The 138038-nt window shown below is 41.0% G+C and overlaps 4 protein-coding genes across 8 annotated transcripts; 1 reads left to right on the top strand and 3 right to left on the bottom strand.

The window, feature by feature from the left end:
• Window positions 1-1694: 1694 nt before the first annotated feature.
• On the top strand, window positions 1695-5595 carry abhd8b (abhydrolase domain containing 8b). The gene is made up of 4 exons (XM_070832233.1): window positions 1695-2491; window positions 3321-3491; window positions 3977-4193; window positions 5317-5595. Exons 1-4 carry the CDS (start codon window positions 1695-1697, stop codon window positions 5593-5595), a joined length of 1464 nt encoding a protein of 487 aa, XP_070688334.1.
• Window positions 5596-8031: 2436 nt separating this feature from the next.
• On the bottom strand, window positions 8032-27342 carry ptprc (protein tyrosine phosphatase receptor type C). 3 transcript variants are annotated; one of them, XM_070831875.1, is made up of 32 exons: window positions 27261-27342; window positions 27047-27156; window positions 23276-23293; window positions 21679-21891; window positions 21430-21540; window positions 21204-21233; window positions 20649-20912; window positions 20334-20555; window positions 20128-20238; window positions 19651-19785; window positions 19382-19525; window positions 18415-18579; window positions 17721-17926; window positions 17561-17621; window positions 16167-16275; window positions 15969-16006; window positions 15647-15756; window positions 15302-15392; window positions 14764-14840; window positions 14553-14589; window positions 14337-14434; window positions 13957-14082; window positions 13577-13734; window positions 12951-13086; window positions 11846-11995; window positions 11507-11597; window positions 10959-11095; window positions 10559-10693; window positions 10315-10437; window positions 10019-10179; window positions 9194-9329; window positions 8032-8743 (listed from the first exon to the last, which is right to left on the bottom strand). In XM_070831875.1, exons 2-32 carry the CDS (start codon window positions 27108-27110, stop codon window positions 8417-8419), a joined length of 3984 nt encoding a protein of 1327 aa, XP_070687976.1. In that variant the 5' UTR covers window positions 27111-27156; window positions 27261-27342; the 3' UTR covers window positions 8032-8416. The 3 variants fall into 3 exon arrangements, with proteins under 3 accessions (XP_070687976.1, XP_070687975.1, XP_070687977.1); XM_070831874.1 differs by having other exon boundaries at window positions 27047-27340; XM_070831876.1 differs by lacking the exons at window positions 21430-21540; window positions 21679-21891 and having other exon boundaries at window positions 27047-27338.
• Window positions 27343-54250: 26908 nt separating this feature from the next.
• On the bottom strand, window positions 54251-112477 carry nek7 (NIMA-related kinase 7). 2 transcript variants are annotated; one of them, XR_011584365.1, is made up of 11 exons: window positions 112240-112477; window positions 91493-91580; window positions 84880-85020; window positions 84063-84125; window positions 80124-80234; window positions 76311-76419; window positions 74600-74707; window positions 67772-67866; window positions 59707-59820; window positions 55543-57051; window positions 54251-55484 (listed from the first exon to the last, which is right to left on the bottom strand). XR_011584365.1 is itself a non-coding variant. In XM_070832490.1 (10 exons), exons 2-10 carry the CDS (start codon window positions 91550-91552, stop codon window positions 56941-56943), a joined length of 912 nt encoding a protein of 303 aa, XP_070688591.1. In that variant the 5' UTR covers window positions 91553-91580; window positions 112240-112477; the 3' UTR covers window positions 54251-56940. The 2 variants fall into 2 exon arrangements, 1 of the variants encoding a protein (XP_070688591.1); XM_070832490.1 differs by having other exon boundaries at window positions 54251-57051.
• A 7267-nt stretch (window positions 112478-119744) lies between these two features.
• On the bottom strand, window positions 119745-129796 carry lhx9 (LIM homeobox 9). 2 transcript variants are annotated; one of them, XM_070832483.1, is made up of 5 exons: window positions 129617-129796; window positions 128478-128680; window positions 126956-127314; window positions 123040-123242; window positions 119745-119801 (listed from the first exon to the last, which is right to left on the bottom strand). In XM_070832483.1, the coding sequence occupies exons 1-5, from the start codon at window positions 129794-129796 to the stop codon at window positions 119745-119747; spliced, it is 1002 nt and encodes a 333-aa protein (XP_070688584.1). The 2 variants fall into 2 exon arrangements, with proteins under 2 accessions (XP_070688584.1, XP_070688583.1); XM_070832482.1 differs by lacking the exon at window positions 119745-119801 and adding an exon at window positions 122153-122407.
• Window positions 129797-138038: the final 8242 nt, after the last annotated feature.

Raw genomic sequence — 138038 nt, 5'->3', positions numbered from 1 at the left:
CAAATCTCTCAGAGGTAGTGAAGACTGCTGGCATCGTACGGTGTCACAGTTTTCACCGAGACAGGAGATAGACAGATTGTGTTGTGTGGACTTAGACAGACAGGGAGTATAATCCCCTCCAGCAGGGAGGGGAGCAACAGGAAGGTAGGATAATGTCACCAGCAGAGAGACTTGCAGACCCTGGCTGGCCTCTGTGCATTTCACATGGACGATAATAAACCTAACATACGCTGTAATCCGTACCTGTAGAGTGTGTGAAACATGCATTAGACATCAGTCTCCTCCATTCTTTTTCTATTTACTCCCCTGGTGGTACATTTTCTAGCTTTTTCAAAATCAGCAGTTTGGAGCTCATGAAGAAACCAATCTGTCATTGTAGGTGGTTGTAATGTGGAGTAGATACAAAGCCCCCACCTTCTCATGTGAACATTTCTCATCTGAGGACTGCCATGTCCAGTGTGTGCGTGAGAGTTCTCAACAAGTGCTTATGTTCTCAACAGGAGGCTAATTTACAAAAAAGTAATAATCTAATTCTTCTTTATTCTATAATCAATTATCTGAAAAATGACTTATTTACTGGGATGCATGTCAAAAAAGTGCCATTCATTACTGTTGGTTGTTTTGTGGCTTTGCCTGGCGGTACGGCAGTGTGTGCTGGCACAGAGTGATCACATGGTGGACAGCTTTAACTCAGGGAGCTATTACTGTTCCTGTCTATTAATACCCCCCCCCCCAGTCTGCCTGAGGAAGGATGCTGCTCAGTTACGTCTCACAGAAAGTCTCAAGGGTTTAAGTTGTAATTGGACGGTAGATTGTAAAAGCACAAGAACTTGTTTACCTCCCTGAATGATACACGTCATTTTCCCAGAAGCTCATTTAACGTAGACATTTAAAGCTGTTCTTATGATAAATGAAGAGATTAATTACATGTTTATCAATGACATGGTATATTATAGAGTGATAACTGAGTGATTTTGCGGCAGGTGCTTAGACTGATATTTGGGAGTAAGAAAGCTGGAGTGTGTGTACTTTTTCACTGTAAGTGAATACAGTGTGTATAAATGCACAGCTTTTAGAGTGTAGATGCGTTATCGAAGATTGACAACAAATATATGTACAATATGAACATAAAGTATCATATGTTATTTTTTGCATATTAATCAACACAACAATAAATATATATCAATATGTTTTTTTTTTTTTACAGAGTGTGATGTACAGAGAGTGTGTTCATTTTACATTTTTACTATTCTCGTGGTTGTCTTCCCTCATCTGTTATCTGAATTTAATTTCACTTTTTAAAATATATGCAGTATATGTTGATTTCTTTGGATATGAAACATTGGAACATTAAAAGTACTAAATAAATACATCTAGATATTTTTATGTTTGTGATAAAGCCAGTATTGACAAATAATAACAGGGTTGAGGGTGTTGATTGATTTAAACCAGATTTAAAGTTAATAATAATGAATGATGAACAGAAATATAGTAATTAACGTAGTTCATCTTGATTAGATTGTTAGGTGTCACTTGATGTGAATGATATTATGTAGCTTTAAATTGAATAGAGTAAATGCATGTAAACATGGCTCCTTTTATAAGTTTATAAGTGCCTTTGGTTCTCTGTGACTTTGTTGCTTGCTGATTAATGTGTGTTTTTATGTGTATGTATTCCCCACAGACTGGCAGCCATGCTGACCAGCTTTATAGAGGGCCTTCTCTGCTGCTTGGCATCAAAGTCGACCAACGTTGTAGTTCCTGTAGAAACCTCAGAACCGGCTGATGGCTTCGAGTTTGTGGAGGTGAAACCAGGTCGCGTCCTGCGGGTTCGACACATCATCCCTGACAGGCCAGTGGTGGAGGAACCTACTGGGCAGGGTGGGAGTGTCAGCTGCAAACGAAAGATCACAATATATCGGAATGGACAGCTGTTCATTGAGAACTTGGGTGACAGGGCGAGTGCAGAGCTGAAAAACTGCCAGAACGGAGAGACACAACCAAACAGCACTGTAGAGGTTGAACTGACAGACTGTGGTAACTCCTCGCCCCCCGTCAGCATTCCAGAGGCCAGGTCTGACTCCATCTCAGCTGGAAAAGATGGGACAGCTGAAACAGGAGCAGGAGGAGAGGCCCCTGCTGCTGGACAGACTGACCAGTCGCAGCAACCCAGGAAGCGCAGGCGGAAACCCAAGCGCACTGTGGTGATTGACTGCGAGAGGAAGATATTAGGCTGTAAAGGGACACATCCAGACTTGGCTCTGTTCTTCATTCATGGAGTGGGAGGCTCACTGGACATCTGGGGAAGCCAGTTGGACTTCTTTTCCAGGCTGGGCTATGAGGTGATCGCCCCAGACCTGGCAGGCCATGGGGCCAGCTCAGCACCACAGATAGCTGCTGCATACACTTTCTATGCTCTGGCTGAGGATATGAGAATTATTTTCAAGAGATATGCACGCAAGAGGAATGTTCTCATTGGACACTCTTATGGGTAAAGGTCACAACATTCAACCAACACAAGATTTAGAATATAATATCTGATGCTTGCTCATGTGGGGATTCTTGAATCCTTAATTTTGAATTCCTGAATCGTTGGGTCTCTCTCTTAATTAAAGAGTTTGGTCTAGACCTGCTCTTTATGTAAAGCGTCTTGAGATAACGCTGTTATGAATTGGCGCTATATAAATAAAGATTGATTGATTGATTGATTGATTGAAGATTTAGAAGATTACTAATTAAAGCCAAAAAGAAAAAGACACTTAGCTGCATATCTATTTTGCTGCAGTAAAACAGAAGTATGAGAAGCTCTGGTTTCTCATCTACATACATGTACTTACATGTACTGAACATTGACATAGTTTGATACAGTGTTGAAACAATTTGTTGTTTAATCCAATAGTCTATCAGTAGCAATTAGCAGTAACTGAAGTAAAAATGCCAAACGTTTGGTGGTTCAATCTCCTCAAGTGCTTCTGCATTTGCTGCTTTTACAGTTTTACATGAACTGGCTAATTTAAGATTGATATTGTGTAACTGGTAGACTATGTTTTAGCATTTTTTACCATTGTTAACAGACGTGGCACTTGTGGTCAAAGGTGATTCATTCAGCAAAAGTTACACAGTGTCTCTTAAGGTTTTGGATAGTTGGTTTGATCAAATGAGAAAAACTATTGAAATATTGTAAATATTCTGATTTTGTATACATTAGATTGAAGAACTTAATGATTAATATGATAAGAAATATGTTCAAAGGGCAGAATTGTCACTGCCAACACACTTTGCATTCTTACTAAAACCAGCCTTCTGTCCTCAATGCCTAGTGTATCGTTCTGTACCTTCCTGGCCCATGAGTATCCAGAACAGATCCACAAGATGGTGATGATCAACGGAGGTGGTCCCACAGCCCTGGAGCCCAGTCTTTGTTCCATCTTCAACCTGCCCACCTGTGTGCTTCACTGCCTCTCCCCGCTGCTGGCCTGGAGCTTTCTCAAGTAAGACGGACAGCAACACAACAGAAAAAGAGACATAAATGTTGTTTTTGGTAGATCTGTCCACAATTAGTAGACTTTTAATTCAAAACTTACTTGCTTGTACAATCTGATTGTAAATGTTCATGGATGAATATTTATTTAGAAATTATGAAAATGAATTATTGCACTGGGTGGACAAAAACATTGAGCATGATGAACATATCTGTGGACAATGGCATCCTTGTATGGAAAGCTGAAAGGGTCACTATTTGTCATAATTTGATGGCCATCATAGTTATGAATATCATATATTTTTCAACAAAATTTGTTAACTTAATATTTTCCTGTTGTTGGCTACAGTCAAGTGTGGCATTTATGCTAATTCTACCTTCATGTGGCACTATGTGTGTTCATTGTGCGCACAGTGTAATCCCATCAAAATCCTGTTTTTGTTTTTTAAACAATATTGTAATTCCAGTAAATCTCCTCTGTTCTGCCCCTTACAGGGCTGGCTTTGCCAAGCAGGGTGCCAAGGAGAAGCAGCTGCTGAAAGACAACAATGCCTTCAACGTGTCGTCCTTTGTGCTGCGCGCCATGATGAGCGGGCAGTACTGGCCTGAGGGGGACGAGGTTTACCATGCTGAACTCACAGTGCCCATCCTGCTTGTTCACGGCATGCACGACAAGTTTGTCCCCATCGAAGAGGACCAGCGCATGGCAGAGGTGAGTGAGCCCCCCAAAGCCTGGGATTCAGGCTGGGAAACTGACCCTACTAAAGACATTGGTGTCATAGTTTTCGTATTCTAATCAAATGGGAAAAAGGCTTTTGGAAAGAAGGAACTCAATTAAGAAATGTTAAAGCAGCTATAACTTATATTTTATTTTACCAATGGATCACATAACTACATGTATTTTGCAAGAGGTCAGGCATAGTGAAACCCACAGAAAATGATGACCTTGCTCTGCAGCTCTGCTCAGCTGATACAGAGTGATTTAGGATCTGTAAGTTGAGTATTTTGATTTTATGGCCTATATAGGGTCACTCTAACTGCTCTCATCAATTCTGTGTCCAGATGCAGAAGGCTGTGGTACACTTAATGTACACCTCCAAACAGGACACAGACAAAATTAGCAACTAGCTAGTGAACCTAATTGGGCATTTAGCGGCTAAAGAACTAGAAATTTCTCTCAGTAGTTGGTGAGACTAAAACTAAGCTAAAAGGATAGCGATTGGACGCCAAGTAGCCACAAACACAGCTCTAAATAAATGCTAATGTTCCTCTGGCTCTGTTTGATGTGAAAATAGGCGAATGTTTGTGAACAAGTTCTGCATCTTCTTCTTCGTCCTCTTTCTTTGGATCCCAATTAGCTGCTGTTAAGGTAACAGCTACTCTTCCTGCGATCCACATACAGAAAAGCACGTAAAACAACATATATAACGCATAACAACAAATGAAAAGGTGGTATGTTTGTGCCGTGTTTACAGCTTGTTTCTGCTGTCACCCTGTGGCCATAAAATCAGTTATTGCATGTTAAAGATGTGCTTTGGTCAAGAGGGAGTTTACAGTTATGTAAAGTAAAAGCAATTCCTAACTAATGGGTTTAACATTGGAAGTACCAACAACTACCTGAGATTTAGGGACTCTTGTGTAGAATCACTTACAAAAAAGAAAGAAACCTAAATTAGAAGACAGAATTATTCCCTTCCTTGAAATCAACAAAGTAAAATATTAGCTTCCAACCAAAATCAATTGCTATAAAAGACGTGGTCCATGATTCAGATCTGATTCTGGCTGTGTTTTGTTGATAATTTTAAAATCGTCTTTTACTTTTCACCTTTGGTCAGATTCTCCTAATGGCCTTCCTGAAGGTTCTGGAGGACGGCAGTCACATGATCATGATGGAGTGTCCCGAGGCTGTTAACACACTCCTGCATGAGTTCCTCCTCTGGGAGCCGGCCACCCCTGCACCGCCAAAGAAAGAGTCTAAAATACGCCCAGAGACTGCCAGAGCCCAGTCTGACAACGGCAAGTCTACATCCGACCCTTCTAAGGTCCGACCTGCTACCGCTAGGCAGACCTCATTAAACGAAGAGGAGAAGCCAGACAGCACGGCCAAGAAATGACTGAAGATAAAAACTGAGGCTTCCAGTGGTTGTTACACAATGTTATGGTTGCTCTTTGTGGATCCTGATAATTCAGTTTATCTGAAATGACGCAACGCAGGGAATTCAAGGTTAATTCCAGCTATGTCAGCTGCTGAGCTGAAGAAGAGAGAGAACAGAGCTCCAGTAACGGATGCTGGAGGTCCTTTCTTCAGCTTACAGCTCCCTGTCCTGAACATACAACAGGGAAAATATAGCTGTGCCTTGAATGAGGGTGGTGATGATGCCAGAGTAGGGCGAGCAGGAGATTAAAATAGTAATATACAGCCGTAAGGTCAAAGGTGAAAATAAGCACCTGCCACCTGCCACATTGACAGCTACATCTTAGAAAGGATAATAATTATAACCTGTTCTGACTTTTGCCATTCCTAAAATGTGAAGAAAAGCTAAACAGTTTGCATGAAACATGCTCCTGTTTGATTGCCTGCATGGTAAATTAGCTTAATGGAGGTTTAGTATCAAATCATCTGTGTGGGTGGCCACATTGAGCATATTGATTCATTTTAGACTTCACCTCTTGTAATGGTGAGAGTTCTAAACCAGCACACAGTGTTACTCTGATGGATACAAAGTGACACTAAACATAAAGGCGAAGACATCTCTTCATTAAAACTATATACATTCAGTATTTTGGCTATTTTGCTTTGTTCTTTGAGTCTCTAAGAGGTGAGCCCGAATATTATTATTGCACAATACCTTAGAAATTCACAAGATTAGCTACAATGAGTAGCTAAGTGCACACGAGGACAGAAGTGAAAGTAAATTTGCTGCTTCTTGGAATTCAGGGAAATGTGTTTTTCAGTCAGGCGTGTCCTGCTTAATCAAGCAATACTGGAGGCTCAGCTATGAACATAACCTTGTATGGACGGAGTTATATTTATGAACAAGTCACATTTCAAATAGCAATAGTATTGCTATTTGAAAATATGTATTTTTGCAATGTAGCCAAGTGCTGCTACTGTAGCATCTTTAAGGACTGAAATCCCCACAATGACACTAAGTACCTGAAAGTCACTAACACAGTGCATCAACCTCCACACAGTATTAGAGCACTTGTTTTAATGGTTCTTCTGTTTTCTACTAAAAGCATTGTGGATGGAGCTGTTGGAGTACATTACAATTATTTCATAAACCCAATTTCTACTTTTTTAGGGTAACAGCCCATCTGTGCTAGAAGATTTGCATGAAGGTTCAATAAATATTATTATTTATTTTTAAACAAAGTCATGCTATTCTGCATTTTTTTTAATCTGGAAAAGTAAAGTAACGCTGTAATATAACATATTAGAAGTATATTAATACAAAAACTGTTTTGACTCATCTGTTAGTATTATTGATGTATGCACACAAGACGCCAACAGTTAAATGTCCTTATGTAGTGCACTGTAGTGCATCAGTGTATCATAGCACTCAATATCTATTTAACTCTTTAACAGTTAACTGTGAACACCTGTTCTTCAACTCCAGAGGCCAGACAGCTGGCTACAGGAGGATATTAAATCCTCTGCGACTGTTTTCTGGCCACTACAATAATGTGTGTGTGTCTATATATTAGCCAACATGTTGTTAGTGCAGCAATAGTTCAGGTATTTGTAACGTTCACGAACCCACTCTGAGCCTCGAACATAGTTCAACAGTTAGATTTTATAAGGTGTGAATGATTTCCTCTCTGATTCAATAGTATTCGATGGTTTTTATACACTCATTATTCTTTTTTATACATTTCTCTTTTATTTGTGATAGATATTTAGAGATTTAACTGAAATTGTAGCCGGGAAGTCACTGAATCTGTTGAAAATGCAGGTCTGATTCGACAAATGACAGATTTGTGTTGAGAATCAAGCTCACAAAATCATTTCCATGTGGCATAGACATTACATGAATACTTTGCTTGTATGATTGTCCTAAATGTGAGGAAACTTGTGTGTCTTAAATTTTGTAACTGTCTGTAACTGCCTTTGATTACACAAACTGATTTAAAATGTTAATTTTGTCAAAGTAAATTATTTTGAGTTTTCAACAGTTGTGTCCTTTGTTTTCTATATTATTATATTTTATAGCATTTTAACTATAACTGTGTACCTTTTCAGAGTCCTTTGTGTGTTTTGTGTTTTAACCTTTAGTCAGGGTGGATTTTCTGAGCTTGAACTCTCTTTTCTAGAAACAGCTTCCTTGACAGCCGCACAGCCGCAGCTCACACCAGTGGGAAGAGCGCCAACATCTTTTCTGAGAAATAATCAAAATTGTTCTAACTTTGGCAGACAACATTCATGCAGGTAAGAAGCTGGTTGAGAAAATGGCTTTTGGGGCTTTTTTCAGATGTTTATGGACTAGATAAATCCAGCCTAGTAAAGTGTATCTATGATAAAAAACAAAACTTTAAAATGACAGCGTTAATAATATTCACTTTACAAGTCTCTTTTAATGAAAGAAGTATCACAAAAATAACAGATATGTATAAATGTATGTGACTAAAGCATCCGTTTATTCAGCGAGAAAAACAAAATACAAGCTTACTGAAGGACAACATGCACTTACCTACTAAAATTTAGTTCACAGATGCCTCTCACTATACAGTAAATCCAAGGCCTCTAGTTTGACACCAGCAATTCCAGTAAACTTTACTCACAAAATTATTTTCATTCTAAAACCTCTCCTTCTAAATTACTTACAAATCTTACCACACTGTGCTGCAGCTTTACAATGTTTTTACATTCATAAAGTAATTAAAAAAAAACATTTGGGTGATGTGCTGAGCCCCAACAGTAACCTGCCACCCCTCTCAGACCTCCACAGTGACGGTTGCACCACTGCTGGTGTCCTCCGGTGGTGCTGTCTCTGTGGAGGCGCTGGGAACATTTTCAGGCTCCTCTTTTTTGCCATCCTCCCCTCCATCAGCTACAAGGTGGGCGCTCTCTGCTGCCCCCTGCTGGTTGTTGCTGGTAGTGCTGGCTGGCTGCTCAGCCCTTTCCTCAGCTGGCTGCTCTGCTGCTTTGGTTTCATTGACAATCTGGACGCAGTCGGCCGCAGACGCCTGCACCCCTTTCACTTCCCCATTCTGGACTGGGAAGACCCCCTCCAGTGCATCGTACAAGAACTGGTACTGCTCCTGAGAGAGACACAGCGAGATTTGAGCATTTGAGTAACTCTGAGAGCTATAGACGGAGTAGGGAAGTCAGAAAGTACAGACACATAAACCAATTGCTGTTCTTGGTCTTTTCGTAGGTCTTGTTTACAATAACAGAAATATAGAATAACAGCCTCATCCTTATAATACAATATTATAAGCAAAGAAACTGAATTGGAGGGGAGCTAGAATAAGGTTAAAGAATAGTGTTGGTGATGTGAAACAGCACATTCAAAAATATTTCAACCTTCTGTTGGTAAAAACTACCACAGTACACCTATAAACAGACACTACAGGGTACATAAAGAACTCTTCAGAACATCATCTGTGCATTATTATGTGATTAGCCTGTAACACTGCTCACTCTGAACGCTGCTGGAAAGTAAAGCTGTGACACTGTGTGCCAACAGATATTGGTTTCCTCTGTCTTACCAGGCTCGAGATCATGCCCTGTCTCTCCTTGCGTAGGGTTTTTGCCACCTGGAAAACATCCACCAGTTTCTCGGTCTCAGCGCTGTCCAGCACGTTCCACAGAGCACAGAAAATCCCCGAGCGGGACGAGCCGTCACTGAAGAAAAGGAGCACACACACACAAACACACAAAGGTTAACATTACACATACCATAATCCCTTTTTTCTACATCTTTCATATCATTACATCAAACTGCTGGAATGTATTTCCTCCCACAATTTGTTTTTTTGTTTCCATTTCCATGTTCCTCTTATACTTACTAGCTAACTAAATAAATGTATTTGGTTGCTCAAACTCAGCCAAGACATTTTTTACTCCTGTTGATACAATCATTACACATTACAAACCACTGACTATTACTCTAATTTAACATATTTTTTAAAATAATTAAATAATTAAAGATAATTATCCTTAATTTATAGTGTAAGTGGCCATTTCATGATTGACGACTTGTTTAAATGTAACACGTGTGTCTCCCCCAATAAGATCTGACAAAATCTCCAGTGGGCCACATGTATATGAGGCAGAGCAGCAGGCACACCTGTGGCAGATCTCCTCCCTCTGCACTTGTTTTGTTGTGGAGTTTTTGGTCTTTTTTTTATGTTTTTGCCAGTGTAATACTGATACAGCACGTTTCCACCCATCCACTCCCTAGACTACTGACTTTACAGATGTTTCCTATCCATTTGTTTGTTTAGATTTACTTATTTTGTTGTAAATAAATTACATTGCTCTTTAGTTAGTCTTTGTCCAGTCATGAGCTGCGCTGTGACAGGTTGTCTTACTTGCAGTGGACCAGAATGGGCAGGCTCCTGTGTGGTTTGCTGCTGCCATGCCTGTGCTTGATGTTCTTTATCATGTCTGTGAGATCTTGAGCTTTCTCCGGCAGCTCTCCGCTCACCCACTTCAGGAACTGGAACTGTTTCACTGGCCGGCTATCTTTCCTCTGTTGACACAAGTGCGGTTGGGTTAAAACAGCTTCTGACATTGAAATGACCAGTCACATCACAGACTGCTACTGATAAATACGGAGACAAAGCAGATTTTGTTGCAGCTACAGAGTATGTTGCCCTTGTGTCACCTTGACATGACGGATCAGCATGTTACGGGTGATGAAAGTTGGGGAGATGTCTGTGCTTGCCACCTCCACCTCAATGTCCCCAAATGTTTTCTTGTCGTTATCCCAGTAGACACAATCAGACTCCTGTGACGAGGAAGACACACAAGAAACAAGTGTATCATACATCAAGAGCATGCATAGTGTGTTTTATAGGTAACACACATAAGATACATCATTGTACCATATGTGCATGGTACTGTAGTACCTTATCTCCCTCACTGCAGTCTGAGAGCATGACAATAGTAGATGCTTTCTTCTGAAAAACCATTGACCAGAAGTCAGCCATGGTGTCTGGCAGCGGAGTCTGTGCTGTGATGAAGACGCGTGTGCCCCAGTAGCCCTGTGTGGGTAAGAAAACACATTTGTCTATTGTTGTACACGTTCCATACAAATAGGATGTGATGAATTTAATTACACCAGTTTTAAAATTCAACTGGCTGCATGAAAGACGGGAATTCATTCAGAGTTAACGAGATAACACCTGCTACCACAGGAAAAATGGCAACAGGAACGCACTTTGTCATGCTTCAATTAAATGGACTAGTGCTATTTCTGTCCTGCCAGTGCTGCTGTAAATGATGGAAAGTGTCAGTAAAACAGCATACATCTATGTGGGAGGCGTTGATGTACTTAGTGGACTCCTCATCCTCCTCATCTGATGACTCGTCCTCATCGTCCTCATCGGGGTCACTTTCACGACTGTGTCCTTCATCAAGCTTCAGTAGCACTCGGTTGTAGTCATCTGTGGGGCGACAGGTTCGACATGTTACCACACAAACAACATGGAACATACACTTGTTGCCCATAAAGTTGGAATAATTGTTCAATACTCCCAATTTTGTTAAAGCCTGAATACACAGTCTGCAAAGGTTAATTGTGGTTTAAGTTTCACTGTGATATGTTTGGAAGAGTTTGATCAATAAAGGTGAGAAGATATACACTTTATTTATCAAGAATAAATCACATTGTCACAATCACTTCATGAGAAGAGGTAAAAAACATTTTATTCCAACTTTATGGGCAACAGTGTATTTACTCTGGTATATCAATGTGTGTCCACTATAATGTACTCTATAAACATACTTTACATGCACTGATGCTGTAATTGTATAGTGTAAAATGTAATTTGTCCCTGTGGTGAGATGATACCCACATGGGATGACAGATGAAGAACGATTCTTCATCTTGTTTTCTTCTATGATCCCGGTGTTGATTGTCCTCCAGTTTTTATAGGTGGGGAGTCTCTAAATGGCAAAACAAGAACTATTTAATAATCAAGTAATTTGAAGTGATATGTTGGGGTTTCTTCCACATTAAGTAATAAGAGATGGTAAGGGGAAAAAAGAGAAAAGGATAAGCTATGTAAACAGATGTTAATGGAATCAGAAACACAGCTTTTTTAAAATGATGATGAAAGATGTTTAGTTTTACTAAGGTAAGATGTATTTTTGGTGATAAACAACTTAATAGAAATACGATGAAAGTGCCATACCTCAAACTCCTCCTCCAATAAATTGGGATCATTGCCTGAGTTTTTCTGTTTGAGCATGCTCAGTGTGCTGTGAAGCTCAGACAGGGTGATCTCAGTCTCTCCAAACTGATTGTGCTCCAGCAGCGCCTGGTGAATCAGGATGTACTGGGCCTGCGGGAGGACAAATGTACTTATCTTAATAAATAATGGACAAACAGTTTGGGGATAGAACAAATAGGATGAACTGCTATTGATCTTTACAAACCACAGATTTCCACAAAGTTACAAATCCCTATGTAACTCATCTACAACTTGTTGTCCTCCAGTGCAAAATGCTGGTTTCGTACCATGTTAACCCTCCTGGTGTTCTTCATGTTGAGAGTTTTGCGTTTATTTGCACTCAAGCTGCAAATAAATTAAAATACCCAAGACACTGCACAGGCTCATACACATACTGTGCCTAACCTATTTCAGCTTCTGGCCTCTGGTTGGTGCTAGAGAGCACCGAGAACATTTTCACTCTGCCTTGCATCACACTCACCAACAGGAAAACAAGCCACGTGGGGTCTTAGCACAGTTAGTGTAAAATAACTCTGCAGTGTTCTCGTAGTATATACTGTTTATACCCATCATAGTGTAACACCAAAACGATTCTAAACTTTCACAGTGTGTCATTATAATTAATCAGTAAATTGCTAGATTTGATAAAGGTAAGGTATTATACAAATATAATTTATTCAAATGCTCTCTATAATGTATTCTTGCTCTGTTTGTACAGTATACTTACCAACCAGACTACAATCTGGTATACACAGTGTACAGTGAACAACTTAACTTCTATATATACAGCGCATACTTGTCTACCTGCTGATAATTTCCATTTCTATTTTTCTATTTATTTGCTGAACATAATAAGTGTTTCTATATGTATCCGTGTCTCACTTTATTATCTTTTTTAGTTGTATGTTTGTGCTGGTTCACTTCCTTTATGTTTGGCCTTTTCACTGTGAGTAAGCGTCAAATTCCTCGCATGTGTCAACATGGTTAGCCAGACACACACACACACACACACACACACACACACACACACTTGCTGTTCAAAATGTGGTCTAAATTGATATTTTACCTCTACTTGAACCATTAGACATCTCTGTCTGCGGAGTCTGATTACGTAGCCGTAGATGTCCACTCTGCTCTCCGCCTCCAGACCCTCCATCATAGCATCGATGCCAATGTAGGTGCCTGTCCTGCCTACTCCAGCGCTGCACATGAGATAATAACATTGTGTTTATGTTCTCTATGTCAATATATGTCTATCAGTGGCAAGTAACAGTGAAACAAACAGAGAGAGGGAATGGCCTGATGAGTCCCCTAATTCAGAACAACATCCTTTAATCGGCTTTTTCCCCCAATTCATCAATCATGGAAGTAATGGAGGTAATCGAGTTCAGAGGTGTGTCTGAAAACACACTTGAACAAACCAACTGTGAGTCACAGGAGAATCTATGGACTTTGGTCATTAGTAGAAAGAAAGTGCACCTGTCAGACTTTCCCCCAGTAGTCCAGTTTACATGAAAACCATGTGCATTGTCCACTGGTGTCAAATTCGATTAGACTAGAATTACTATCAGCACTAGCAGTAGCAAAAGTTCATATCACATCCAATGTTGCAAACCACAAATGAAATGGTGTTGATATTTTGAACAAGCAGAAGTCACTGTTAGCTGACCCAGAATGAGGCCTTGCTCTTACCTGCAGTGAACGACAATGGGCCCACTGAAAAAATTCTTGAAAGCATTGACACGCCGCCTCAGTTTCAGGAGGAGATGTGGCTCCCCTGGGACGCCGTGGTCTGGCCAACTCATGAACTGGATGTGGTTCACTTCCCTCTCTGAGTTCTTGTCCCTCTTCTGCAGACACACACACACACACACACACACACACACACACACACATGGATGGTTACCCAAACACCCAAAAAGATGTATATAATCACATACACAGTTGTTATAATAAAATGTACTAAAATGGACAGAAATTTTTATATATACGATTGTACTTATATACATACACACCAACCTACATTGTGTGGCCTGTTGTAATAACACACATTTTCATTATTTTACACTCACATTAGTCAGGCTGAGGCGGCGGATGGTGTAGTCTGGACAGTGTTCCTCTGAGTTCAGCTTCACTATAAACTCCTCAAAGATCTCCGTCTCCCGCTCTGGAGACGGCCAGTACTGCGCACACTTGATCTGCAACACAACATATGACAGGAGAGAGGGTGACAACCCAATTCTACAAATCAGAAACAAATAAGTAATACTATTGATTGATACAGTACTGTCCATGTGGTAGAGTAGCTATGATATGAGTGTGTTTAAGAGAAAGACAGACTCCAGCTAGTCAGTTATAGGAAAAATTAGCTGCTTTTCTTGTCACTCAAAGGACAATTTTAACTATTAATTAAAAAGCAAACATATTTAACATTAAAACCAAATATCCTTACCCTGTTTCCCTCTTCACAGCGTGTCACCATGACAATGATAGAGGACTGCTGCTCCCAGACCATCCTCCAGAAATCACTCACAGTCTCATCCTTTGGCCCTACAACACACACAGAGCATATATACTATACACAGAGGCACGCACACCTAGTAACCCCCACAGACGTAGCGCAAGTGCACTGACTGAGTGTGTCAGGAATATGAGAACTTTACTGTACCTTGAGCTGCAATGTACTTTTTGGATTCCTTGAAGCCCTGCAGCAGAACAACAAATGATGTTCAGTGAGGTGTTTATTGTCACAAAGAGGTCATGAACTTTGTGTTGATTTAGCCCTAAATCTGTGTGTCTTTTGTAATGTTTGATCATTCTTATGAATGAAGCAGTAGTAGTAAACAGTAGCAGTGGTATGATCTGGGTGCTTTTCATACATCAATGAAGCTGGCATTGATGTAGTCACATCCTGCCTCTCCATTTCCGGTGGTCAGCTGGACACGGTTATAATCATCTGATTCAAGACAGAAAAAAATAACAATAACAACACAGAATAAATATTATCAATGCTGAAACACCCATAATAAATGAGTGTGTGTACATTTTCAGGAAATTCAATGAAAACGCTGTTTATGGATATATAACCTAAAATGTAACAGAAAAATTTCATTCATCATTTAAATCCCAAACTGTCCTGCTCACTGATTTTCCACAAAAGTTTGATACATTGAGAGATATTTAGCTACCGGAGTATATTCAGTAAGGCAAAATCTATGTTGTTAGACAATGGATTGTCACACAGTACGTATGGCCATATTACCTAACCCTACAAAGTATTATACAAACTGATAATGTGATTTATCGTATGTAGGTGAATCTTAATGATGAACAGTAAATAAAATACACATCACACATCTGGTAAGTGCTTTTATCTCTTTCGTCTAAAAAGCTCCATGTGTTGTTGGACACACTCACATGGCAGGATGTCCACGTAGCGGTTCTTGGGGACATTGCTGGGCTTTTTGGCTTCTTTCACAGTGTACCTTGAAAAGATCCTGGGGATGCTCTGAAAGCAGAAATAATTAACATCATTGCCAATGCCAAAGACCAACGAACAACATTTCTATAGAACAAATGGCACTCTTTCGACTCTATAAGTGTCCAGGTCCCCTTGCATGCGCATCCAACCTCATTGGCTCAAGTCCAGCCTTAGACTTTTTACTTGCCATCTCCCCTGCTGCAACTCCATTGTGAACCATCCATTAAAGAAAAAATACCAAAAAAGTATGCCCCTAGAAAGAACATAGATATTAAATCTACCTGAAACTCAGCCAGGAAAAGTCGGCCCTCATCAGCAAGCTTCCTCTTGTAGGTTTCCAGCAGGGCATCTGCTGTAATTGGCTCGATGGGCAGCAGGTTTTCCTCATCATCTACAGCAGCAAACCGGCCAGCAGGTGAGACATTGAAACAATGTAACACTGTAATTTCTCTCTGTTTCTCTTTTCTCTTAAAGCATACTTCTACATTATCTAACAAGGAATGAGGGAAAACGTCTGTGCATTTTGAGTCTGTTACCATAAATCATTTGAAAATAGTGCTACATTCAAGACAAATGTGGGGAGAAATTCTAAAGTCCACTCACTTGCTGTCGAAATAAGCATCATGCTTTCACTCAGGTCACTGCAAAGAATACAATGAGGATTGGCTTCAGATGATTAAGTTTTAAAACAGAAATGATGTTTCTGTAGTTACAGTAAATGAAAAGGTAATGCCTCATCAACAGAACAAAAGCTGCACCACCAATATCACCACTAAACTAAAAAAAAATAAAGACCCTTACTGGGACTTTTGGCGCTTCAGAATGTAAATCTTGTAGACGACAAAAAGCAGAGCCACACATGTGAGGATGATGAGGAAGACCAGAAACCCAATGACAGCCTTGTCGTTATCTGCAAAAATTTGGGGAAATAACATTGAAGTGGTAGCATTTATGTCAAGAGAGTAAAAATAGATGTGCGTGCTGCACGTCAGAGGCAAAATGTGTCAAATGATTTAACTCAGGGGTCTCCAACAGGTAGCCTTCAGTAAGTGGCTCGCCAAGCAAATCTAAAATGTAAAAAAATAATAAAAGAAAAAGAAAGAAAATACAAAGAATCTACCCTATGCATAAAGGAAACCTACTTACTACAACTCTACAACCTCCCCTCCCCCACCAAGAATATCAACCACGTTCGTCTTTAGTGGCGTCAGGTGACTCTTTGACCTGTAGTGTAGTGTAGGTTGGATATAAACAATGTTTGACCGCGACTTTCCATCTGGCAGCCTGCAGCCTGCAGCCTGCGGTCAGCTAAGGTGAGTGAGTTGAAGGCGAGATTGCAACGGCAGCAATTGTTATTTTTAAAACCAGCGAAGAAAACCGAGGCATCGTTCAAAGTGGCCCATCATCTAGCAAAGAATAAAAAAACCTTTTACAGATGGCAGTTTTGTTAAGGATGCGATGACTCTTGTCGCTGATTCTTTATTCAAGGATCACAAAAATGGCTCTGAAATCCTGCCTGCTATATCAGAGGTGCAGTTAGGCGCAAATACAATGGCAAGGAGTTTGAGGACAGATCCACAGACTTTATGAGCCTGGAGCCCTGTGTCACATTTATTTCAAACCCCCTCATGGATGTGGACATATCTGAGATTTCTGAACAGATGTGTGAGGCGTTCGCTCTCAGTGCTGTTGATTTGGAGATGGAAATTCTCAGTCTGCAAAATGACATCCAGTTGAAGTCATGCAAGTCTGCTGATGATTTCTGGAAGTTTGTGGATGCAAAGAAGTTCCCCAACATGTGCACAGGAGCCATGAAATGTGCTACCCTGTTTGGCTCAATATGTCTTTGTGAATCTGCCTTTTCTGACATGAACTTTTATCAAGCCAAAGTTCCAAACTCATCTCACTGATGCCCACCTGGATGACTGCATCAGAGTGAACCTCTCAGGATACCCACCAGATTACAAGGCCCTGGTCGACAGCATGCAGTGTCAAACATCTCATTAAAGGTAATCATATGATAATATGCTAAATATGTACCTGGCAAAAACAAAAATAAAAAAAAATAAGGGGAGTAGAAGTATCTCGCGTGTTTTATTGTTTGAAAGTAGCTGTCATCCTAAAAAAGGTTGGAGACCCCTGATTTAACTGAATGAGGTAAGAAATATTGTGGTATTAATTAAAACAGCACATACAGAGAGTGTCAACGTGAAGTATCTTGGGGATGCTCTCATTCTCTCCGTTGAAAGCAATCAACTGGAAAAAAAAAAAGGTTTATCAGGATTTATAGCATTTAAAGAAATATGAGGAATGAAGTTCAAATAATCTTGTGACACTAAAACTTAGTATACAAACCTTCAGTTCGTAGGTCGTAGAATAGCTTAGATCTTTGAACTCAAACTTGCACATGTCGGATTTCAACTCCCTCTTCTCACTACCATAACGAAGACGTGCTATGTATTCCTTCCTCGGTCCGTGAAAAACTTTTGAATGAACACACTCGACATGGATCATATTATGCTCTGGGACTTTCACCGTCGTTTTAGTAACCTGCTCTGGTACTGTAAGACAGTGAAGAAAAAAGGAACATTTATTCTCTTTTAGATACAACACTTTCTCAGTTTGCTGGCTCACAGTAAAAGTGATATTTTAGTTCCCTATAACAGCAATTTTAAAACTGACTAGCAGTGATAGTGTGCTGCTGTGTTGGTTGTCAGTAAGGTTACAGTTACAAAAATCATTTATATAATGCTAATGAATACAATACATAACTAAATGAGCAATCACAGTAAAGCTTGTATTGATGTTCCAAATTTCTTGTACAATAGTCATGGTGATATCAATTTTCTCCCAAAATACTGCAACAGCTTCAGTTCTGTATAGAGAAAGTGTTTCTGAGAGGTGTTTACTTACTACTCGTCTTAACTGGATATTCAACAAAATCACACAAACAATACACACCTAAATAATGAATAGTTAGGAGAGTCTCTTTGTATTATTTATTTGTTGACTGTAAGCTTCTCCAAAAGTTTGTTTTTTGGACACTTACTTCCAGATTTAGTCTTAATTTTTATATTCCTTGTATAGTGTGGAGAGAGATCATTGCCGTTGTAGGTGGGATGGACTTGACAGTTGTAGTCAGTGAAGGGCTTCAGTTGATTAATAGTACCACTTCCTCCATTGCCATCTCTTTGACAAATACCTGCAACAGTGCCTGTTGTGTTTGATTGACAAAGAGAATAACAAAGATGAAATTAAGGGAATTTACAACAGAAGATTGTTTTTGTTGGTGAAATTACCAATTAAATGACAAAAAAAGGGTCTTAGTCAATCAATCAATCCATCAGTCAATCAATAACATCCATGTGTCAATGGAAGATCACCAGGACCTGCAAGCTAAAACTTTAGTCTGTGTGCTGTTAGGAAAGCAGACCGGGGAACTAAACCCATGCAAATTGTTGCTAATATACACTGTTGCCCATGAAGTTGGAATCATTTTGTTTTCAGACTGAAATACACAGTTTACAAAGGTTAATTGTGGTTTAATTTTCACTGTGATATGCTTGGAAGAGATTGATGAATAAAGTTGTAAGAAGATATACACTTTATCCATCAAGAATAAATCGCATTGTCACAATCATTTCATGAGAAGAGGTAAAAAAATATCTTATTCCAACTTTATGGGTAACCGTGTATATTTATTAGTGTTTCTTTTTGGAACTGTGTCGTGTGACTTTGTTTACTTTCTGTTGATGCTAAATTTATAAACTACATTTTAATCAATTATGTGAATGATCTTCCCCAAACTGTGACTTGTTGGATCATCTCATTTATCACTTAACATGCTAAATTATGGAGCACTAAAGGCCCATAAATGATTCACAGTGTGTCCACAGTATATTTCACTATTTAGGTAAACTGTCCAGTAAAAGCGTCTCTGAGGACTTCCAAAAGTGCATTCCTGCAAAATGAATAAATGAACAATAAGAGAGTTCATTTTGAAAACTTGTACTTACTTTTGTGTTTCGATGTGTAAGCAGTACAACTGCACTTGTATGAAAGTCCGGGAAGGTCATCTCCACATGCCTTACTGGTCTTGGTCCACATCAACATAATGGAGGAATTGGTTTGTGTGGGCGGTTTGAATTCTATTGGAAGATCTGTGAGAACATGTTAGACATCTGTAACACTGAGTATCTGGTGTCATCTTTTTATCTATAGTTGTCCTATGATACAACCTCATGGTTCTCATTATTGCACTGAGGAAAAGTGAAAATCAACATACCACATTTAATATTGACGTCGACAGTAGTTGTTTTATTTATGATGACATTATTCTTCTTGATCTGACCAGTACAGTTGTAATATGTGAAGGGCTCCAGCTCACGCAGTGGCTTGGTCTCATTGACTTTGTCGCGCTCTGGGGAGACATGAGGATGACAGCGTTTTGTATTTGAGTCCTTTGTACTGTTATCTTTTGGGGAGAGATTAGATTCAGATTTGGTCATATTCACGGCAATGAAATAGTCTTTTATTAAAAAACACAGAGTTGTACCTCGATTTCCTCTTTCACCAAAAGATACTATTTATTTGACTTCAGTTTTAGTCAAATAAATTTGAGCCCTTGTAAATATGTTGTTTTCATGGTTGGCATCTGTGTTAGTTTTACTACAGTAAAACTAGTGTAGAATGGTCATTATCACCACCTATATATGTAAATCCATTGATTAAGTAAGCGCCTACTTCTACTCTTTCCACTTACCCAAACAGGTGTAAGTAATGTTGAGATCACAGGCGGAAGGAAATCTTGTTTCTATTTTTACAGGAAGTTCCTGAAGAACAGTCTCACTTATTTCACTTGGATTTAAGAAATCTGGGGGGAAATAAAACAGTACATACATTTAATATGATTAAATCAGGTCAACACCACATGCAATTCAAAACACTGGAGGACTCATATGTACATACCAACACTGATGCTTGTGGCGAAGTTAAAGGAAGAATTCACACATGAAGTGAAAGGTGTTGTCAGATTTGTACAAATGTCGTTGTAACCAAGTTTGAGGCAGAATATTGTGCGGTCATGTTTGCAGGGCATCAGCGAGTCTTGACTGATGTCCCAGTCACTCTGGTAACAAACATATCCAGGGATGCATTTGCTAACGTCCATTACGTTAATGTCCTGTTCACCTGGAAAGACAAGTGATGCACAAATGTCTTTGTCTTATTTCTTAGATTAAAAAAAGAGATTTAATTCAGTAAGTATGAATTATTTTTACTCACGCATTTCAGATGTTGTTGCTGTTGTTTTATTTTCAGTGATTTCACAGGGTGTTCCTTTGCCAGTACTATCAATAAATGTAACATTATGATTGTATTCAGTACAGGGCTTCAGGTGTTTGATTTCATAAATGGGGCTTTGGCTGGAGGAGCTGAATCGTCTTTCTGGTAGGCCTTTGTCATTAATGGTTATGTTATATGTACCACTGGTAGAGCTTGTCATGTTAATCTTGAAGCCAGACGTGATGGGAGTAACAGTGTAAGAACCTGCAAATAAATCAACCGAATTACAAAATCTTAAAAATAAACCACCTGATGACATCTTTATGTAGATGCTGAAAATGCTCCTGAAGGGAAGCAAAATGAAATCACTTTGTACACTCACTGTACAAAAATCTGCTTTAAAATAATTCATTCAAATTAAGAGAGAAACACTGGGGAGAAATACTGAACGCTAACATAATTAGTACAAGTGTGAGGATGTATTGATGTACTAATACATGAGTTGTTTGGCTGTGTATGATGTATTATATATTGGAAAATAATACCGATACTCACACTTTGGAGATAGAGGGACTGGTTCGGTGGCTGGAGAAACAACAAAATATTAATATTAGGTCATAAAACACTGAAATACTCTTCCAAAGTGACTCGCAAGAGAAGCAGGTGTTTTCTGAGCTTCTTGTGGCCCATTCCTTAGCAGTCTTACTGTTGCTTACATGAATAGCACAGGCTCATCATATAAGAACAAATGGGGGGCTTGTGAGTGAGAGAAAACTCCAACCTTTGCTTGTCACTGTGGCGTTGGGCATGGTGACTTGAGATGAGGTCAGGTTTTGAGAGCTGGTTGGAGTGTTCGTGGGTGTGAGTGAGATGCTTGCAGGAGGAGTAGTGGCTGTTGGATGGAGAGCATGCTGGAGGTCACCTTGAGGTAGAAATTACTGCCAACAATCTTACCTGATACAATGTCTAACTTCTATTTCAGGAGAATATCATGCAGAATGGAACAGTAAACTGATGCTGAATACGTTACCAGACATGGTAGCTGAATTACGTGCTTGAACTGAGGAGGTTGAGGTGGGGGTTAGCGGAGTGAGTGGAGGTTTGAGGGAAGTTACTGTGCTGTTTGGAGGCATGACAGTCGATGCTGTCATTGTGCGTGGAGTTGAGGAGGCGAGAGATAAGCTGATTGCTGAAGGTGAAGTGGGTTTTGAGGTGGTGCGTGGAGGTAAGGAGATTGAAACATCTGCATTCCAAGAAAACAGAAATCAGCTAAACACCACATCCCAACACCAGTTCCTACATCATTAAAATGTGCTACATGTAGCGTTTTCCTTCTAGCCATGATGACCACATGAATTCTGTTGCTGTGCCGTTGCTACTTGTCAATACTTCCCCTCACATATGTCTACTACACATTTGTTTTAACAAGAATAAAGAATAAGAGATGATTTAAAAAAAAAACAATCACAGCACTGGGAAAGAGCTGATTTAATTACAGAGGAGGAAAGGCAAAATTCAACTGAATGTTTTTAGTACAACTCTACAGCTGGAATAGTGGAAATGGAGTCGGCTGAACTTTGCCTGATGAATTGAGTTCAAATGCTTCCTGTTTTTGGACTTAATGTTGTTTTTCTTTGACAAAACACTACCAAGGTTTGCCAAACTTTAAAGGATTGTATCAATAGTGGCACAGAATAGGCCAAATGTTGCACTATTAGCTACATAGCTTATCTTCTACACTGACTATTCTATATCTCTGGCCTCAAAATTTGACTCACCTGAATCCTGACAACACTCAACACTTGAACAACTCGACCACTAAATTCCATTTGTTTGATCGAAAGGTTTCCCAAAATGAGATTAAATGCATCTAAATATCATGACAACAGACTTCAGATACAGTATAACTTGACAAATAACTTGTAATGAGGAGCAATCACAACGTCAGTGTAGAAATGTGGCTTGTGACTAATTCTCACTTTGAAGGCACTTCAGATGAACTACAGGAAGCAGAAACATTTCATTGTGTGAACAAGCGAAGGTTCATGTCTGTATATAATTGGATAGACACAGTCACTATATACCTACCGTGAGAGGAATATTTTCCCATGATTCAACGGTCTAATTTTAGAGACTTAAACCATGGTACAGGTGTCATATAGCAGGTTATTATTTGTTTGCTTTAGCTCAGCTTAAAAGCAAGAAAATTAGAAATACCAAGGAGTAAAGTTCGACCTGAAAAGCACCTTTTCTTTTTCATCCACTATATGAATGTCTCACAAAATTTTCACCTTTTTATCACATGAAAATTATTTGGTCAGGTGTCCTCATGTAGTTCATTGTCAGAATTGTTTGTTGGCAATTAAAATCCTGGGTTAGGCAGGTCACTAAAATGGAGGCCGATGTCAACCAAACTACTGAATATGAATCAGAAAATATATTTCTGTCACTCATTGTGCATAGAGCACATTATTTCAACTGAAATGCATACTAATTTCAGGAAATTTTACTGGGTTTGGCACTGCTGGGGCCATGATGAGTGGGAGGTAGTGGGAAATTAAAATTAAACATTTTAGTCATTATTAAAAATAATCAAAGGTCATGTATAACTTGTGTATTGTACTCACTTGAATTGCCATCTTCACCTAGAATTACCAAAGAGAAAAAAATGTGTAAATCATTGTAGGTTTTCTGTCATAAAACAGTACAGAATACAACATATACAGAAAAAGAACAAAAACATCAACAAACAGTGATTTGTGTTTTTTTTTTTTTTAAAGCATTCTTCATGTTGCATTTTATCAAAGCTTCCACATTATCAGACCAGCAAAACCTGTCCTGCAGAGCCAAAGCATGATCAGGTCAGAAAGAGGAAGAAGCGACCATCTGAAGTTCTGCGTGAGGCTGGGCTGTACAACTTGGTTGCCATGACAATGTGGCGAAGAGCCACACTTGCTATTCCAGGAGACAAACCGCTATTTCCTGCTTTGCACTGAAACCTAAAACCTCCCCATACTCAACAAATTACTTTCAGTTTGGACAGATCACTGGATCATAATGATGAACAAATAGACTTTCTCTCTCGTATGTCCTCTTTATTAGTCGTTAGAAATGACTGTGTAACCAAGTACTGTTTAAAAATAAAAACCAATTACTGTTTAAAATGATGTATCATTTTTTTACCCATTTTTCAACCTTTTATGGTTGATGCTGTTTACAAGCAGTATAAACCAAATATCAATTCTATCCTCATAAATGTACGATACAAAATGCGTCATGTTACATTAGTTTGACTAAGTTAGTATTGTGACGTGAAAAAAAAAAGGCTTGTAAATTGAGTTTGGCTGTGTCCTCATCCCATACATCCCTAATTTTAAGAATGGGTTTAGCATAAACACGTCTTAGCTGTTTTTCCCATTTGTATTTTATGATAAGAGCAAAGAGCAGTGACTGATCAGGTGATGGGGGAAGGTCGAACAATGAGTGTCAGGATGTGGTTTGGCGCGTTCTCGTTTCACTGTATTGAGCAGAGATGCATGCTCTCTGCAGTGACATTTCACCACTTTATAAGATGATGACTGATATGAATCAAAGATCTGAGAGAGGTAATTGTGTTCAATGAATAGTTCAAATAACTGATGGGGAAACTCATGCCCAGACTATAATTTTATTATGACTAAGTTTGTTTCAGCCAGCCTCCTTGGTCCTTTGGGTACTTTCTTTGTCAGTGTCTTCAGGGCCAAGTGCGAAATGAAGATGTGATATTCAAGCTGTTACATTAGCCTGTTTAAGGTTACAAGGGAAATAGAAAGAAGCAGAAGTAGAGGAAGAGAGAGACAGGGCAAGCATAGAGAAAAGATTCAACTGTGCAAAGTGGACAGCAGTGACAGTTTAGTGACAATCAGAGCCATTTACTTGACTGACATTTAGTTAAGAAACAAATTCTGTGTGTGGGTCTGTCTTTCATGTGTTACTTTTCTCTCTATCAGTGTTCATCATCAGTTTTTTTTTTAACCTGCCTCCTCTTTCTTCTCATGTTATGCACTCACTGCAGAGCCCCGTCCCTGCTTTGCGACAAGCACACTTCCCCTCCTGCTTTAATCATGCAACATGCTTAACATTTCTGACCTCACTTCTTCATTTTGAATATTGCACTTCCCCTTTTTTTTTTTCATGAATTCTCAAGTCATTTACTTTTGCTCTGTCTCAGTCTGTTCGGCCCACAGTGCTCTGCTGTTGCCAGGAAATTAAGGCAAGTCGAAATGGAACACGGAAGTGGTCATTTTTTTGATCACACAACTCTGTAATGCAGCAACTAAAGAAAAGCCGCATCTTAATAGAGGCACAACTGTTCTCACACAGTCAGTTTAAAATGAAAGGAAAGTGGTTCTGGTCTTATTTTTACTCTGAAAAATTATCAAAAATAGCAAAGTTCTTTGTCACATGTTGTGCTATTTAATATTCTGGTAAAACACCATCATATGCACACTTGTGATACAAGTACATACTGCATTCAACAGTACAACTGTCACTGTTTTAGTAAATATTTCCCTCACAGGGATCATTTTACTGCTGAACCAGTACTTTTACTTTTGATACTTTACGTACATTTAGCAGATAACACTTCTATACTTTCATTTGAGTAGCATTTTGAGTGTAGGACTTGTAACTGTGTATTTTGTCACTGTGATATCTCTACTTTTAGTTAAATAAAGCAAGTGAAAACATTACAATTATAGGTCTTACACCTAAAACTCCACTTAAGTAGAAGTATTGTCTATAACATTTATTCAAACTCTAAAAGTATCAACTTTTCAGGCCAAATGACACCTGTCAGAGATATATTATTATAAAGTACAGCACACCATTGGATAATTATTACCAATGCATTTACGTTTAAATAGCATTTTATTGTGGTTGAGCTGGAGCTGATTCTAGGTATTTTTACATACTGTGTGGTGATTTAGTTTATTGTATAACAATGCATTATGTTTTATGTGCTCCATATAGTAAAATCTACAATATTTCCCTCTGAAATGTAGTAGAGTATAATGTATCAGTACATTAGAATGGCACAAGTGCAGCACTTGAGTGATTGTACTTTGTCATTCATCACTTGTCATATGCTGCTAATCGTAGGATAACTACAGTGATGCAAAACTAATCTTAACTGTTGTTATAAGATCATGCTATTTTTAGACTCTAATGTGTTTTAATTATGAAAAAAGGATGGTCGATCAGTGGAAAAGTGAAGACATAAGTATGAGGTGTACTTTATGTAAGTAACAAATGACAAATATGACATTAAAGACAACAGAGTGAAATAAATACAGTCAAGGGTTTATTTCAGCTCATGTGTACAGACGTATCAGCTGAAAATAGTGGAAATTATTTGATGTGCTGAACAGTAATAGAACAGACTGATGCAAGAGGCAGTAAGGTGGGTCTGACTTAAAACACGCACATATGCATGCACGAACAGACACACACACAATCACACATAGAGGCACACACAAACAGACATACAAACACTTATACACACACACCAACAATCACACTCACACTCAGATGTGTATCATATACAACACCCACAGCTACTAAGGTTGAAGGAAAGAGCTTGCAGGGACACACCCCAAAAAACCCTCTCATCTCTGACAGACACACACACACACATACACACACACACGTGCACACACACACACACACACACATACATAGACATGCTTGCACCATCGCGTACAATGTCAAAGCAGAATAGAAACATGACTGCAAAATTTCCCATAGCTTTGTACCAAATGAAAGAACATGTTTTAAAGAGAGTCTTCTTATTAACAGCAGTCTTTGATTGAACATAACTGTTTATTCTTTTGCCAAAGGGGCTCACAAACCTGTCACTTTTTTAGTTTCTCACATCACAAGTGTGCGCTGTACTGTCTTGTGTTCTTGGGTTTGGAAAGTTTAAGAAACGTGAAGTAGCACAAGCGGAGGCACAACTCAAAGACATGATATACTGTAGCTTGTCATTTCTGCCCTCAGTTTTTTTTTTTTTTTACTTTAAATGATTACATTTTGTGTGGTGATGTTTTTTCAGTCTTCAAAAAAAGCAAATTGTCAAGCGTTTGTGCTGACAGACTCACGTCTCTATCTCAGGCATGGAAAGTGTTTCACCTTTTCTCATAAACACGATCACATGCTCAACAGCCATATGCTACCACTTCAAAAACAGTTAAGTTAGGAGTTTAAAATAAGAGACCTCATCACCCACGGTTGCCTATCATTCATGTTTTGCATCATTTTAAGATTTTCTTTTCTTCTAGAAGATGACAGACACAAGGACACAACTTCGTAAAACACCATTTCCTTTCCACAGTCTCCTCACAGAAAATATGGTTACTTACAGTTGGCCAAACCGATGATTCCAGCCCAGAGTAGCAGGATCTTCAGACCACAGAGACCCGCCATATCCAGGAGTTAGGGTGTGTTCGGCCACACACCATGCAGTATAGTCCTAATGGGGACCAACAGGAAGATATTCACACGCCAAACTGAGGGTGAATTTCCAGTTCTTAACTGAACTAAGTCAAAAACGTTGTCTTATTTTAAGCTGCATACGTTTTCTGTCTTATCAGTTGACGCAGCTTCCTGAATTTGCTCCCCAAACCCTAAACCTCTCGCCTCTGGTCTCAAGTCTAACAAGAAGGAGTGATGTCACGCCAAAAGAGACTGCCTTTACCTTAGCACTTAACAGGAAGCTTCATTTCAGCTACGCCACCAAGAACAGGAAGTCCTCTCTCATCTAGTCTAATCTCATGAAGTCTAATCTTCACTTTTGCCCAAGTGTGTAAATAAATATGTATATTTTTATTCATTCATACATATAGTTTTACTCTGTATCAGGTGCCACAAAAATTAAAGAAACTTGTGATGTTACACACATTGAGGCCTCTAGGTTGTGTCTAGTTGGCTTCTGTTAGACTCTTTTCTGTTTAAAAATTTCACATCAAACACACACTTCATACTTCAGACATACACCTCTTGTAACTCCTCTTCTGTCTCACTCGCTCCTCCTTGCTCTCAAGTTTACAGGCCCACAGTCGCTTAGGCCATGTAATCAAAAATGCACGAGGAGCTAGTACTGCAATGTGCAAGAAAAATGATGCAGTCTTTCCTTTCTCGAACTTTGTTCTCTGATTTTTTTTTTTTTTCCTTTCTCTCAGTCTAAAGAGAGAAAACATGTGGCCATTGGCTCCAGAAGTGAATTTCTTCATTTCTGCTGTTCCTTCTGTGTGAAATACATTTATAAGGGATGTTAGATCTCTTCAAAGTCATTGATCGCGCGTGGTGTTTGATCATCATGCTCTGCCTTGGAGCCCAAAATGCTTTACTTCTGTTTACATACACAAGAAAATAGGGGATAAAAGAGGAAGGAGAGGAGGAGAGAAACTCTCCAGGGAGTGAGACTCACACTCTGGGTGGTGAGCTGATAGGAATCTGGATGAAACACAGTCAGCTATTTCATGCAGTTATATGAAAATAATACATGTAAGTAAGCAGACCCATTTTTGAGTTTAGACAGTTAGAGACTGAGCTGGTAGAAGTGTAATCCTACAGCAGTTAAACAATTATTGAAGCTGTAAGTCTAAACGTGACGCGGATGATATGACTCTCTATGGTATATATAGTCTACAGAACAGAACATCAAACCTTTTAATGATTTTTGTGTTTATTCTCAAGAGTGGTTTCACAGCGGATGCTTTCTTCCTCGGTCAAAATACATTTATGTGGAAATAAGTTTGAACCTGAAACTCAAAAGGAACACAATGCGTTTCCGACACAGAGCTCACATTTTTAGTATGAAGATCTAAGTATGGATTTCCTTCTAGACAGGTGAAACACACTGTATTTGGCTGTTTCCACTTCTCAAAGTATAGATTCTTGTAATCAGGAAGTGGCTTTTATGCAAGCACCATCAAGTTAATGCAATCCAAATGAAACTGCATTCACTGTGTGTTGTGATTGACGTCCTTAAAAGTCTCGCAACCATTTAAATGTCATTTAATGCTGGCAAATTGCCAGATCTGATATAGCTGCCAGTATGCTGCTTTAGTGCAAAAGGCATATTACTTTTATCAATGTATGCGGTTAGAAATGTAAACAAGTAAATCCAAAAGAACCACAAAGACGAAGTTTGGAAATAATTAAATATTCAAAATATTTTTGCATTTCTTGCTTTTATTATTGAGATCACAGTAAAGAAATAACAGGACATTAGAAGATATAATATACAATAACTTTGAACCAGGAATGTGGTGGTTCATAGGTGGACCTCCAGGGTACCCCATGCTGGTGGTGTAGGGGTAAAAAAGCATAGTATCCACCTGCCACCTCAACTTTTAAATAATGTGGAAAACCCTGTTGGCTACCGGCCGATGGAACAGCTGGCTTCTCCGCATTTAAGCTACTTTCACGCATGCAAGTCAATCCCTGAAATGCTCAGGAACATTTCCTACATGGGGTCAAATGTGAATGGGATCGATGTTCAATCTGAATCATCAATTTCACACCTCAAGACCTTGTATGAATGTGATTGTTTTGCTTTAGAAACAGTTAAATGTGATATTCGTTAGAACTGCAGCTGTAAGTCTTTCGGCAAAGTTACAAAAGAAGACAGGCTGGAAACAATTACACAATCTATTAGGCCACCTCTGATTGAGAACCTAACTCAAACTGATGCATGTTTGTGTCGAGCTGTTATGAATGTTGAAATAAAAAGGTGTCCCTATAGATCGGGCCCCTATAGGGTCCCTGTAGCGCTGCACGAGCTTATGACTCAACATGACACCAGAATCTATTTTATCAGGAACGCTTTGGTCACTTTGCATCATGTTACCAGATCACTAACAGCAAAATCTTTGCCACAAAATTTCTTTCACCATTTACATTACATACAAGCCTCCCATGGATTGAATTCATATACAGTTATCCTGCATTAGCAATTTAAATTCAAATATTATATTATGATATTCGTATGTAAATGTGCATTCATGCATTGGTGTCCAAGCATTTGACTTGCATTTACATTCTGGATCATAGTATTTGTCACTTTTGACATTTTCATTATTGAACAATGACCACGATCTTCCATGGTAATGGAAAGGTTGTGGTTATGTTACAATATTTTCCTAACTTTGATAAAGTGGTTTTTTAGTTGCCTAATTGCTAACTTTCCTCCCGACCTGGGTTGAACACACTTTGCACACAGACTCACAAACCAATGGCACAGCACTCAGGAGCATTTTGAGGTTCCGTATTTTAGACAAGGACAGCCAGGGATTGAGCGGAGAACCCACTCTACATCCTTTCATGTTTCTGGTGTCACAGACGCCCCCTGTGACCAGGTGTCTCTGTTAGAGTAAAATTGAATTAATCCCCCCCCAAGATATGTTTTAAGACATGTAAAAATACTCCTTTATGGATCACAATTTGTGTCCTATATTGTTTTTCCACAAATAAGGTAAAAGATCCTAAATTCTTCACCTCCTGAAGGTGCAAACCCTGTTCATTTCAAAAGTTAAGCAGCTGGATACAAGATGTCTGCTGCTTCACTGAAAAGTCCTTTCTTTCTATGTAAGTGTCTTAAACAGAGATTTAATGTGAGAATAAAGACAATCTTTGCTCTGCACATACATCATTCTGTAGCAATAAATAAGTAAAATAACCGAAACACATCTTTGAGTGAGAGAGGAGAGAAGAGAATGAAGTGCGTGTCTGCTGGCTGCACACACCGTGCAGCCTGTACCACGTGTGCATCTGCTGTCTGAAAGGTGTTTTGCACAGACCCAGCACCAAAAGGTACACAGCCAAGTAAATAAGTGACTGGTAAACAGAGTCAGTAACCTTTGGCAGCCTAAGAGACCCAGATATTTCTTTAGAAGTTGGCGATCAAACTGGAGATAACTGGAGAGGTGAATTGTAGGTCAACAGGTGTAAGAGTAAGAGAGTAAGATGCTGCTGCTGTTGTGTTTCTGCTGGATGAGGAGGTAGCTTCGGTTACATATTACCCATCAAACCTACATAACTTCATATAATATATCAATGTTACACGTTCAGTCCTCTAGTTGTCATAAACCCTCTAAAGGAATACTTCACTATATTTGGGAAATACACTTATTTGCTTTCTTGCTCCAAGCGTTGTTTAGCATAAAGACTGGAAGCTGGTGGCGACAGCTAGCCTGGTAGCTCATTAAGCTAATTAACTCAACAAACGAATTAACACGTTAGAACTTCTCTGTTTAATCTGTACAAAAATCAAAGTGTTAAAACAACTTTTGTTCAGCTAATCTAAAAATCATTAGCAATTCAACAGAGGCCAAACATTGAAAAGTCAAATGTGACTCGTGGTGACGCACATTGTATGTGTGTATTCGTATTGTTTGTGTGTACATAAACACATAAATTCTCTGGCACACAGCCTGAGTATTGTATCTCATGTAATGTATAGTGCATTTATTTCCATGACAGTCTTAAAACTATAATACAGTACATTTCGGTTTAATGGGTCTGTGAAAATGCATGAAACCATATCCATGTTTTTTATATACACCATGGTACACTGAGGGAATCACAGCTTATACTGAGAGAAACTAAAACTGTTACAGTTTTATTTTCTATTTAACCTTAATTAACCTTGGCGAGAGTCGGTGAGCTGTTTTTTTTTTTCTCACACCTCCCTGTTTTACATCCATCAGAAAAAAAGTGAGGGGGAAACTAGATGATTCTTTCTTCCCACATAACAGAACATCCTCTGTTTGGTAAGATTTCAGGGGGGAAATACTGATGTTAGATTAGGTACACTCCCACTGCTATTACATGAGTGTCAGCTAAAAGTACTCTGAAGCTTCTTCTATCATCAATCTAAAGTTCTTTCCGCTAAAGTGAATGTCACAAGCAGAGACTAGTGAGAGCAGGCAGTTTTCATTGATTTCCAGCTTCTGCGTGAGGAGAATTATCATAATTGTAGGTGTTTACAGTAAAAGTATCACTGGCCTCTATTTTAGGCTCTGGATGTTTATGTAGGGGTTGAAGAAAGGGTGTGGTTTGGATGAGAAACTGTGTCACAGCTTCCCCAATTTATCTTTTTTTTCTTCCTTCAATTTCTACAATCTTGGGTTGTTGCTCAAAAGTTTTATCTTGCTTCCTTTCTTGTCTCCTTCTCTCGTACCCTCCCCGTTCCTCTCCCCCCTAATGCCTTCTTCTCTCCTCTCCTCCTCTCTTCTCTCCTCTCGTCCCCTCTTCTCTGCCCTCCTTATCATTGTAAATGTCTAAAACTCTTCACAGCGGCAGTGAGGACAGCGGAGGAGGGAGGCCACACACTGTCTATTGAAATGTGCGCTGCTAGTTCCTCTGTGCAGTCACAGCTGTGACCACAGGGAGGTGTGATAAAAATGGATAACAAGCGATGCATGCGTGTGCCTGTGTGCGTGTTACACACAGATGCATGCAATTTTCCCTCCACTTTGCACGGTGCACCTACACTTTGTGTGTGGGTTACAGGTTTCACATATTGCCGTTCTGCTATACACCCCTTTTTAACATGTGCCAGATGTTTTCTCAACAGAAGTTTTTAACACCTTAAAAATTGTTTAAAGATACTTTTATGGATATTATTAAGATGGCAGTCATGATGCAAGTGTATGCAAAACGCTAAGAATACGTAATTCAGTGGCAGTTCTCCTGTGTTTCACTTATAATAGAGTTTTTTGTGATCAAACCTGGTTTTCAAAAAGAATACAAGTTTGGAGTTAACTTGAAAAAGAGAGATTAAATCTTCAAGAGTTTCAGTCTCAAGACTTTAGCAGATAGAGACACGAAAAGGCTCCTGTTTTTTCACTTCTGCCATAACTGAATCATCCCCATTCTGTTTGAAAGTGTTTGTTTTAGATAAAGTTAGTGTGAGGAAAGCACATGACATTAAAGTCGGGTCAAAGACGATGATAATCAAAAACAATTGCGGTCAACTGTTTCACTGTGAAATATCAACCTGGTTGGCTCTGAGTGGCATGTTATGTTAAAGGTTGCACATGACGTTGGTGGTTACTCCTGCCAGTAGTACTGAATATCCAGCTCTTCAAACTGATTCAAAAAATCCAAATTAACAAACACCATTTGAGATTAACAAGATGGGCCAGATTCCCAGATTGCAGCCTTAAAACTACTGGTCATACTGAAACAATAAAAATGAAGAACGTGACTTGTATTGTCAATTCTCAGCATGAGTCTACAATACATAGTAATCAAAACCATCCACTGTAACATACATCCAGAAAAAACAAATGCCAACATTGATACACAAGCCTGTGATCTTGGTTATACGGCATTTTTAGTTAAACTAAATGGAGACGGAACGAATCAGAGGGGCAGTGAAGGGTGTAAAAGATTAGAGTCAGAACAACCTCTTTTACGCTTCCTCTTTTTCCTTCCTGTCTGCACTCTATGGTGTACATTGTCATTTCACACTTACGTTGCATCCTGTCTACTGGATATACTGTTCACATGCGGCCATACCTATCAAGTTTTGTCTGAGAAAACATTTCTTGCAATTTACACGTCTCCACAGTGAATCTAGGAATATCGTAGGCCTCGTGTTGCGTGGCTTTATTGATAAAATCAGCCTCCACCTCCAGAGTTTAACAACACGTCTGTGGTGGTGAAGCAACTGAAAACCACTGGAGGGCAGTGTGGCTTCATCTTGCATCACAGCCGTTCCCCTTTTCACACACATGTTTCTCTCCTCACTTGTTTTTGGGAATAGCCAAGTGGCTGAATGCATTTTATACACACACAAACACGTGTACACACACACACACACACACACACACACACACACACGCTCAGTGTTGCGATTTGGACTCCTTTTGGTTCCTCTCTGCCGATGACTGACAGGTTCTTAACGAGAGAAGCCTAGAGCGTTTGCCCTCCAGGCCTGTACATCAACCATCAATATACAACGCACGCACACACTCACGAGCATGCACGCTCACTCCCATATTTATACACACATATCGTCTACACACACACACATGTACTCTCTTTCTCTCTCTGCAGACATTCGCTGTCCCATTTCCCAGGGTCTATCATTTGTCCATAGCTCAGGGAGTGTTCGACAGTCACTGGGAGACGATTTGGGTTTAGCAGTATTATTATGTTTCTATGAGGCAGCCTTATCCAACACAGAAGGAATGTCAGCTGCACCATTGTTCAATAAGGCTTAATACAAACACATTACAACTCCACACAATAGCAGCGAGGGCTAGCTGAAGTGCATGTGCTAATATGTGTCTGTGTGTGTGTTAGTGTGTTGTCATTGTGAGGGCCACAATGGTGAGACAGCATAGCTGGAGAGGTGAAGATGGAAACCCGGAGCAGCACGTTTTCCTCCCCCTCCAGCCCTTCATGATTCATTCCTCCTCTCACCTCTGTTCCCCCTCTTTTTTTTCTGTGGAGGAGAGAAAACCCAATTAAAATACTATGTGGATGGATACGATGAAGACAGACATACCTCCTCCATGACATTCTCTCTACCCCCCGTGTAGTGATAGATCTGGTGCATTCAAACAGAGGTGAAAAAATGTGTTGGCTCCCACCCTCCTGCTGCCGTTAAATGTTGATGTACAATATCAAAAATATATACATACCCTGCATGAAGATGAATGTATAAATCAAAGTCTAATGCTGATTCGACCCACATACATGCATATGCTGTGTGTTTGGCTGTGGCTGAGATTCCTATATGCCAAAGAAATACCTGATGCAGCAGGAGGTGTAGGATGCATCCATTTTTTACATTTCACACACACACACACACACACACACACACACCACATATAGAAAGATTCTCTCTCTCCAACCCCTCTTCTCTTCCTCCGCTCTTGTTTTCCTCTCTTCCTGACCCAACATCCGGCCCTCCCAGGAGATCCTGCTTTCTGCTGCCAGACTGGGCCTGTATACCACACACACACACACACACACACACACACACACACACACACACACACACACACACACACACACACAAACACAATACATACACATTGGTCTCATTGGCTGTCTCTCTGTGGACACATGAACTGCCAGTCAATCCAACACCAGCTCAGTACAGACCTCACTGCCTCTCTGTTGTGGGGGTCAGGGGCTGGTGATAACTGTGCATGTGTGTGTGTGCATGTGTGTGTGTTTGTGTGCACTGAAAGAGAGAGGCAGGGTCCAGGGGCTGAAAGAGGACTCCTTTATTCAGGCCTACTAAATACTGTATGCCGCTGATATTTACCTGCTTCAATATTACAACAAAGCCCCTCAGGAGCATGTGTGTACATCCCCTGCAGTAGGTGAAAAAACTCAACTAGTGTCAAGTCAGCAGCAGCACAGGTATACAAACATCCCTATTAAACATTTCCCCCTGCGAAGACACGCTGAGGGGACTTGGTTAACTGCAGTAAACAGAGAGCCTTCAGTGAGAAAGTCCAGAGAGAAAGCAGTAACACTGATCTGTCACACACACACACACACACACACTCACACAAATCCAGTTCTGGGCTTTGAGTGGCCATTTAGAAATCTGGACGGCAGTTCACTGACCCAGTACTAACGAGGCAGCTAGCTCGGCCTTCGGAGAGTAGCCCCTCTTATCTAGTGACCACACAGCGCTGGCTATCTCCTGACCGTGTTTGACCACTGGTTAAACTGATTAGCCAATCATCCAGTCAAGTTACAGTAAGCAGAGATACACTGATGCATATGCAATACACTGTTTTGGCCCTGGGTGGGACTTTTGACTAATTGCAGAATGCGAGGTATCTCTTTGTGTATGCCTGCAGCAGCCTAAAAGTGCACGCTTGCCAACATGTTATGATAGCAGTGAAGAAATGCCACAGCAGCACTCTGAGGGGGAAACAATAGCACAGTCGCTCCTCTACTATCTGTCCAGTTGGATTGGATAAATGATCAGTGGTGGCGAGATGGCAGAGTGGACATGAGATGGCCAAAGTGTCAGGGAGTGGGGATTCACCCGTTTAATGAGAATCTATGGCCTGGACTGATAAAGGGTCTGACTGAGAGGCTGTGACAAGTCCTAATGCTCACATGTATAAATGATGTGGGTGGGTGGGTGGTTGAACAGGGGTGTCCTGGTAGGATGTGTGGCTGTGTGAAATCAATCCTCAGAGAGCATGTGTAGCATTTAAGAACAAGCAAGAGACTGAAAACTGGACAGTTGAGGAATAGAAAACCGCTAAATCCACACTGAGAAAAGTGAGAAGAGCAAACCATAAACAAAGATGGCTGAAGAAGCATTGGAAGTGTGAGAACCCATATAATCATTCAGTGAAATGAGTCAAGCATTGAAGGAATAATTGGGCATTTTGGGTTATACACTTACTTGCATCCTGGCGGAGAGCTAGCTAGATAAGAAAATCGATACCACACATATGCGCCAGTTAAATTCAGTCAGCTCAGCTGTGCACAAACACTACAAGCAGGAAGAAACAGCGAGCCTGTCCTATTGGACAGGAATGTTCACTAATTAGCATGTTGTATTTAGTTTAGTTTTTGCCATTTTATGGGGGGTTATGCTTTGGACAATTTCTTGGCCAGGACCAAATGCCAGGCAGCCAGCAGTGACTCCACGAAGTTACCACTTACACCCAAGAAATAGCCGTATCCCCTATTTGTAGTCTTTCTGCTAAGCTAACCAGCTGCTGGCTGTAGCTATATATTTAAAAAATGAATATAAGAGAATGAAATACTTCAGAAAGTGAATAAGTATAATTTTCACAAATGTTGAACCATTCCTTTAAGGCCAGAGTGGATTTCAGGGTGTAAAAATGGTGAGATGTGTGTGTTAAAATGCAGATTATAGCTTTATTTTGATTTAAGTTGACGGAAATGGCACATTTATACTCCCATGTGTGTCTATTCAAAGGGCTACACATCTGAAACAACAATCCAAAAAGTACACACATACAGGCAGAGCACACACACACACACACACACACACACACTCACACAAACACACACAGCCTTTGTTATGTTGAGAGCGTTTGTCTCTGTACGGCTCCAGCAGAGAGGGGTTAAAATCCGATTGAGTCGATATCACTGGAGAATAACACATTCAACACGCAGTCAGAGTGTGTGTGCGGCTGTGTGCTTGTGTATGTGACTGTGTGTGTGTGTGTTTGTATGTGAGCAACATGGAGCCTAGGGACTTCCTCCCTCTCCGTCTGCAGCCCTCAGTTGAAATAGAATTGAATAGTCTGAATCCTCAATGGTAAATGTTCACAAAGTCAATACCAACTGTTAAGTCTTCCCTGCATTGGGGTTAAGGGCATTACCATTTCTGAGACTTGAGGAAAACACACACACACACACACACAAACATAGATACACACACAGACAGTGAATACTCACCAGATGCCCCATGAGATGATAAAATATTTTGGAGTCTTTTGCAAAATGCTTACTATACATTCTGCTTAAAAATTCCCTTTTACTGTAACATATTCATTGACGGCTTGTTCTCATTTTTGTTCGCTAATCTCTGAACAATGATCCTGGTAGGCGTGTGGCATTTTTAAAGTGACACCAGTGCCTGAGGGACAGTGGTTTCACTGATCTGACTAAACATCAAATTCAGTTTAATTCAAGAATGCTTAAGCACACAAAGGCAAAAGGAATTTTATTAATATTAACTGCAAGAAATACATAATCACAAAAAAAAAAAAAAGATTTAAGATTAAGATTCAATACAGAATACTGGAGCACAGCTGATCGAGTATTTCACTTGGCTGCAGCTCTTCCCAAAGAATAAAACAATACATTTTGTACAATTGATAGGTTGTGTTAATAATGTAGCTCAGGGATAGTTGAGGGACTTACAGACCAACTTGAATGTTAAAGGATAAGCCTGTGATATTCTTTATTTTTGTTATTGTCAATACATCCAATGTAATGTCCAAAACCAAAATGGGTCACAAATGTATACCTTTAAAAAAAAAAAAGTTTTTTTAAAAAAAGCTTAATAATTTCCGAAAATAGCTGTAGTCTATAGCATTACTCCGACACTCGTGCATTTGTTGGGGACTATTTTTGGCAGCAGATAAATACACATTCAGTGCTCTAGTAAGTATTTCCAGCAGCAGGAGGGTGGATGTGGAACCAGCTCAAAATAAACGACATGTTCACCATAACGAGGGGACATGTCACCCAGTGCAACAGTGTGTGTTTTTAGTCGTTTTCGGACAACAGTGGAGGTCTATGACACAGATGAGCACAGCGTCAGGCTTTGGGCTGCACAGTACTTGTTAGTGGGATCTATTCATTTTGGTCTCTCCGTGGGATTTGTTCACCTTAAGAAGAAAACAGAATGTAACCAGATTTACTGTTTAACCAGCAGTGTGATATGAAGTTCAACAGAGAGTCACGCACATGCACGTGTAGGTCTGTTGGACAAACATCCCAAATGGTCTGATAAGTTAAATCTGTAACATAAATTTAAATGCCCTTCAAAATACATCCAGCTGCTCTTTACCTCAGGTCAGGTTCAGGTTAGTAAAGTCTGTGGTCGTACTCACACAGTGCTGCTGTGTAGAACCATGATAACATAGTTTGGGCAAATTTGCTACCCAGTGTGGTAGCTAGCTTTACGAGTGGTGCAACCTCTAATACGTCCTGCTGGTCATTAGCAGTGGGCCAGCGTGGACCTTTCATCACGACGCAGTGTCTCATTCGAACAGCGAGCCATAAAACCCCAGGTTCTGTCACTCAGTGTCATTTAAACTAGGACTGATTGGAACTATCTCTGGCCTTTGCTTTCCCACCTTCCTCCCCGCTTGTGTTCTTTCCTGGCCGCTTCATGAATAATGAATGAGGATATATGCAGGCTGGAGCTCAGATATTAATGGAGCTGAAAAACAGAAGGAGAACCATTCTTTGTGCTGCCAGCCATTGCTTCCCTACCCTGCTAGAGCTGCCCCTTCCTGGCCGTTTTTTTTTTTTTTTTTTTTCTTTTACCTTCCCTTTTCCCTCCTTATTCTTCCTTTCCTTCCTTCTGCTGCCGGTGGGCCCAGATGAGATAATGCTCAGTCTCTTTCTCTCTTGCCTAGAGAGATATTCACTTCTCTCCTGGCTGTCACAGTTGGGGCAAAGGGTGGACGGTGACTTTGAAATGAGAAAGGCTAACTTTCAAACTATAAAAAAGCCAGACTAAACTGGGGAAGATGAAAAGTTGACTTGGCTGGATATGCAAGGTGGCCATTGTCTGTCTGTTTGAGCGGCTCTCTGTCATTCAAGGGCATGGCAGTGAGCTTCCTCCTTTGTTTGCCCCTATCCTGTCTTCCCTCTAGCCCTTCCATGATCTGTCGACTCTGGCCAGAGAAGCCCTCGGCCAAACTGTGGCAGTCAAGGGCAAGAGTTACAGTAGGGTGGAGGCAGCTCACTGAATACTGGCCTCAGCAAATTATTGCACTCAAGTCATAACCTAATATTTCATAGTTTTTAAAAGTTTTTTTTTTTTTTTCAAATTTATTGATAATGATGATTTAATTGTATGTTTCTGTTGCAAAAAAGTGAAACTGTTTTACAGCTTTGTTCTGAACCAACGCAGGCTTACTGACACTGTACATGTGGCACGAGGGGGCTGGCAGTCAGCGAAGCCTGGCCCCGGGCTGGCAGAATCGCTGCCCATCCTTGGATGACTTGCCCAACTAGGCCAGAGGGCACAGATAATGGGCAGAGTCTTCTAACCCCTCATATGTGCCAGAATGTCTCCACATTCAACAATGTTACATCCACACCTTATATGGTCAAAAACAGACAAAGAATCTCTATTCTGTGGTCCAGAGAACTGTGATTTGGCTACTGATGGAGAAGTGTGGTGGGCAGGGCAGGCCAGGCCGCCCTCAACCTCTGACCCAAAGCTTTATCTTCTTCTTTGTCTCCTGTGGACATCACTCACTCACATCTAATGACCCTTATCTGAGCTTTTTTAATTATAAACTGGATTATTTTATCGTCTGGAGGCTCCAATAAATTCAATAATTTTCAAATATCAGCAATTTTTAAAGAAAGTATTGCTTTGCAAATGAGCTTTGGAAACTTAACCAAGTGAAACAACACACCTAAACCCTTCATGCAGCCCAAACTATCCATAAACACAGCACATCTGAACATTTAGTTTCAGTGGAGTCACTGAGCATAGCTGCTGTAGCAGTACATAATGGACAGTGTGGTCAATGGGTCCAATTACTCTACCTGTCACTGTGTTAACATTTCAATATATTCATATATTCTCACAGTCATGACTTTTTTCATGCAAAGGCTTTGCACAATCTTAAGTTTGCACAACTTGTTAATAGGACTTGCAAGTTGACAGCACTGTTTTGCTGTCCATGTGCTCCAAAGACTCAAATAAAATATATTTCTACCATGAAGCAAGGGTTTGATCATGGAAGTGAAGCAGAGTGTCAGTGAAATACCGTTAAAAAGGAGTACAGTTCAAAAAGTTTAAAATTTAACTTTTTGTGCTTGCTTGGGTGAGCGTTTCAGCTAATTACGCACAAATCCCTCACGCTCACAGCTCCAATCCACCGGCACCGCTGTCTCTGCAGAGGACAAAGAAAACAAAGGAGACTGACAAACAAACAGTGAGTGAAAAAAATATAAAAGAGAGGAAGCTTTCTTTCCATATAGCAGCTGAGCTGAGGCGACAGTGGCGTTTAATCAGTTGGTTTTTCCAGCGCCGTCAGCGTGAGCAGCCTCAGCGGTGCAGCCCTCTGATCAGCGCTGGGAGAGGAGCTCCCCGCCGAGCTGCTGCCGCCCCTGAACCACAGGTCAGTCCTTGGTGAGTAGGTTTCATTCTGCTGTCGCCTTCATAGTCCCATCTCCTTCTCTCATTAAGATACAGCGCGTGTCGGCGTACGTGCACATGCGTGTATCCGTGGGCTTGTGTTTGTTTCTGTGCGCGCGTCCGCGTGTGTGTGTGTGTGTGTGTGTGTGCGTACGCACGTGTATGTGTGTGGAGTAAATGCACCCCAGGACTAGCCTAAAGGGGATGTGGATTCCCGGCCTCCGCTGAGATCCGGCAACACAACCAGGATTTCTACCAGTGGGGGGGCTGTGTGGGTGTGTGTTTACGTGCGTGCGCGTAAATGTGTGTTAGACGGAGATGCAAAGACGCATCAAGTGACTCGGCGCCTCGGGGTCAGACACACACACGCAGAGAAGGAGCTGGTGCTGCGGCGGGGTAAACAAGAGCAGACTGTTAGATCTCATCAGCCTCATCACACGCTTTATTATGCTGATTTGGGAGTATACTGTAAACTAATCAGGAATCTAGGAGTCACAGGGGGGCACTCGGCTTAAAGGTTAGGCGTATAGAGAGAGGAAAACTTGCTCTGTCTCTCAGCTCCTAACTTTTCCTGTCTTCTTATTTCCTCCCCTTTTTTTTTTTTTTTCCAGCTCACCAAGGCCCCTGCAGTACCACAACACAGGAGGAGCCACTGGCTGAAAGGTTATAACCTTTCACCCAGGTCTGAAAGGTCCACCTGCCTCTGTTGAATTTCAGAGGTGTGGGATGATTGACTGGCACTAGAGGACCCAGTGTGGGTCGAGGATCTTGAATGGAAGTCCGTGCACTGCCTGTCTGTCGCTATATGCTAATATTGGCCTTTAAACAAATTCGCAAAACACACTTCCAGCCTTATGTTTGTTCTCTTGCATAAATGCATATGATTCTTATTCTGTGCCAAACATCTACTCTGACTTGCCCAACGTGACAGAGGAATGTTGTAAAGTTCACAAAGTCTATTAAAATTGAAGCATTTGAATAACATCTCAGTGTTTATTAGACCTTCATAAATAATGAATAAAATAGTCCACTCTTGCCGTGTGGATGTGACTCTAAACATTTCCGCTTATGACTTTCTTTGATAAGACGTCACCCGATTCCACCTTTTCTAAACCAGGTTGCGAAAGGAAATGCACACGATTTTAATTTGGTTTTCTGTCCATTTGTGCTCCCGACTCCTCAGTGAAAGCGAATTTAACAAGCTCACAGAATGAACAAACACCAGCACATTGCACTGGAGGTTCCCACAAACACACACGGCAATGAGGCAGATGAGCAACTTAGAGAACAAGTAGCAAACAAGCAGAAAGGCTGGTGAGAGGCGGGAGTGATACCTTTTCTGGTCATGGTGATGGAGCAGAGACAAGAGTGTTAATTAAGAGTTCTGGGTAAATGGGTGTCATGTGGTTTGCAGTGCAATAGGACACGTCCATGGAAACACAGGGACAGATGTGTTGGGAAGAGTTTTAGTACATTTACTTAAGTGCTGTACTAGTATTATGTATTATTTCCATTTGATCTGACTTTATACCCCTTTCTCCACCTCATTTCATTCTTTTTACTCTACTATTTTTATCTGACAGCTGAAATTGCCGGTTACTTTCCAGTCTGATTTTACATAGAAAAGCTGTGATTAGTTTAGAGAATATCAAAACACATTCTTTAAGATTAAACAAGTGATTTGTTATCTGTCGCTTTGCCTCCTTTTACACAAAACAATTACCTAAAACAATCTGGTCACATACCACGGAGTCCCTCAGAGTAGCAAAGTTGCAGGATTGGACTTTTAGCTTCAAGTCGGTCAGGAAGCTATCGAAAGGCTCATGCTGCTGCTGCTGCACTCGCAATACATATCTTTCGTATGTTTCGTCCTTCTTAGGAGAACAGTGTGCATCAATTTTTTTCTTTATCATCTTGTTCTTCAAACACAAATGTATTGTAAACTTCAATAGCCTGTGGGCCTGCTATGGTTAGCAGTAGCTCTACCTTCTGTGTATTCGGCTTTGTTGCCAGTCTCATGGCTGCAATGTAAAGCCGGAACTGTTGCTTGAAGGTCCGCCAGTTTCCGTCGACATTCCCCGGAAGTTTCAGAGCCTCCGGTGGTTTTAATGAAACTTTTTTTACTCCTGGTACCATGTTTTGTTTTGTTGTCCTCAGTGATGAGTCGGTTTCCTTTTCAACTCATAACTTTATTGCCATATGGAACAACTACTAATCCAACATACAAACGTTACCTGGTGCCTGATCATGCCTCTAATCTTTTCTTGTGGTTCCTGCCAGACCACCACCTTTTTTTAACTCCTGTGTAGCCATAGTGACACCTAGTGGTCGGAGTGTTAAGCTATCTAATCATCACAAGCAGGAGCTCCTCAGATGTCTACGAGTTGTCAGCAGTTCCATCCAATGGAGATTTCCCCTCTTAGATTCATTGAAATAATGGTTTGAGGTCCAAGAGGTATATAATTATGTAATAATAACAAAGATCCGTTTATCATTATGTTGAATTTTTTTTGACTATATTGTATTATTTGATTTGATTACTGATATTGAATCTATTACTAATCGTTTGTCAATGTTAATAACTTTCTGTCTGATCTGTTGTGCCATTAAAGCTTATTTGACTTTGAATTAGACAAACTTTTCCCTGCTTCTAACCTTTAAATGAACATAGGCAGTGGACTTTCAATCACTCGGAGTATTGGTGGTCAACATGCATGTCAGCATGCCTTTACTCTGTGGTGATGCACTCATGTGAATGGGTTTAGAGAGCAACAGTTGTAATTTGCGCCTGAATGCGCCGGTGCTCCTTGATATAATAAGCAAATCTCGAGTGTGCTTATAAGATTGTGTTTGTGTTCAACCCAAGCAGGTCCTCCGCTCCCGTCCTCTGACACAGGAGGTTCCAGCGTGGCTGTCTGTCGTTTAGGACTTGTAAACAAGGTGCATGTTGAGAATCGAAGGGTCCTGCTGCTTTGGTGTCTCCTCTGAGCTGTCACAACGTGCAGAGCATGCAGCACAGTAGAGCAAGGACAAGACAGAAAAAGATGGAAGAGGACAAAACAAGATAGAGGGGGACACACACCAGGAGACCGAAGGACACTGGAAATCAAAACAGATGAGAGAATGGTAGGAAGGGGAAAACGAGAAAAAACAGAGGAGGAAATGGGAAAGAGGGGGACAAATAGATGAGAGCACAAGAGAAGAAGTGGCTAAATAAGAAGAGGACAGTGTTCTGTGGAACACAAGACATTAAATACTCAGAGGACATAACCTGCAGATTATTTTCTGAATTCATCATCACTCAATAGTTTGGTTTGTGACAATGTAAGATCTTGAAACTTTTGGCCTCATTCGCAGGAATACAGAGGAGGACAGAAAAGAGAAGAGGACAAGTCAGAAGAAGAAAACAAATGAGTCACTGAAAAAGGATGGATGGCAGCAAAACCAGAGTGGCCAGGAGTAGTGGAAGGAGACAGAAAGGCAAGACAGAAAAAGACAGAGGTGAGCAAACAGAAAGGACAGAACACAACAAAACAGAAAAGAGTGGACAAGAACGAAGGACACAAACAGACAAAAGACCACAGGATGCTACAGAATAAAAGTTGAAACGTGTACATCTTCCAGCAAAATGCAGCACTACCACACTAACACACTATAACACATTATAACACACAGTAACATACTGTAGCACACAGTAACACACTGTAACACACAATAACACATTATAACACACAGTAACACACTGTAACACACAATAACACACTATAACACATTATAACACACAGTAACACACTGTAACACACAATACCACATTGTAACACACTGTTACACACTATAACACATTGTAACACACTATAACACACTATAACACATTGTAGCACACTATAACACATTGTAACACACTATAACACACTATAACACATTGTAACATTGTAACAAACTGTAACACGCTATAACACACTGTAACACACTATAATACATTGTAACACACTGTAACACATTGTAACACACTGTAACACATTGTAACACATTGTAACACACTGTAACACATTGTAACACATTGTAACACACTATAACACATTGTAACACACTATAACACACTGTAACACATTGTAACACACTGTAACACATTGTAACACTGTAACAAACTGTAACACACTATAACACACTGTAACACACTATAATACATTGTAACACACTATAACACACTGTAACACACTGTAACACATTGTAACACACTGTAACACATTCTAACACACTATAACACATTGTAACACACTATAACACACTGCAACACACTGTAACACATTGTAACACACTATAACACATTGTAACACACTAACACACTATAACACATTGTAACACACTGTAACACATTGTAACACACAACTGTACACACTGAAGTGCACAACAGATCAGCTCAACACACAGTGACACACAATAAGACACAGTTACACACAGTAACATGCTGTAGCACAAAGTGACACATTGTAACACACTATAATACACAGTAACACAGAGTAACAGATTGTAACACACTAAAGTGTACAACAGATCAGCTCAACACACATTAATACACATTAACACACACATAGTAACATGCTGTAGCACACACAAACATACTGTTACACACTGCAGCACACTGTTACACATACTAAGGTGACACAGCAGATCAGCGCAACACACTATAACAAACTATGATACAAAGTAACATGCTGTTACACACAGTAACACACAGTAACACACAGTAACACACAGTAACACACTGGCCAACCAACTCGTGTGATGACCTGCCAGCTGAGAACATAACCTCACAGCCTCCCTTTCTGTGATTCCTATAAAAAGTGCTTTTGTTTTATGTGTGTGCTCATGTATGAGTGTGAAAAACAGTCTGGTTATCCTGCACACACACACACACACACACACACACACACACACACACACTGCTCACCTGGAGGTGGTGGGTGGGAGTGGGAGGATGGGGTCTGTGTTTAGCTGTGGGCCCTGCAGACAGGGCGATCAAAGGCTCCTCAGTCTTTGTCTGCTAACGTTGAATAGACAATAGTAAAGAGGACCCGCTTTGATTTCAGCTCACTTTTATTGATCACAGAAGAGCAGGGATTGAAATATGAGAGACAACCCTGAACTGGATTCTTCTTTAGCTATTGATTATATCCAGAACAGACGGCATTTCACTATGATCCAAGTTTTTATTTTATCTTCTTTTTTTTTGAACCATGAAAAAGTGTGTCTGGCTCCTCGCCTGTCTTTCAGGTGCACCTAGTAATACACTGACTACTGTTATTTCAACAGACAATGCCTCGTCTTAGGCCTCATTTCTTCTTAAGCTTCTCCTTAAAGTTGACATCCAAAACTTATCTAGGATATGCTGACAGCAACCCCAGCTCCCTCAGCGTTCTTTCATACATCCTCTCCTCCTTCCTCTGCAACCTTTATACTTTAGTTTTAGGAGGACGTTTCGTTTCCATAATTTCAGAGGAGGTACAGTCAGTGTACTCAGGGGGCAGGGGATCGGGTACAGGAGGTGGAGGGGTTGGCTGCTGCACAGAAAGGACCGTGGGAACAAGGAAACACAGCATGGCCAGGTACATTAACTCCCCCCTTCCTCCCTTTCGCAACACACACACTCATACAAAGCTCTCCCCGCCTGCGCACAGGGTCTCAGCTCATCTCACGGCAGCTGCCTTTAAATCACTCCTGAGACACAAACTGCATGGCCTAAATTTGAGACCAGCAATCAGTTTATTGTCCCGGGCTTTACTATTATGAGGTGAGATGCAGAGCCGCCTATGAGCTCAAGTTGTGTGCAAGTGTGTGATGGTTTAAATTTAACTCGGCCAGTAATAAAAACCAAGTCAGTTCTAGTAACGCGGTAATTAGAGAGAAACTGTAGTATTACATAATGTTACATGAGTTTAGCAGTTGAAATATGACAGATGGATTTAGAAAGCACCTTAAAGCGGCAATTTGTTTTAAGCTGAAGAACTACACATCATTGTTTTATTTTGAAATAAGAATCCTTGAAATCCACCTTTCACATCTCTTAGTTTGAAATCAGTGTCGCAGTTTAAAGCCGAACATAAACGTTTCTCATGATATTTACTTTTCTTTATTTCATGCCAGAGATAAGAAGTTTCTCCAACAGAGCTTATGTGCAGCCGGCGAAGTCCCTTCATCTTTTAAAGTGACTCTTTAGGGCCTGTTTAAGTTGAGCTGACAGATGTGGTTATTTGGGGACAGCTCATTGGCAAGTTTATGGCCAGAGTGCTTATTTTACTAGAGCCGAGCACATGTGCTTGTGACAGTGAGGGAAATCCTTTCGGAAGTCTAGCATACGGTTGAAATATAGGAGACTTAAGAGGACATAAAACCTGCCTGATGTTTATCGCCGAAAAAATCTCAGGGAGTTTTGTCGAAGAAGACAAGATGATAAAGTTTGACAGAAAGAGCGTTCACCTTAAAAAAGATAAAGCACGTTTTTAATTCAGCATGTTGTCAGCAGGTTCTAAATATCTGATTCACGCTTGTTCTTAAATGTTTAGATGATCAAATCTGAGTCATGCAAATGAACTCCTCGAGCACAGAATCAATGCCTTAATTAATTCAAAGATGCAAATGGGTTTTATTGGGTTTGGTGGATGTTACTGGGACCTGCGTGCTGCTACCAATGCAGCGTTATTTATTAGAGGAGCAAAAGTAATTTATTCATTCTAAGTCAAATACAATTATATACTTTATATTCATATAAGGATACATTATTACATATTACCTTGTACATCAGGAAGTAAACAATAGTGTGGGATGTTAATGTAGTCTGGTAGTGTTTGGTATATTATATTTCTTTCATGCACACACCAGATCTCTCATCTTTCTCTATTTGCAGGCCGTAGTCACAAAGGGAAGGAGGTCGAGTGACTAAAGTCTCACATAGGAAGCGAAAACCAGCAGTAGTGTGTGTGCGTACGTGCGTGCATGTGTGTGTGTGTGTGTGTGTGTTGGGGAGGGCTGTCTACATCTGACACACCCCCGGCCACCTGTAAAGTGTCTCTGAGGATCAGGTTTCTTTTGAACACGTTTAAGACGGCATTTGTTTCCAATAGTTTACAGTTTGTGAAAACGCCCGTTCCGGAAGGCTGGAGCGATGCTTCTGAGTTTAGTTTTGCGGGGCGGCGTTTTATAAACCTCCTGTAGGGCTGCTGGACAGAGGAGGGAGAAGCAGTGCGTGCCTTTTAAGAGCCCCTGACGGGTTTACTGAGCCACTTGGCTTTTTATTTTGGCTCAGCTCACTGCAGGCTGCTTGTACTTTACTGTGCCCCCTCTGTGCTGGCCTGGTGGTTGCAGATTAAGGACATGCAGAGCAAGAGTCACTCATTACACCAGGGTACACATGCTTATTATGTGTGGTGTTTATTGTGTGTGTGCCTGCCTCCACATATGTTGATGTGTCAGGAACAGTGCTGATGAGTGACGCCAGTTGCGGCCTGCTGGGTGTAGCTTCCAGCTGATAAATGACTGCAGGGACCGTCTTTCTTTACCTGAACCTCACAACATTTTCCCCGGAGAGCCGCTGCTGACAAATATTCTAACCTGAAAACCAAGCAGGCCTACAAGACAACTGTTTCATTCTAAATATGAGTTTAACCTGCTTAAAGTTACTCAAGTTCAAACAATAGCAGCTTTCAAATGATGAACAGGACTGTGCTGCTGTTCCCGCTCGTGTTTGGAGATTGTCCCTGGTGATTCTTCTCTCCCAGCAAACTAATATGTTTGAAGCTCAGGCTGCCATTGCCAAGCATGCGCCACAAGCTATTTCAAATGTGCAAAAAATATTGATATTCCAGGCTTCTAAAAACAAAACAAACAAACGGGGGAGAAAAAAATCCGAGTCAATGTCCTCTGGAACGGCCCCATTTTTCTGCCTCTGAACACTGGGAGATCACCTGGGACAAATGATGAGCTGAGAGATTATTCTGCTATTTCCTCCATGTTCTTTGTTTAATCTACACATAAACACACACACACACATACACCATGCTTATACGGTTCCTTAAAATCAGAAAGTCTTTTAACTCCAACCCTGTTTAAAGAATGAGCGCAGGCCGTTTCTGCGCTCCTGTTCGCAAGTGTGAGCGTCTGCAAATTCAAGAGAGACTGCAGACTTTCTGCAGCAGAATCTGAAATCACATTAGACAAAAATACTGGATGGTTAACCAAATTATGTGTGCAAACCTTGAAAATGCTTTCTCTCATATGTTTGTCTTATGTTTTGGTTTCATACTTTAACGTTCGCATTGACATTTAATCATATACACTTGAAAAAGAAAACATACGGTTGAATAAATCTGAAAAACCAAAAGGTTGGGACTCTGAATGCTTAGATTTTAACTTTGTATAAGTGTGTGATGGCACATGAAATTATCTCTGGCAGACTGCATCCAGATACGCTACATCAATTTCTAGTTCCATTACTATCAGGCATGGTTTGAGTATACGTTAAATAAAACTCCTGCTTGCTACTGAGCTTATTTACACATTTTAAAAGGACTCACCAGTAAAAGCAAACTGCAGTGAAGACGTTTCACCACAAGGTGGACTTAGGGATGCATGGATTTGGTATGTATGGCAATGAACAGAGAGAAAAAAACATGTTCCCTAACTTTTTCAAAAAATGTTTTTATCATTAAGCCCAAGATTCAGAGCCAGTTTATAACAATGTATAAATATCTCTATACTCTGAAGCAGAGGAGTCCAGGAGGGTGGGGCTATAGCCAAACAACTCATCTATTAATTCCAGATATTTACTTTTGTTTGTTTTCACTGTGTTCAGGGCTCCATGGGAGCAATTTTTGCTGTGATGAGACTGAACAGCAGTCCCTGTGGAGTTCATTACAGGGAGAGATCTCAGTGCCCACCCCCTCTGCTCCCTGGCCAAGAGGGATTTGGAGGACCCAGAGGGGTGGGCTAGTTCGGTGGGTGAGGTGGAGGGAGTCCATAGAATGGAGTGAGGTTGTGGCGGAGGGGGGGGTTACTCAAGGGAGGCAAGAAGGAAGGAGACCATAAACACTCGGCTAATGACCTCAAACACACTAACAACACAGCAGAAATTAATGGAACCGCGCAAATGAAGACATTCACTCCTGGAGCAAATGTAGCAGAACGTTTTCTTTCTTTCAGACTGGCAGAAGAGAAAGAAGTTTGGGAGAGAAGAGAAAGCTCCTTTCTTGTGCATTCATAAGAGGTAGCTTCTAGTGGGGTTTGGAGCACACGGCCAGGCTATAATACCGTTGGCCTGTAAGCCTGCAAGCAGGAAGGAGTCAGCGAAAGAGGAAAGGGCTGTAAAAATATCTGCTCTGTGTTTGGTCAGTGTTTCGTGCCATTTGTGAAATCGTGAAGCGGTTCGATCTCAGAGCAAACTAACCTTACAAACAAAGCGTGGAAGAAGCGCGCTTTTCTCAAAGTGTGTTCAAAAATCACCAGACATGTGGCTGTCCTCCTGCTTGTTTCAGCTAATTTAATTTGAACAGTTTTAAAGCAGCAGTGCACTGAGCGTGCATCAAAAAGCCTTATTTGTCTCAAGTGAGCTGTTCATGAGAAACAGGCAGTGATGTTTTCCAACGGTGCGTTCTTCATTTAGAGCTTTGTCACTCTTGTTCCCATTATTTGTTGCAAAGCTGCATCTGGATAAAAAGTAGAAATACAACTTCCTCCTACTGTGTGAATATTTGTCACGTAACATTAATGTTTTTTATGCATTTTCCAGCACCTCCACAGTCTGATTATTATTTTCATTCTTAACAGATAATCCATCCTATTATTGTGTGCATTCCATATTAGTTTATAGTAACTGGTTTTTATCAATGGATGTGGATTTACACAAGTTAAATAAGTCACACCATAATGCATGCATGCATACATAAGTGCAGCTGGATAATTTGGCTAAAACATTAATCTATACTTAATACCTTCATGAAATAGCTTTATATACCCAGTGGTCATTTTATCTACATGCAATACAACATTTCTGCCATAAAGTTTACTTTCATAACGCTTTGAATGTTCTGAAAGTTTTTTTTTTTGTCATAGAGACGTTAACGCAATTATGTTTTAGCACTGAGATCATAGTTGGTGGTGATGGTGTCGTATTGGACTGCTTTATATTCACAAGTGTTTCAGAGGTGTTTTCAGTTTCAGCAAATATGACAAAAGGCCATTTTTAGTTTAGTTTTAGTTTTTCTTTTTAAGTTACATACTGAATGTTTAAAGCAGCTGCAGGTAACAATTCTAAAAATATCTTTTATATTTCTATGTGTCATATTTGCTGAAACTCTCACTATATTCTAACAGTAGTACGTGAGATAGACAATCTGTTAAAATATCTGCTTCCTTTGGCCCCTCCCACTGCTCCTACTGTCAGTAGCAAGAATCCACCGTGCCTGAATGAAAACAACCAATCACAGCAAGTCTCTAACGCAGTGTCAAGCACCGCTCGTGCACACGGTACACAGTCCCCCCCCCCTCCCTCCTCCACGCATGCTCTTACTCAGTCAGGCTCAATATCTTAAGCAGCAGCTTCAAGAGGAGCTTTGCAAACACTGTGGCTGAGAAGCAAACACTAGCAATGACAACACATTATCTTCGTCTCATGATCTCCCCAGAGCCCCGAGCGGCTCCTGTCCACTACTCAGAGTTCTGTGGCCGGCTTGTTTCTGCAGTGTACCGCTGTGGACGCCATCATATACCTGTCGCAGTGAAAATTAATCGTGTATATACTGTATTGTACTTTTAAAACAAACAGTAAACAATATGTTTTTGTATCACAAGTACGCATGTGATGGTATTTTTTTACCATAATATTACATAGAAGAGGGAGGCCCCAGGGAAGACCCAGGACACGCTGGAGGGACTACGTCTCTCGGCTGGCCTGGAAACGCCTCGGGGTCCCACCGGACGAGCTAGAGGAGGTGTCTGGGGCCAGGGAAGTGTGGGCATCTCTGCTAAAACTGCTGCCCCCGCGATCCGACCCCGGATAAGCGGTTGAAAATGGATGGATGGATACATAGAAGAAAATGTAGCAAGTCAATTTTAATCACATAGCTCCAGTTCATAACAAACATTATCTCATGACACTTTTCATTTGGAGCAGGTCAAGACGAAACTCTCTTCTTAAGAGAGAAAGCAGACCGAGCAAAATGTTCACAGAATTAGTTATTTTTTTAATTAGTTCTTTTAGGGAAAGGCGTCTGGGGGCTTTTGAGCTCTCCTGTCAACTTTGCACCGTTGAGTTTGGTCGCCCCGTCTCTCTTCCTCAATCCCTTTCTTCCTTAAATTCTGCGTCTCTCACTTTCAGTTGTAACCTCGACCATAAAGGTGTGTTTAGACTTGCAGAATGTGAGCATTTGCAGATGTGTGTTTCTACAGCTGCTGTTGTTAGGGCATGCTTTTGAGGAATAGTTATCATATTTATATGATGTGTTATTAATTATTATAATAGAATTTGAAAAAGGTAACATGGTATAAGACTGGCCTCTGCTGGATAATAGATACTCAAAAAATGTTTATTATTCATTTATTCATTCATTTGCTTTCTAAACATCTATAACCTGGGCTTAACGTGCAGCTTTTCACCATCAGACAGGAGAACTTAACTTTTACTTGTCTGGTGAAATAATCAAACTATTTTACTGATACACATTAAACACTGACAACCAAGTGTATAGTTAAGCAATAGCTCATGACAGGCTGTGATGTGGTGTGATTATATCACAGCTAAGGAGCATTGTTACTGGACTGGATTGAGCTATTGCTTTTGTAAAATGGTCACATTTGACTTCCCTGGTTTAGCGAACACGTGGACACATAGGGGTGAGGTTTTCTGTTTTTGCCAGGTGCTTTCAGTATGAGAGGAACCCCAAGACACTTTCTGTATGAGCTATTTTAATTACTACCACAAACAGCTCCACACAACAGCCATTTCTATACATTTTGCTCTATTTATATTCATTGTATCTTGAACATGAACCACTTTAACACTCTTCTTTTATGACCATAATTCTACAGACAATGACAATACTGTCATTGGCTGTCTGGTTGGTTTTACAGCTGTTTACAGTGAGTTTAAATTTACAGTACAGCTAAACTCAATTCATTAATCAGATTAATCAAGATGGAGGTGAACAATGAAATGATGTATGTCTTCAATACTTTTAGCAACCCGATGCATAGTGTATTGGTAATATTCTATATATATTTCAATCTATAAAACTCATTTTTACCACTTTTCTAACACAGTGATGTGAGTGAAGATGTGATGTTTGAATCAAGAGTAGTGTTTATCTTTCTTGCTTAGAATATAGCAGTCTTAAGGATTATTAAGGATGCTTTCACTGTTAGGACATTGCGTCACCTATTAAATGTAATACTTATATCCATTATAAAATCATCCATCAAGAATTCTGTATCAGAGCACAACAGTATTTCTGCAAATCATATCAACCTGTAGTTTTAAAGCAACTAGGACAAATTCTCTTTCAGCGGTATATCTTATGAAGTACACTGGAGTTTGACGAGTACCCAACAGGAATTTGCACTCACTATTTCCTGTTTTGTTGCTTCTGTAGTTTATGTTAATACCTCGGTCTGAATGCTGCCATAAAGATGAAGAAAGGCCTCATGGAGCAGCCACCAAATCATCATTTAGTCCAATTAATTGGTTCTGTATGTAGTGGGCCTTTAAACCGGCACCAGTCTGATCAGAGGTCCAACAGGCTTTTTGTTGTCTTCTTTTCATAACTTTGTCTTTGATGAGACATACTTTTTCTGTTATTTTAATGTGAACTTTGCAGCAGGTGGAACTGTTTTTTCTCGTTGAAATTTAATGAGATGAGATGACGAGCCAAACGTAATCAAATTTAAGGTTTTAGAGTTTAGACTTTTAGAGTTCCGTTTTCAAATCAAGCATAAAAACATGCCTGTGTAGGATGGTTTTTACAGTTAGCCTGTGTTTTATTGTTTTCTTATGATCATGTCATATGGTCCATTTGCATTTTCCTGACCAGTTGTACACATGCCAAGCTAGCCAACCTAAATATAAGGAAACTTTTTTTTTTTGCTTTTTTTAAATGATTCATATCAATAAGACTAGCCTCTGTAGGATAACCAATAATCAAAAATACCAAATACCATTCATTCATTTTCTTTCTTAACCCCTATAACATGGGCAGCTTTTCAGACACTTCACCATCAGACAGAGGGACCAAAGTTTTAATTATCTGAAGAAATATTCATTCATTTTTTCAGAATCACATATTCTACCAATAATCGATAAATATGTGACAACCATATGTGTAGTAGTTTTCTCTGCTTGCAGATGAGAAATGCAGCCTTCTTCTTGGTTGGCCTGGTGAATTCTACGTAGCCACTAGTATCCCGTAGCACAAACGATGCGTTCATCTATCACTGGAAAATACTGTATATCACACAACCTTCTTGACCAATAAAAAAGTCACTGCAGGATGTAACTAATGGAATCCAGACAAAACCTCTGATGTTTTGTATCAGACAGGATTATTGTTATGTTTTCCACGTTTCCACTGTTTAAACATTGCTTAGTGATGGTCTAAACATTCAAACAGTGATGCCTCATTAAAACCTGCTAAGAGCTCCAAGCACTCACTAATGTCCAAAGGAAATTTGAAAGCTTTATTGCAGTTAGTTAACATACAAGGCATTTGTGATGAGGGTCTTAAATTTGACATGAAATGTTCAGAAAACCAAACTACCAAAATAATAAATATTTATTCCAATATTTAACTTTCTGGAGAAAACCTTTGGACTCTTCAATACCTACTTCAGAGGGCCTGTGGAAAAGTAAACTGAGAACTGTCATATGTTATATACAGAGAAAAAAAACAAAAACACTCCCCATCAAGACATGGCCATAATCCTTAAAGTGACTTTGCGATGTGTGTTACAGACAACCCGCCAGTGAGGATAAAGAAACAGAACAAAAACCTGGATTCTGCGTGTTAATAAACAGAAAACATCACCATTACTGCACAGATATATTCTAAGGCAATGCAGCTTGACTTTGCATCACATAGTTTATGCTCTTAATAACGGGACGGATATAAGCAACATATCTGCTTTTAAAAGACAACAAGGCATTAAATTACATTGCAATGTCTTCTGACATCATGTGATAAAATAACAGCCATTCAATGTCTATTACATCCCTTGTGGGCCGTCTTCGTCACAGCTGGCTGTGGTGCTTTGGTGTAGCGAAAGGGCATCAATGTAAACGAATCCTCCAGGCCAATACAAACACTGCAATCAGCATTTTTGATATTTTGCTGTTAAATATCACAGATTTCTTAAGGAAGTTCTGTGTAGCATCAAGACTGAAATATCCGAAAAGTGCTTTAAAGCAAAACTAAAAAGTTTTGGTGCGACACAGTGTGAGAGCACAGAGACAGAAGATGATGAAAAATTTAGAGAATTGCTTGAATGGAATTATTTTTTACTGCAGCGGCAGAGAACAGCAATATAAAGGAACAATGAGGACAAAGTGAACAATTGCAAACATAATTTGCAAACATTGTATTTGCAAGTCTAGTATCAGCACACAATATTCCGTTGACCAAAACAAAATAACTTAGAACTTTTCTTGCACGTATAAGCTCTGATTGTGTGTAGGACACATTATAAAATGTTAATTAAAAAAACATGAGAAACACGGGCATACATGTACAATAATTTCAATGAACACTTAGCAGGCTATTTGATAATGTCATAATGAAATAAAGCCTTGTTTACTTATGACGCCTTTCATATAATATTATTGTCATTATGTAAACCAGTGGTAGTCAGTGTTGGCCATTTGTGACCCACTGGTGTAAACCTATTAACTGTAATAACAAACGCTACTGTTTCCTCCAATAAACACCCACTAAACCCCTATAGGATTAACACTTTAGGAACTTCTTCCCTATGTACAGTAAAACAAAATGAGCCCTTTTGGTGCTTGTTTTTCTTGGTTCAGTAAGTCTTTCATGTGCTTTTCATGCAAGACACTTTACCATATATATAAACTTTTATCTCTATGTGTGACTTTTACCTTTGGTATCTCAACTGAGGACATAAGTCAGGTAGTTAAAGACGTGGACGGCTACACAGGTAAGGATCCGCTATTTTTTCCAACATATTAGTTACTTGACACGACAACTACACTGCAAACTTACACAGCAACACTGACACTTGCAAAATTTCATCCACATCGACTGCCTTTCTGGTGGGTCAAATGCGTCCACTGAACCACGATGAAAAGCTATGTGTTTTGACTTTGATTGTATTTCACGTCTTCATTGTGATTTTACCAGCCCTAAGAAACTCGCTGTATGTAATAGCAGTGTACCTTGCTTAAGTTGAACCAGGAATGAAATGTTTTGGTGTCAGTGTCTCAGGTAAACATCAGATGTAAAACTGCTTTTGTTACAGCTTCTAACGCTCCTTCTAGGCTGTCAAAAAAGAAACATTCTGAATTTTTCAAAGACAATACATAGGTGTCAAAATGACTTACATTCAAAGTGTTGTGGAGACATTTGCCCATGTTCTCCCCCCAGCACGTCTCTAGTCCCCCCTCTAAATGGCCCTTCTTTTCCTAATACCTTTATTAGACATGATCACCCTGCCATCCTTCCAGTACCAGGGTAACAAGTGCAACACAACAACGCTTCAACCATCAATAACACTCTAGTACATCTCTCAGTACTCCTGCAACTGAGTGAAAACATCTTCACTCCAATTTTACCATTATTTCCCAAAGTTTTCATGGACTTTTGTGCCATTTGCAGACCATCGGTCTCTTGGGACACACAAAAAGCCCACAAGTTCATTTGTGATTAACTGTTTTGAGGATAGGTAATGGGGAACACCTAACTTTGCCATTTTTTTTACATTTAACATTTTCCAGTATATCTGCTTTGAATGGTATCTGCTCTTAGCAGCTGCTGAAGAACCGCTTTTACTTCACTACATGAAAATACAGAAAAAGTGCGTTTTAAAGCAACATCACTGAATTACATTGATTGTCAGTGCTGTAAGATTATTTAAGTCTAAGGAATGGGACGCCCATCTGACAAAAAGTATAACCTCTATAATCTTTATTTTAGGGCAGAGAAGGTTTGGGTGTCAGTCATGTTATAGACCGTACCATCACCTTGAAAATACAAATCTGCTAAACATACTACTTATCACAAAGAGCTAAACTCTGGAGTTAGTTATTGTATAAAAGCTGATAGACATGTACAAGTCCGGCATGAAAAGCAAAGAGGGAAGTGGGGAGGAGTTCTGCGAGCTTTAGTGTGTGCAACTCTGGGCTTAGCTGCCCTGTGTCAGGTTCTGCATGTGTTTGGCGATGTCATACACGTAGGTGATGTCCGGCCTCTTCTCCGGGTCAGGGTTGATGCACATATCTACCAAGTTCCTCAGCTGGTGACACGGACAGGTGGGGAGATGAAGAGAGAAATAAAACAGTCAATGACACAGTAGTGAAACCGAACTGTGGATTTTAAAAGAGCAGCTCCAGAAATGAGCAAACACCTGCCAGCAGAGACCTGCTCGTCTTTTAATTCCCTCCAAATCAGCTAAATGAGCTAAATGAGCTAAATGAGCTAAATGACCGTGATTGAAATGACAAGGCAACAAGTAATCGAGTTGAGACAAAGATGCAAACCTGGGTTAGAGCGCTAATCGCTTACTGGTCTGGTGATCCACCTTTACCTGAGCCCACCCACCCGCCTGCACACACACACACACACACACACACACACACACACACACACACACACTGCTGCCACTCCATTGCCATCCGGAGACAGCACTTACACTTGAAGCCGAGCGAAGCGGCTGATTGGAGCAGATAGATAGACAGGCTCGCAGGCGGAACAGCCACCGCCATCATTAAAAAAAAAGAAAAAAAAAAAGAAGAGAATACTAGATGGAAAGGAAAGAAGAAAAAAAAAAAAAAACATCTACGCGAGGTCGTCATGGTAACAGTCTGCCGACTTCCTGGCCGCTGTTGCGTGGCACCAGCTTGGACGAGTTCTCGTCAGCCGCTGTGTTTATGTGTGCGTGTATGTGTGTGTGTGTGTGTGAGAGAGAAAGTGAGAGAAAGATGCAAATTCAGACAGTCTGAGAATTAGTCCCACAGAATGGAGATGGAGGGGGGGGGGGTGCAGATATGTAAAATATTCATGTGCTTCTTTGCATGGTGAGTGGGGTGGGGGGAGTGTATGTGTGTGGTGGGGGGGTGTCAGGTGGAGGGAGGGGGGAGTAGGAGTTAGTGAAGGGAGGCGTGGGGGGGGAGCATAGACGGAGATGGTTAAATGACACAACAAAGATGAGCAGCTGACAGTTTGCTGCCGATCCTTCAGGAGCATTGTTTACATCCAGACAGGCGCTGCAGGCACCCCCCCTCATCTCCATCTCTCCATCGCCCTGTCTCTCGCTCTATCATTCCCTCTCTCTTTCGCTTTGTCTCCCTTTCTCCAGGATGGGGGTGACATGTGGGGCAACGCAGAAGCTCAGTGTGGTATGTGTGTGTGTGTGTGTGTGCGCGCATGGAGAGGGAGCTCTTGTAACAAAATACACACTTGCACGATTGCTCCTGCACATACACAAACACACACATAGACACTACAGAGGCTTGAGACAGCTCGCAATTAGCCTTTATCAACCTAATGAAGCAAACACCACAGTAGCCTTCGATAAAAACCTCCTAGTTAGAGTTCACTATTTGGCTAGAGAGACGTGAAGGAGGATGGCCACCTAAAATGAACCACTGTGGAGTTACACTGACAATTCCTTTAACGACCAGTGTGTTTCCAGGTTTTAGCTCCATTGGTATATAACATGTCTGCTTTACAGTTTTGCCATCATACACTGGATATAATTTGAAATTTCTGAAAACAGCAGTATAATTTGCAGAAAGGTTAGCTGTGACGTACAGTGTTTATCATTTAGAGCTGGAAAAATGTGTCCATTAACTGATATGTTGATTAACAGAAAATTAATTGTCAATGATTTTGATAGTTGTTTAACTGCGGATTCATCATGGATTATTTGTTAAAGTAGAAAATGTCAAACATCTGCTTTCAGCTCTCAAATGTAAGGTTGTGCTGTTTTTTTTCCAGACTGTACATTTAATATCTTGGGATTTTGGACAGTTAATTGGAGGAAAAAAATATTTGAGGATGTCCTCAAAGGCTCTAGAAACTGGAACAAGAAACTGGGCATTTTTCTCTACTTTCTGACATTTCACAGACTAAACAAGTTGCATGTTCCTTAAAATACATCACACATGAGCTAATGTCTCTTGCCTTTGAACTTATCAAACAATCAGACTTTCTGCTGTGCAGGGAAACTCTGTAGTAATTGATGACTATCTAGCAAATGCAATAATGGTACAATGTCATTGCTAGATGGATCTAATACCTGCAGTGCCTTTTTTGGTACATGTCTACACTTCACTTCACATATTTAAGAGAAAAAGACAGGTATCTTTGAAAAAAATGCCACCCACTAAAAGAGGGCATGCAGACACAAAGCCATGCACATTCATACACACGTCACAGGCAATCAGCAATAAGGCGATCTTTAACCGCAGCCTGACTGCATTACATTTTAGTGCACGGGTAAGTCCATGCAGAATTACAGCAGATGATTTAACATTTAGTTAGGGAAACATGACACTCCAGCCCATTTAGTTTTGCCCCACTTTGTAGCGCAGCCAGATGCTTTTGATATGTGCTTTTAATTTTCAACCGGTTAAAATCATAGCCGGTCTTTTGATCACGGGGTAAAATCATACTGTACTGTAGCTCAGACAGTTGGGTGGATTTCACTTACATATAAAAAAAAATTAACTTTAATAGTCAACACAAGTAAAAATCAGCAAACTGGCACAGAGAAAGAGAAACCAGCCACCACTGCTTAAAACAGTAGTTCACTTAAAAGATATTAGGGATTTTCTGTAGTTTCTTTTAAGAAGTTCATGAGTCGCGACTATCGTGAGTCTTTTTAAAACACTGAGCAGTTCCATACCTTCTTATCATAGCAGTAAAAGGCAAGTGATAGAGTACTTACCTCCTCTGAGTAGTGATCTGACGGAAGAGGGGGGTAGTCACACTGTTCTATCTTCTTACAAAGGGAGTACAGGTTCATCTTATCCCCATAGAACGGACTCTGTAGGGCTGCCATCTGAAGTATAAAGACACAAGGAAATGTAGAGAGAAAGGGGGAGAAGACAAGAGGAAAGAGTGTGAGAGAGCAAAATAAAAACTTGACCAGCAGGGGCTACACAGAAGACAATATATAGTATGTTAAAGGTAGAACCTGCAGTTTACTGCTACTGAGGTGTGTGACTTATTGATTAAAGGTGGGAGAGACAAATAAAAGCAAGACAATAAGTCGATACGTCTAAAGTTTTGTGTACATATCAAATCAGTACACACTTATTTATGTTTTTTTGTTGTGGATGAGTGGTGGTCTAAAATTCAAGTGAACCAAAACAGAAAAAAAATCCATGAAAGCGTCTCTTAGCTCATGTGTATTCCTCTAGCTTTCTGGCCCTTTCTGCTGCTCTGCTTCTGTAACTTAGTGATGAGAATGAGAGAAAATATACACTATATAGAGGGAGGGAGAGGAGTACGTGAGGAGAGGGGTGCAGGTATATGAGAGGGGAGAATTTTTCAGTTTGCTGGAGCAGCAAAAAAACGGTATCCTCTGGAAAACAAATGCAAGCAAGCAGAGCAGAGGAGAGGCAGGTGGGAATGGTAAGGAAGAGTGGAAAGGATAAGGAGACCTTTGCTCAGTGGAAATAGGTGAAGAATCCCTCCTGACTTTCTAAGAATAGAAAATATAACATGCCATTTTTGCCAGGCTTAGTGACTGACTCACTTCCTATACATGTGCATGTTCAGGGTGAAGCCTGCAGCAGACTTGCATAACAAGCAAACTCAATTTTTTTTAAATTTTCTTTCCAATTCAATGCTTTTAAAACAAATACTGTGCTAAGTTTATGTGTTGCACCGAATAGCACAGGCTCTATCTGCAGCTTTGTTTCAGTACTGTGGGGCCTTTCCAATTTGATTGTGATCGGTAACTGATAGCAGACAAATGGTGATGAATTGGAACAAGTAGAAGATAAAGAAAACGACACCCAAGTGGAAACTGTCTCACTTTGTTGCGCGCAGCCACAAATGTTACCTTTTGACATTTCCCAAAAAAGGGCCGAGCACATCACCAACTTGTGGGCGGCTTCTTCATTTCAGTCTTCACTGAGAAACGTGTCAAACATTGATGGCGCAGAGACAGAAAAGTTCTTGCTCCCTATCGGGCAGATTTTGACAGAGTCTCTGTCACAGCATCCAGTGGGGAGTCAACATGACAGCAGCAGAATCTCAGCGGGCCATCTCTCCTCTGGACATGGTTTACCATCGCGCATTCATCTGCACTCTTTATCAAACACTCACATTAATACTTTAGATTCTCACAAAAGCACAAGTGAACACTAAGTAAAGAGGATTTCTCCCTCTCTCCTTGGACACCTCTCTCCCTCTGCTCCAACAATGACTACTGAGACTGGCACAGCAGGCGGCTGACAGCAATGAGATGTGTGAGGAAATGCGTATTCCTGTGTGTGTCAGCAATGATGTTCTTCTATAAGTAACAAAGCCTCATATCTGTAACCTAAGATTCAGATTTGCTTCTGCAGTGATTAAGAGACAAACACAGACGCAGATGCAATAAGAAATGCACATACAGCTAAGGTACATTCTTGAAAACGCATACTCAGAATCAACACAGATGGATTCTCCAGAGGGATAATGCTAAAGTCTTTCAGAGCCAACTCCAGGCGAAGCGGTCCATGTAAAGACCCTCACGTCACTGAGCGCGACCAAATTCATAAAAGTTCTGCGATGTGGGAAAAAATATTTTGTTATGTATAATGCTTGTTCCTTACTAGGGCTGTAAGTAAAACATTTCTAGTGGATACAGTACAAAACGGTGTCATTTAGTTAAATTTTTACACAACTCTAACAACGCCGTGCCCCTTATAAATTGTTTAAGTATTCTATGAGTTTGAAAAAACAAAAAAAATCTTCTGAAATTGTCAAATTCCACCAGTTCATCACTGACTACTGACTGACTACAGGACTTTTCCCACTGGTTCAGTATTTATCACTAAAATGTACATCAAGACACACATACTTTACATTACGTAGTTTCAAAAGTCATTATTACATTAATACGATGTACAGTGGGAAGGCCAGAGAGGTGAGATCACATTCAAATTATCAGTCCATTATGTTACAGTTCATGATTGCCCTTCATAAACTGAAGACAACAATTGCTGCAAAAATTACAACATAATTACATTAGAATTTGAACTTTGTCTAAACATTCAGCAATTAAATCACCAGCTGATTTCCCAATCTCTGCAGCCTACAAACAGATCATTAGTCCAGTAAGATCAGAAAACATCCGATTTCATCATGGGACATTTACCACAAAGGTCAACAGACATCTTGCACTTTCATTTCAGAAACTAATCATTTAGTTACCAACAAACAAAGTGAGTGCTCTTAAAATGTGAATAAACTAGAGGGCAGTGCCAGGAGGACTCAGCTGGCTTTCTTTCAAAACGAAATGAGGTGGTCTGGAGTGCCCGCGTTTGCACAAAAACTGCTGACTACTTGCAGTAAAAGTTAACTTCAATGGCTTGGACAGGGCCATGTGGGAAAAACACTCTTAACTGCTTTAAATATATACACACCTTTTAGTGCTGTACAGGTAGGTGGTGTGGACATATGTAGTTTTGTGTGTAAGTGATAGATGTGCTTCCCAAAACTATAGATTTCACAGTAAGTGAAAGGGAAAAAAAAAGTGTGACAGAAACAGACAGAGAAAGAGAGGAAAATCAGCCAGCTCCAGGAGCCAGGAGGCAAAGGGTTAAACAAGACCCCATCGTATTTTCATGCATCTTCTGCTTTTGACAGATGAAAAATGTCAACTGTCCTGTTTGTATTTGGGAGTTTTTGCACTATTCATCTGCTTCATTAGTGCCTGCTGCTCCTAGCCCCTGACAGCTGCCGGCCCCCTGCTCTCAGCGCGCACACACACACACACACACACACACACACACACACACACACACACACACACACACACACACACACACACACACACACACACACACACACACACACACACACACACACACACACACACACACACACACACACACACACACACACACACACACACACACACACACACTCCTTTTTTCAGACTATGTCGTCGCAATGGGTTAGATGATTGACTCACTCTCTGACCTCTGAGGCCCTGGTGTGTGAGTATGACTGTGAGTGTGTATACGTGTGTGTGTGTGTGTGTATGGTTCATTGATATTCGAGAGACATACAATGCACACGCATGCCTGCTGTCTGTCTAAGGGGTGTGAGCCGCTGGTGGCAGAAAACACACACACACACGCGCGCGCACACACGCACGCAAAAGCACAAACACACACTTCCTCCTTTGTTCCTCGGCTCTTCTTCAGCTGGCCAGGCTGTGCTCTCCCCAGCGCAGGCATGTAAAGCCAGCATCCCTGTCCGTGGAAAAGGTCTGGATGGGGCCTTCCAGCTTAATTAACACTGATCCCGCTCTCTCTCTCCAGATTCCCTCCCTGTACGCCAATTAAAAGGAGCTGCGAGAGGCTGAAGTCTTCTCCCTCCAACCCTCCTTATCCCCTGAGCCCTTACAGCTTGGGACCGAAGGCCTTCTCAAAAGTCGTCACTCACTCATTTATAAAAACACATATAATTATAGGTGCATGCGACTTCAAAATACACAAGTGTTAACACACACAAGCAAGGAGGTTCATATTTCGTATATACTCTTTCACTCCATCTTTCTGTCTCTCTCTCTTTCTCTCTCTCATGTACACACACACACACACACACACACACACACACACACAGACACACACACACAGCAGAAGTGAGGAAGACATGACTTTTTTATGTGCTCATTGGTCCTTCATGTGGTTTTATGATGATATATTAATCAATGCAATAAGTCACAGTGTAGGGACAGTCATTAAAAATATACCTACACCCAGTGGAGTCATCACTGCTCTACTTCAACACACTAAAAAGGGAAGAAGGAAGAAAGATAAAAACATGAAGAATGGACAGATGAACTAAAAGTGTCAAGTGTTCCAGTGGGTTGAACTTTTGAGGAAAACTGATAAAGGATGTGCTCTTATATCCCCATCTTACTGAAGCTAAACTAAGTGTTGGTGTTTGAATTGTGGAATTTAAAGGGGCAGTTTGGTATTTTCAGATATCACTTATTTGTTTTCATGCTGAGAGGGAGATGAGAAGGTCAATATCATATCATGACTACCGCCAGCAGTGTATTAGCACAATAACAGTAAATAGCTAGCAAATAGCTGGTTCTGTCCAAAGGTATAAAAAAAAATCTCACTACTTTCATGTTGCATCTCGTTCACTCATTCACAATAAAAACTGGTTTGTGGTTTTACAGGGACTTTTTATCTCCATATTTAATGGACAGATATGAGAGTGGTCTCAGTCTTCTTGTCTAACTCCCAGCAGGAAAAATAAAAAACAATTTCCAAAAATGTCAAAATGTTTCTTTAAATAGCCTATCAACTAGAGTTTCATAACATAGCCATGCAGTGGGTTCATAAAGGCAAAACTGTTTTCAAATGTATAACAGAGACAGAAGCATGAATAAGAGGAGTCATGGATTAACAAATGTATAAAGAAAGAGTAAAATACCTCATATTTTGTACACAAACAGGTTAGATAACATGCTAGATTTGGCACAGCCTGCTACTGACACATGTAGAAGGAACATATACTGCACATACTGTATGAAATACTGTATGAGAAAAAGATACCAAGGCTAATCCACAAACAGCAGGCTTTGTTTGCAAAAACCCCAGTCCCTTTTTCAAAAGCATATAGAGAGCTAGCCACAGGGCCAAATCATCACATGCAAACGCCAGCTGCTGAGAGCCCAGCATTTTTGGGCCTCATAAAACCAACAGCAAAACAAGAGGGGAGGGAGAGAAATAAGGCGGGAGGCATGAGACATGGGCACAGTCAGAGGTATGGATGGCTGAGCTCCTACAGGAAGGAGACACATTCCAGTAAAGCTTTTCAAGATATTCTCCCCCTCTGCTAACCTTTATACAAAACACAGCAACCACAAAAATCCCTACAAGCTGGAGACCTACAGTGTGCGTAAACTGCATCTCTTTGAGAGTTACTAACGCAAATACGACGTGGTTTGGACTGAGAGTAGGACGAGAGCGCACTAGGAGGCCGCAATCTCATCGACGGGTGTGTGACCAAACCCCCTCCTTACAATCCTGGTCACCCTGGGAGACAACCGCAGCATCTCTGTTTACCACAGCACAGGGGGTTTGGGTGAGGGGCACAGGGCAGGGTCAGGTGATGTAATGAGGTTGGACACGAGGAGAAAGGGATCAAACAGAATGGGAGATAAAGATAGACGCAGATACAATGACCAGGTATTGATGGACGGACCCTTCGGACCCTAACGCAACCCCCAGGCAGAGAAATAAAAAAGGCAGGCTCTCTCAAATGGAGCCGTTTCACACATAAGGAACCAAACTCCCTGGGATACAGACACACACACACACACACACAATCATTGATGGACACACACACAAAAACATACACCAGCACAAATCTCAGCGCCTACTGTATGTTCAGAGTGAAATCAATGAGTACCAAAGGGATCAGGCGTGGATTTTTATGTGAATTCCTTATGCCTGAAGGTTAAGTGAGGAAAAGGGAGGCATACGGAGGGGAACTAGCAGAGGGGAGGAGTATAGAGCAAAGAGGAATGGAGGAGTTTCTGAGAGAAAGAGGTAAGTTTCCTGACACCGAATGCACTGTGGAGCCCTCTTACCAAGAGGAGTGGAAAGCAAGGGTCTGCTCTTCAAAGAGAATATGCATGGCATGGTGAGCACTGCTCTGGTAACAATAAGGTTGTAAAATCTTTATCTCCACAGGCTCCTTGCATGGTTTCACCTTGACATGATGGCTGGAGTTCTGTCTCTGCTCTTGTTCCTACAGTACTTTCTCTTTGAATGAACACCCCCCATCTTTCTCTTCTCTCCAGCAATCTATAACCCTCCTCTCCCTATTTGTTATTTTCCCCTTCCACCTCTTCCACTCTGCTCTTTCTCTCTCTAACCTTCTATCTCCTCGGTCTTTTCATTCTCTCCGAAGACTTCTACCGCATATTCTCTTCCTCTTCTATAGCTTCCTATATTATTCCTATATCCTGTAGTTTTCTAAACTTTTTCACCTTTCATCTTTATTCCCTGCTTCCTGGCCTCTTCTGGGAGCAACAAGTCTCCCTCTATCTTTTCACTTTTGCTTTCTTGCTCTCCCCTTCCCCATCTCTGCTCTCCATCTTGCTTTCTCAGTGTTTAGTGGCCAGACTGTGACCCCTAGCAATTGTCCTAAGGGTGAAAGTCATAAAAGATCAGTGGGCCATGTCCCATCTGAAACTGTGAAACAATCGATGCCCAGGCTGCACATGCAGCACTACGACAATCGCAAAATGAACACCATCCTCAATGAAATATTGAAAAAAAAAAAAAATCAAAACTCAAGTTACATCTGGACAGAATCTTCAACTACAACTAAACCAAGCCAAACATTTGATGATTTTTTGAGGAGTGTTTTTAAAAAAAGCATGTAGAGATTGTATAAAAGTTTAAAAACAGTGTCCTGGGTGTCAAGTGGGCTCTATGTCACAATCCTCTTTCCTCACATTTCCTGTCTGTATCTCTACTAACGCTGTCAAAAGGCAAAAATCCCTCATCAAAAAAATCTTAAAAATAAATTAAATTGATAAAATAAATTAAATGTATAAATTGATGATACAATCATTTTAAACTAAACACCCTAACCCTAAAACCAAAGTCACCCTAAAAATTAGATAAATTAAACAAAACTGTGCAATGTTGGCGTGGTTGCCGTGGTTGTCATGATACCTGGAGAAACAATGCAACAGGTGTTATATAAACTAGAGTAATATAGTTTTTATTACCAGCAAAGGTAGCATCCTTCATGTAAAAATCACACACACACCACACACACGAAAAGTGCAAAAACAGAAAGTGACATACAGGAATCAACACTTTCGGCTGCACATTGCTGCAGTGTATTGTGGGGAACTAATTAGCATGAAGGACTGTGGTCTCTGGGCAACCATGACCTGCAAGCCGAGCTAAAACTTCTTCCTCAAGCTTTCTCCATCTCTATGCCTGAGGCGCAGTAGAGAAGGTGTAGTCACTGGTGCGATGAAATGCAGCCCAAGTGATCAGCAGCTCAGGGGAGTTAGGCAAGAGGAGGGGAGAAAAATGTGGGTGTTTCCTTGGTCTCAAAATATGTGTGTGTGTGTGTGTGTGTGTGTGTGTGTGTGTCTGTGTGTATTCAGTGCATGTGAAGGTTGGCAAGGTGAAACATCAGACTGACTGCTATCATCCATGTCTATCATCGTTCTGCTCCTCTCTCTTTCCTCTTTGTTCCCTCCTCCCGGGCTTGTTTCCACTCAGTGTGGTCTGCAACAGAGCCCTGTGGTGTTTTGTTCCTGACTAATCAAACTAGTCAGTGTCACTGGGCGGCCTTATCTAAAACACATGGCCATGTCAGTTCCCTTCACTCCCCGGCTTTTCAACGTTTAGCAGGTTCCCCAGCTAAAGAACTTTAATTCAAAGAGACTTCAGGCCTCGGCTCAGCTAGGCCACAGAGAAAGAAGTCAGGAGCAAGAGGGATAACAGGTAGAGAAAATACTATTCGAATATATTATAAAAGTGTGTATTGTTATTGTGCATAATATAATTTGTAGTGAAGGTGAATGTAAATACAGTATAACCATGTGGAGAAGTGCAGGTGGTGTATAGATTTTTATATATTTTCTCATAGTACTCCATTATATGCAGGATTGAGGATGGTGTGTTTGTTTGTGTTTGTGTGTGTGTGTGTGTGTGTGTGTGTCTGAGACAATGCGTTCTCACGTCACTCCTACAGTCGACTGCAAGGTGACAGTGTGTGCACATATTCCCATAGTTTACCTCGTAGAGCAGGCATCCTAGCGACCAGATGTCAGATTTGAAGTTGTATCCGTTTTCATGTATCCTCTCAGGTGACATGTAGTAAGGAGTACCCACTGGAACACAGGGGGAGAGAGGGGGAGGGAGAGAAAAAGGACAGAAAGAGATAGACAGAGGTGGAAAAGGAGAACGGGACAAAGGGAGAGTGAGCTTTAATATTTTGCATTGCAAACCCATTCCTCCCCCAGTTCATCAATATCACTGACACAGCTCACGCAGTATAGGAAGGCAGGTGAGGAATGCAGGTGTAATCTTAAACTGTGACATATTCAGAGGATGGGATAAAAAGGGAGAACTAGAGGGAGACTTTAAAGTGCATTGCCTCTGTTAATTCCAAGTAAACTCAAGTAAGATGATATTAATAAGGTTAGATATCATCATGCACACCCATACAGTGCATGCAATTGTAAAAGTACCGCAAAGCTGCATACATATGTACAGCAGACATACTCGCACACAAAATATACATAACTCAGTTTTGATTACTGGGGCTCGGTAATGATCTGAAACAGTAGTCAGAGAATACGCCCGGGGAGCAGTGGTTGGAGCCTTAAAAGTTGGCCCGTTTCTGGTTCTGGTTTGGAAACTCAAGAATCCCAAACTGCCATGGTGACTGGCAGAGCTCCAGAGAATCAGACCTTCACCCAACTGGACACAAAGATGAACCACAGCTCAACATTACATCCATAACACATTACAGGAAGCTTTAGATATTTGGTGCTTTCTTAGCTGAGTCTGACTGGCTCCTTTTTTAATTTGCTTTCTGTTTGCAGCGATTTCCCATGTAAAAGTCTATCAAGCACATCCAGCAGACGTTTTATATTAATCACATATGGTTAAAGAATGGAAATTTTACCAACCCTCTAACCTGCGCTGAGCAGCCCTCAGACTGCTCGTTCCACATCCTCTCAAACAAACATGTGAATTTCTTACTGAAATAAGAAGACGGCAGCTACACAGCCTGTGCTGAGTTAATGTACAACATCCATCAGTAGCATTGCTGAACATGACTGTGTGTAGGATACACTGTGGAAAATCTTCTCGCATTTTTCTTGGGATCCACACTGATTGTTAACCTGAAAATCTGTTATGCTGAAATATTTGATTTAGATGACTATTAAAGTTTCAACTATTTAATTGAATTCCAAGTCTAATCACAATATGAGATATTTTTTACTTTTTTCTATTTGTTTGAAATGCAGTGCACCCAATGTTGTACAGCAGCACACCATGGAGGGGTTCTCAGCTTTTCTGTCCAATCAAATGTGACACCAGCTCATTTTGCTTCCTTCCTCTAGAACTGAGCGTGTACACATTTACGAAATAACTTTGTGGTATAAATGGTGGAATTGAATAAAAGTTCAACTGAAAAAGCTGTTGTGTGTCACTCGTTCGTTGCTTTGGATAAACACCTCAGCCAAATGCATCAAAAAAATTTAATTTAATTTAAATACTGAGTGAACGTTTTCATTTCTTTACATTAAGTAAAATCGTGGAGGGAAAAAAAAGTGTTTTTTAAATAACCCAGACCCAAAACAGTCTTGCCTCTAGCCTTCGAACAAAATGTGTGCTGGGAAATAGGCAGACAGAGCAACGACGAAGAGTTTTTATAGAGGGTAACTGGTAGTTGTTGAGTTTACAATAGGCACAAACAGTCAGAGTGAGCTGGGTAAGTGAGAACAGTTCTCAAGTGGAAAGAACTCAGGAGAAAAGTCAGCTTGCAGGAAAATGGTAGGAAAAAGCCATAACTGCACTCTCACCAGCTGTACTCACATGTGCACACACACACACACACACACACAAACTCTCCAGAGTCATTCTGCACATTAACAGGTCGGAGGAAACTCAACTAATGTAATTGCAATTAATAAAACTATTACAGAGGGAGCTATTACATTTGAAGTCTATGGGAACTGAAATGAAAGCTAGCACTTTTAATTTTGGTGCAGATCTAATTGGGTTGAGAAAACACACTTTTATCTTGAATGCGGGGTTTTGAATAATGAAGTGTTACCTGTCATTCCAAAAATAATCAGCATCTGCACAGGCAGAGAAGAAGAACGAGAGAGCAAGTGGAGGAATAAACAGGGGACTTGGAATAGCTGTTTTAATTGGTCATCAGGTTGGTATCGTGGTTTACGTGCGAGTGTGTGTGTGTGTGTGTGTGTGTGTGTGTGTGTGTGCGCATACATGTGTGTGAGAGCTGTGAGGTCTCATGGTGCGGTCTGAACAAGCTCCCCTAACATTCATTATTAGTTGATTAAAAAGAATCAGCCTCTCTTATGCTAATAGTTGCATTAAAAAAAAAAGGCAGTAGCGCTGGGCTCAGGCTCCTTCAGCATGCTAAATTAAGGGCGCATTACTTATTCATGCAAATAAATTGAAAGTCATGTTGGGATTGATTTCCATTATTGTGAATGGCTATGACAACACTGTATTCTCTGTGAAACAGGCTAATCATTGTTGCATAGGAGGTGAGATGCCATCTAGTATAAAGCCCACACGTCTAACCCTCTGCTGAATGTACTGTTAAACGAATCATTACTAGTGTTCTTTTAAATACACTCATTGATTTCATTGCACAGACTTCCTGAAATGTAACGCTTTTACAAAACCATTTAAACATAGTGAAGCTTTTCATATTCAGTTGCCATTAATGGTATTAACCTTCTCTAAACTGTGCTCCATTACCAGTTTTAAATTTCTGTATTTTTATCAGTAAGCAAGAATCTCAAGCTTGAATCTCAAAAGCTATGATTGGATTTCTCATTCAGCCACAGGGCAGGAGTGCTTTAACAAATAAAATGTTAAGTTGTTGGGAGTAGGACAGCCAGAATCGACGTAATATCACAGTCAGCAGGTATCCCCTGCATTCCCTTATATTGCCATTTAAGTTTTTCTTGGTTTTCTATATGTCCTGCTGAGCCCTCGCCCCCCTATTTGGCTCTCTGCCTACCCCTCTCTGTTTCACGGCTCCCTAACTGACCTTTATAAGATAACTAAGTCTTATATACACGATGAAATCGCCACAATTATTTCCATTATCAGCCTCCCTAAGGTTGCTCTCCTTCCATCTTGTTCTCCCTCCGCCTCTCGTCTTTCCTCTCTTTCCAATGGTACTCATCATTAACACCTCTTTCATTACAGGTGTTAATTGCAGGTGTATTATACTACTTATTATTGCCAATTGGCTAGTCTCTCATTCCTGTAATGATTGTATCAGCTTTCCAGTTACTACCCATCTATTGTTCTTTTTCCTCTTTAATCCAACTCTTGCTATAACCCTGCGTACCCATCCTCAAAGCAGAAAGTGTGCAGTTGGTGTCTTTCACATGCTTGTGTGTATTTTCATCCCAGAATGTGTAGATACATATGCATCACTGAGTGTGTGTCTATTGGTGTGCATGTATGCTGCAAATCTATGTGAATGTGCATGATTCAGCCACATATGGATATCCACATGCGTCCCTGTGCATACATACATCTGTATAGGAGACAAAGAGTCTGTGTGTCTCTCAGTCTATGCAAGTGTGTGAGAGACAAAAAAACTGTGTGTGTGTGTGTGTGTGTGTGTGTGTGTGTGTGTGACTGCAGGCTGCTGAACGGCTGAGTTGAAAGCCTGGGAGCTGACAGGCTGTATGCCTGGACCTCCATCTCATCTCCACCACCCTGCTCTACTGTTCAGCTGGGTGGCTGGGCTCATTACAGACCCATGCTGGCACGCGATTTAGCGCGCACACACACACACACACACACACACACACACACACACACACACACACACACACACACACACACACACACACACACACACACACACACACACACACACACACACACACACACACCTCTTCCTCACATTCTTTCTTTCCATCCCTTTCTCACACTTTCATTTTTTGCTTCGTTTTTTCTGTCACGTTGTCATATTCTCTCTTTCTTTGTCCCGCTCCTACTGACTTTTTTCCTTCTCTCTACTTTCTTTTTTTCTCCTCTTTTTTTCCTTGTCACTGTCACATTCTCTTCACTCGCACCAGGCACATTCTACCTTTCTTTTTCTGTTTCTTTGTCACCCGTTCTTCTACTTCTTATGCTCCTTTCTTTTTCTGACACATTGCTTTCTCCCCTCTCTCTCTCTCTCACTCCGTGCAGCATCTTCCATTCTCCACTCTAGTTTCCTCACTACCTCTCTCGCTCTCTCTGTCTCACCCCAACCTTCGTCTCTCTTTCTCTCACTAAAAGTCAAGGCACCAGAGGGAGACACAGGGGGAAGGAGAAGTGAGCACAAGTAAGATAGAGAAACAGCAGTGAGAGAAGGATAGGTGACAGAGGAGGACAGAGAGGAGATCTGCTGTTTGAAACAAACTGCAAGAAATGTCAAGGGGAAAGCCAGGGACAGAGGAAGGAAGGATGACGCACTCTGAGTCCTTTGTGTCAATACGTCATGCTGACCTAGGGACATCACTGCTTTCACTGTACAATATCATCCAATGAACACATTCTACGTCCTCATTTTGTTGAAACATTCCTAAATAGATAAAAAGTGCTGTGGTCACACAACTACATATCAAATCTATCAGTAAAAATCTTATAATCATACTTCACGACAGTAGTTGTAATCTCAGGGCCAATGTAACTGTTCCATATCAAATGTATCTATGTAAATAATGCATGAGAAAAAACATTACTCCGGTTTCTGTAGTTTTCTGGCGATTAACAAACTGACTGCTTCAGATTAATGATGAGAGTATTCCAGTTGACCCCTGTGCTCTTGGGGCTGCCTATCCCCTGTCAGCCTAAAGAGGGTGCTGTGGACTCAACATTTAATGAGCAACCACGGACCCTTTCACTCGACTCTGCTGGCACTGAAGGCTGCTTAGTTGATTCTGTTGAGTTGATCATGTGATTCACACTTTCTCAAAGGCTGGGCTGCTGCTGCACAATGGCTGAGAATAGCACACTGTTTGTGGTAATACCAGTTTGACACAGGAAAGTGAGACAGTGCGAATGACAGCATTTATATTTGTCTGTGGAATACATTGTTCTACATTTTCCATCTTGAAGCAGCTGAAATTGCCGAGCGGATGTTGGAGCATTTTCACATATCTCAATAGGCCCGAGTCAAACCAATGTGAGCATTTCCAATACAATGTGTGCCACATGTTAATGTGTAATAATGTGCTTAAGTACATCACTAGTGAAATTTTCAACAATATTAACACAAAATACCAAACAGTCAGGACAAACGTGTATTAAAAGATAATGATGTAAATTTGTGCCTGTTTGTGGAGTCTTTATTGAGTTATAAAAATCAGACACCGGATATAAAATCCAAATTATTTTACAAGCATACACCAACCCACCACTGCTGGCTTCTGAATTTGCCGTTGCGTAAGAAGTTTAACCAAAACAAAAATTGGTGGAATAACTGACCACTGCATAATTCTCACAAAACACTGGATGTTGTGTTGTCTCTGTGTACCTTGGGCAAGATTTCTCGACAGTCAACTATCCTGAAGCACGTCTTTGTTGACTTACAAAGCAATCAATGATTGAAGAGAACACGTAAATATAGAAAATCCTGTTTGCCTGGTGGCATTTTTCATTAATGTTCTTACTAAGGACAATCTTTAGGCCGCCCTGTCCTCATTTCTCAAGACATGTTGGTGGATTAAAGAATGAACAATGTCTTATTTTAATGTCCTTAACAGTAAATCACTCCAATATCAGATCGTAAAATCCCTCCTGCACAACGTGCACAACATATTATTGTCTGATACCATAGATCTGATTCTTTCTGAGGAAGTTTTAATGTTTTTATGGAATCATTTTCAGGTCCTAACTATAACCATCATGCCTTGTCTCTTTCTTAACTTTGCAGCATTAAACACTGCAATGACAAACAACAAAAAGGCACAGGAGTGGAGAGACTTCAACAATTGGGCAAAGTGATGAAGGCTGGTAGGAACAGGCTTTTAACAAATTGTTAATAGGTACTCTTGTGTTTTAAACACTAGGACACCTTTGAACTGGGGTAGATGTGTGTATGTATGTGTATTTGTGTTAAACCCCATGTCTCCAGTAAAGTGAGGCAAGCTACAGGTTTTCACTGAAAGGACATAGCTTGAAGAGGTACAAATGTCTATGTCTATTTCTGTGGAAATCAATAATCACTTGAATGTTGTTTCACTCCACTCTTAGAGTTATGGGCTTCGCTCCTAAAGATTTACAGTACAGGGCCCATAGTCATTAAACCCCCTATGCGTTAAAGAATGCATTTAAACATGTGGTACCATTCTGTTTGTAAGTTTGTACAGTCTCAGGTTCAGCACACTTATTTTTTGTGGCAGGTCTTAAACTGAGTCTTAAATATTGTGGCAATGTTGGGCTGCAAATCTGATTTCTTTAAAGAAAAGAATAATGTTATGTGATTTTATTTCCTACAAGTGACAAACACACCCATCAATGCCAACAATAACCCTGATTGTAAAGTTGGCTGGCTTGTTTTATGGCACACAGTCACAATCAGAGCTGTGTGTCAAAGGCCTCTGCCCAGTCCTCATCTGTGTTAGGTTTAAAGGTCAAGGCAACAGGAAGTGGCTAAGTGGTCTATGAAGGAGCTGGGCACAGCCGTGGCCTATATGACACATGGCTCTGGGCTCACCATGCCTAATGAAACACATCCAACACTGGGTGATTACTGGAGGCTGTTGTGTGTACGTGTCTGCATTTGAGTGTTCATAAGTGGAGAGTGTGTGTGTATCCACATATGTACAGACTGTTGTAAATTACCTAGCGAGTGAGCAGCGGTTGTTTTGGAGCTGAAGAATCGTCCCAATCCCAAGTCTCCTAGTTTCACTACTCCTGTAGCTGTGATGAATACATTGGCTGGCTTGATATCTGGAGTGGAGACGTGTGGAGAGGAGAAAAGAGGATATATGGTGACTGGTCGCACAGAAAAATCAAAATGACAATTTAAATGTCTAATTTAATGTCTAATGACAGTGCTTATGGAGATGGAGATATGATAATAAACAAAAATAGTTCATGTCCACTGTGAAGGAGATTCACTTGTGAAAGTTTTGTTTTTGGTCTTTGACTGTATTACATGTATAAAGTGTAGTATTGATATATTCATTTCAGTTAATGTGGATGTTGGCAATTCTGTAGCTTTTTCTTTAGTAGTTTCTTTAGTAATGTTAATGTGACCCGCGTCAGCCTTTGAAATTTACTGCTCCGATATAATTGTAAGCGGCTTTTGGGTAGGCGGTCTCTGCTAAGTGGTCATTAAAGACCAGAGCTCAGGGTTCATTAGTGTCCCTGTGCCCTAATCAGAGTCAGTCCAACGGAAGTACACCACCTGTAGTTGAGTTTTGTGTGTGTGTGTGTGTGTGTGTGTGTGTGTGTGTGTGTGTGTGTGTGTGTGTGTGTGTGTGTGTGTGTGTGTGTGTGTGTGCGTGTGCATGAATCCAGGACTTGATTTGACTGGGCCGTACTGAAAGCATGTGTGCCCATAAACACTGTGTTCTCTGGTCTCTGTGTTGTTTAACACCTATACTTAAGCCTTCTGTCACATGCAACAAGGTCGTTCACACTGATGATAATTCGCTGATTTTATGTTCTGTTTTTATCCACATTTGAAGGATTTAGGAGGACCGTACTACACGTTTTGTATGTTTTACTCACTTGACTAGGAAATGTAGATTTTCCCTTTTTCCATTGGTTTCAGTTCAATTTAGTAGGAGATTAAAAATTTACTTGCAGAGACTTGAAACTTGTTTGAGATAGATAATTCACCACAACTAAAAACTCAGCACCTTCATTTTTGCTACTGTTTTATGGTGATGCGGTTGAAAGCAAATTATGTTTTGGGAACCTATTAAGGGTGCCTCTTCTCATATATCTTTGCACTAGTGCGGCATCACAACACAACAGAAATGATTATCAATTAATATAAAATGTCTTTTGACAAAACATTGTCCAGGCTTAGTGACTGTGATAGGGTTTCACTTTTTCAATGTCTTTGCAAGTTCATTTTCATCACGTAATGAAAAACAAAGGCAAGCTAGATAATGCGACAGTGTAATAATGTGTTTTCAAGGTCTAATGTAAGAGTTTCTAATTGGTCCTTTGCTTTAAGAAAGTATTTACATAATTAATCACAGTGCTCTGTGGTTTGCTTAAACTTGCTTTGGAAAACTAGCCACTGGTTTTGTGCTACTGCCTTTCTTGTTAATGTCACAACATTAATGAGAGGTAAATGAGAGGAAAAAAAAAGATATGTGAGCAGTTTGTAGAAGTTTCTCTAACTAGTATGTACCCTCAGTGAGTATTTCAACAAAAACATTCATGGTGGCTCAATTTACAAGCACAAACTTGTTCAGACTGAAGAGATTCTGCAGATTATCTTATAGTTATAATGAACAAATAAGTAATAATAAATCATTTGTGCATAGGTATACTGTACGTTTATGGACAGTATGTGTGTGAACACCAACGCTACCTCTGTGCATGACTCTCCGAGAGTGCATATGTTCAAGCGCACTGCAGAGCTGGACAAAATACTTCCACACCGTTCTCTCTGGGATAAGCCTCCTCTGCTTCTTAAAGTGCTGCAAAGTAAACACAAGCACACACATACCAAATCAGAAAATCAAAGCAGCATTAGCATACCTGGAAGAGGGAACAAATAAAATATTCAATTAGGAATGGGAAGAGGCACAGAATACAATTTTAAAAGGGTAGCGAAGTGTTTATGTCTGTGTGTGTTTATGAAGCATCCATCTCCAGCCTCAGTCCCCAGCTCTGACTCCACTGTTAATGCAACCCAGACCACTCTCCTCTCTGTCTGTCCCTTGCCTAACCAAGCTCCGTCTCATTTTCTCTATGGCCTACAATGGAAAGCACATGCATTTTAAAGAAATTTGTGGTACCTTCCAAAATTCCCCCATCTGGCACACAGCTCTTTTGTTAGGTACAGATTTTAGTGGCACAGAGGTTCCAGTTGTTTTTAGTTTACTTACTTTGGAGGGCTGGGTAAGTTGTTCTGGATCATCAAGAGTGTGGTTCATATCCAGAAAAGCCACAATGATGACAAAGCTTCAACTTAGGCATAATGTCTTATTGATCCATAGTGACAATAATCAACAAGTGAGGATAGGATCTCCTCCTCAAACAGATGAGCGGAGGACTTAGAAGATCTAAGAGTCTGGCTACAGCAAGATTTTATGGGGTGTCCTCATGCTTCAATTTGCAACAAAGAAAAGCCTGGACTCTAGCCAGCTTAGATGAGAGTCTTGCGAATGGCAATTACAATTCAAGCATCAAGCAGAGACTCCCACCTTGAAAAACTTACTGTAAACTAGCTAGTACTCAGGGATTAATAATGTCATCCATTCATCCATCTATCTATCCATCTGCCTACAATAAGCACACATTTCTAGGATATCAACAGTGAAGTAACAAGCTAAATTAGACATTAAAACATGAATAAAGTAATATCTCTGACCAGAATAAATGCTTAAATTTATTTGTCTCGACACACAACGTACTGTATTTTTGTACTGTGTGCCACAAAGAGGAAAACTACATTGGCAAAGAAGAAAAGTGGTTATGAAGCATGCTCTCACCACAATGACTAACACACATCTCATGAGATATTTGCTAAGCAACATGACAGCAACCAAAACATGAATACTTAGCTGAAACAAAACCTCTGCAACGAACATTACTAGCTTTGACAGATTTACTATAGGAGAACCTCACTGTATTCTAAGGTATTCCTATTATTTTGTCCACCATATGCCTGTGTCTGTATGCATGAGTTTTCAAGTATCATGAAGATCCAACTAGTGTTGCTAGAACTACTGGCAAGTATGATTTTGAGAAAGTCTGTGTGGGATTTACTTTCTAGTTTTCCTGTTTCAACCTATCCTGCCTCTCTTCAGTATGTCCCCGTAATGAGGCTACATATGAAATGATGCCATAGGGTTGGGTTGGTGAAAGGGTTGTGTAGATCTATAGGGAGTAGGTTTATCTACAATAGAATTAGAATAACCTGTCATCTCTTCTGAGGGGTCAAGGAGGGGAGGAAGGACAGGACAATTAAAATTACTGTACATAGCCCTACTCAACACTGTGTGGGAGAACAGGAAAGACAGAATGATAGAGAAGAAAGAGACAGAAGGGGAGATGGCAAATATGATGGTTATAATGGAAGGACAAGGAAAGTTTGTGGGTGATGGTAAGAGATACAGAAAATGGAGGAAGGTGAGAGAAAGAGAAGGGTAGAAAAAGATAGAAGGAGAGAGGGAGGGATAGACCTTGGCCTACATCCAAACAAAGCCTTAGTGAGAAGCCATTCTTCCCTTGCCCTCCCATTTCCATATCAGAGGACTGTTTGATGTCAATGGGGGAGCACATAGACGCCCACCAACACCACCACCACCCTCTTCTCCCTGCCTTTAACAGCAAACACCGCACATGCAATATTCTGTAAGTGCATGCAAATCAAGGACCATTTGATTTCATTTGAATTCTGAGATGGTCAGAGAGTGAGTAATAGAGAATGAGGGAGAGAGGGAGAAAGGAGGAGAGAGAGGCGTGGAGGAAGAGAAATCAAAAAGAATAAAAAATGTTAAATTCATGCATTGGGGAGGGGTGGCGGGGGGGGGGGTTCTGTTTTACATATGGCACACTGTACGAATGTGTTTACTTCACATTACGGCCCAAGGAGAAGGGGGGGGCTAATCCATGGCACGCACCTCTGGACTGCCACTGTTACATTAGAAAAACAAATCATTTAGAACGGATCAGGACACAAATGGTGCAAGGGAGAGGCGTGCACTTGTGTGTAAGACTGTATGTTGTCAGCAGCCATAAGGAGATGACACAGTCTGAATGCTCCCAGCATCCTCGGTAGCTTAGCTAAGATAGCAGTGGCGCTCAGTGGTTTGTTATCTTACCTCTTCAGGCTGCCGTGATACATCTTTGTAAAGTGAATCTCTGAACATCTGCGTGAGTGTGTGTGTGTGTGTGTGTGCGCATTTCTATGGTTGTGTCTGCACATTCTTTGCTTACACAGCATACCATATAGAAGTATTGTGTGTGTGTGTGTGTGTGTGTGTCTGGATATATATCACTGGTGTATGTGTGTGTGATGAGCCTGCCATGTTCACTCTCTTGTACCGCTAATCCTCGCCTCTCCTAATTTGCTGTGTTGAACTGTGCGGATGTGGAGCTGCTGAGTATGACTGCAAACAGCTTGTCGAGCTGTGCCGATACAACGCTGCGGCATCATTTATGCATGGGAGAAGACCAGGCTTTTTACATGCACACCACTAATTTGCTGTACTGGCAGGTTTTTATAATAACTCGGGGTTTGGTCTAACTCAAAGACGTATAACAGGGTGAGCCTGGGATGAAATCGCTACCACTTTGAATAACCTTGTTCCCTCTTCTGCTCCAATTTCAACAACAACATCCCGCTACACAAAGAACCTTGTTGATCTAGGTTTAAGACACAGACAACTCAACACATCCATGTTAGATTATATACTTCATTCTAATTTTTTGGCTCAGCATTTCTTTTACTGGATAGAACCACTAAAATTATTACATCTTTTTCTGGAGGGAGATCTAGCTGAGATGAATAGCTTGGCATACTGTTTATTTGCCCAGTGTTGAAGCAAAAAGAGTGTACATGTAAATAAAAACAGAAAAACAAAACAATGAAAACCTCAAGTTTCCCAAAATCCTTCATTAAAATATTACTACAAACAACAGCTTGTGTCACAAGTGGCTCACCTCAAGATTTAATATGTAAAAAATATGAATAAAACATAACATTGCAGCCAAATAAGTTATGCTCAGTATCTGTTCACATATCCCTACACAGAATACAAGCTGGAACTTCGTGACCATTAATCATTGCTTCCTTCTTAACAACTTCCCGTTCAGTCTAAGCGAAGGTCACCACAAACTTCTGAGATTAAAGAGGGTTTGCATGGGGGTTTGTATGAGTTAGTTTTTGGTTTCAGTGTAGAATGGATGATTCAGACTGACTCAGTGTCCAGGTAGTCAAACTCCTAGAACAACCACAAACCACAGACCTCCTGCCACCATTATTTTAGTTATAAAAAGGCCACATCAGCAGTTTATTGCTTCCATACTAGCATTCATTTTGACACTAAAGGTGTCAGACTGATTTATTTGGTCAAATATTAGATATACTACTACTATAACAAATCAGCTGCACTTCCAGCAGTCTTGGCGAAAACGTTAGCAAGTGGGTTTGCTGTTGTGAAGAATTCCTCACCTTGATCATACGTGAGAGGTCCCCTGCATCTGCTAGTTCCAGGACTATGTTCAGCTCATTGTCCTCAATAAAAGACGCATGGTACTTTATCACATTGGGGTGGTTCAATTGCTGTGGGAGAAAGAAAAAAAAAAGTTGAAAAAAAGCAAAAGCAAACAGAAGACATGTTGGTGCCACTTGTCACATTAGAAGCTTCCATGGTCACACAACCTAATCCAAGAGTGAAAAACATTCCTCGTAGAAGCAGCATCTTGCAAACTTGTTATACAATTTATATCAAAACAACCTTATTAGCTAATACATAAAAGAGGTTTATGTCATTAGTTGGGGAATCCACTGTACTTTCACCACCAATTAAAACAAAACAGTTGAATCCATATTTGGAATCCATATTTGATAAGTGTGGACCTAATGAGACGGTTTTGTCCTCCAGTGTGACAAAGCTGGGTGACATGTCACAACAAACCCCTCTGTCTGTGATGACAACAACCCATGTGTGAGACACACACACACACACACCCACACACACACACACACACACACACACGCCTGACAGGCTGACATGGCTGGCAGTCAGAAAAACAAGCATCCCAGGCTCATCTCTGGCTGAGATTTCTTCCTGTTGGTTGGTCAATAAGGCAGGAACAGCATTCCCTGTAGTAAACAAAAAGTCTCTATCCATCCAGAGCAGAGAAGAGAAAAGGTGGAGGGAGGGAGGAAGAGAGGGAGGGAGGGAGGGAGGAAGTTCACTGAAGGGAAAGAAACAAATGACACAGTGACACAGACAAGCAAAAGGAATGATGGAGACAGGGTGGGGTGAAGAGGTAGAGAAAGAGAACAAAGGTGAGGGAGAAAAAAAGAGCAGGAGAGGAATAAGGTGAGCAGAGTTAGAGAAACAGGGGAGGGAAAAGGGAGAAGATGGTGATATGTGGAGAGTTGGAGACATGGAGCTGTATGGCGTGGCAATGTCAACGAGGGAGAGGAGGTGGGGAAGGGGGGGGGGGGGGGCGTGATGCGAGCAGACGGAGCAGTGTGACATGCATCCTCCACTCGGCTCCGCTCTGCTTTCTCTGCTGTGATTAAAGAAATGTTCATGCTCCGGATGATGCCGAGAAGAGGGGAAAGGAGAGCACAGTACAGTACACTACGCAACACTACACTCTCCACTCAGTCTCTGCATCCCTCCACAATCCCCTCTCTCATTCGTTCTCTCTTTCCCTTCCTCATGTCTCCATCTATCCTTCTCCCTCCCTTGTCCTCTCTTGCCAGATGTATTTTTGGCTCAGAGTGGCAGTTCTCCACGGCTCCACACTGTAGAACAGCCAGGGAGTGATGACAAGCCCCCCCCCCCTCCCCATGCCAACCCACTCCTCTTCCACAAATTGAACCTCAGGCGGAGGATACAGAGAAATGAAGAGATATATTCGCATGCAGATGTTTATATAAATGATGGATGGGAGCCTACTGCAATACAACAATCATTCACTGGGAAATATCACAGTCTTGCATGATTATGTAATTACACACCAGCGTGTGTAATTACTTAATCATGCAAGACCCTACGCGATACATTTGGTGAGCTGATGATGTGTTTCAAAGAAGAATAACAAACTTACTAATGCAATCGGATGTTATAAAATTACCCATGATAATAAATTAGTTTACTGTGTATTTATAAATGGAACTGCATGCTCATAGGAAAGTACCTGGCAGGAATATGAACGACAAGAGTTGTACACTTTAATCTACTTAATCTCTAGATGAAGTAAAAGTAGTTTCTAATGTCCATCATCAGTAGAAATGCAAGCCTTGTGTTGTGCAACATATTGATATTTTTCAATTCACTGACTAAGAGAATCAGAAGATATGCATTTCTGCGTTGTTTGTCCATTAGAGGAGAAACTAAATCTGTACTAAACTTGCAAAAAAATTCCTTATAATAAGACTTAAAGATTAAAATTAATTTACAGTGCATGTATGAGGTCAAATGAAGCTAGCTGCTGCCAGTTCTCTGGCTTGTCAGTAAACTGCTGGTATAATCTAATCAGATGCTGAACCCAGACAAGCACGCACATGCACACAACACATAGTAATGAAACACATAAAGCACAAAACACAGAAGCAAACACACAGACATCATTACAGCTTTTCACTGCTGATTAGGGCAGATCATTAGTCTACAGAATACAATCCAGGCTTGATAGTAACCACAAGTGAGAGGAATACTGAGCTGTGGGATTTCAAGAATAGTGAAAGTAGCGGACTGGCAGTGAGCAGGCTATTTCTGTAGTAGCATTCCTATAAGCTAGGATTTAAACAAAAGGACTGAGTGAGAAGTGAGATTTTCAAGTTGAAATCATCATGCCAGAACAGGAAAATACAGATGAATAAGCAGACACAAACACAGACAGACAAACAAACAAATAGGCAGACTGTTGAAAGACATGACTGTGGTGTGTGTGTGTGTGTGTGTGTGTGTGTGTGTGTGTGTGTGATCACGCTCCAGTATGTGTGTCATTCCAGTCGGTCCATGCCAGTGTGCCTCTCATTATTCTGATTTGGCTGTGTCTCCTGTTGGCCTGTCTAGTGGGGGATAAGGCAGAAGGACTGTCTCTCTCTCACACTCAGCCCTTTATTATCAGGCTGGCTGGGCAGTGCGGGGCCAGGCATAACTTCCATGTTCACTAGCAATCAGCTTACAGGATGAAAAGAACGAAGGAAAGAGCTGTGAGGGGGGGAAGACGAACAAGGAGACGGACAGGCAGAGGGACGGATGGAAAGACATGGTAACTGGGTGAAACAGGTATAGAGAGAAGGGAAAAGGAGGAGGGAAAGAACACAGGGATCCAGGAAGAGGATCCATATAATGAGAGAGAAATAAAGGAAATGTGGGAGATGCATGAGGTAAATGAGAAAGATAGTCACCTAGCAGAGTGTGACATTTAACCCCGTTCCGACCTCTCTTAGGAGGTCAGATATACAGATCCAGACAAACCCTGCTGTCTCGTGCCGTCAAGTCAATGATCTGCTACTCAGATTACAGCTCTCTACAGGATCTCGCCTGCATCTGAGTATCGTTGTCTTTGATTGGCCCAAAGAGCCCCGGGAGCTTTGCTGATGTGTTTGAAACAAACTAATTGGTTTTGTTTTCTTTCCCTAATGTGTATGTCTGAGTGTGTGTATGAGCACAAACTGCCTGAAGTGCACACACATGCGCAGAAGGTCTTCATATATGGAGGGAAACACTACCAGGAATGTATGAATGCGCACACACAGACAATCAAACCACAAACGCACACAACTTTGACACACATCTAGGATCTTGCAGACAAGGGGAGATGTTGAAGCTGTCATTAGTCTGTTCATTAGTATTTGAGAGGAACCCAGCTGACACATGTTTATGGTAGTTTGATAAATGAAACCACATCCCTCGGAAAAAAAACAGTAAAGCAAGAAAGAGGAAAGGGAGGAGGTAAAACATCAAGAGATACATGAGGGAGACTGCTAAATTTCCATGCTGATGCACTGTTGCCCGGCTATGAACATTACAAAAGAATTAAAAAGAAAAAAAACCAAAACAATAGTTTTGGCATAAAAAAAGAGTCAATGTGAGCCTGGAGGGATATAACACTGGTGCACCCCTGCACACACACGCAAGCTCAGACATAAGGAGACAGTAACACACATGTAGTGTGCAGCCACACACACACATACTCATTCATCTTCTCACTTGTGCACGCAAATACCCAAACACCCCTCTGCATTCATAACCATGCAAGGAAGCGCACACACGCGTGCATGTGCCCGCACACCAACACACAAAACTGAGCCGTCTGGTGCAGATCAATTGTTTTCCTGTGGTGGAAGGTCTCAGCTGAGGCACCTTAAGAGAACAGAGCGCAGCACATGACGCCGTCTCCCTCTTCTCTGGTTCTTTACCTTAAGGAGATCTATCTCTTTGATGCAATCTTGCCGAGCTTTGGCATCCATCAAGTCGAATATCTATCAAGAGATCAAAAGGGGAGAGAGAGAGAGAGGCAGAGGGAGGGAGAGGACCACAGAGGGGTGTTATGACATATTCAAGAAATGGTAAGATGGAGAGATGTAGAAAATAGGAAAAAACACTAAAACAGAAAACATGGTTGCTGTTATCTAGAGGGTGGCGTTGGAGTGACTACAGGTGTTTCACATCTAAGTTACACGCACATATTCTTGTGAAAGTTGTGTGTGAGGTGTGTGTACGTGTATACAGCGTATCATATCCTCCTGATGGTTTGTATAAGTGTGTGTGTGCATGTACCTGTGTGTGTGCACATTCACCAAAGGAACTGAGTCATATGAAGAGAGATTAGCCTTCACTGTCTTACTGCATTACGACAAAAAATATAAATAATGTATGTAACAGTATTTAGCCACTGTTTCATTTAAAACTCTGAGAATCTGTTCACTCTTCTCTTACATATTTCAGCATTCTGACATTTATTTCAAATCTAACGTATCTTCTTGAGTACATCGAGTTGTGTATCAACTATACCAGTGTGTGGATTCATGACTTCATACTACAGAGGAATGTCCTGCATGCAGGTGAGGTGAATTCGCAGTGCTAAATTGCCCATAAGCATGACTATGTTTGCCAAACCAAATAAAGTATAATGATAAATGACAAAAGGCTGTTAGAGACAAAAAAAATAGTTAAACATTTCACTTTGGCTTAATATATTTGATGTCCAGAGGAATAGGTATTAATGTGCCTCACCTGGACTTTCTTCAGGGCCACTGACGTGTTGTCTAGCAGGTATCTCGCCCGGTACACCTCACTGAACTGCCCACGTCCAATCTTCTTCTCAATCTGGAAGTTTGCCAGTGAGTTATGACCCATATCTGGTTGCAATGGTTTCTGAAAGAAAAGAAAATAACCATTAACATTTGTGCTTTTTCATAAAGCATACGCACACACACGTCTCAAGAGGAAAAAACAAATAACAGCAAATGATTTACAGACATTTTGCTGTAATCACGTATTTACCATTGAAATGTACTATCTCCATGTTACTAAAAGAGGAAAGGATGAGGGATGAAGGATGTGGGTGAAGCTGTGGTGAGGCCCCAGCTTCTGTAGTTTGTTTTGCTGAGAGGCTGCTCTAGGCTGCTGATGATTTGACTGGCATTAGGCTGATGTGTCAGGCTGTGAGAGGTAGTGAGGAATGTGCACACTGCACACACTTAACTGCAGCATCATCTCCTCACTGAAGCCTATGGATGGAGGAAAGTTCTTATTTTCTGTTATTAAATAACTACCCAAAGAGCACCTAGAGGTTTGTGTTTTTCCTCCTCAATTCAAACGTGTGAACTCAAAAGAAGTTGCAGGTCAACATGTCACCCGATCTTAATTTTTACAGTAAGTAGGACAGCATCATGCAGTGCCTGGCGGTACTTTTTGGAAGTCACTGCCATGCTGGCACCAGACCTTAACTTCTGAATTTCTTATCATATTTTTATATGTAGATTTACACTGTTCCTATGTAATTAATTAAACTTTGTTATTATACCTTCCATCTGTTTGGCAGGAAAATGAATCACCCTTGGCTTCATGAGTGCCGTTTTATGGCTCTGACCTCCGTGAAATAGAGGTGAAAAAACTATTTCCCTACAGGGTTGGATAACAAATCCTATTACATAAATGCAGGCACCTTATCATTCCATTTAACTAGCTTTTTAAGTTCACAGGAATCCAGAGCCCTCTTCCTTCCTTTGTCTGCCAAGTTATATCACTGACAGTCTGGCACTGGGCCACAGACTACAGGACTCCTCGTCGCCTCTCCTCACCACACGATTGGACGTGCAGGCTGAGACGCTCACCTTCCACAATTAAAAAAAAAATAAACCAGCATCAGCCCCTTGGATATGATGTGTGAAAAAAAGCACAGAGCAGGCTGCTTGACCTTTCCAGCCTTTTGGTAAACTTGTACAAGGCGTAGGCGGGAGCAAACAGAAGGTGACAGATATCAGAATGCCACATGTCACCAGCGCTTCTGCCAATGTGGCGGTGGAAGCAGCTCAGGGGCAAGTGACTTAGGACAGAGGGAAGGAAGACAAAGTAGGGGAGAAGGTCAAAAATTAATCTCCTAAGCACTAAAACACACAAGAAGAGACTGTCATCACACTCGTGGTAACTCTGTCAAACTGCAAAATGCAAGTGAAGCAGTTTGACAGAGTTACATGAGCACAGGCCTGAGGCTATACAGGATTCCCTCAGCTGCCTAGTCACTACAAAGGAAGACGAAGACATTTTAATGCAGTGAAAAAATAACAAACCCAACACCCTAACAATACTGAAAAAGAAAAACAACTGTTGGCAGGGTAGCAACTAATGATTACTTTCATTACTAACCAATCTGATGATTATCTGTTAAATGAATCAACTAAACTTTCAGTATGAAAAATGTCAGAAGTTTCAGCTTTAGTGTACATATCTTTAGAAACTATGTGATCATGCCTTACAACGTGTTTAAAACATAAAAACCCTGTGTTTTTTACGGTCACACTGCTAAAGTGGAGTGCTGTCATCACAGGTAATTGTCTGTATGCTGACAAAACTAACCCAAAGACTGAATAATGTCTAGCAAAGATTAACCCATAACTATGTAAAGCACAAAGACACACAAAGATAGTGAAGGGAAGCACGACTACAAACAGAATCTTTTTTTCTTTTTTTTTTTTTTCTTACTAGGGGGCGGGATGAAAGCATTTCATTTTTTTAAAGTTTTAAGTTGACAGCCAAAGGAAGAGGCGTGAGCCAATTAGATGCCCTGTCCAATTAACACTGTGGAGGTGTGCATTTTTCAGCATGACACCACCATCATCCCGAGCTGTCTGAGAGTCCCTCTGACAGAGAGCATGACACACTGCTCCACAATCCATTGTTCAACATTATGGCAGCTCTTAAAAAATGCTTCAGTGCTTTGCTAATAGCTACCACTGAATGCTTTAACAAGAACAGGAGTGAAATACTGTGGACTTACGATACAAAATTACCTTGCACAGAGGAGAGACACAAAATGCAACTGTACACAAAGATCTATAGGGTGTGTGACATCGAAAGTGTGGCCATATTGTGCAGTGACTTGTCATAATGGTGACAGACGTATTTGTGCAATATATATTTATATATGAGAGAGGGAGAGAGAGAGAGAGAGAGAGACACACACACACAGAGAGGACAAGAGGGCATTGCTTTCATTCGCTGCGTGGTAGCTTGACAAATGTTAGCATGAGCCTCTAAAGCGCTGTGACAACCGCCTGCTGAGAGCACAGTCTTGCTAATGTGTCCTGGCATGCCAGCCCCGTAATCACACATTTACATATGCAATGACCTACATTTGCATGTCAGATCGCACACTGTCCGGCATGATTAACAGTGGGCACCTCCCCATGTGGAGTCGCCCTGGGTGGCAGCAGAGGCCGTGCGAGGGCGGAAGAGAGGGCTGGAGGGAGGGCGGCTTTTTTGGCAGCCAAGGGGCCGGGCTGCCAGGCAGGATTATGTCAGCCAGTGGCCCCGGCATTAGACACTTCATTAGAGCTAATCTGTTTAGCAGTGGGCAGTGTATGTAAACTTCACAGGCCATTTGCGGCACCTCTTCGCCCCCTGGCCTGGCCTTCAAAGGGCAGCCAGGCCAAAGCTGACTGACAGGCCGTCTCATCTGCCGCACACGGGTGTCACACAATCAGGAGCTCCCAGCTGAAGCACACGGTCCTGACAAACACACACACACACACACACATACAGGGAAGTCACAGAGGAATGACCCTGAATGACACAGGGGTCAGTGTCTGTATAATACTCTCCTACCAGTTTATTGTTCAGACTAATACTTAAGGATCTAAACTTGATTGTTCAGGTTTATGTTAAGAGACAAATGGTAGCTTTGTGAACCTTTCAGTCTTGTGTGTCTTGGCACAAATACTGCATTAGAAACATGTTTGATTCTTTCTTGGGGTGTCCATAGAAAATATAAAATCATTCAGAAGAAAGCTGCATATTTGCCTTGAATCAATGAATTTATCTTTTTACATTTATCCAACACAAACTTCTTTGATCACTGTTTAAGGCAGAAACAGTAGAAGGAATACAAATCCTCCAACACTGGCCACTTTATGTGACTGTAAAGATATAGGGTCACATGTCAAATGATCATTTATTCGAGACCTGTACTAACAAATAAAGGCTGAGACAATGAAACGATTGAATCAAATTCTGATCTTAATACAGACTCCTCATCCTTTTCTTGACTTACAGTTCAATGTTGTACCATGTGGTTTGCTTACTCTTTTCTCTCACGTCACTCTACTTGGTGATGGGGACAAGCTGCAGGGGATGGAGATTAAGTGGCAGCCGTGCAAGGCATTATGGGTAACATCTGTGAGGGACAGCATGTCTTGGGTATAAAGGTGACATACAACCGCCATGGGCAACTCACTAGCAGGGGGATTGAAAGAGAGAGAAGAAGGGAGCGAGAGACAGAGGCAGAGCAGACAGACAGCTCATCGGAAGAAGTGTGATATGGGCTGCCCAATAATGACACCATTGCCAAGCACAACTGACAAGACACATGGAGAGTGGAAAAGGGAATGCGGCAGACAGGGAGAGGGAGAGAGAGTGAGAGGGTGGGAAGACAAGCAGCAGAGGGGAGAGGGTGTGATGTGACAGCCCAGCAGTGCCAACGGCTGCCACAGAAAGGCCAGCGGCGGCAGAGAGGTGCCGTCTCCCATGGAGAGAGTTAGAGAGGGATGCAGAACCAGAGAGAGAGAGAGAGAGAGAGAGAGAGAGAGAGAGAGAGAGAGAGAGAGAGAGAGAGAGAGAGAGAGAGAGAGAGAGAGAGAGAGAGAGAGAGAGAGTCAGGGCATGTCCACACTAAGTCATCTATATACAAAAATGTGTCTCTCCATTTTGGCACACTGTCCACACTAGACTAGCATTTAGACAGCCAAAAACTGTGCTTTTAAACAAAAGACTGTGGCCCCATATTTTAGTGTGGATGGGGAAAATCAGATTAGCTATCAGTAGAAAAAGATGGGAAATGACATGTTAGAAGGGACCCAGGCCAGACACAAGGGGAGATGCGTTTCATGGTCTTGGTGCATGGTTCACACACTTAAGCATGGACAAGGATCTCCTTGAAAATAACCTCAAAACTTAAGCGTGGACAGAAACTGTTTTCACGTGTAAACAGTGTTCACCACATTAGTCAGATTGCTGTGGATGTAGTCTCCATGAGAAACGGGGAGGGATACAAGGAGAGACAGATACAGACAGCAACTGGCAGGCAGGGGGGGCCCACTCCCACCCTCACCAGTCACCTGCCCCCTTGAGCACAGCACCATGCAATATTCATCCTCAGCCAGTCAGCCAGTCAGCCAGTGAGCCAGCCAGGCAGTCAAACCGGCAGAATTCACCCCAAAGGTGCATCTCGTTCTTCCCCTCTCAATCTGCTCCACAACCACACTGACTTGTCTCAGCGCTTACAGACAGATCCGTGTCTGTCAAACTCTAGCAGTGACTATCAAAATCTGATCTGAGGGGGCCTCCTCACCAACCCTCCCACTCACTCAAAGAGCAAATGCGCCATTAAAAATGCACATCTTACCAGCTCATCTCGTTTACCTAATGCATATGCATCATACCTCTGAGACCAAGAGAAATGATATTGCAAGCGATACAGAATATCCTTCATCGGATATACAATTCAGATTTTTTCAGGAGGAGGCTGGTGGGTTTTTTCCCCTGTGCAGACTGAACCTTGGGAAAGTGTGAAATACAGGACTTGTTGAAAGACACCCATCTGGATGCTGGTTAGACAGCCATCTACATATTCTAACTGACTCTCTCCTTCTCCATCTCTCACTAAATGTGAAATCAGTTCAGACGTGCTCTGTGAGAGTGAAAAAACATGACGCAACATAGAAAGTTCACTGTGCTACCAAGAACCACAAAGCACAAAAAGTGGGCCTGGAATTAACACTGACGTAAACCGCTAGAAATAGATTGAAAAACAGGGAGAGAAATCATTAAGCCTGAACAATAAGACATGATCAACTGTTGGGAGATTTGTGGAAGATCCAGTGTCTCTGTCTGTATGCGTGGGGGGGTACTTCCTAAGTGAAATAAATCATTAGAGCTTTTATCTGACTTTCTTCTGTGAGCAACCCAATTATCCTTAATTTTGCAATTACACAACTTAGAATAAATTAACCCTCTTGGCAATTCCAGTGTTAATATTGCAGTGCCCTTGCATACAAAAGAAAAACAACAACCTAGAGTACTGGCCTATTTTTAGTGTTGTTTCTTTCTAAAAAAAAAAAAAAATATATCCGCATTTACTCTGGGGCATATGGATGATCCTCTTTGTTTAAAGTCTATTCAATAGTTATGGAGGCAAAAACATCCTTCTGGAAAGAAATCAATGGGCCTGATGTTGGAGGGCGGTATTAAAATCCAACAATGACCAGATCTGCACAGAGCAAACCTGAGTTGTATCGAACCAAGAAAGGCATGCAGGGAGGCCAGGCTTTGCCAGCCTCCAGTGCTCTGATCAATAGAAACAACTCAACATTCATCCACTGCTGTCTATCTCACACACAGGCTACAGTGGTCTGAAGGAGGCTCGGACTGAAAGCACGGCTTGATTGACGCAGGGAAAAAGGGGTAATTCAGAATATTTACAGTTCAAAATGTCAAGGAGGTAGAATACTAAGCTTGCCATGAATGAATAAATGGGCTATATCATCATACGTTATAAAATATTTCACCCTTGTCAATTAATCTACAGGGAAAAAAATTGTAATGGCATATTCAATTCATTCAATTTAAAAAAATCATTCACTATAAGACAGAATAAAATGTGACAAGACTGAACTGGATTTACAGACTTTAGCTAAGACTCAGCAAATCGTTTATCATGGTGTTTGTAATTTCATGTCACAATTAAGATAAAGTGCATTTCCTGAAAATTGAATTCAAAAACACTATTTATAGATAAATTGACCTGATTCGAGCTATTGTGGGCTAATCCAATGATTTAAGAACTGATCTGAAGAAACAAGATACACCACATTGATGCAACATTCATATGAATTTAATACTGCCACAGAGCACACCTGCTCATTTATTTGTAACACTGCACAAAACTGCTTAAAACAACCAAAGATTAGTTAAATTACAGACTTATAAAAGTTATGACAAAATATCTGCCGTCTGGCAAATTTCTACATCTCACTTATATATGTCATCCAACTTCACAGCCCCAGTTGCGGGCAGCCTGGCTTGTGTTCATGTGTTTGACTGTGTGTTTGTTTGTGTATCTGTAGTCTACCTGGGGTTGAAACACTGGCACTGCTGCTTGCTGTCCTTGTGGCTGCGTGTCCATGTCCATGGTGTTAGGAGCTTGATCCTTTGCACCTCTGAGAATCAAACACATGAAATAGAATTTCCGGTTAGCCGACTCAACTTTGACCACCAAACATAACACTCAGTTCTTTACAATAGCATTTCAAAACAAGAAATAACAACCTAAACCAACTGGGCAACTGTTGTTCAGCACTTAACCATTGAGTGCTGGTTGCTGCCAGAGTGTCCTGTTTCAGCAGAACTGGATCCTACGTCATTGCCTGTGGATTTGACACTCTTTGTCTGGGTCCCTCTCATGTTGCAGCATGTCAGCGCTACAGCAAGCACAGATATTAATCTGAAACAGAGATAATGCCATTCTGCATTTCCTTGGCATTCCTCCAAGGAACCTTTAATGGGAATTACTGGTTATACCGTCATTTAAGCAGTTTCACTTCATTTTCTGTTTTCTGAGGAAAATGTAGGTCACACAGAGGTGAGTGTGCTGGGTATGGCTGTATGCCACGGTGCTGTATAATTGCATGTTCTGGCACATAGCCTCAAAGTAAGCTAATTGCACAAGATACTCCACTACCAGTTGCTTGGCTTATCACCACACTTAAAACAGACAGCGCTATGATATGTAATGTTACCTGAATTAATAATTTACACCAATCTTTAGAAAAAAAGTATGACGCAAACATTATATTCACACACGCAATTAGCCTATGATTCCAGATTCTCCACTCCACTATGTATGTGGGAAGACGTCTGGTTTTGACAGATGCTCTGGGATCACTTTGTGCGCACAATGTAATGCACATATAATTTACACAGGATACAATGCATGCATAACAGTAACCATGTGTCAGCCACAAGTAAACACATGTGTGAAGTAAGATGTTTGCATGTATTCAACATAGTAAGTTAAGCTAAGGAAATGTGTGCACACATATTTGTTCTGATGCTTCAGTATGTGTACATCCCATCATTAGGGGTGGGAACCACCACAGGCCCCATGATATTACATTATCACAATACTTAAGAGACAATATTATTGTGATTTTAAACATTTTGCAATATAGGGCGATGTATTAATTTTTTCTATAGCAAATTAGGTCCCCAAAGGATTTATCTAATAAGATATGGTTTTCAGTTTTTTTTTTTATCTCACTTACGTCATTTTTATTGCAGCAAAATTGGATTGTCAAGAAGACAGCCTGACCAACACTATCATAAATGTTGCATGTACCAAATAAACTAAACAGTATTACAATCTACAATGTCCAACTGGAATGCAAATGTGTAAATGTGTAGGGGACTGAAATAGCAAAAGATTGTATTATTCTAGTACAAAAGACCTTAATTTCTATTTGCAAAAAGAAAAAGAAAAGTCGTTTGTGTAATGATACATTACTACCACGCAAAATATCACAATACTATGCTATAGCGGTTTTTGCCCCCACCCCTAGCAGGCATCCACGTAAATCTGCACACACACAGTGGGTGCTTGTGGAAACAGCTAATGCTGGAAAGCATCAACTAACAGAACCTATCAACACAGAGAGATTAAAAAAAAAGTCAAGACTTTGCTTATTCAGTAGTCAGGTAGGGGAAATAAAAGAGATGACCAAGACCAGATCCAGATTCTAGTGTAGAGATTTAGCCACTATCTGCTGTCTCTCTCCAATGTCTTATTTACATGTATACTGTACATATGTGCTAACACAAATGGACAGTCACACATTACAGTTTTTCCAGTAGAGTGAAGGCCGTCTGACTGTGGGTTTGTCAAGACTGTCATTTGTGTTGCTAACCGTCTCTCGTCTCCGTCACCTCAAACGTCCCCGGCCAATTAAAACTCCCCTGGTACAATAGACAGGCGAATGGCACTAAGGAGCTGTCTCTCTGTGAGTCCCATTCAATAAAGGCTAATGATACTAATTAGACATGTGCCAAATATGTACATATATATGCATGTTTGTGTGTGTTTTGGGGGGCTTTAATATGTGTATATAAGAAGGTGTGTGTATGTGTGTGCATGAGCAGGCTCATCTTTTGCAAACACAGTGGTTGTTTACTTCAGATTACTTCAGCTTTTCTTCGCGGGGGTGTGCTGGCCTTCACGAGCTTTGAAGATCATGAAAATAAGTGTTTGCACAACACCATTTCTCCTGGGATCGCATTGACTATATTAAGAATATTATTTTCTGAAATTTACATTAAAAGCTTGTTTCAAACAAGTTTAAATCAATTCAAACGTAAAAAAGGTTTACTAATAATAACGATTTAAAAGAACTCACTGCTAGAGGCAAAAGGCAAACAAGAAAAACATTTTAAATGTCCAACCCAGAATCTTTTGGTTCTCATTTTTAACTTAATAAACTTACCAAAGAAAAATCATTTTTGAGAGCCAACCACTGCCATGACTTGTGTACAGACCTAACCTAATAAAAGGCTATTTTCAGCTACCTACAGTGTCCCAAACCAAGCCAACCAAGGGAAACATGATCTCAAAGTGAAACTCGTGTTACTCTTGAACTAATACAACAACAACACCGCCTACCGTGAACAGACTGCGCCCATTACAATATACTGACCCACATACTGTGTACCATGGCAATGTGATAATTAAATCTTGCTCATTGTGGACAGTGTTAATTATGTTATTCATTTGTAATAATTATGTACATTGTTTAAAATGGGTATGATGCCAGTGGTGATGATCAAATATTTATCATAAAATGAAGCCTAATAACAAATATCATTAAAAATCTTTTTTTTTTTTTTTTTTTTTTTTTTAAATGGCTAAAAACTTAAAACAGTAGCCAGAAAAATAAAAATGCACTTCAGCCTTTCATATTTGTCCCCGTGTTTTAATTTGGCCTAAAGCCCTATTAAGACAATCTGGAAACATGGTGGATATGCATGGGGTGAAAATAGGGCCTATTAGACAGAGGCTGACTGGATGGCTGCCTGGCTGGTTGTCGTGGCATTTCGATTTCAGTGTCACAGGGGACTTTACAAGTCATCCACCCAGGCGGCCTTCCTGCCTCTCGTAGTGATTCTTTGCACTTCAGCCTTGTGTTTTGTTAGATTGGGGCTGGCATCCTTACTCCTCTCCCCAACCCTCTTGTGTTTCCGACTGTCTACGTGTCAAAATAACCAGGGGGCATCTGAGCTCCCTGACGTTCTATCGCCTCCCACATCCCACGTTAACGAGATCAATTAAGACTGCCATGTTAGATTAACACACACCAGAAAACAGCACAATTAACGCAGCTAACTCAATCAAACGAGGCAAGGTCACATGCTCCCATTCACACACAGTTCAAGTAATGTGCAACCGCTCAAAAGCAACACTTTTCCTTACTGAAGAGACTGGACAAATAAGGCGCCCAGATTGACTTAAACTTTCATCATGTGAACCTCAAATCTACTAAATCTCTCACTCCATAAACCCTGCTCCACTTTTTCCACTGTTTTTCTCGTCGTCTCTAATCCACAAAAAGTCCTGCTTCTCATCGCAGGAAGGAATGTTTGACTTCTAAAACATTTAGTGGTGCACAAACAACAGTGGGAACTCATGGTACCGGCCTGCCTGACTTTATGTCACATGGACAAGAAATGGTGGCAGGCTGGCTGGGATTTTGGCAGCAGTGGGGCAGCAGCAGCTAAAAGCTAAATCCTCTAACTATTCATAGATACACGTCAGAGACTAGCTCAGAGATTTGGTCTGAGACAGCTGAAAACATACAACAGGACAGAGCCATGTTTAGAGTGCAGTATAAGAATTAATAGAGGCTAAATATGTGGACTCCATATACTCGTAGTATGTGGCTAAAATCATGATACTTACATTTACATTACAAGACTCAAGTTTTACCATTTAGACTTAATGCCTTTGGTGCCATCTCACAGCTGTTAAGTGACCGTTAACTATTATATATACTTATATACTCATATACTTAAAAACAAGAAAAGTCTTTAAACTATTCACAAACACTGTTAGGTGTGAATATATCTTTTCTTTGCAGATAAGAATTGGTGAGATCTATAGTATATTGGTACGTGAGCTAGCAAAACACCATTTATATCTCTAACAAACTGATGGTTGTTTTTTTCTGTGCAGGAAAAGTGAAAAAAAAAAACTTTTCCATCCAGACCACCAACCACTCAGTGTAAACAAACACTGTATTCTGACTGTGCTCCATCTGATGTGAGACTCCAGTCTGACATTCTCACAGCAGGCCCAATCACACATAGGTAATTATATGATAGAGGAGGGAAGGGAGAAACAGAGTGAGGCAGAACAGGAGGAGGAAAGAAAAGGATATTATTCAGGACTATTCAGCAGTCTTCTTTGTTCCCACACTTCCTGCACACATCATATTTGTTAATTTTCCCTTACTTGAGATCCATCTCTCACCCTCTTCGTATTATATTTATCTCAAATCTGTGATTCGTTTTTTGTTTAAAGTTCCTGTGACGAGTGCTCAATCGCCCATTGCACTGTGTAAAACTCTGTGCCTTCTTCTCAACAAAAAATAGACTTTGAGTAGAGAGTCACTTTGAGCTGAAGTTCCCCTGATGACCATGAAATGCTGGCTCCAATCAAAAATCCAACCGTAATTAAAGGGGCACTCCAGCAATTTAGTACTGCTGGGGGAGTCATCTGATGACATCATCAGGGTTATTTTTTTCAAACTTTGGCCGGCTCTCTCCAGAACCGCGGAAGATATTATATTATACAACCGTTTTCACGGGTTGAGGAGTACTACTCATGACGAGTAAACTGAACTTCATAAGTATAATCAGTGGAGCCCTTTGAAGTCAATGGAAAAATCCCTTTCTCTTTCTTCATGGTTGACTAACTGGTGAAAGTCTCTGCTTTTTACAGTCCAGCTATGATGTTGCCACCTAAGTGCCACCCAGGATTTCTACAGTCTGTTTATGTACAACCAACTGTGCCAACCGGACCACTGGTGAAAATATTTAGCCTTTCATTATTTTAAAAAGGGACCATTAATCTTCTGATTACATTTAACATTCACTTGGAAAAGCAAAAAAGGCTAACTGCATGCAACCTTTATCATCATTATGTTGATGAGAATTTGTGCAACCTTTGCTCAACCAAAAAGGTACCGTACAAGTTGGCTTTTTACAACATTGTGGACAACACGTCATCCAACCTCAATATAAAAGAGTAGCTCTTCACTAAACTGGGGCTAAACTAAGTGGGAGAAGGCAAAAGTTAGTAGAGCACAGCATGGATGGAGTAGGACAGAGTGGGACAGATGCAGAAGTGAGAAAAATGGCAGAAGAGGGGAAAAAAGAAGCTTGTTAGCCCTGATGTGTTCGTGGTCCTTTGAGAGACGGTGTGAAGCTGTGCACCACAGAAGTTGGCACTGGCTTTAGCTCCTCTTTAATCCCCATTTCCTCCCTTCTGCATTATTCATTTAAAACAGGAGAAGAGGTAAAACAAAGAGAAGGAGCCGATTATAAAAAGGTGGATCAAGGCGAACTGGGAGGGGGGAGGGGGGGATGAATGGGGAAGTGAAGGGGAAGGGTCCTGGAATTAAGCTGTCCCGAAGAGAACAGCGCTAAATCAGCTCTCAGTCGGAGGACAATAAATATGAACACAGACTGATGAGCTTGGGTCTAAGGAGAGGAGAAAAGAGAAGGGCAAGAAGTGGGGGGTGTGGGGGTTAAAAAAGGAGCGAGGAAAAATATAATGTGACACTATCCGGCCTGGGTGTAGGATGTGAGGGAATCAAAGGCACCTTTGAGGAGCCAGAAGACGACACTGAAAGCGCTAGAAGAGTGGTGTCCATGATTACAAGAAGTGGAGAAATCTTTGAGTCTGTGCTCATGAAAGCCCACCCCAGGCCTCGTCTGAAACCCCTGCTTGACTATCACTGATGATACAGAAAGAGAAAAAGAGGAAGAGAGAGGAAGAGAACCACTAATGATGGAGGGGTCTGCATACTACAGAAGCAGCGCACTCTCCAATTCATTTTAATCACTATTCAAAATCATTAGCCCAAATGTGCAAGCACTCGTGTTCGTTGGACCACAAGCTGAAAGACAGACAGAATGAGGGAGGACCAACTACACCTCAGCATGTGAGCCAGTCTTTGAGCTCTTTGAGGAAGACGGTCCAAGACTTGATGGAATAGAAAATGAAGAGAGGAAACTTTATTGTCTCTCAATCTAAAAGAAAAGAAAAAAAAAAACACAACAGGCTTTGCAAAGCCAGCCAAACACTGCAGAGTCAAATCATTTCATTCCCCAAACGTGGCTACAAAAGCATAAAGTTAATCAGGGAGCAACTCAGCATGAGAATATTACAGAGTCTCAAACCCAAACAACAACACTGACATCAAACAGGATTCATTATTCAACAGGCATAACATGGCTGGATTAATAGCAGGGTCTCTGGGACAATGTAAAAAGTCTGTGAGTGTCTTGTGTCTGTGTGTTGGACGTGGAATGTACAAATCAATGCATCAAACTCAATGAGGCTTTTTAGGCTATTCTAACAATAGCCTTACAGATATCAATGTTTGAGAGTTTGAGAATCTTATAGCGATATATTTATTGTTGTACCCTATACTGTCAAGATAGAAAATAAGCTAACTTTTTTAATATGGATACCTTACATTACATAAAAATTTGGACCAAGATATGTACTGTACAGGACATTTTACAGTTAACACGTTTCTAAACTACTTCAAACATATTCTTGGCATTTTTACATACACACACACACACACACATATGTGTGTTTGAGTGTGATATCTTTGTACAACTCAGACCTTCACCCTCTCCCTAGTAGTGGGAGCACAGGGAAATGATAAAGAAGGGAATTAAGACAAAGAAAACCGCTGAGGTCCACAGGGACATTACAAGGCCAGTGATCCATAATGTTGCTTTCTAACTATTTATAGGCCTCCTTTACATTTTTCACTTTCAGATTTTTATAGGCTAATGATTATTTCAGTGCAGAAGTAAATAGCACAGCACAAATAGCCCGGGCTTCATGTGAGGCCTAAATTGATTTATTCCACAACAAATAAACTAGCACAGTGCTCTGCTCTGGTGTTCACCTACTGCAGCCTCTATAAAAACACATCTGCACTACCACATGAACTTCCAAGAGCCAGTAACAACACTGAACACTGGACTCTGTCTTCATGTGTGTGTGTACACCTGCACATTTGCATCCTCTCCCATCTCAGTTTTCCTTTCGCATTTTCAGCCACTATGTATAGTAAAGATGTCCACTATTGAGAGAAGAACTCAAGCACATGCAGGTGTCAGCCACTCTTGTCCCCTTTCTCCTTCTCCCCCGCTCTTGTCCTTCCCACCTCCTCCCCGTCGTGTTCCTCTGTGCTCTGGTGCTCCTGTGTGTTGTCGACACGAGCTGGCACGTGGCTAAAAGCCCAGGCCACCTCTCTGCTCTATTGTCCTGCCCACTCCGCAGCGGCACTGATGACTCTCTTGTGGCGAGGGGCCCTTTGTTGCCAGCCTGTCACTTCAGCAGGTGCCTCACAGCAAAAGGCAGGAGCCAGCCAGCCCGCACTGCTTCGTTAGCGCAGCGCGCTGTTTGATGTGCTCATTTCATCAGCCGGAGACGGCAGCCAAGGAGGATGCTAATAATCACTTGAAAAACAAAAACATTCCACTCAAGCTTGTAAAAGATAAACTCCAATTTCAATGATAAAAGAAGAGTGACAGACAGCCATGGTTCCAGTCAAAAAAAGACGACCAGACACACTACCCCTCTCTCTTTTTTCCCCTTTTCCTACACAAAACCAATTCATACTGTCAATCACTGAGAATAAACAAGGTATATTGACAAATTGCTGACTGTGTAAGGAGAGACAAAAACGTGTGGGCAAAGTATGCAAAAACAGAGCTCTATTTAAGACAGCTGTGTGATCCCTAAAAACCAGCTTAGTGTGTGAAGGAGCAGGATGTGTGAAGGAGAGAACCCCCCAGGCATTCAGGAGAGGGGACCCTGGGGGTTTGAGCTATGCCTGCACACCCTTACTAGATTCACAGCCCTTCAAAATGCCATATCACCATCACACATCACTTAAAATAGGAACTGAATACATAATATGCTAAATCAAGAGCACTTAATTTAGGCTGGCTGATCTAGCTGCGCATGATGCCATGAAGTTTTCAGATGTTTGATGGAATTCAATAATCAATGTAGTTCTAACTCCAGGCTGCGATAGATTGAGAGAAAAATTACAACTCTGAGGGTGACATGTGAAGTTAAGTGCACCATTATAGAGGGAAACACTGAGATTACTAACATGTAGGACCAAGTCAAAGCAGAGAAAATTAAAAAGTGTCTGATTTAAAGCTGCGACTAACAATTATTTTCATTATAAATAAATCTGCCAATTATTGTCTTGAATGATCAATGAATCTTAAACATCAGAAAATAGTGAAAACCATGATTCACAGTATCCTGGACTGTGTGTGTGACATAATCAAATGTCTCATTCTGTACCATCAACTGCCAAACACGGCAAAATATTAGCTTAGTAACCAAGAAAAGCAATTTATTCTCACAGCATGAAGCCATCAAATGTTCGGCATCACTGCTTGTAAAATTACCTAATCAATCGATTATAGTCCATTGACAAATCGTCAATCTTATTATTTGTCTTATTTTAGGAGAACGCAATGAGGCCCCTGTTGAGGCAGTTCACCCCCCACCCCCCCAAAGTATTAAAAATTATCCAGGTCAGGTCACCACATCACTGTAGAAGCACTGTATAATGGGTCACCTCCTCTACATTGAAACACCTTTGCACTGTAAGCTAACAGACATCAGCAAAATAAAAGTGGGACAAAGCATGCCACTGTTTATGATTATTTAGTTATTTGCTTATCAAAGCAGCTGTTTAGGGTATTTTTTAGGAGCACACCTCTCGGTTCATGTGATCGTTTGAACCAAATATCCACACCCAGATTTGCACACCGCAGCATGATGAAGATCCCTAGGCTTTAGGTTGTATTAGTGCCCTGTGGCAACAACTCATGGTCTTTCACAATGCAAAACAGTGCGATGCACAGCACAGCCGAGCTTCCAGTGCTCCAGGACCAATAAGGGCTTTGTTTGTTAGCCATGTCACTTACTGACCACCAAATTAGCTTCATCACCTCTGGCACCAGGATATCGGATGTGACATCCTGTACCACAGGGCTGGAGCTCTGTTTGTCTGCAAGGCTAGAGGGCTTGTAGTAAAAAAAAAAAAAAAAACACTAAACACATAAAATAGGGACAAATGAGGGAATTGCATGAAAAAACAAAATAAGGGGAAGCCACACTCACTTTTTTGCTCTGTACTAAACAACAGATTGTTTCACACAGCATTTCCACTAAGCTGTGTTTTCAAAAACTAACCTCATGATCATACTAACAGGGGTCAATGGGGGAACTGTTCAAATTCTGAAATTACATGACCCTTCTTTGTCCTCTGTTAATATCTAAAAATTAGCAAATGAAGCTGCAAAGGCGGAGGCAGCTTGTCATGACCCACGTGAGGTAAGAATTGTATAAAAGCTAACAATTAACAGATACAGGAAGTTGTATGTGATGTGGTACCAGAGCAAAAGCATAATTTGGCAAAGCACGCCAAAGGCCGATACAAAGATTTAATGCTTCATTTGTTGTTTGCATAAGAAATCAAACTATAACGGGGAGATTGCAAACCTAAACATTTAATGCCTGTCACCCTGCATGCAGCTCTGACTGTGACTGGGTTCCAGGACAGCAACGATAAAGCATCAACTGCTGACCAATCTCCCTGTTGTTTGGAGATGATGAGGCCTGTCATTTGAGTTTCTCATCTATGAAACAACCATTAAAAAAAACATCTGGTGAATGTAGTCTATTTTCCCCTCACACAAAACCAGCAGTCTCTCATACTCCCTTCAAGCAGGTTTTCCCCCTACTCCCCTGATAGTTTGAAGCAGTTACCCTGCGTCAGCATCGAAGTTTCTCTAAGAGGAAATGACAAGAGCAAGATGTCCAAATCATTAGTAATATGAGAGGAGCAGTTCCCAGGCATGTCTCGTTACATAGTTGAGTGCTAACGTGAGGGCTAAGGGCTCGTGTTGGGGCTTTTCTGGGCCCAGGCCTTCTCATATGCTCTGTCGGGGACAGGGGAAGAGGACCACAACCCTTTAGCATCTCCACACTCAGTAATGGAAACATCCAAGACCCTGAACCCAAAACAACCTTAGCTCAACCCTAGCACTCAATGACGAGAGAAAGAGATTCCAACACACAAAATGAGGTCCACACATTAATGTAACACATAAACTCACACAAACAGATGCAGAAATGAACACAGAGCTGGACGTATAGACTGAATACATACTAATAGTGAGCCCATGGGAATACGGCTCCACGAAAATCAAGCTTGGCTCTGGCTCTGGTTCGGTTTCAGCCTGCTGTGGCTTCTGTGGTGGGCCCTGCTGGCTGCCGCACACACACGCACACACAATCTTCTAACCAGATCCAGAGCACTGCTACTCAATCACAGGTCAAATACAGTACGTTCGCCGCATATGAGGGTGTGTATACACCCATGAAGTTGTCACATTGCCAAGGAGGATGACTCCTCACTATGAAACCGACAATAACGCAACTATTTCAGTTGATTTCAGTGGCAAAATTTATCCTGGCTTAGGATCAGATCACATCACATAGAAAGGATTCGGTTTGACCACATATGATTATCTACAAAGCAAAGCCAAATTAACAGCTCAAGGTAGGTTTTCTTCAAAGTTTTGAATTTGGAATTGGAAAAGTAGAAACTGTGTGATGATTTATAACAGGGGCGCAGGCAGGCATGCATTGTTCATTGCTAGACATATGGCTCTGTCTTGAGTGTAGGTGTACCTTTGAGGAAAAACATGAGACTGAAAATAAATCAGGAATAATGCGAGTATATAAAAGCCAGTCAACATTTTTGGAATAGGTACTTGGAAAAAATAAAGTCTGCTGGCTTCTGTTTCTTTGCTTAACACTTGTCTATTACAAATCAATATTCTAGGGAAAGAAAAATATGTTTTGTCTACTTTCTGTGTGCAGCTTTGAAGTGAGAAATGAAGCTTATTCTTCCATTTCCAGTCGTTTTAAATTGTTCTGGATAGATGAGTGGAGGAGTGCAAGCCAACCTTAAAAAAAAATTTACATTTGGACGGGAATTATTATAGAAAGATAAACGAACATGCATGCGAGCACAATACATGCATAAGTAGACACACAAATGCACACTCAAGAAGTTCAATGTTTATTTTTATTCCTCGGGCAGTCATCCTTCTTTGCATGAGTGCTTCACCCGGCACACCGACAGAGAATCCTAGTATGTGTTCGAGGGTGTGTGTAAGGAGCTGACGATCGGAGAATAACGTTACCCCTAAGGGGTCGCACCTCTCTCCATTCTACCCCTCCTCCTTATCCATCCTCTCTACTCTGTGCCTGAAGGGATTTCCCTTTTCAGTTCAGGAGAGATGTCAGACCTGTTCCACCATCCCTCACACAGAGGCTGGACTCTGCCCTCCATTCAACCAACATCTGTAAAACTCCACATATCAGATTAATTTCTAGAGATCGTAGAACTTAACATGGTACAGATGAATCAAAATGTCTTCAGCTCATCTTCAAACACAGTATTTATTTTGAGCATAATTCCCAGTGGGAAATTAATATCTGCCGGACACAATATTAATGCAGAGACATGGAGCAAATAATGAGGATTTCTGGCAAACAACTGGTCCCCCAAAATAAGTTAATTTGCCACGATTTACTTGTTCACAAGCCAACCAAAAAGTCATTTTATTCAGCGCACAATACCTCATTCAGGCTTAACCACCAAGATCTATCCCACGATCTACATCATACAGTAAATTGTTTAATTGTAGGATATAAATTGTTCATAGGACACAGAGGACAGTCATTTATAGTGATCACACAAACTGCTGCCTTCAATAATTCAGTTTGCATGATTTGTCTTTTATACACTTCAGAACATAAATTCTTAAAATTCATCAACAACAATACAAGGCCACAAAGACTTTGGTCCACCAAGCCTTCATTGAGGCTCATGGTTTTCCCAGTACATCCAAAAATAGGTCATTGGCCAAAAAGGAATATCGCTTATTCACTCTCTAGCAATGGTTATGACATATTAAAAAAAACAACATTGATTTCAAGGGGTCATTTGAGTACACAGACAAAATCCAGTTGAAATGTATTGGGTCATTTACATGGTGCTTCAACCTAATTAAGAATCTGCTTCATGTGATACCAACTATAAATACCAAGGTTTGAAAATGGTTCAGTTCAAAATCTTACATGTTACTGCTGTTACAGATATTTTAACCCAAAATATCGTATAGGAATCAGAGCGTAGGCTTATCATATTCAGAAAATAAAAACGCCAGTTACCAAAATTGCAGAGAAACACAGTAGGGAAGAAAGGGAGCAAGAGAAACAGAAAGAGAAAAGCTCCACAACAGGGGAAGGCAGCTGAAGCAGATAGGTCCTCCCTGCCTCCTTCACATATTAGAATATTAATATTAATGAAACTTCCTGTTTCCCCCCCTCTGTTTTTCCCCCTCAGACGATTTGAACATGAAAAACTTAAAAAGCGCAAATTCCAGGAGTTGCGTATCACAGTTTGACCCGGAGCCACACAGCAGACACCAACCATGACAGACTCGCTGTTCAAAGCAAGCGGGAGCTGCTTTCATCAGGGGATCCTAGTGTTTTTTTTACAGTGTGACACCACCAGCCAATGCCATCTGCCTTCTTCTGAAATCAGAACTTCAAGATGTGCTTCTTGCTTGTGCGTTGTTTTTAGGTGGGCTTCACAACCAAGGCCCAGCATCATGCAGGCTTTTGCTGCTATGCTGCTTGCCGACTGCTGTTTACAGCCAAACCCCGCAGTGGGGCGCAGTGTTAAATATTCACTGTTAAACTGTCAAGCCAGAACTGTTGGGAACCCAGCCAGGCATTCACAGTACAGTAGCATTAGATGACCCCCTCTTCAAATGCAACCCAACTGATTCAATCGCTGTTACTCCAGCCAATCCAGAATCAGACCAGCCTACTTTCCTCCTCCTGCCACCCATCCACTTCCTCAAATGCCTAGACTCCTGAGGACCACTTTATGAAGCCTGTTCTTCTCCTCCATTCATACTCAGAAGTTCATTTTCTTTATCATAAATACTACACACAAATGCATTAGCATGCACATCATTTGCATTTAAAAGACAACTCTGCCCTAAGCCTGAGTAAGCCACTGCTGACTCCTGATGCCTGCCTTCAGACATCTGTAAAATATTTTTATTCGGTGCCCCAATACCGCACTGGCAAAGGTCTCTCATCCTTGGCTTGGCAGGACTTCTGACAGAGCCAGCCGGCAGCGCCATACAGACCTAACCCCTGCTGCTGCAACTTCCTGCTGCTCTGAGGGAGTCAGGCTGCCTGCCTCCCATTGACTGTGGGCCAGGCTGGGCAGAGAGGAGGAGGCGGAGAGGCGGCCCCGGGTACAGAGGACCCCCGAGGGGAGCCGAGGCAAGAATGGGGGACACTCTGAGAGTCACAGAGGTTGAGGGGTGAGAAGGGGGAAGAAAAAATGTAAGCAGGAAGAAGTAAAAGTCTAAGACAAGAGGCAGTATTACGGGAAGGGATGGGTGGCATGATAGTGGAAACGGGGCGAGACAAAGGGGCTTGAGGGCAGGTTAGGCAGCAGGAGTTGAGAGGAGCTTCTCATTATGACTCCTCTTCCTTCTACATGCCCCCAGGCCTTGACCACAACGTCAAAGCCCCAGGCCAAACCAAGAGACCAGAGAAACCATGGAAGACTACTGTGAGTCAGGGAACAAACACAAATGAGGGAGGGGGGAGGGCTGTCCCCTGCACCCAAACGTGACAGTATGAAATAAATAGACTGGAAACAAAAATAACCAGAATTTCATGATTTTTTGTCTGAGATCCAAGTCATTTATATGATATTTAACAATAATATTTACCAATCTGACCAATCTGATAATCTAATTCTTCTCCATAATACAGCTGCAGAGAGCAAGTAGGAATTATATGGGTTTATTAAACAGCTAAATAGCCCTGCATTTAGAAAACATAGGCCACATCAAAATTTTCCCTTTAATAGTTTCCTTTTATATAGTTTTCTACAGTATTCTGCATAATGTACATGGAGCGAGGAGAACTGTGTGGAACTGAGGAAGATGTGGAGGATTTGGACAGAAAAGATCTGGATATTCGCAGCATGAGAAAAATATGATGTCCTAACGCAGTTTTCAACTTACAGAAGCACTTACATGGATATCTCTGCTCTCTCCTCCAGTGGACACACCATGACAACGTGAATATAATTAATTGAAACTGTTTGCACGGTTTAGTAGTTCAGTTGTTTGCAACACTGTGCATTACATATATTTCTAGTGCTGTAACAGAGTGCACTGAAGCATTGTTAACTGCTGGTATATGTATGTGTATAAAAATTCCTCAGCTGGCCATAGTCCTAGATTAACTTGCGATGTCTCAAGAAAAGAAAAAAGGGAAGAGTGCAGGAGAAACAGTGAAATGTCCGTGGCTTTTCACACTGAAAAGAGGGAGGGTAAACCAGTCTGTCAAAACAAGATGCTCTCAAACAAATTTGCTTTCTTCTACAGCAAATCCCATGTGAAACATTAAGGCTCATTTGTGATGAAGCTGGAACAAACGCCCATAGCACAGTCAGCAAGCTACACAAAAAAAAAAAAAAAATCTTCCTCTCTCATTCTGTTCACGTGTAAATTCATTCTGCTTTTCTCTCATCTCATGACAAATGCATACTGTCACTGTCACTGATGTGGTGTTTACAGTGGCATATAGCATCTTGTAATTATTCTGTGAAAGTGAATTTGTATCCTGAGGGATTTGTATTTTTGCTTGTGGATAATCAAAAGAGATCGAGACGGAGAGGGGACGATCGGAGAATGATCTCCAATAAAAAGGGAAGATGCTGCTAGAGAGCCATCTTTCCAGCACAGTTCACAATATGCCAACATGGATTTGGTAGCTTTGTTTATATTGCAACAAACAGCAGTTTATTCCTAAACATGCAGCAACCTACAGACTCAATTCATATAATAAACACACTCGATATCTTTAGTATAATGCATGTGCAGTGAGTCCACAAATAGCTGATTAAAATGGCTCTTTATGCATGCTGCCACTGTTTAAAATGGTTGTTTAAAACTAACTCTCAAATAAAAAGGCCCACTCAGTTACTAACCAATGCAAAATGAGACTGAAGTCAATATAACAAAAAGCTAGATTTTTCTGTCGAGTAACAATACCAATTCAAACAGCATGTTATTTCTGTCATCAAAAGAACTGAAATGTTTACACACTTTCTATGTAGACTAACATTATTATTTCTAAATGGGCCTTGATTTAACCTTTCTAGTGTGCACTTCAGAAGGACAGGCGTATTAAAGCTATGCATGTCTTCATCTTTGTTTTATCTCTTTTCTGCTCAGAGGCTCTTTACTGTAAGCATTTTATGGTATTGCTTAAATAAATTCATCACTTTAATAGGTTCATAACTCCATTATATATAAATAGAGCAGGATTCAGAGCCAAAGAAAGAAAAAAAGGATAAAGCATTAAAAAAAAAAAACCTTTTTCCAACACACTTTGCAGTGAAACCAACCACTGATATTGTGTGGTCGTGGCATGAGCTGACCCCGGGTCACTGAAAGCGTTTCATAAACTTTAAATAGGGTCCTAGGTCAGTAATTTTTGTGTTTGCATGTCTTTGTAGTCCGTCTCCCCCCAGAGCACTAGAGACCCATTGAGAAAAGGCATCAATGCCACAGTGAAATTGAGAACTTCCACGTGACATGGGGAGCCGCGAGGCATCCTCCAAGGATATTTGAATGCTTGAAACATCAGTGACCCTTCATAAAATAGAAGGGAGATGGATATGAAAAATATTGACTGGCTGAATGTTTGAGCGGAGTATACGGAGCTGCTTAGACAGCCCACTCTCACTGCCAAAGACCTTACTCTAAACTCTAACCAAACTGAGCCTGGAAAGGAAAGACTATTCAGAATTCTTCTAGGGAGGGCATCAAGCTTGTATTTTCTTTTTCTTGTCTTATTATCATTTCATAATACAACAAAAATCACAAAGAAAGTACATTAAATGAGCCTATATCCGAAGCAGGGATCTGCTACCTTTGCCAGCATAAGGTCTGTTCAATGCTCTTTGACATCATGCAAAAGACAGTGCTTAATGTAGCTCAAAAATGGCCTGAGGAAGCATCTTCCTTCAAATATGCTTTACGCAGGGAAAAAAAGAAATAATATTTTTTTGTTCTTTGTGAAACCCAAAGGCAAGATGACTGTTAAAGTGGTCAGATGACAAATGTCTCATCTGATCTTTAATACAGCAGAGGGGCCAGCTCCAGGGCTAAAACAGGAAACTCTCACAGGGTAGAGCGATTTGGTAAATTCCACTGCGCTAAATCACTGCTTTGGGTGCAGATTTCTCCACACCAATGAATGGCATTTCAGGTCTCACTCTGACTGTCTTAGTCGTGGAAGTCGAGCTGCCATTAAAACTGCTCTGACAGAGAATATATGTTTGCCCTAGGCCAGTATGTATGTATGTATGTATGTATGTATGTATGTGTCAAAAATACATATATCATGTCAAAAATCAGTTATGTTACTTGATTATTGGAAGAGGCACTGATGACGCATTATCACATGAGGAAGATATAGCGCACATATATATGTATATTTATATATACATATTTTTTTGATGATACAGTTCCTCTTTCCATGTGCTTCTATTTTCAGAGGTTGTCATTCAGTCAGACTAAACACTACAAATCACAGCTGCCATCACTACTTTCTAGTCTACCCGTGTTAAATCCAAACAGGAGAACAAGGCAAAATAATTAAATTTTGCCAAGGCCTGTCAAAAGTAATCCACCTCTCATCAGCGGAAAATTCAAAACGTGATAAACTGGCAGAAATCCTGCACCACAGAGACTGATGCAAACATTTGGCAGCCATTTGCTGATCATCCGGTTCATGACACATTCCTTGATAGTCAACTTCACAGAGCCAGCCGGTGTTCATCTCATCACCTAATGACGTTGGCAGACTCGAGCCTGTTGTCTTTGACGATGATCGAATGTGGCAACAGAGAAGTGAGTAATAATTGGGTCAACAAGGTATGTCAGTTCCCACTAACTCTTGTCTGAATCATCTCTCTGCAGCATAGCCAAATGTGATAGTATGACGCCTGAAATATTTGGCTGTGATAGGCAGCGACAGCAACATGGCATGAGACACCATTTTCAACCTATGTGTGAACCCCAAAATGTTTAGGCCCGGGAGAGGAGAGGCACTGTCTACATACCTGTATGGCTGATTTCTTTTTCTTGCTTGTTTATTGTGCCATTTTGTTGTATTTCCTTCTTAGTTTTTCTCAAATATTTTATGTTTTAAAGCTTATTTGTAAAAATCTGTATGTATTATTACTATTATTAATGCTACTATGACTATAAGTATTATTATTACTAGTAGTATTAACATTATTATCATATATCAACTATTACAAAATGATACACTCATGTCCAAACAGAGCTGTGGCTGCACTATGTACGTTAAACATTTTGCAATAGCCATTCTGACTCACAAAGAAACTAGTGAGTCACACAAGAAAAACCTCTTTTTTTTCCAAAGAATACTTCTTCATTTATTTTTCATTCAAATAAACCACATCTAAACAACTACCAGTAGTTCTCTTTCAAATAAACCCTGTCTACCAGGCTATAACTCTTATGGTGTTCAACAGCGTGAAACAGACAGCAGAATTTGGGCCAAGACTTTTTCCAGACAGTGATGGTCCGGAAACAGTACACATTTTAACTGTAAGCATATTGACGCAATTTCCAGTGACTTAATGGCTGAGAACATTTGCTTGGTGGTAAGCTTTATAAACATGCTCTAAGGGTTTAGAAGAATTACAGAGTAAGCATGAGCCTAAAAACGTATTCCCACATCTGTGAGGGTTGGCATTAACACATGCTAAAAACCAAACTGGTTAAAATGCAAATATATTAGCATATCTGCTCTTAAATCTGAATTCATTATTAAGACATGGTTTGATTGAAATATGATTATAATATGATTATAATCCCACTACCAACTCAATCACTCAAATACCCTTCTTATTTTTAAAGACAGCATGAATTTACTCTGCCAGATAGTGACAAAGAGGTCCAACATCAACCAAATCAAGGTCAAAGTCGAAGTCATTTACTCCCCTCTCATCAGCTGATGCTAGCATGAAGCAGTTTAACCTATAACCAACATTAGCCAGTTTATGGCTAATGGTGGCAATCAGATGTTCCTATTAAAATGAGAAATCAAAGTTCATAAACCAGGGTTTGGTAGGTCACATTTGCCTCATCTAATCTAGGAAAAACCCTGAGAAGTGCCTCTAACTTTATTTAATCAAGTCATATTTAAGTTGCAATTTAAAAGCATATTTTTCACCTAAAGGTTACTTTCATCACCTCTGTGTTAATCACTTATTTTCTTGTTCCATCTTTCATAAACATAAACTGGGGCCTAATATTTTAATTGAAAATGAGGCTGGCTGGACAGGTGAGAGAACACTCAGACGAAGCCGCCAGTTAAGCTCGTTCAGGCAGACACCGTGTGGTTATGTGCACTGATAGATAGCTTGGTTTCTGCTCACTACGTGGGAAAGCACATCAAGAGCTTCTAGTCTGCAACTTCTCTCGTGCACAAGCTTGGTTATACAAGGTAGAGGCACGTGAGCGATGTCCACTTGATAAGCCCATTGACTTTGAGAATGACTTTCCCTAAGAGATCGAGTAGAGGGCCAGTAAATGTGGTCAAGTGCCTTAAGGGATACGGGTTCTACCTTAAGGGTGTACCGCCGTCCTAATAACAGAAAAACAAAATGATAAAAGTCAATAAAAAAAAAATGGGAACAGTCGTGGGACAGAAGGTAAAAAGGGAAAAAAATTCAACTGCTATTAAAACATAACAGTAATCTCTAACGAAGTTGTCAATGTAGAGTTTCGAGAGAGCACACAATTCAAGAGTGCAAGTGCTTCGTCTCTCTCTCTCTCACACACACACACACACACACACACACACACACACACACACAGAGTGAGATGATGAACCACGACAGTGACATCTGAAAGCAGTGTACCTGTCACAGCCGTCAGGCAGGTACAATGGCGGTGGACTGCCATGGATGGATGCATGCAGGAAGTAGGGGTGCTGAGGATGCTGCAGCACCCCCTAAAATCAGGCATTATACAAACCATCACCTCATAAAAAAGTTAATGATAATGACTTACTCCTTTATTACAGTGATGTATATGTGTAATGCACATGTATTTGTGATAGGAAAGAAGTTTGATTTGTTTTTATCCATTTATTACCAATTTGTATGAGTCTATGAACACATTGAGGTGTTTCAGGGAGTTAAGAGCTGCATTTCAATTCACTCTTCCACTGAATCAAAGCAACCAAAGAAGCCAGGGCACCAGTGACCCCATCAGACAGACCCAGAGAGTTCAATCCTGCCAGCTACAGCTAGAGAACATAGAGTTACTGCTGCTGCACAGTGACACGTGTCTGTATATGTTTATAGGCCAGTAGTGCAACAGGATGTATGATTTAGTTGTAGCTCTAGATTATGACATATATCTGGTATAGGAAGAGCTTGCTGTACCAGATATATTTGGCAGGTTTGGTAGATTATCAATCTAATAATGTTTAAATGATCTGCATTCCTTCAGAGGTAGAGCGATAATCTAGGCATGTGTCATAAAATCCACATCCAGGTGCTGTCTCAGCCTCTCTTCCTGTCCATGTTTCATGCATTAGCTCAGTGTTTCTGTCTGCGGTATGTCGGTGCTCATGTTTTGCTGTCTGTCTGAGAAACTTGCTTGTGAGAATTATTGTTAACAACTATTGGTCCATCAATGATTCTGGCCATTCAAATCAATGTAAAAAGAACATGATTGTTGCATTTACTACGGGATGATGATAAAAGTTAAGTTAAATTAGCTTTCCCTTAAAAAGCTCACATTGGCAGTCCATCACACTTCATCTATCCAAAGTCAAGTAACCTTACAGGGGCGGATGAATGGTTTCAAATCTAATCTAATGTTACAACTTCTACAAAAGAGAAATGAACATCATTGTAACACTAGCATGGCATCTGGCTGCTTTCTTTGGCTACTGTCATGTTTCCACTACAGATGTAAATACATGATTTTGTTAGGATGACAAATTATAAAAGAGCTGCTCTTTCACACGCTGTAAGTATGAAGTTAAAAAAAGTGTCATAGCTAACTTTAAATGACAGCGGCAAAGTAGTGAAAGTTAGCAATGCGGCATGCTAGTGGGCTAACAGGCTAAGCTAGCTAGCGAACTTCGTAGAAACTTTTTCAAGTGAGTCTTTGCACCAGAGGTAATGACTCTTTGTGAGTTTTGTGAGACTGACAACTCCCAAAAGAGTCAACACAGAAGTTTAAAACAGCTAACAAGTGGTTTGTTAGCCGTCCAGTGTGGCAGAGTTTCATAAGTTTACTAGCAGCTAACGGTGTGTCGGATCTTACCAGGAAGTGGGACTCTGTTGCTAAGCTATTCCTTCTTCACGTTGAGAGTTTCTCCTGATGGTTATGGCGGTTGTCTTTGTTTTGACTTTCCCTTTCTTCCCAAGGTCGCTCCTAAAAAGTCAGCTCGGCGGGGCTTCTCTCTTCGTGCGTGGCACTTGAGCCTGAGCGCTAAAAAGTGTGTGTGTTTTTTCCGCAGAGAGTGAAACAGAGAGCCTGTGCCGCAGAGCCAGCCGAGATGAGTGCGTGTTTTCAGGCAGTGTCTCCACTAGGCCCCTCTCATCACCGCACTGCTGACCCGTGTGCCAGCAATGTAAACAACCCAGCATTCCCGGAGCGCAGGGGAGGGGCAAGTGTCAAAGAGTGGAGGGCAGACCGCGGGTCCGGTGCAGGGAGGCTGTCAAATACCGCGAGATTCAACAGAGAAACTAAAAGTCAAGCCACCCCAACACCCCTCCTTTTGAGTGTGTGTGTGTGTTTTATTTGCAGTGTGTGAAAAGTTTCCACGACATTTGTTGAGAGACAAGATATGATATTTAGTGAGTGAAAGTTGCTGAAAACATCTCAACTCAAGGTCCACTTGCATGCTTTTTGCACAGCTTTCAAGTACATCTCACATTTGGACACAGGGGGCCCTCTGCAATACAAAATAAGGCCATGCAATGGTCGTGCAGAGGTGCAAATTACTGCAATAACTGCAAACTGTTCTGATAAATTTTCACCAACAAAACAATTTAGGTTGAAACTGGGGTTTTAGGCCACCTACGGGTGCTTTTGGTAAGCTTGTTTCAGATAAGTAGTACTTACGGATTCATGTGTAATTTGTTTGTTTGATAGGGACAGAGCACGTTAATGAATATTAAACATGAACATAAAAATACAAGATGTAAACATGCCAGAGTTTGCAAGAATGCTAATATACATGCGTAGTCCCTACAGCAGGTAACAAAAACAGAACCAGTACAGGTGACTATTGAAATAGAAATATACAAATACACAAGCACAAAAAAGACATTGCATTGTACATTACATCAGGTTAAGGGTGATCGCAGGTCTGATGTGCCTTGAGCCATTGTTTAAGATGGGTCTCAAAAGTGGTGCATGTTTGGCACTCCCGTATTGAAATTGTTCACATTTGCAGACCACAGTTGTCCCAATGTGTTGCGCCCATGTGGAACCTCACAGTCCCCTCTAGTGCCACTGTCAGCCCTCTGTTTATTGAATTTGTTTAAAGAAGGTGGGACAAGACCAAGTAAAGCCTTATACATAAAACAGGCAAATTTGTAATTTATAAAGTTCTCAAGGTTTAATAGGTTGTATCTTGTCAAAAATAAAATCTATTGAGCAGCTTTTTAATTTTATATCTGGTTGAGTCATTTTTAACTACTTTTAAATATAAAGTTAATTCTTGATCATGGAAACTGTAGTTTGACAAAAAGAAATCTGAAATCAAGGTCCACTTACTATATATGGAGTTTGTCCAGATGTCACGGAGATAATAATAATAAAAGTCAGACTACTTTATATAACGTTTGGTGGTTCAAAATACATACTATTTTGTAAGGTGATCATATATTTTCTGTGTAAAATCTTAATCTTCAAAGTACATATAGCTGTCAGATAAGTATAGTGGAATAAAACTTATGTCACTAGTATAAATTATAGAGTATAAGTATACATTGGCATGTAATAGAAATCAGTACTGTATCTCCTAATTACTGAAGTCTTATTGATGAGAGTGTACACAGTTTGCAGAAGAGGGACAGAGGCAGCCACGACTTAAAGGATCCACCTGAACACACAGCTATATCCACACACTTTCCACACACAGATGTTGTCATTACACACGTGTATGCAGAATACCCACACATCCCATGACACACACACACACAATTTGTACTTGGGAATATCATGAGAATGTATTGACAAAAACAATATTGCAGATTGACTCGCATGGACAGCGAGAGCATCTGGAATTGATCAACTTACTTCGCTTTGATAAAAGCTTCAGCACTGATTTCAGACTGACAATTCAAACGCTGCTGATACACAGGAAACACATCTGTCTTCTCTTCCCATCCCCATTGTTAATAATCAACAAGTTAGGTGGGGTTGTGTTTTTTCTCCCTACTTCAATAGCCTTTTTTGTTAACCTCACTGCAAATATGGAAAAGGGAGAGATGCCTGGAGTGTAGGATTTTTCCCCCTTTTTCTTCAACAACAGTTGAAGATTAAAAGAAACGTCTCAGAGAAATCTGTCAATTCTGTATGTGAATAATGCTGTGTGGAATTTAATGGCATGAGTTATATTGGGTTTCCTCTACACCCACATTTTCTTTCAATAAGATCAATGGCGCTCAGTGACAGATAGGGACGGTCTTTTGTATCTTCAAATTTCAGGTTTCTGAGGGAATAATTAGATGGATGGATGAAAAGTAATGCATCAGTCTGCGAGGGGAGCTGCACCCAGAGATCCACTAGTTCAACATGCATGCCTCCACGTCTGTATGGTAGAAAACTGTTTAATAATCGTGTTGAATTTCCATTGTTCTAAAAGTGGCTCTCTGCACTGATCTGGTGCTTTAAACCAATAGCAAACTTTTTGTGTTCTTTTTGCTGATATTGTTTATTTAAAAGAGAGGATTGCCGTTTGATTTGGGGTTTTATTTTTCAGTACGAAGAGAGCGTTGTCATCTGTTTCACTCTTCTCTCCTTCAAACTTTCTGGTGTCGCTTGCAGGTAACCAGGATGGAAAAGGTTCTCCCTCCAGGGGAAATGAAGAAGGTTGAATCGCTGGATTAATAGAGACGCTTTAGACATTTTACTGTAAACGTGACATTTACCTCTGATGTGTTAGAACAAACTGCTGCTCATATTTTGGGCCTTTTTTCAAAGAAAATTGCCTTCTAATGTAATATGATGACAATCAAGTTGAGCTTACAAGAATTTGGCCACTAATGTCTTTTGCTTTTGAATATGAAAACCACAAGAGAACATCCTCAATCACTTTGGGCCAAAAGCAACCTCTGTTAAACACAGAGAAAAAGGTTCATTTGAGATCATTAGCGTAACAGTGTATACAGTGACTAAAACCATAGATGTAATGTGAGCAAGACCTGGAATATTCTTGCAACACATGAACACCGGTTCAGTTTTAGTTTTCTTCAACATACACATTTCAGTGCAGCTCTACCTGGGTTTTTCATTGCTAAATATGCAGAAATTTTGCACCCAGGGGCTGAAAGCACATTTTAAACACTTAAAAGAAGGAAATGTTGATGTTTTCACTCATGTCTTTTTTATTTCCCTCTGTGTTGTTGATCTGGCTCAGGGGTTAGGTATGACTGCAATGTGGTAGAGACAGAAGCTGCAGTCAAAGCCCCTGTGATCGGGTGCAGACTTCATAGAGACCAACAGATGGAGGGGAGAGGAGCTGCGTGCATCCTGAAGGTTTAGCAAGAACTGAGAGGTTACACTCTACCAGTACAAAGATGACCTGTCACACACAGAAACATGCCGTATCAATGCAGACGAGCTTCCTGTTTATGTACCTCACAGAGCAAAGCTATCAGAGGAAGAGAGAAAGGGATTACAGATGGAAATATGTGTGAAATGTTGCCTCTCTCTCTCCTCATATAACCAGGCGAACTTGGAGGCAGCATGCATGTGACGCCTGCATTTCCATTTTATACGCTAATTAATGTTGTTTTGTCTTCAAAGTCCAATTGCAACTGGTAGTTATCAGCCTTGATCGCCGCATTTTCAAGGTTGTCTAGATGTGAGCCGTCACATAACAAATACCTGTAAATATAGAATAACAGCACAACAGAGAAATAAAGGATTTATGGCGTGTGGAGAGCACTGCGCAAATGAGGCACAGGAGAGATAGTCTATGATAATGTGAAGGACAAAACTGACAAAACGGCATATTATTTCTACCTAGATCACTCTGTAAAGTCTGTTTTTCAATGGCTGTTTTTGTGCGTCTGTGTTGTGTTTTAGTGTGTATCTTATGTGTACTTTCATGTATCTGTTAGTGTATTGCTTCTCTTGGCAAACACCCAGCACAGAAGATCTCTCCACCTGCTCGGCATCAACCAGTGGAGCAGGCCTCAGTCTCTCTCTCTCACACACACACACACACACACACACACACACACACACACACACATACAGCAAACACTCACACACATCACAGTTTAGCTGTGTCTCATTCACATCGTCACCCCTCTGACATCCACCTGTGTGTGTCGGTGTTTGTGTGTGTCCCAGTGCCGTTGTGTATTTGTGTTAGCAGGGTGGTTGGTGTGTGAGGTGAGGTTAAATAGGCGCCTAGCAATGAGAGGAGGGAGCTGAGGCGGAACTGGCAGAATATCACGCATACACACACACACACACACTCGCACACACACGTACACACACTCAGAGAAAAAGCAGAGACAATAGAAACAGCACTATCAGAGCAGCATGTAAACTGCAGGTGTGGCTCATGCCTCAGTGATCATTCCATACTTTGTTTTGACCCTGTCGCCTGTCACCGTGTGTGTATAATGTGTGGTAATGTCTGTGTGACCGTGTGTGTGTGGGTGTGTGTGCTCCTGCAGTGACACGCTTTACTCAGATCACAGTTTACTGATCACTCCACTACCACCACCGTGAAAACGTCCACACACGCACATGCTTTGTACATCTCCTCAGTTCACCACTTACAAACCTCTGGCTTGCTGAGAATCACTGTGATACCTACAAAATGTTGGACACTGCAGGATAGGACTTTGTTGTTGACTTGGTTTATGTGCCCGTCACGGAGCAACATCTGATGTCAACATGATTAACGGGCACTGGAGATTCCCCCTAACGTTATTTTGTTATGACAAGCAGAGTAAAGTGCTTCTCCTTGTAGGCCGAGTTGGTTTCTTAATAGATTTTTATATGTAACACATTTTTTGAGGCAGACCTCAAAACTACACCAGTCTTTTGGCCTCAGTTGTGAAAGTTTGAGCAGGTTTGTTTAAGCCGATCCTGCTAAACTGACATGTTTTTGGGTCAAGAAACTTATTTCATTGCATGGGTGTCCAACAAAAGACCTCTGGGAAAGTTCTGCAGCAATAGGTGGCTTGTCTGTGCGGCCTTAAAAGCTGTCAAACCATGTTGAGCACTGTGTGAACCCTTTTTGAGTATCATTTATTTGTCCTTGTTGGTACATTTAAAAAGTATCCATGAATGTGAGCGTGAGTGTGTGTGTGTGCATATTTTTAGTTTTTGGTATTTGAGGTATGTGAGCTTGAATGATAGAGCAGATCTTTCCCTTCAAGTGTCAGAGTCTGCAAACTGCTCGTATGACAGAAAACATGCAGCACTGTCAGCATTGTTTTTGTACAGTCATGGTACACAGAGACTGTCATTTAACAGGAGGAGATAAGAGAGGGAGGGGAGGGTGTCAGTTGATAGAAGCCCTTCTTTCTTACCTGTTGAGGTCTCTGCACAGACAGAAAACATCATATGTTTCTTTATACATTGAGATTAATGCAAAAGTAAGAGTCACAGGTTGAAATTAGGTTCGTCACACTATGATATCAGCTGGATATAAGGTTTTGCTTATAGACCACAGATAATGTGGTGCTCAAATATAGTCAGATCTCTGTAATTCTTAATTGTTCCTATACCTCCATATATTTTTGGAAATAAATAACAAATTACCAAGGGTGAAGCAATCCTATTGGCAAGAAGGTGGCTGATTAGGCATTGCTTATGCAAACACACACAAACACACACACACACACACACAAACATTACCGATAAGATGCATTCCAGTCACCAACAGCCCAGCAGTAAACCCCTGAAATTCTTGTCAACACAGGGCCATGACGCTGTCCAGGATGTTCATCCCGCAGCTCCAAAAAGGAGCAGGGCTGGCTGTGTTTGTTTGTGTTTCTGCTCCAGCCCTGCTTCCTGCAGCTCTGCGGTGTCAACCCGCCCACCGTCCTCCCATCAGACCCAGGGAACACAGCCCTGCTGCCACAGCGCGCAGGCACCCCGGCGACTGAGGTTTCCTCTTGGACTGACTGAAGTGTTTGCTGTTTCCCACATTGTTGGAATTCAACACCAGCCTGTTTACTGGTCCCCATGTGGCTTCAGTCTCTGCCTCTCCGTCCCTCTCTCCTTCCTTCCTTTTTGCTTTCTTTCATTCCTTCTTCCTTTCTCTTTCTTTCCACAACACACCTTCTTTACATGGCATACATACCCAGAATTCATATTAGGTAATGAGACAGCACACTGCCAAATAACTAAACGGAGCAGCCACGTTTTTTGCCAATGTTACATTTTGTATGTTACATTTTCCATCTTTAATATATGTGTGTATCAAACTGGTCAATATAGTGTTGCATGATTGATTTGAACCTTTATTACAAGAACATTTATGTGTGCAAATGTTTGACTATATTTTTAGATCACTTTTTGAGTTTCAGTGAAATAAAACTGAAAAGAATGGTTGTATACTATAAATAGCAAAAAGATGTAATACCATCTATAGGTGTGTTTTTCCACTACGAGGTACTATATGGGCATCAAGGACATCATTTTCGTATGCTTTATTTTGCAGCTGACAATGAATCATACAATGAATCAAAGGAAATAATATACATCTCAAGGAAAATGTTAACAAGATGATGAGGCGCATGCAAAATGAGAATCTCTTCTTTATCTGCTTTGTTTTTTTTTTCACTTCCTTCCCTCGGTACAGCCAGATGGCAAAGCTCCAGCTCTGCAGTCCTCTTCATACACTCATCATATTTGATGGGCATCCTGCTGCCGAGTTTCAAGGAGGCCATGTGTTTATGAAATGACACTTGTGACAAAAGAAAACTTCTATTTAGCAAGCTGATTCTTGGGTGGGGTGCATGGGGGCAGCAGCGTGTGTGCATTTGTGTGTGTGTGTGTGCGTGTGTGTGTAACAGTGTGTATGGTAGAGAACAAAGATTGTGGGAATGTACATACTGTATTGTATATTGTGCTTATACAGGAGCAAGGCAGTGGGGGAAAGGTTGTGTGTAGTGCGTGTGTGTGTGTGTGTGTGTGTGTGTGTGTGTGTGTTCGTACCAGTAACATCCATACCGTCTCTGTTTCACACTGTTGTCATGTCGGATGCCTGTTTTTTTTCTTTTAATTACATCCAACGTGCCTTTCTGAGTTTTTTTTTTTTTAAACTATGTTACAATACATTTTATTATTACTTTTGTGCATTTACCATTCCAATACAGAAAGTTGTTTTTTTTTCACATTGTTGTCATAAATATCATACATTGTGGGGTCTCCTCCGTTGATGGATTCAAACATTCAGGACAAACTTTTGTTTTAAAAAAAATCATCTGTTGTACATTTGCAACTGAAACAGGTTTTATGTTGGTTGTTTATTTGTTTTCAATATGCTATCATCTTATCCTAATATTGTCTTTGTCTTCAATGGTGAGGAATTCCCATCAAAGTTTTCCCCTTCTGTTAATACTTTAGGGAATTTTCAAACGTCGGGATGTATGGCTGTAATGCCCCAAGATTTGTTCTCCCTGAAAGAAATGATAGAGTAAGAATATATTAACTACAGAGCAACCTGGCTTTACGGGGTCTGCATTTACTCTTACTTCATTTTAGGTTTATCAATATGTTATGCATAAATATATACTATATATGTATATAGATATATATCAATATATGCTTTGCAGCATTCCTCTGATTTAAGTTTTAAAGCCATGTTCATGCATTAAAAAGCAATTTCATATTTTTGACTGCAGGGTTTAGATGCAAATCCATGGGGCATTACGTTAAAAACCATAAACATCATAAAATAGGAAATAGAAATTAAAAAATGGAAGCAAAAATGAGGACGTTTAACTGGTCATTAATAACTGAATGCTTTCTCATTTGTTGATGTGATAAACGAAAATCGTATTCAAGATAGAACACAAAAAATGGCAAGTGTAATGAAAAATAAAACCCATTTAAAGCAAAGTATTTTTATTCACACAAATTTAATAAGATATATAACAACCGTTTGGTCCATAAATATTTAAGGGGAAATAGTTTCTATACACCATCTTTATCAAGAAACAGGGAAACATGGACAATCTTGATAGAACACTTACTGTACTCAACTATTAACACGAAGATCAATATATAAGGTTCTTGGATTACCCAACTATATCTGAAAGAGTGCACAAATGCTTTCTCTATGACATCGCTGCCCCCTTTTTAACAGGATACACCATAAAAAGATCTTCGGAAATAAGATGCAAAACAGTACAAAACTAGTGAGGCGTCAAAAGGATGTGAATCAGTTAACAAAGAACACATATATCCTGAATTTCACAAACTTTCTCCCAAGTTATAGCATAAGGCACATAGTAGAACTGAGTTAGGCATCTACTTCATTAAGTAGACTTAGAGTACCACTTTGTTCTACAATAGAACAAATTGTGACGCTCACAATGAAATGTATCAACTCCATTGAAGGTTTGCTCTGTCTTTCTTTTCTCTCTCTATCTTTCAGCCAGAAGAAACATGTTTTTGGTCTGTTCAGTGGCAAGTGTCATTAAAGAAAGTATAAATATGGCCAAAAAGGAGAACACATGGACAATGATTCCTACTGGCTGCCTCTTTACGACTCCACCTATCTGAGGTCATTTGAATGTTCATGTCAGCTCTACAAATCTAGTCTGCAACGTCGCGACCATTTAATTTCTCACTCCTACTCCTTTTCCCTTTTAAAATCACATCGTTACCCTGAGCAACATGATAAAAACAATAATGCACTTTTCACTGGGCAGTATATTGTCACTGTGCAATTGAGTTTAGCTGTCGATCTATGGATATGCTTACTAGGATTTATCCATTTGACTACGGTTAATCTATGAGGCCAACAAATCTGAAAAAGTGCTCTGTCATGAAAACAATCGATTACAACAGTGTCCATAAACTGCTCTCCAATCCGAATTTCTCTCGCCGATTTCTAATTATCAAACAGTTTCTAGCAATGTGACTGCATTACATGTTGAACAGTTACCACTGTACAGATTGAGGGATTTGCTTCTTTCTCTTTATCACGGTAGATTTGTGAATCAAGACAAAAATGGATGTGGTTTCAGCATCTACTTGCCATATAAGCTGCAGTGGTTAGGTGCTGATAATGCAATTTCGACGTTTTACATGTAGCTCTGTGAGATATTTCAATGTCTGATTCCATCCAACTCAGTCTTAAAGACTGAAACATTCGGAAATAATTAAAGCCTGTTTTCTGGAGTTACCCATATACAGAACATTCTACAAGTTTATTTCCCAAATTATTCCATAACAGAAAAAAATCTTTAAATTGGATAGTGCGAACACAGTGCATACATATACAGGTTTCTGAGGGCAAAATATTCATATTGTTTTAAGATTTACCAATTAACCATAAATTAGGACGGGCTCATTTGATCATAATTCAGTACAAATGTACAAATAAAGTCAAATCAAGTAAGAAATTTAGTTTTCCAGACAAGCTTCAAGTTTAGCTATTTTATCCGATGAATTGTGGAATCCATGACAATTTTCGAATGCCTTGAACTTCAAAAATCCTGTCCAAAATCAATCTCTGAAAACTGTAAGTCAACTACAGACACGGCCGCCATGCCGTTTCAAATGCTACACATTAAAATGATTTCCTCGTGTTTTAATGTGGTCGCTGCTGTTCTTGCTCTTGTTGTTCTTGTTTGTGTACACAGTACAGCACTTTCTGTTCCAAGGAGCTGTCTCTGGTAGATTTAAAGGTGTCACTTAAAAAAATAAAATGTAAATTGAGGAAAGGAAATAAAAGGAAAATAAAAAAAAAAATTAAAAAAATGAAATCAGATAAAAAAATCAGTCTGCTAGAGACAGCTTGTTAGAAAAGGTTTGTCAAGGTAGTTTGCGAAGGGCTCCCCGAATCATGGCTGTCCAAACTAGAGGTGACGGAGGTCACTACAGTGATAGAGGGGTTTGTCAGGTCTGTTAGTGTGGCCGCGCTGGAGGGGGGGGTCAGGGCCCCACTGTCAGATGAGGGTGGAGGGAGTGAGGTGCCATCAGCCTTATCAACACCTCCATTCTCCTGTCGCAAAACGTTCCTTCTGAATTTGGCTCTTGCGTTTTGGAACCAAACCTGCAAACCAATCCCAGTGTGGCTTTTACTTTTTTGTGTTTAGGATTAATTTTTTAAAAAGAAAGTGTCAAATCATTTAAACAGTAGTTTACATATCAAGTTATCACAGCTATTACTGTATCAAGTTGCCCTTTCCTTATGGATGTAAATCTTTATATGGCAATGTTCATACATTATTTTGAGCTCATGGGGCAGATAACAATGAAGCAATTAGCTCCTGAACACTATAGAGGAATGTGGATTTTAATAGCAAATCAAAACAGTAATCCTATCCTTTTAAATGTTTTATCTGTGAGAGTTGAATTACACCCTCTTCTGCTCCACAGATAGAAACAACACGTGCGATCTCATTATCAATATCAGCTACAGGTTTACACTTAAGTTTCTACCCTTAAGAACGACTTTTTCTCCTTTCTTTCCCAAAAAAATAGCATTTAAGAATCATCAAATTTTCAGGTAAAAACCCCCGGATATACATCTAATGACTAAATGGACCAACCGAACAAACAAAACCAAAGAGATGATTTCAATGATAGCACTGGTGTGAAATGAAGGGGACGTGGAATCAGGAGTGGGATGCACACACAGATATGGGGTGATCAGATCGATAAGAAGAATGACTCTCTGCTTACCTGTAGAACTCGCTTAGTGAGGCCTGTTTTCTGGGCCAGCTGCTTTAAGTCCTTGGCATCTGGGTTGTGGTTGATGGCAAAGTAGGATTTCATTGTCCGCAGCTGATGGTGCTTGAAGGAGGTCCGCATGCGTTTGGTCTTCTGTGTTGGAGGGTAGGCCTGCTGGTCCCGGTCCAAGTGATCAGTGTCGTTCTCGTTACAGCCTGAGAGGGCAGAGAGCGGAGAGAGAGGGTGGCTCAGAGTCCCAAAGGTGCAAATGGAAAAACTGCAACTCTGCGATTTCGTTCTCCAAAAACTCATTTTTGTTTTTTAATTTACTTTCACTGTGCTCAACAATTATCTTCAAAGAAGTGACATTTAACTGGTATCAAAGCAGATCACTCCACTACTATCAAGACAACATTACTCAAATCAGCAAACTGCTTTAATCTTATTATTTGCAGTCATTGCTAATGAAATGTTACACTACTTTTACGGGCCAAAATCAAATTAAATATCTTGTTACATGGTCAGGTTTTACAGCGAAACAGAGACACAATTAAGTGTATTAGATCAAAGCAATCACATATGGACTTGATCGTGGAAAATCATACTTTTCTACTGGCAAATCTGTCATAGTAAATAATGAGAGTTTGGTATATTTATAACACACAATTACAATATGAGAATAACTGACAGTCAAGAAATTAATTGAACTGACTAAAGTGAAAATGTATTTTACCTCTGCACACACTGCAACGCATCCAAAGTTATCGTGGTTTTAATATAATCTGTGTTATTAGATCTCAACAAAAAAAAACAAAAAAAAAAAAAGCAAAATGATGTATTTTAAGCATACGCTGGGACCAGGCTCAAGTATTTCTGCCTGTGTTTGCAAAGACTAATAGGCCTAATGGGCCTCATTTGTCAGTAGCTTAGTGTGTAAAACACTTAAAGATGGTGAAACGCAAAAACGGATCCACTAAATAAAATGCATGTTTGGCTAAAACGTGCTGCTGAAACATTTATCTCTGCATTTAGGGAGAAAAACAGCAACGCTTTATTTCACTATTACATTGTTTAACAAATTAGGTTTTTTTTTTTTGCATAACAACACTGTTGTTGTGACAGAGGAAAAAACTCCAACACCAAACAAAATATTTGCAAGTCTAATTAGCACGTGAGTGACTGCTGAACGTTTATATGACTGCAACCAAAATGCACAACGAAACACAATTCATCGTAATTGATTGTTTATTGATTTTGATTGTCTTTACGTTCGATATCCGGTCTTGTAAGACCTTATCAGCTACTTTTTGTTTTTGCTAAAGGAGAGGAAATCCAGCCAGCAAAGAATAAGCACACGATTTTTAAATCATGTAGGAGGCTGCAATAATTTACTTGTCTCCTTGTGACCGAAATGCTGACCAGTTGTTTTTCCCCAGCGACTGATAAACTATCAAATGAATTAAACCAACATTTCATCAGCAGGATGCATTGCAAACTGCTATAAATCAGTCTGACTATGGGATACACTTAATTATGGCTCATGCATCATGTTATGGTACGGGAATAATGAATTTTGCTTTTTCTTATTAGAGATTTCTTACTGTGACACTTGCAACATTAATAACTCCATCACTGACATCTCTGTTCTGCTGTTCCAGCCCTCACTGGATTGTGTTTCACTAGTTATTACCCACTAGGGGTCTCTATATCCAAACAAGACCAAACTTTACAGAGTGGTGTGGAATACTCAGTAGACCCACACCTATCCCTGGTGAGAACAAACATGAGAAACATGAACGTGCTCGCTAAAGCAGAAACAAAAACCTCAAACAAAACCTCATCCTATTTGTCATGAATACGAGTCTCCTGATCTGCAGAACGACACATTAGCCCGAGACTGTAATGAGAAAGCTATAATGGGTGTGTTTGTAATATCATAGCACAACAAAGAAAAGGAGCATTTGCAAAAGAGGAGACATCAAGAGTGAAGCCTTTATCGTTCCTTCATTTAACCGATATTAGTTTTACTTTCTATGAAATTTCTCATTTTTAATTTAGGGGCTAATTTGAATGTTGTGAGGTCACAGCGAGTTCATGGCATAATTTTAAACATTTTTTCTTTTTTAAAAAAAGGAACCAAATAAGTCATTTCACTACAACTTAAAGAAGCCAATAAGCCTCTTTTAAAAGGAGACAACACTCTTCTTCTGCCTCATTCCACTCTATTTAAATATCCCAAATGAGAAATCTAATATTCCCATTGGGACTTTTACTGTGTCTGTGGAGCTTAATAATGAGTTCACAGGGACGTCATCTTATTGTATTTTTATCTCTGTGGGGTTTTTCTTTTGTCTGATGTTTTTACCTGTTGTGGCTTGAATTGCATTTTAACGCTTAGTTGGGCATACATACCCTGCTACCATAAAACAAAACAAAAACCACACTGCTACAACAGTTGTTTTCCTATTAAGGCATCCATGAGAACTTTAGGATTTGCATAATCTCTTGGAATTGAGTTTGCGAATAACAAACCCGGAGCCCTTTAAAGCAGCGGAGCGCTGACTGTACAGTGTTGTGTTGGAGCCCCTGGCCTCTCCCTGCTGCAGGCCCCTCTGCACGGCGCTGCTGTGTCCCTGAGAACTGTGCTGACCGCCGCGCAGGAGGCCAGGGATTCCAACGTCACCTTCAATTAACGAAGAACAATTAACGCGCAGATTACCCTTATTCCTCCCTATTCAGCAGCGACGGAGGAAACTGGGCGCACAATGACAAACTTTCTCAACCGCACACTAATTCAGGGAAAGCGACAACAAAATGGGGACGCTGCAGGGGGGGGGTGGAGGGTTATAACATTCAGCGATTCAATGCACGATTTTAGTTGAAACCTACTTTTAACAGTAGCTTAAATGTTGACTGGGAGTGCAGTTTTTCTTCCTGCCAACAAAAGTCAAAGACGTGCAAAAACACGGCGTGGCCTCGATTTTTTTTTTTTTTTACGCAACAGTTCCCAAAGTACATTTACCCCCTTTTTACGCTCATTCTACACGGTTATTTTGACCTAAATTAGTCTTAATTATATAAGTCGATGAGCAAATTGACGGCGAGGTCAAATTTCGATCACTCTCCGTGAAACACACGCCTCAGTTTAAAGTGCAAACACGGTGCGTTAAAGAAGAACCGACGTAAAGCTGCAGATCAATTAGCCCACGGGAGCCGGAGCGCAGGCTGCGTTCACCCACAGCTGCTTTACCTGCCGGACAGATGTGTCCATTTTCAGACGTGCAAAGGGAGACCTACGGCTGTTAGAGCTGGAGCATTAAGGAACCGTGTCGAATACAAATCGAGAGTCTTCTGCGTAATGGGGGGGAAAAAAAAAATCCACCCTGGATTTTTTTCTTTTCTTTTTTTTTTTTTTTGTAAATAACGTAGTCACTGCATTCATTTGTTTGTTTGATTGATTGTTTGTCAGTGATTTTACTTGACTTGAATATTTTCTACTAGTTTATTTGGAGGAAAAAAAAAAAAAACCCCAAAAAGAAACAATTAAGATGAGGACAATTTGGTGATGTTATTATAAACCACAGCGCAGCTCAAAGTTAGTGGGCTGTGGGGGGATTTATCCTGGATGGATGGGGGGGGGGGCAGCTTGTTTAATTTCTCAGTAATTTCATAAAACTGAATGCAGTTTGGTTAAAAAAAATTTTTTTTAAAAAAAAGGTTGCTGTGCTTTTACTGCAAGTTTCACTGTCCCCACTATTGGGCCTGTCCATGCAGCATATAGGACAATTTTAAATCTGTAACCACTTTAGCACCAAAAATTAAAAAACAATAATAAGAAATTTAGGTAGATTATATACAGATTGTTTCGTAATTTGTAGGTGTTTGTGTTGTTGATGTTGCTGAAGCTCTGCGCAGCACGCCGTCTCACCTGTGTTGTAGCTGGGTATATCTATCCCCATGGCCGGGCTCTTCCTCTTGCGCGGCCTCCCCTTCTGCGCCGTGCCGGTGCCGTTGAAGTAAGGGAGGCTGAGGCCGCCGCCTTTGGCCGCCAGCTCGGCGAAGTTGATCTGTGGGTGGTAGTCCGGTCCCTGCACCAGCGTCTCGAAGTGCAGCCGGCAGTACACCAGGCTGTCCTTCATGCCGAAGTGGTCGCCCGTGGTCAGCGTCTTGTTGCAAGTGGTGCACGTGAAGCAGCTCAGGTGGTAGACGGAGTCGCGCGCCCGCATCACCATCTCTGAGGCCGATATCCCGAGGTGGCAGCGCGCGCACCTCTGCACGGAGAACCTTCTGGAACAGATAAATCGTCAAGACTCCTCATACACGGAGACCAGGTGTGACACACGCAAAGACAGACGCGCTGGGCATGTTTACCAAAATATAACCCGCACTAGTCACGGGCTAAAACGGGCTAAAACGGGCTAACTGCGCTTCTGGCACGGACACTTTTTGTGGTGCACTACAGCGAAGAAGTGGTGCGTGTATCTGACACAGCTTTAGTGCATATGGCGGCACTATAACAGGCCCCATACACTGGGGTTACATTCAGACACATCTGGCCTACAACTTAGTGACGGCTGCTCAGCAGGCCACGCTTTGTTTTACGTTGAAATATTTTCTGTGCAGGAATATTTCTCTCTTAAATCTCAGTCTAGAGCCTCGGTGATTAAACCTGCAGTCGAACCCCCCCACCACCACCCTCCTTTTTGCAGACACTGAACACAAAAGGCTACAGGTAGGCAGGTTTACTACAATGGTGAGACAACCAAGACGCTTCGCTCAGGCACTGAACAACATCTCTACTCTTTGGTGGGTTAGTGCATCACTAACAACATGCAGGCCTGTGTGCATGGCTTTAGAGATGTGTCTGCTAATATGGGATAACACATCTGACCCAAAACAGCATGCTGGGCCGCTGTGCAGGCTGGCAAAAGCCACTAAAGTAGATTATTTTTAAACCACAGAGATGTATAGTGGTGTATGTAGGCCCGCTCCTTTGTTCCTGACAGGCTGACTCACAGGCCTGCATTAAGTTAATATAGTTTACATTAAACTCAGAGCCAGAGAAACTAGACCGCTGCATCTGAACGTCAAACGGATTAAAGTGCAATTTTATATCATAACTTATCTCTAATTAACAGCATGCTGGGGACCCTTGGAGCCTGTTATGATTTTATTCAGACATGAATGAGGCATAATTGGACCAAACGGCTTCAATAGAATTCCGGCTGAACAGGCACAGCCTGTTGAATCAGGAAAAACAGAGGCTGCCCAAAAGTTTTAGTCAAAAATTCCAGTTTAGAGTGTAAAATGCATTTTTCCTCTAGAGCCAGGAGCATTATAAAAAAAAAAAAAAAAGACCACTGCTGTGCATGGGAGGGTGTGAGCGCGCGCGTGCCAGACTACATTTTCGGGTAAGATGGTGTTAAATGATGAACCTTCATTTTTCTTACCTGTAGTAATCCTCCTTGCAATAGATACTCCCATCCTTGGCAAAACACGTTAGCTCCGACTCCAGCGCTAGTTTACATTCACAGCATTTGAGACACCGCAGGTGCCACTGTTTGTCCACGGCCAGGAGGTAGTATCTATCCGAAATCTTGCCGCCACAGCCGGCACACAGAGCAGGCTTCTCCGGGCTCATAGAAGGCATGGTCTGGGTCAGAGAGAGAGGAGAGCTCATGGCAGCTAATCCTTCCACAGACTGCTGGGGCAGCCTTATGCAACACACAGTATATATTTAAATTTTTTTTTTAAAAAAACACAAACAACAGGCCTTTAGCAGCTTTGTGGCCATCAAATTAAACTTTTTTCATCTGTTAAGGCCTCTGAGGGGAGACTTTAAACACGCTGTTATACAAACGCAGGCTTGATGTGTTCACAGCCCCCCCCCCCCCCCCCCCCCCCCCCTCCTCCTCCTCCTCCTCCTCCCTGAAAGAAGGAATAACCATCATCGAGGCTGCTTTGTTTCTGAAATTAACTGACTGTAATAATAGGAGATTAGTGTGTATTGTTAACCTTAATTTCTATTTGCTTAATCTCACCTTTCTTTGTTGAAATGACATCCAAAGCAGTTAAAGCGTTTATTTCTTCTGGAAGAAATATGTATTTAAAACATTACATTTAGGCCTAGTCAAAATATTTAAAAGTGTTTTTTTTTATTTATTATTTTAGCTCTTAAATAAAATACAATAATAATAATAATAATAACAATAATGATAATGATAATTTTGTCCACAGTTATTTGTGGATATCTAATTGCTTGAATTACATTTTCTAAATGTGTTGACAGGAAACAGATTATTCCTGCTCTGACGTGCAATTTTTAGTGGACGTCAAAATGATGGATAATAAATTCAGCATCCAAGAGAACAATTTTGGAAGATTTAGACTAAGATTTTGACCATAATTGAACACAAAAAAAAGTAGCAGTAATAATAACTAGCAGATCCTCCTCTCTGGTCTCCTACTTACCCCAAAATGACGGCACATTCCCTCCTAGGTTAACGGTGCCACAGTCGACGTTTATACAGTGACGAGGGTTAAAGGGAGTTTTAACATGAATTCAAGCACAGGTCGACCAGGCTCTTACCGACTCTCTCCCGTTCAGCTGCATGCCCTTCGCCAGGCGCGACTCCGTTTTCGACCTTCTCTCCATCTCCTCCATGATCCCTTGGATGTGATCCCCGGAGATCCCGTGGAAAAGCATGGCTCCCGGTCCTGGACGCAACGTGCAACTGCCTGCCTCTGTCTTGCAGCCCACAACTTCCATATACTGTACCGCAGCGCTGCGCCCCGCTCTCTCAGCGCATCCAAAGTGAGGCTCTGAGGCTCTGCGAGAGGCACCACCGGACAACAACAACAACAACACAGCCCCAGAGATTCAGATCACCTCCTCGCCAGAGTGCAAAGGCAACTGGAAGAAAAGAAAAAGCGAAGAAACTACAGCATGGGTGGGACTGGAGGAGTGAAGGCGGCGGCGGCGGCGGTGGTGGTGGTGGTGGTGGTGGTGGTGGTGCACCAGCTTTTTCCTTCTTCCCGTGAATGTCTCTCCTCCAGAAAAAATATATAGTCCAAATGATGCGACAAACCGGTGTGGAAGTGGTAGTGGTGGTGGGGAGGGAGGAGGGGAGGGGGGCTACAGTGTGAACACTCGCCAAAAAATAATGACACAAAGTTTTTGTTGTTTCTTTTTGGTGATTTCTCTCTCCCTCTCTCTCTCTCTCTTTCTCTCTCTCTCTCTCTCACTCTCTCTCTCACTCTCTCTCTCCCGATTTCCCAGTCAGGGGTTCCTTGGTGCTTGGAGGTCAGGTTGGGACTGCCTGGATTTGAGAACCGTGTCCTATTTGTGAAGAGCCCGCAAAGCCTGCCCAGTCTGAATAATTTGGTAGGAGGAGTTCCCCTCTCACTCTCTCTCTCCCTCCCTCCCTCCCTCCCTCTCTCTTTCTCTCTCTCTCTCTCCTCTCACTCTGTGTCTCCCCCCCCCCCCCCCTTCTCTCTCTCTCTCTCCATCGCCACTGATTTCTATTCACCAACAAAGAGCTGTCACTCTCCCCTCAAAACTCCCGATTCTGGCTGCGCGCAGGACCACTGTTTTATGGTATTGACATTTTCATTACTTTTATTCCCCCATTTACAGGAAGGGATGCTGGAGTTTAGTCACAAGCTGCATAAAGTGAAATGGAGGATTTGATTGTATTTTGTATTTTTTTTTTTCTAATTTATTTAACATGTCTGTCTTAAAGAAATAATATGAAGTACAATTAAAAAAAAAAAAGCTTTTGGAGTTTTATCAAAAGGGGCAGAAACAGGGACGACTGACGTGTTTCTGTGAGGACAATTCATGTGGTTTAATTTTGGGATCAAGGTTTTATATTTCAAAAACTTCACATTTAGGGGGGGTGGGGGTTAAATTCGTTCGTTATCAAGTGTTTGGTTGTACCAGAATAACACAACTCTGTATGTGTGTGTGTGTGTGTGTGTGTGTGTGTGTGCTATAAATGTATTGTTTGGGGCGGGGCAGTGATCGGTGATAGGCTAGAGGGCGGGGACAAGATTGCATTAAACAATTTGAAAGACAAGGATCTTTTTTTTTTTTTTTTTTTTTTTTTTAAAATACAAATGAATGAGATTTTGGTGAAAACTAAAAGCATCCTCCGCCGGCACAGCTTCTATAGTCCAGTAAGATAATCACACAGCAGCTTTTTATTATATCCTGAACGTGTTGATACTCTGCAGATAATAGATTTGATGAGGTGACGAAGCAAAGTCTTTTTTTTTTGTTTTTACATATGAATATATGTTATTCTTTTCAGTGCAACACCAGGTCTCTCCCCTATTAAACGCTCATTTGAACCAGGAATTATTCACCACTCATCAACACGGCCCTTGTCTTTTTTTTTTCCCCCCCTCTGCTGAATTAGGTCAAAATCTTGTTTACCTGCAGGAGAGTTGATTTGATGATAACACAAACAGGATCGCAACTACAGGCTATGTTTCATTTATCTTTAAAGCTATGCACAAGCAGTGATATGGTGGTAAAACATATATATATATATATATATATATATATATATCAAAAGACTTGGTGGTCCCCACAGGGAAACCACCACCAGTTGTTGTATACATTGAGAAATTCAGCTGTTCTTACATTTCCTACAGCTCACTAATATCATCTCCACGATGTGAAGCTACAATAGAGATCAGTGTCAGTTTTAAAGGGTGTGAGAACTCAAATAAAGAAAGGCAGAATGAATGGGTTTACTGTCCAGTGCACAGGTCAAATATGGTGTCAACAAACCAAAATGAGGCGGCTGAAGGTTTGTATTTTGACTAACACAACCCAGCTGAGAACCCGCATAACGAGCCGTGGTCTCTGCAAAGGTCGATGGCTGCACATTTCTTCCATAAAACAATAGATGTAGTTGGCTGAATGTGTGACTCGGCTTTGGTCCCATTAATAGATTTACTGAGGCTCAGGGGGGTGGGTGGGTGTGCAGGTGTGGATGCTTCATCTCAAGACGTGTTATATTATCATGTGTAACCCCCCCCCCACCCCCCACCCAACCAACCACCCACCCCCTCCACCTCCACCTCCACCCCCACCCCGCCTCCCACCACCAACCCCACCACGAAGTTGTGTTGACTTTAATTGGAGGCCCCTTGATAACAGCGCCATAAGACGAGGCTCGAACCCTCCTGGACGCGCAGCTCCTCTGAAAAGCACGCAGCGTTCATTTGCGCTCTGTCAGTGTCTCAGCAGCAGCCTCACAGCGCTGAAAAGACGCCCCAAAAAGGACACACGGACTTCATTTCACCTGGACAAAGACGCCCTGAGAGGACTGATCAACTCAGCTCTGTGTGATATTTAATCTGCTCTTTTTTTCCCTCCCCACCACCTTCTCCCTCCTCTGTGAATTTTAATTTTTTTTTTTTATATAAAAAGGGCGACTCCAGTTCAAAAAAACTGGACTTATTTACATCGTAAATACAAATTCAGCATAATCTATCAATGATGTCGGTGCAGAATACTGTTTTGACCCGTTGCCTCCAGCAGTGACATTTCATTTGACTGAAGAGGGTTTAACAGTGTGTCAGTGAACACCAAGGGGCTGAGGGAATAATGGCTTTTGTGCTGTCGTTTTGTTTTGTTTCGTTCCCTTTTCTTTGTATCTAATTAGGATATTACCTGCAACTAAATATACACAAATAATGAGCAGATTTTTTTTTTTGTTTTGGTTTTTTTCATTAATTATTTCAATTCATAGTGTCTCATTTGGAGAAACTCTGCAGAGATAAAAGCCAAAGCCAATTCGCGAAATCACGCTTTTTCCCCAAACACCAACAAAAAATGTGACAACATTGACTTGATTTGGAAAATAACTGTCCTCTTATGAAACGTTAATTTATTACCTATTAATTAAGCAATCTAGTCATGTATGCTACCTCTCATATTTCATTACTGGCTTTGCATCAATTGGAGATGATTAATCTGGGCGATTCTGTGTCATTTTCGTTTAGTTACCGAGAATGATGTGCCCTAATTTAAGATTTGTGATCTTGTTTGGCCGGATTAAGCTTTTAAACACACACAGCTAATAATCGCTGCCTATTCATGAACTGCATGGAGCTCCATTTCAAACCTTTGAAGCTTTTTAAAAAAAAAATGAATAAAAAAAACTGTGTTAACCATGTTTAAAATGGCGTGTGAACCCAGGGAGGCTCAGCGGGCCACTGGCATTGGTCATATAAATAAAGAATCTCAGCCACTGATACAAACAAACCGACTTATCTTGTATTTCAAGAAAGGCTTCATATATTTAGATTTGAAGTACCGTTCATCTTACATGCTTTTGCCACCACTTCCAAACTCTTAGAATATATATTTGCCATAATTCTGATTTTCAAGGGTAAAACGACTTGTTTAGAAGATTGCGTAAATAAAAATGCATATAAACGAGTTAATACAGGTTTCATTTCCTCCACAACCCTGTTTATCCCGGAGAATATCACCCATGTCACTGCATTTTGCATGCATCAGACCTTTCGCGCATTGCTTCACACGCTCTCCTCCGTCTTTTTTTTTCTTTTTCTTTTTTTTTTTTTTTTTTTTGTTTAGAAAAAAAAAAAAAGCCAGCCTCTTATTATTATTTCCCCAAGAAGACATAGCCCGTAGAAAAGGTCTTACCTGAGGCTGTGCCGTGTGTGAGATCCCTGTGCAGCGCGCAGGCTGAGGAGCTCCGGACTGTGCGCAGTGTGCAGAGGAGACAGAGGAGACGCTGCCGGTAGATGGGGGCTGTTCCTCGTTTCTGAGCTTCCACTTCTAGTTGGAGCGTCAATTAAAACACAAGATATTTAAATATTCCTCTCCCGTGTGCAGACAGCCCCGCAACACAGCGCAGCGCGCACACAACGCACAGAAAATGGGAAGCCACGAGCCAATGGCCTACTCAGCATGGAGGATATAATGTGGAATTTGGGTTAATCGTAAATTAAAGAAGGATAAACTACAAAATCAGGAGCCGGTGATCGACAAATGGCAAACAACTGCCTTTATATACAATAAGGTTTAGGAATATTTCAGTCAAATCATCTTGTAAATACAATGCACGAATCCAGACACTGAACTTTTATTTTTACTCCAAAAAAAAAAAAGACGGTTGCAACGCATTTGGCAAACAAAGTTTGGCTCTATGAGGGTTCAAGCGCGTAGAGCTTTTAAAAAAAAATCCTAATTACAAAATGTATAATCACTTAAAGCGTGTGTGAGTTCATGCTGCAAGAGATTCAAGTGAAATGAGCGCGTTACTGGCTCTAATTTCGCTGGTGTGAGAGCAGAGGTTTGTGTGAATAATAATTAGATGGAGTCTACAGTCAAACTAGATCAATCAGTCTGACAAGCACAAGGCCTGCTGTAAAAAAAAATAAAAAAATAAAAAGGGATTTAGTATTGACACCAAATCGAAATCGTTTTTGAATTAAAAGTGCTAAATAATTGATGTTTTGTTTTTGTTTTTTTTGCATATTTTAATCACGTGGATCAAAATATGTGACAATAATCCAAACCAGGAAGTGGTGGTCAAATTGTTAAAACCCAGAGATTTTTCTTTCATTTCAACATTATCAAAATAAATCCAAGGATGCATTTAAGAGCAATTCAGAGGTGTTTTCTATTAGCATACCCAAACTCTGGTCTACGTTTGCTCTGGTTATATTAAATCAATCCTCCATAAAAGGCCAACAATATTGAGATGATTTCATTCCTGGGTTCATGTTTCATTTCCCTTGAACTGTGATGTATGTCTCTACATCCGCCTCACCTGGAGAATACAGCTGACAAACTTCATATCAATTCAGCACAGCATTGAGTGTATTTAGCCAGGAACTATTCTGCACACATTTGGCCTCATGTTGCAACATCTAATGAATAAAGAAATTACGTTGATGAAAAATTTACCACTATTTAATAATGTCAAGTTTTTAAGTAAATATTAATATTGTTTATGCTTTGAAGCTGGTTTGATTGTGCCTGGCCTCTAATGAGACCATATTTTCTCAGTGATAAAACAAATATAATGCTCCTTTTTCATTTTATTGGAGTAATTTCCTTGTGAATTATTGGATTATTATTCACCCGAGAGGCTAAACAATATGACAACAAGCCATTAAATAATAATAGCATTGATAACAGAACATCAAACAGTTTAAAGTGCATGGTGCCACCTCTTGAATTTTATATTTACCGTTAAAATGACAAAGAGAGGTCATCCAGAAGACAGGACGCCCTCAGCCTATTCACACAGGCCACTTGGAGGACAACACACGGAGGTATAGATGGGCTGGTTTCAATTGACAACAAGTGAATAGAATATTGTGTGAGGGAGCACTGGGGATGAGAGCAAAGGGTGACAATTAATTACACTTCTGTACTGCTTGCATAAATGATACTGTGCCATACTGCTAACAGTCATTTTGCTTTGCTCCTTCCGCCTGGGCTGACATCACAATGTATCTCATCAATAATGCAACGGCACTGAGATCCATTTCACTGTGTACCACAACACGTACCGTGCACACAGCGTTCTCCGAGTATGATAGCCAGACAGGCTCTGCAGACTGCTTGGTCCAACCGCAGATACAGCATCAACCCGGGATGCCTGCCTGCCTGCCTGCCTGCCTGCCTGCCTGCCTGCCTGCCTGGCTCCTAGGGCATGGTGGTTAGATTACCACACATCCAGGGTTCATCTGGAGTTATCATTTCTGGGTCACCTCAAGTGACACTCAGTCTCGCAGAGGGAGCTCTCAGTCACTCCCAGAGCATGGCCAGAAAGGGAGCGGAGGAGAGGCTGAGGGGCGAGGAGGCAAGGAGTCGAGGAAGAGGCAAAGAGGGAGGAGAGGAAGGAGGAGGCGGAGGAGGAGGAGGAGGCGGGAAGGCTCTCCCAGGATCCACCGTGGTGCAGGGAACCACAGGCTAAACACTGACAGAATGAAGGAGAGGAGTGGGAAGGGAAGGGAGAGGAGGGGGGTTGAGGAGGAGGAACAGAGGGAGGAGTGAAGCACTGTAAAGCTGGATCCCAGTCACATGTATCCCAGTCACATGAGCCGGGGTGGGTGGGAGAGAGGATGGTGAGACATCCTGGAAATATTTACAAACACGCAGTGGACATGGCTTCATAATTATGGGAGGAAAGGAAATATTAAAAACACACAAGCATGAGTGAAATATGACCAATGCTCGGTTTTATTTTTATAGCTGATACAGAGAATTAAAATGTCTAACGGTGATTTAGAAACATAAGAATAAGCCTACAAATAGTTACTGAGGCGTCTCAATTCCCGTGTATCCTGTTTTTCATTTCCATCCTTATTTTCTCTCTCCAGGTCTTTCCCCCCCTTCACTCCCCCCCCTCCCCTTCTCCTCCTCCAAACTCCCCGCTTCTTCCACTTTCTCTTTTCTGTCTCTTCCAACCAACGCTCCCCCCTTCCCTTCACCCCCTCACTACCTCTCACCACCACCACCACCCCACCCCCTACCTCCCTCCACCCCTCCTTCGATCTCCTCCCTGCTCTGCTCTGCTGGAGCTCAAATCACAACCCCGGTCCCTGGCAGATGGAGGATAGGAGAGAGAAGCTCTTAACTAGCCAGCCTGAGCCTCTGCTCTCTGCACACCAACTGCTGCCTGCCTCCCCTCCCTGCCTCCAGAACAGCTCCAACAGCACACTACCACCTCCACCCCACACACCCCCCCCCTCCTCCTCCATCTCCTCTGGGGACAGAGTATCCTCCTGGGGAATGGTGCGCGTATTAGTCCATATCTGGCCACACTAGAAAGGACATGGAAACATAATAGATGGATGTTCTTTATCGCTATATAACCTTATGGGGAAAAGCGGCTTTTTGGAGGAGACACAAAATAGGTGATGCTTGTATATGGTGTTATATTGTCAAACAGCCTCTTTCTTCCTACTTCAGCCATTCATTGAAAACAGAGCCAGGAGGGATCATAAGAAATAAGTTAGAGGTTAGATAGTGTAAAAGCTTGAGAAAAAAAGAAAAGAAAAGAAAAAGCAATTACATCACTTGTCTTGGAAGTGTAAATCACAGATATGATGCATCAATGTAAAGCCAGGAGGGAAATAAACAGGCCAAAGTGCTCCTAAGGCACTTATGGTTCCTGTGACTGCCCCCCGACTCTCCTTTTATCTGGGCTCATCTGGCGGCCACAACTTGGCCTGGCATGAGCCTGACCACCAGTTGCGGTCTGAGGGAGAAACTGCTCCTCTGTGCTATTTGCAGCCCTGTCTGTCCAAAGGAATCTGGTGCGCTGACTGTCACTCAGCGGCCATGTGTGTTTTTTTTATCACTAATTCTACCACAGGGATCTGGTTGTCCATATGACCACTGCGGAGGCTGCTGCCCCGAGGCGAGCTGACATTGTCTGTGTAGAACGACCAGACGTTGATGTAGGGGCTGCTCAAATGCTGCTTGAATATCAAGACACACGTGCACGTATCCACAAGTGCACGCGCACATACACACACACACACACACACACACTCAAAGCAGTGCCTGACCAATTGCTGAGACTGATGTTCCTTTCAGCCATCATACGGCTGACACTCAAGTTGTTTTTTTTCCCTGCCAACCCTATGTCAGTTCCTGGCTGGTCTGGCCAACAGTGATGGAGACACTGTAACTGACTGTGGTTGGGGCCATTGGCCGCAGGGCTGCTGTGCCTGTTTTGAGATGTGTGTGTGTGTGTGTGTGTGTGTGTGTGTGTGCAGGGGGGGTGGGTTGAGGGAGGAGGGGCCGCTTGGCCTGTCAACTGGTTGTGACTCGAGCCTGTCTGGTCTCAGTTCCAAACTGGACAGCTCTCTTTCTCTGCGGCTAGTGCCATCGCCCTGTAGAAAGGCACACAGTGTATAGCTGCCACTCTGCTCCAGCATAGCATATGCTCCAGCTGAAGGTCAGAGATGTTCAGTCCAAAACGCCTGAAATAAACACCTCACGTCTG

This window comes from Pempheris klunzingeri, chromosome 6, assembly GCF_042242105.1.
Source record: "Pempheris klunzingeri isolate RE-2024b chromosome 6, fPemKlu1.hap1, whole genome shotgun sequence".
Classification (NCBI taxonomy): domain Eukaryota; kingdom Metazoa; phylum Chordata; class Actinopteri; order Acropomatiformes; family Pempheridae; genus Pempheris; species Pempheris klunzingeri.
Note: the sequence above shows the minus strand (reverse complement) of the source record. Positions and strands in the feature narration are given on the sequence as shown.

Coding starts and splice junctions, on each gene's coding strand:
- abhd8b (XM_070832233.1), top strand. CDS start 1,695: ATGCTGACCAGCTTTATAGAGGGCCTTCTCTGCTGCTTGGCATCAAAG. Junction 2,492..3,320: donor CTCATTGGACACTCTTATGG/GTAAAGGTCACA, acceptor CTCAATGCCTAG/TGTATCGTTCTGTACCTTCC. Junction 3,492..3,976: donor CTGGCCTGGAGCTTTCTCAA/GTAAGACGGACA, acceptor TGCCCCTTACAG/GGCTGGCTTTGCCAAGCAGG.
- ptprc (XM_070831875.1), bottom strand. CDS start 27,110: ATGGCGGGTCTCTGTGGTCTGAAGATCCTGCTACTCTGGGCTGGAATC. Junction 20,556..20,648: donor AGCAACAACATCTGAAATGC/GTGAGTAAAAAT, acceptor TTGTCTTTCCAG/GTGAACAGGACATTAACGTA. Junction 11,096..11,506: donor TTCTTCATCTGTCATCCCAT/GTGGGTATCATC, acceptor GTCGCCCCACAG/ATGACTACAACCGAGTGCTA.
- nek7 (XM_070832490.1), bottom strand. CDS start 91,552: ATGGACATGGACACGCAGCCACAAGGACAGCAAGCAGCAGTGCCAGTG. Junction 85,021..91,492: donor TGCCAGTGTTTCAACCCCAG/GTAGACTACAGA, acceptor CTTTTCTTTCAG/AAACCATTGCAACCAGATAT. Junction 80,235..84,062: donor AAGAGATAGATCTCCTTAAG/GTAAAGAACCAG, acceptor TTTCTCCCACAG/CAATTGAACCACCCCAATGT.
- lhx9 (XM_070832482.1), bottom strand. CDS start 129,796: ATGGAAGTTGTGGGCTGCAAGACAGAGGCAGGCAGTTGCACGTTGCGT. Junction 127,315..128,477: donor TGCAAGGAGGATTACTACAG/GTAAGAAAAATG, acceptor TATCTGTTCCAG/AAGGTTCTCCGTGCAGAGGT. Junction 123,243..126,955: donor TATACCCAGCTACAACACAG/GTGAGACGGCGT, acceptor CTGCCCTCTCAG/GCTGTAACGAGAACGACACT.